At 35.0% G+C, this 119,150-nt stretch overlaps 1 protein-coding gene across 3 annotated transcripts; it reads left to right on the top strand.

Moving 5' to 3' along the window:
* The first annotated feature begins 12,089 nt into the window (after window positions 1–12,089).
* LOC126968509 (A disintegrin and metalloproteinase with thrombospondin motifs 3-like) lies at window positions 12,090–104,332 on the top strand. 3 transcript variants are annotated; one of them, XM_050813586.1, is made up of 17 exons: window positions 12,090–12,681; window positions 13,361–13,467; window positions 13,542–13,710; window positions 22,267–22,432; window positions 47,872–48,012; window positions 51,174–51,293; window positions 64,806–64,938; window positions 75,002–75,177; window positions 80,019–80,164; window positions 82,045–82,163; window positions 84,818–84,926; window positions 86,998–87,362; window positions 93,692–93,789; window positions 96,645–96,767; window positions 99,032–99,136; window positions 100,941–101,073; window positions 101,982–104,332. In XM_050813586.1, exons 1-17 carry the CDS (start codon window positions 12,117–12,119, stop codon window positions 102,237–102,239), a joined length of 3,033 nt encoding a protein of 1,010 aa, XP_050669543.1. In that variant the 5' UTR covers window positions 12,090–12,116; the 3' UTR covers window positions 102,240–104,332. The 3 variants fall into 3 exon arrangements, with proteins under 3 accessions (XP_050669543.1, XP_050669545.1, XP_050669546.1); XM_050813588.1 differs by lacking the exons at window positions 99,032–99,136; window positions 100,941–101,073; window positions 101,982–104,332 and having other exon boundaries at window positions 96,645–96,771; XM_050813589.1 differs by lacking the exons at window positions 47,872–48,012; window positions 51,174–51,293; window positions 64,806–64,938; ... (8 more) ...; window positions 100,941–101,073; window positions 101,982–104,332 and having other exon boundaries at window positions 22,267–22,436.
* The last annotated feature ends 14,818 nt before the right edge of the window (window positions 104,333–119,150 follow it).

Below are 119,150 nucleotides of genomic sequence, written 5' to 3'. Positions count from 1 at the left end.
AGGTGTACGCGCATTTTTTAAGGGATCCATGTCGTATTGTTCTGAAATCACAGCAGAACGAAGCTCATTCTACAGCTTTGCAGCACGTGAAAGAAAGTTACGTAGTTTTTGAAGTACGTGGAGGAAATTCACGATTGTGTTACTGTTTGTTGGTCCTAATAAAGTAAATAATAATAAAAAACTTCATTCGTCTTAGTAACTTTTAAGTTCATATTGTGTTAGACAAGCTTATCCATATTATAAATTGCTAAAGACATTCCTTTTTTTACTTGCAATAAAAGCGAGGCTGCACTATTTAAGGCCGTATGATGTGATCTATTTATGGACATAAAAAGTATTTAACGCTCATAGAAGCAATATATCTAATATGGTATAACGTATACTCGTTGAAATTAGCTGGCCTTTTGCGGAGAGTTGTTTCAATTCTGATGTCATTATTACGTAGTTCTGTTCCACGGCTTTGCTTGTGTGTTTTTAGTTTAATACTAATTAATTGAGTTTAGATTTGTATTTAGTACTAGCTGACCGGGCAGACTTCGTACTGCCTCAATCGATAAATAAAAGACCTTAACTTTTGTATAAAATAAACTTAAAACAAACAAAAGGAATCATTTTTTTAAGTGTTACCCGTGTTTTAAGAAAGTTTATTTTTTACCTCCTCAGAAAGTTAGTAATATATAAAAATTCTAATTAGTTATTCATATTAAACTATTGTTTTTATTTGATTTCTGAACGACGGGGGATACGTCGGAGGTAAATCAAAATTGTTGTTTTTATATAAAGACGGGGATTTACATGTTTATTCACCTTTTAAACCTGCCCTGGACTTCTACAAATAATTCAAGGCCAAAATTAGCCAAATCGGTCCAGCCGTTCTCGAGTTTTAGCGAGACTAACGAATAGCAATTCATTTTTATATATATAGATGAGTTTTTTTATGTCAGTCGTAAAACATCACTTGATAGTAGGTGAAACACACACACACGCACACATCAAAACACAACACATAACAGTTTGACATTCTATTGTCTAATTTTAAATGTGTTTAAATACAGTTTCAGTCATAATATAACCTAAGTTTTTTATATTTAATTCAATTGTATCGCTGGCTCCTTCTCATGTCTAAGTTATGTCAGTTGGTGCTGGGGCTGCTGCTTTGACAAATGTGTGACACATATTTTTGTTTTATGACTAGCTGACCCAGCAAACGTTGTATTGCCATGATAGATAGCAACTGTAGTTAATCTACCAACTATATCTAAAATTCAGTTTGATTATTACCTCCTGAGAAAGTGAAAAAGATACAAAGATTCTAATTAGTTATTCATTTTAAACTATTCTTTCAATTTGATTTCTGAGCGACGCGACGGAGGACACATCAAAGGAAAAACAAAATTGTTGTTTTTATTTAATTCCAAAAATTTTCATATGTATTAACCTTTTAAACCTTCTCTGGACTTCCACAAATAATTCATGACTAAAATGAGCCAAATCGGTCCAGCCGTTCTTCAGTTTTAGCGAGACTAACGAACAGCAATTCATTTTTATATATATATGTAGAATAGAATAATAAAGCATAATTTTTAGAAATTTGTTTTTTTTTTTTATTTGGATTTACTAAGATGTTATTAATATGTCATTTTGTGAAAAAGAGTTTCACTTGCATTGTGGTTTCATCAAATCACACACTTTGTTTTTTTATTTATGAACAGTTTTTTATTGGTACGATGGAGTTTATGTACTAAACACTATCTACCGCCCGCTATCTTATATGAGTGGACGTTATGGAGCAGCGAAAATACAATGCCTTCATTTCATCATCATCATCAGACATCCACTGCTGGACAAAGGCCTCCCCCAAAGAACTCCACAACGATAGGTCCTGCGATGACCTCATCCAACGTATTCAGGGGATCTTCACCAGATCGTTGGTCCATCTTGTCACCAACACCTACAAACCTACGTCTACGTCAGCCTACCAACACTACGTCTTCCGGTACGTGGTCGTCATTCGAGGAGTTTTCTTCCCCACCCTCCATCTATCCGTCCAACCATAGTTGGGCACATATGCCCTGCTCACTGCCCCTTCAGTTTCATCCCACGATTTCGATAGGCACAGATTTCGATTTAGATAGAGAAGATAGACCGATGATCTGGTCAAGAATAAGTAGGACGAGGGCAGCGCAGGACCGATGGTCAGGGTGATCTATGGGGGAGGCCTTTGTCCAGCTGTGGACATCTAACGGATGGAATGTTTTGTGTTGATACATCAGACTGAATTTGTATATCCATATTTGCCCTTTATAATAGTGTTGTTAATCAACTTACTTCCATTCTCTCTTAAAGATAAAGATTATTACATTATTATTTATCTTGTTTCTTCTAAGTATTTTTGAAGTGAAAACTTCTTTAGCGGTGTTGAGCACTTTAATTGGGATGGATATAAAATGTTCAACTCGCGTCAGGACACGTGGCCTCATCGAAAATTCGTTGACATTATAGATGAAAGTTTTGTTCTTCTATAGCTGATTCGACAGACGTTGTTCTGTGCATAATAAATAAAATACTGTTTTTAACGAATTGTCAATAATATTTCATAAAATCAAGAATTTTTTCTTAACGTATGCTCCTTGTTGTTATAATGAAATTATTTCACAGCAGAACTGTCAAACCGCGCGTCAATAAATTCTCTCACAGAAAATATGTCCATGTAACATAAATAATGGAAATAAAAATAATTATGGGTCCCAAATCAAAATAAAAACTATCCTATCTCTCAAGTTGGACTAAACTGTACTCCATGAAGTAGTCCCCATTTAAATCCGTTCATTAGTTTAGGAGTCCATCGCGGACAAACAACGTGCCACGTAGTTTATAAATATTAAGATTATATTATTATAGTGAAATAAGAAGAATTCGGAAGTGACGTGAGCGAATAAATATTTGAATTTTTATTTATGTTTTTACGAGATTTTCTTCATTTCATTTCATTTTCTAGATGAGATGACCGTATCTGAGGACTAACGCATCATACCAAGGTACGCCATTAAAAAAAAATACGAGTTGCACTCCGGGAGTGCCGGCAGAATTGAAAACTTGAACATTAACGCTGTGCATTTTTGAAATCCTATAAAACAGTATTTTTTTTTATCTACAGAACAACGTCTGTGGGTTCAGCTAGTAGAATATATAATATACCTCACAAAACAATATATTTTATAACGGCTCTGGAAGAAATATTTTTAAATTGCCTTTGGAATTCAAACCCTTTTAAAAGAGTTCAAAAGTAAGTATTGTTTATACCGATGAAGAATTTGAAGACTGACTAAACACCAGTTAAAGACGTCCACTGATGGATAAAGGACTCACTAATTTAAACGTGTGTGAAACACAAATGAAGTACTTTTCGCGTATTTGTCTACTGTGATTATTGTGTTACTTAATAATAAACCGATTCATAATTTTTTCAAACGCTGCTTTAAATGTTTTTACTAATAACATCTTGTAGGAAACATACCTACAATTATTTGATCTATTCTGAGGTAGGGCTGACTCGTGTAGGGTAATAGTGAAATATTTTACATAATGTTACTTTTCTGAAATTTTGTAATAAGTACAATAAAATACTCTGCATCCAAATCCTATCAACGGTATCCCAATTAGAAAACAAAGCACTGCTTATAGCTTATCCATGATGGTCTACCAGTTCAATAATTATGCTTTTAAAATTGTTATTGCCTCCGACAAAAAGAGTTCTTGTAAGTTTGCCATGTCTATCTGTCTGTCTGCATACGTTATCTCAACTACTAAATTAAAGTACAGTTATTCATCCTCATTGTGTTAGTGGTATTAATAGAATCAAGGTTATTTTGAATCAAAGATGTTTTTGAGTTTCCTCGATATTTCAATTCTTTGCGAGGTAGTTTACACTGATGCTCAAGTCTCTCTTAATTCAAAAAGCCGTTAATTAATATATTTATTTAAATCGGCTTTACTTACGATTAGTAGAAATAAAATATAGCGTTGGTACCGACTAGTTTAATACCAACTCCGTCTCCTTCCCTCAAATATGTGCGAAAGAAACGATGACTGGTGATAAACGGGTGCTGCTCTTGGTTACAGGCTGTTATAGTTAATAAATCATTATATTTGTTGGATTCAATTACTAATTATGACAGTACTAACGATCATTATGTTCACGAAGCATCCTAACACAAACAATAAATTCAAGCTCTAAAGATTGATGCATCCAATATACGATAATTTATATTTAAACAATTTATTACTCTTTATAAAATAATTTATTTTATTTAAACTTAATTTATTTGGATGCAGCAACTTATAAACTCATTTGTTTTATATATTCCAGCCAATGTAAAATACTCTATTTGATTAAAAAGAGTGGCCGTTGAGTTTCTTGTATGTACTTCTCACGAGCTTTTTCGAACATATGGTAGATTCAGTAATTTAAAAGAAATATTTATAGTGACGATTCAAAAGTGCTTAATTTAAGCCTAATTGAATAAGGTTTATTTGATTTTGACTTTGACAATACCCTGATAAAGGACCTCCGAATGGTCTTAATGGGTCGCTGCCAACCCCGATTAATCTCCCACAAGAACACAGCTGGTCCGAGGTTCGAGTCTCCTTAGGAGACTCCCCGCCACTGTTTTTGCGTAGTCTTTACGGCCTCCACGGCCCACGTCCTATGTCGCTGTGAAAGCCTTCAGGGCTATCAGCATAGAGGAGGTTTTTAGTCGGTAAAGGGTCGAGTCTGACATATGGGCCCCGTTTCGGGGCCACTCGAAAAATAAAACCGATTAATCGTGATTACAACCGATTTAAATAAGCACTAAGCAGTCAGGAACATAGATAGATACGTCTAATATATTAGAACTATGGGAGTCTTACTTTTTTTTTTAATGAAATAGGAGGACAAACGAGCGTATGGGTCACCTGTTGTTAAGTGATCATCGCCGCCCACAATCTCTTGCAACACCAGAGGAATCACAGGAGCATTGCCGGCCTTTAAGGAAGGTACGCGCTTTTTTCGAAGGTACCCATGTGGTAGGATATCATCCTCACCATCTGGATATGTGGCGGTCCTCTACAGTGCGGTTTTCAAGGAGCTTTCTTCCACGTACTACAAAGCTGTGGAATGAGCTTCCTTGTGCGGTGTTTCCGGGACGATACAACATTGCTACCTTTGAAAAACTACATGTACATCTTTCTAAAAGACCGACAATGCTCTAGAAATTTATCTAGATTATTTGTTATAATTTTTATAATTTTATAGACGTAATATCTTACGTCTTAAGATGATGAGCGCAATTGTAGTGCCGTTCAGAATTTTTAGGTTTTCCAAGAATCCTGAGCGGCACTGCATTGTAATGGGCAGGGGGTATCAATTAAATTATGTTGTAAATAAAATAACATAAATTGACTTCGGAATATTTAGTCCAAATAACACCAATTCACCAGTGGGAGGCTCCTTTGCACAGCATGCCGGCTAGTTTATGGGTACCACAACGGCGTCTTTTTCTGCCGTGAAGCATTAATGTGCAAGTATCACTGTGTGTTTCGGTCTGAAGGGCGCTTGTGAAATTACTGGGCAAATGAGACTTGACATCTTATGTCTGAAGGTGACGAGCGCAACTCTAGTGCCGCTCAGAATTTTTAGGTTTTCCAAGAATCCTGAGCGGCACTGCATGTAATGGGCAGGGCGTATCAATTACCATCAGCTGAACGTCCTACTCGTCTCGTCCCTTTTTTCATAAAAAAAATTGATTTGTATCGAGAGACAACCCTAGCTAAGGTTCAAATTGCTCCGTCGCGGTCACCGGGTCAGTGACCGGTATAACATGATCGCGCAAATCGTTAATTGAAATGTAGCACGATGTATTCGATGTCTTACCGCTCTCAGGCACTACAGATTATCAATACTCGAGTTACACATGCGAATGTATAAGAACTTGTTTATATAACAGGACGGCTAAAGAACTTGGTTATATATAAATTCCAAGGTAACATACGAAATCACGTGATTTTATTGTAACATACGTATTTTAGACCTAGATACCTCTAAGGCCGGTCAGTCGTTTTAATAATAATAATATTAAGTATACTCCGGAGCCAGATCTGGAAAACAGCCGTGCCAAGCTCTACTGGGACCGATCTATCATCACGGACAGAACTATCATTGCTAATAAGCCTGATATTGTATTGGTAGATCGGTTAGTGCGTCTGGCATCTATTGTTGATATCACCGTTCCGTGTGATGATAACCTTGTGAAAGCTGAAATAGACAAATTGTCGAAGTACCTAGACCTGGCACACGAGGTTACTGACCCAATAGTCGTTTCCGTAAACGGTCTTATAGCAAAGAGCCTCGACCATCATCTCAAGAGGCTCTCGCTTAATAGCTGGATTAAGAGTCAGTTACAGAAAGCAGCTGTCTTGGGAACGGCACGCATCGTGAGGAAGTTTTTAGTCTGTCGCCCTCACCACCGGCGGAATTGTCGTGAACCAACGCCGGCGGGACTCTATTTTTATATTTATATTTGTAATAATGTTTTTTTTTATAAATATGTTATATATATAAATGTATAAAATAAGATGAAATTATAATAAAGACAAATAATGATATATTTATTTGCAAAAATCATAATATACAATGCTGTTAAAATGTTTGGCTAGCTCTATTACTAGCATGCAAATATTTAACTTAATACAATAATTAATATTAGAATTTCTTATCCATGAAGTCCTTAACACTATAAAAATTATAAGCCTTTAGCCAACTATGTAGATTGTTCTTAAATAATCAAGAATTTAAATTTTTAATGCTACTCGCTACTAGTACAGTCTAGTCATAAGCGGCGATGATCACATGCTCTTGGCAGCGTCGTGTGGCGGGTCGTTACCTTCCCTTAGATATGTGCGTATGAAGCGATGGCTGGTCCAAGCATCAATTCTTTTTTTTTAACTTACACAAGTTGGTCAAAACGTTTGAAAAATTTTTGTGCATCACTTAACATTCATTTTATAAAATATGATGTAAAATATAATTTTAGATTTAAGAGTGGCAAAGAGTGTCTTGCTACTTCTTCTCATTAATCCTCAACTTTTCTTAAGTGTTGGTAAAAAAGTGATACTCCTCACTTCTGGGGTTAATTATACAGATTATATTTGTAACCAAAGTTACTCGAAAGGTTGGCTCAGTTGGTAAGAGCGCTCGGACGGAAACCTAGACGTCGGGGGTTCGATTCCCGCATCGTTCAAAAAATTTGTGTACAAATTTAATTTGTATAACAAAATGAATAAATTATTTTTCTTTCTTTCATTCCTTAAAAATACTACCAGACAAAAAACACACAAACCATATAAGTATAATACGTAAATTCAAACTCGGTAATTCTATATTTATGCAGTTTATGTATTTATGAGTCATTCTCGCCACAAAAACTAACACATGTGACATTCTTCCGGTGTTGATCACAACTTGCATTTTTTTTTATTTATTCTTCTTGCTATCTTGCTATATATTTTTTCAAATCACATGTTATCATTAAAAAAACATAAATTGACTTCGGAATATTTAGAGAAAATTACACTAATTATGGGTACCACAACTGCGTCCATTTCTGTCGTGAAGCAGTAATGTGTAAGCCTTACTATGTTTCTGTCTGACGGGCGCCTTAGCTAGTGAAATTACTGGGCAAATGAGACTTGACATCTTTTGTCTCAAGGTGACGAGTGCAATTGTAGTGCCATTCAGAGTTTTTGGGTATTCGTATCAATTACCATCAATTCCACCTGCTCGTCTTGTCCCATATTGGCATACAAAAAAACATAATTTTTGTTTCGAAAAATATCAGTAATATTTGAGCTTTTAAAACATGTTAAGCTTGCTACAAACAAAATAAAATGAATTACTATTCTTGTACAACAACAAATAAATTTAAAACAAGCTCAGTTAAATACAGCGAATAGCATTAAAATCAATTGATTAACTTCATCCAATGTTTGGAAGTTAGCTGAACTTCCCTATTCCTTATTGCTTGTTCCCAATTTTATCTAATTTATCCCTCTTTAAGTCACTAATCCCCATCCAATTTCCTTGTTTTCCTAATAACTCTCTCTGCGAGTCCAATTTAATTATTATGTTCTTGTTATAGAATCTCTGGTGAGATAGACAGAATATAATAGCATATAGAGTATCTGACAGTCCGATAATGTCCTTAATTTTCAAAATATAAAGGAACTTGGTGGGGATGATATTCTAATCAGTGGCGTGAGTGTGAAGATGGAATTCGGCGGCAGGAATCAGATCAAACAGCTCTTCAGAACACTCGCCGTGATAAATGCGGTAGAAGATACACAATGAACCGACGTCTCCAAGCAACTGGTAGCTGATACTGGGGTGCGCCATACCAGAGATGACAGCAATACTCCATACGTGGCCGGACCTACAATTTGTAGAATGCTAGATTGTGGGCCGGCTTGTAGTATTGCCGTGCTCTATATATGACGCCCAGCTTCTTTGATGCAAATTTGACTTTGTCTTCCAGATAGCCGAGGAATCGGCAATCGCTCGAGATGTAGAGACCCTGTAATCAATACTAGGCGAGGCTTTATAGTTTATGCTATGTTTCAAAGTGTTGAGCGCAATTGGGATGCCACTCAGAATTTGTGTTCATTCAAGAATTCTGAACGGGTCTGCATTGTAAGGTGCAAGTGTTGCTCGTTGCGTCTCATTTTCTCATTAATAATAGAACAAAAAATAGATATGCTTTTACTTTGAATGTTATCCAAAAATACGCTGAAGTTCATCAACATAGACTTCATCATCACATGAATGTCGATGCAATCCAGCTCCTTGACAACACTGATATAGTAAGAAGACTAAAACGAACAGAAACTTTTGAGTAAGTGGAGTGCTTGTGAATTAGTGTAATACAATATAAAAATTGTGATATTATAAAAGACACATAAACAAAGTTACTTCCCCTTAATAAAGGCATTAAGAATGTGTTATTGAAAGAAAGAAAGAAAAATATTTATTTATAAGCACACACACACACAAATAACAAAAATGAAACAATTTAAAAATATATACATAAAAACGTGTGGTGTTTAAAAAAGCAGCCACTCAGCATGTGTTGCAACACAAATGTGATGCAACGCTGATCTTCTGTGGCCCCCGCGTTTCATATGACTTCAAGGGGGACACCTCGCCTGAACGAAATTGACTTTACTAATTAACATAAAAAACAGTTACTACTTAACTTAAGAACTAGAACAAAACATAAAAGTAATTACAAATAAAAACAAAATCATAGTCAAAACAAATATAAAAATAAAACAAAATTAAAAGCTCCTAGTCTATTTGAACATTCTTGAACTATTGGACATTCTTAGTTCAATCTATCTAGCAGTTTAAGTTAAAGTAGAATTACTTATTAGTCTTAGTTAATGCTAGATTATAATGAAAGTGGGGCAACATTATAATGACTATATTATTACGTTCCCTAAAGGAAAAAAAAAACTTTGAATGTTAGTAATATTGTAAGTAATTAGTCTTGCAATCTCTAGAGGCTGACGTTATATAATAAAAACACCGCATGTTTATCGTATTTCTGCGAAAATGTATTAAGGCAACGGATGGTGCTATAAGAAATATTAATTAAAGCAAAAATGTTTCGTTTTATGAGCTTAATATGCGGTTTTCTTTTACATCCACTGAATATCCAATATCATAGTATTTACCTCTCCACGATAATAAAATCAATTCAGATGAACACATGCTTCATATTGCATACTTATAGGTTCTGTTCCAAGCAAAAAAAAATATCACTTCGTTATCCGTCTCTCTGTCTGTTCGTCCCAGCTTAGAAATATTCTAACATAAACTAGCCTTATGGCAACATTGTTTGCAAAATTTACACTGTCCTATCTGTAAACTTCAATTTGTTTCTCTTCTGTCTATATCGTGGTCTCGTAAAATTTGTGTATTTCTCTTATATATACTACAAAACTATCCTACTGCAAAACAGCCTTTTTATTTTACATTTGCTCGAATGGTCCTTCGAGCCGGATAATAACCAGCGACCGATTAGGGATCTCATGGGTGTGAATAATTCTCTTAAATATACTACAGTTCTGCGAGACCACTTTTTTCTACAGTCTGTTTACCTCGAAAACGAGCGATAAACTGTTAAAAATAAAACTCCTAGATGTACCTAACAGTATGGGATACTTTAAAAACTTGCTGACAAATCGAAACCAGTAGGGGGGTCAATCAAAATCATTATATATTATCATGTGTAGATTATGTACCATAAGAGAACCGGTGAAGGAAAAAATCGGGAGAAAATTATTACATTTATTGGAAAATGAACGCAGGACCAACTAGCGCCGCTTCTATATCGTCTAGGTACGTGATTTTCTCGGTAGACCTCCCGTGAAAAATCTTTATTGAATATTTCTTTGAAAAAAGGCCAGCGCTGGTTTTCAACCAGCAAACATGCCGAGTTTTGACCATTTTTTGACGTATAGAACATAATATTTATTCTTGTATACATCACAGATAAATTTATATATTAATTTAAAGTCTTCGTAGAGGATTCAGACTTCTGATATTCTGAAAATTTATTGAAGTAGGCGTTACTTTGCGGAAATCCATAATTATACAAATGATTTAAGTTTTCTTTAGTGTTAATTCCGCCAATATTTGTTTTTAAACAACTCGACACGTGTTTCGCCTCTACACGAGGCATCCTCAGTACGTGTTGTCTCGCCAAAATCTGGCACGAGACTCGACTTCTAATATTCTTCTTCTTCTTTATTTTGATTTTTTTTATCAAAAATTTAACAACTTAATAATCAATCTATTAGCAGACCAGTTTCATATGCGATCAGTTTACTAAAACTTTACTAATAGAAAAATTAGCGTCAGCAAACTCCCTCCACAATCCATACAATGAGTAACCCAATCCCATTGGCAGCAGCTTGACTTGTAATGTAATATGAGCAGGATATTAAAAATCTGTTAAGCGTTCATTTTTTAACCTATATATACATACATATAAATCAAATTGTATACATACATATAAATCAAATTGAATTTGTACTTATAGTACCAGAAAACCAGTTATAATAATATAATAATAATATTGACACACTTTTTACACAAATTATCTTGCCCCAAGTTAAGCATTTATAGCCTGTGTTATGGGTTACAAGACAATGATATATTTAATAAAATATACTTACTTGAACATACATAAATTTAAAACGTTTAAACATTCATGACTCGGAAACAAACATCCATACCCGGGACCTCTAGCTTAGTAGGTAGGATCGCTAACCACTCTGCTATACAGTTATAAGATGTTTATGTCAGTCTCATTTTTCCGGCTAATCACAAAGAATTATCCAGACGGGTGGTCTTCATTCACTATTTTCTATTATAACTTATATTATGTTGAATGGAATAGCCTAATGGCTATATGATAATTCCTTCTGCGTACCCAGTCTAAGATCTTAATTTATTATAAGTCTTATTAGTTTAAGCCAAAGTGTTAAGAGTGCCGTAAAGTGCACCGAAATAATTTTTATTCGAAATAGTATACCTCAGACCAGAGAAATACGGGCGCAAGTAACTCAGCAGGCGTATTTTCTTAGTAAAATTACGTTACAATATAATAACGTTATTATTTAATTATTAAATAGCCTGAGGGCGGTCGCTTCATTCCTAATCTGTGGTATCATTAAGAAAATCATTTAAGTTACAGCACAGAGTTTAAGAATCGAAGTGAAGGAAAATCCATAAAAGTTCGATTAGGCTACAATTATTTTTGAAAATGACACGAGTCTATGAATTAAACTCCAAGTCATTTCTATGATTGGCACGGAAAAAATTCACGAGGGCGACCATTGAATTTAATGCGCTTTGTATTTGGTGTATTGCTGTATTATTCCGTATTCGTGAAGCGGCCGGCCCTTTGTTTACAAATGACGCATGTCGTCGACGCTCCGGCAGCCAGCGGGGACCGATGCAAGCTGCGAACTGGGAGTCATTTACCCTCCGCGGCGCGAGGCGGTCATGTCCGTAGATGCGTAGGCGCAGTTCCGCATGCGCTGGAGCCCCGAGCGGCGGCGTGCTCGGCATGCCACCCTGCCTGAGCATCACGACACTTCTCCTGACCCTCGCAGCTACACAAGCCTTAATACCTCGCGAACCTTCCATCAACCCCCATTCCTCAATCCACCATCTACACATCCTCGGCTGGCATTTGGAGCTAACAGAAAACAGGGCTATACGATCGCCGTATTACAATGTGTGCAAGTTCTACAAAGGACGTGTTTTGGATGAGGATAACTCATCGGTAACAGTGACAGAATGTGAGGGGCGTTTGTATGGATTGCTGCAAGTTGATGGCGAGGAGTTTCTCCTTCAGCCGACGAGGCCAGATTCTGGTCACGTCCTGCGACGCCGAGACGTTTTGCTGTCTGATCGGATCGCGGCCTACAATCTCACTGGAGACACGGTCGGTGACCTTGACATTGACTTGGAAGATGACGAGCCGGTGTCAACAATCCATGTGCGGCCAAGAAACGGTGACCATTCAGAAGTAGAGCATTATCGTAACGTGAAACCCGTGACCAGACCGTTATCAGGTGTGTTGAACCTAAAATTAATTATGTTTAAAAGTAAATAATTCAATTAGGGTCCTAAAAGACCCTTCAAATTATAGAACAAACTAGCGTTGATTTGTAAAATTGGCAAGAAGCTTAAGGATTGATACGGGAGTTTAATAAAATATACCGTTTTTCATTACATTTTGTATGTAGATTATAATGTCATACGGTAAATAATCATTCGAGTACTTTTGTGCACGTATTCTGTTCTACGAAACTAAATTTTTTTTTATACAATTAATGAAAATATGACAAGTTATGACTTTAAATATAAAATATTTTTTTAAATATTTTCTGTTTGTATAAAAGTAAATTCAATTAATATTGAATTTATATCTGCTGTATTTTTTAATACTTTTTTTTACATCTGTCAATAACTGCAATGTAATATTATAACATAATATTAAGTCATTAACAATGAGTCGATCAATTTATCATTTTAATATCAGCTACTGAATAATATAAAGTTACTTTAAAATATATTTGTAAGTAGCAATTATATTTATTCTAGTGTGAATAAAAATAAGGTTACTTTTTTATAATAGAGACATTGGGCTAGTGACTCACTTAATGGAAAGTAAAAAACCATGGAGACTTCTAGTAATTTTTTGATAATTTCTGAAATACTTAAAGATACTTAATTTATTATTTATTTTAGGCTCAAAAGGATTATGGCTAGAGTTAGCTATTGTAGCCGACCACACTATGGTAAAATTTCACGGCAAGGATCGAGTGAAACATTACATTCTTGCACTCATGAATATCGTAAGTATTTCCGATACATTACATTGAATTTCGAAGTGCGCACACACGTAACTGAATTTATGCAATACTTTAAGGTCAGTGCCATCTTCAATGACCATTCGCTCGAGTCTAACATGACCCTCGTTATAAATAAGCTGTTTCTATACGAGGAGAAGGATTCTGTTATAAAGTACGGGAACGTCAAGAAATCGCTGGAGGCAGCGAATAAATGGAATTACAGGCATCTCATGAAATTGCCCGAAGGTATGTGTAATGATTTTCCGTTTAATGGAAAGAGCTGTAGAGCCCTCGGATATTTAAGATGATAAAATATTATGGAAAAATGTTACGAGATTTTCTTTTGAATAATATAACGATACTTTGAAATAATAATATTGACACACTTTTTACACAAATTATCTTGCCCCAAATTAAGCATATATAAAATTTATTGAATTAGGCGTTACTTTGCGGAAATCCATAAGTATACAAATACCTCATCTCGTGCCAGATTTTGGCGAGAGAACACGTCCTGAGGATGCCTCGTGTAGAGGCAAAACACGTATCGAATTGTTTTAAAAGACAAATTTGGCGCAATTAACTCTAAAGAAAACTTAAATCATTTGTATAAGCATATAAAGCCTGTGTTATGGGTTGCAAGACAACGATACTTACTTAAACATACATAAATACATTTAAACATCTATGACTCGGAAACACACATCCAAATTCATCATAATATAATTGCTTGCACCGTGCCAAGTGTTGATTTCGTATACTATTATAGGATCAACATACTTCTGAATTGTATTTCTTTTGCAATTTTAATATTAATGAGCTTACTGTTTATAAGTGTGAACAAAAGCACAGTTAAACAAACAGATAATATCTTATATTTTTGGCCTCTGAACCATATATACGAAAATGTATAGCGTGTATAAAATGTATTTTATACACTTTATATTAGCTTGACAAGTTCTTATTTTTTATGCGATATACAAATCATTTCAATGAAAACATCAATCATTAAAAATATAATTGAAAATCATTTTGATTATGAATCACGAGTTAGTTTTCCATTTCCATAAAAATATTTGTATATTTAATATAAAAATATTGTATGCTTCTCGTTTGATTTTTAAAAAGTTTTTTATATCATTTTGCTGATTAGGTAACGTACTTTTGATATCAGTTTAAAGATTTTTGATATCTGTAATAATTACGGCTTAATCGCCTGGTCACACTTTACGAATACATCCTGTATATCTATGTAACGCAATCCTTGGATACGATTTTCACCCACTATAAATGGCGGATTGAATTGGAACTTAGAACTTTTCGAACCAAGAAGTATCTTGCGAAACGAGCGATTGTCATGGACATCAACGTAGCGCGAGTGAAATTTGTAAGGTTTTTTTAATAAATAAATTCCGGTGGGTTAACCGCCGTTATCAAAGTCCTAATAGCTTGATGCATCCAATATACGATAATTTATACATACACAGTTTATTCTTTCTTACTTTTTATTATATGTTTGATATTTTAAACGCTTTTAACTTTAAACACAATTCATTCATGACGACCCCTATAGCCCAGTGGTTAGATCCTGCCTAATGAGCTAGAGGTCCCGGGTTCGAATGCCGGTATGTGCAAACATTTAAATGATGAATATTAATGTTTGTTTCCGAGTAATGGATGCTTATAAGTATTTATGTATGTTTAAGTAAGTATATTGTATTAAATATATCGTTGTCTTGTACCCTTAGTACAGGCTACGCCTAGTTTGGGGCAAGATAATTTGTGTAAAAGTGTGTCAATATTTATTTATTATTATTATTATTTATTTTATATATTTGATGCAGCATCTTACAAACTAATTTGTTACGTAAAAGCCATTGTAAAATACTCTATTTAATTTAAAAGAGTGTCCGTTTCGTTTCTTGTATATTCTTGTCACGATCTCTACCTCTTTCGAACATACAGTGGACCTAGCAATTCAAATTGAAAAGAGTGGCCGTTGAGTTTCATGTGTGTTCTCACGAGCTCTAAGTTCTCCAAACATACAGTTCAGTAGTAATTCAAGTAACTTAAATATATCTTATTATTAATTTTTTTTTATTAAAAGCGCTCAGTTTAAGCCTATTTGAATACAATTAATTTGACTTTGACTTTGCACACTCGGAGTCACAATAAAACATCGATGCGTGGTTGAAAATTTTGATGTTTTTATTGCGCCCATTTAAAGGGATAAGAGCTATCCTCAGGGATAGCGACGGGAGGGAGGTGTTGAATGCTCATGCATGCCAACGCCTCTGCATTGGTGATGTGGGACTCACGTAAAATATACCTACCCACCTAACACCACCTGAGGTTGGCTTTGGGTAAGTGCCCTCTAAGCTTTCATCGAATGCAACCTTCTCTTGGGGAGAGAGAGGCGCGACCGGCACTCCCTATGGAGTATCTGCTGGGATGATAATATTGATGATATAATTGGCACAGATGGTATCCTACCACCAACTTTACTAGACATTCGTCTGTTTGTAGCTCATATAAAACAATTTACTAATTTGAATAATAATTCGATTCTGCTGATTATATGGTGTTGTTGGATCTTTTAACTTTTAATTATTATTTGTAGAAAATTTATGTTTTTAAATTACTCCTTTACAAAATATCATTAAAGTATATAATCTATCATCAAAACATAACATAACAAATCCCAATGAGATGGTAAAAGAAATTGTATTAGTTTTAATTCCTAGACACTTACACATCCTGCCGTACCGGGCGGTACGCAGAAGTGGTCGCTAACTATGGGCCTGATGAGAAAGCTCACGGTTGCTCAGAGGGCAATGGAGAGGGCTATTATCGAAGTTTCCCTGCGAAATCGAATCAGAAATGAGGAGATCCGTAGGAGACCCAAAGTCACCAACATAACCCATGATTGCGATACTGAAATGGCAGTGGGCAGGGCACATAGCTCGACGGACAGATGGAGGGTGGGGCAGAAAAGTCCGCGAATTGTGACCACGTACCGGAAGACGCAGTGTTCGTCAGAGACCAATCGTCGTGGAGATCATTAGGAGAGGCCATTATCCAGCAGTGGACGTGTTCCGGCTGATGATGATGACATATCCTACTATATAATATAGAGATATACAGGATGTATGTAGCAGATGTTCGAAGTGTCGTCCTTGTTATGAGATACAGTGACCTTTCTATCTCCCATACACACATCGTATGGGAGTGTTTAATAACAAAATATTGGATACTTCTCGTTTGATTTAAATAAAGTGATTAATTTGGTGACGTACCTTCTATATCAGTTTAAAGTTTATTAATATCTGTAATAGTTTCGGAATTTTTCGGTTTTCGGAATGCCTGGGCACACTTAAAAATAACATTATTTATATACATACATTGGTACGTTTAGTTGCAACGTTAAGGATATTGAGGGGCTTATGCAGGAATGATGTGCAAAATGACGGTAATACAAAAAAAAAATAGAAAGTAGAAAGAAAAAACCAGACAAGTGCGGGTCGGGCTCGCCCACTTACATATTTTTATACTTATAATATAGGGATTTTTTTTTAATTCTTCATCATAAGTCGAAAATTATACACATAAAAATAATTAAAATCTGCTTAAGCTTGTGTCAATGAAGCCCTTTAATTAACTCAATTCGAAATTTGAACAGCCCTCGCCGCTTTTTGCACAACGACCTTGTTTTTTTTTAAATTTACAAATGTATGGTTTTCTGACTTTTCCCTATACTTGTAGTATAAGACGCAATTTCTTGCCAATGTTTTAACCTTTACGTAGAAGTTTGATTATTTGACAGCTTCAAGAGACTGTAGACTTGAGTATATTTTTTTGTAATTTAGTAATACGGACGGACAAGAAAGAGGTGGTATATATATATAGTAACACAATAATATTTTACAATAACTTATAAATATAAACCTTTATTAATTGTTGTATCCACAAATAAAATATATAAGAGATAAACACGTACATATTTATATAAATATATTAATATATTATATAAATGATTGTTGGTCCTAATGAAAAACAATATTACACATATTTTGTGTCCAGTGGGAAGCTTCTTTGCACAGGATGCCAGCTAGATTATGGGTACCAACGGCACCTATTTCTGCCGTGAAGCAGTAATGTGTAAGCATTGCGGTCTGAAAGGCGCCGTATCTAGTGAAATTACTGGCCAAATGAGAATCATAATCAGACACATCTTATGTCTCAAGGTGACGAGCGCAGTTGTAGTGTCGCTCAGAATTTTAGGGTTTTTCAATAATCTTGAGAGGGAATGCATTGTAATGGGCAGGGCGTATCAATTACCATTACCAGCTGAACGTCCTGCTCGTCTCGTCCCTTATTTTCATAAAAAAATATATTTATCCTATTTAAAATAAAGTGTCAACATTACTAAAAACTGGCTTCGCAGGGTCAGTGTCACATCAGCCTGTATTATCAACCTAAGCGCAAAACAAAAAAATTGGAAAATCCAAAAGTGCACGCCTCGAACGCTCATGCTTTATTTTTTAAAAGTTAAGGCGAAGGGTAAACAGAAAACACGCATTCAAGGTGTTTTTAGACAAGATTTGTGGTGAAAATATGGCATTTGGAGCTATGAACACTAATTTATCCTGTTACACATACCCTTAAGTCTTACTTGTAGGTTGCTAATGCTTGCTGTTGGTTAAAGTTAACACTCCAGAACTATTATGAACTACCAGATTTCTTTGCAGTTAAACAAGTTTTTTCTTGGCATGATGCATATGTTTAGTATACTACTCTCATAAAAGTTGTTTTTATAGCTTTTACTCTTTTTGTGTTGGTACATTTATTCAGATTAGTAATCAATAATGAGGATTGTAAACAATTAAACTGTTTGCGCCTGTTAAAATGTTACATTTTCGACGCAAGAATTTTTAAAATATTGGCTTTGTTACATAGGAGCCATGACTCATATCGCTTAAGGTCGCCGGCATTTATTGTCGCCTTAAATTTCGAAATTCCTTATGAGAAATGGCGGCAGTGTGTGCTTGTTTTCATGTAAAATTTCGATGCAATTGTAAAATTCAGTTATAACCGTAATCATCTATTTAAAAAAAACGAGAAGGCCCACAGTAGTGATTTTCAAAAGGCACCTTCTCTGCTTAATTCTGAAAATTGAGAACATAAAAATAAGTCGTTACGTCAAGTCGTTCTCGAGATATCCGTACCACGCCGTTTTTTAACTTATTTTTATATTAATACGTATTCGACAACTGAAAAAAAGGGACAGGATATTCATTAGTGTCTGATATTGGCTTTATATTGATGTGTTTTTTTATAAAGTGTAAGAGTAATAGAAAAAAAATATGCAGTGTAAAGAGTGGAAATCGTGTGACCTTGACAAGTCGGTTATAAAGCACAACCTCGCCGCTTCGCGTTCGGGGCGTGCAATATGACCTTAAGGCGAAGAGTAAGCAGAAAACACGCAAACATGGTGTTTTAGACAAGTTTTGTGGTGAAAGTATAGCATTTCGAGCTATAAACACTACTTAATCCTGTTACACATATCCTTAAGTCTTATTTGTAGGTTGCTAATGCTTGCTGTTGGTTATAGTTAACTCTGCCGAGCCGTTTTGAACGACCACTTTTCTTTGAAGTTAAACAAGTTTTTTGGTATGGCGTGACGCATTTTTTTGGTACTTCTCTTAGAAAAGTTATTCTTATAGCTTGTACTTTTTTGTGTAGGTTCATTTATTCAGATTAGTAGTGAATAACGAGGATTGTAAGCATATAAACTGTTTTCCATACAAGAATTTTGAAAACCAAAGAATATACAGTAATTGTACAAGTACAGAAGTCTCACTCCGCAAAATCAATTAAAGAAATAGGGCTCTTGCGGCAATAGAATAAGGTGTAACGCTAAGGTGCGCTCCGCCCAGACGTAGGTATAAATTTCAAGATCATTTCAGACCGCTGAGTCAAGCTTCTGTTCAGAAATATATATATGGTCTCCTAACAATACATGTTTCATAGCACTGGAAACACAGGCCGCAATAATATTGCGAAACTGATAAGGTCTTATCAACTACAACTATTACATAATAATAATCATTAATGTTTGACATAAATTGTTCGTTTGTTGTAATTAGTATGAATGCAATTATTATAGTATTTTGATTAAGATTGCTTAGTATATTTTTCTAAGCATAGAGCCTTACCTTAAACAAATGTTGTTTATTGAATTGTAAACTTCTTAGGCGTTACACAAATAAGGACATTCGCTGTCAGTCTGATAGCGGAACGGCAAAAGTGTGCTTAAAAAGCAATGTAAGCACACTTTTCTTCTTAGTCATGTCACGTGTGTCAACTGTCACTGTCCGAATCAAACCTGAACTGAATAAATGTTAAATGTTTTACATTGCTGCTTATTGACTAAGAATATTTTAAACAACTGGAGTAAATGCGGCAATGTATAGATGGCATGTTCCATATGTCGCCTATGTTTTTATACGACGTGATTAATCTAAGTGTATAGAACGACATTTTTGGGGATTTTTAATGAGACTCCGCTGACATTCTCGGATATGTTAAGCTCGTTCGGGTAAATCCGGCTCGATCCAGGACGCAATATGGTTCCAGAGAAATTTATACGGAATTATAGTTACATATCTAAGTTTGTAAATTTTATAACTTTATTTATTTATGTATGTAGAGAAATTGAAAAATGTTATTAGAGTAAAAAATAGAACAATAACATAAAACTAACACTTTCACGAATGACGTTTTCAAAAGTTATACTTGAACACTTTTAGTTAAAAACCGTTAAAAAGTTATAAATCACAAATCAAAAAACGTATACAAATTGAACATAAAAAAATTGTTAAAAAAAACACGCATATCGCTTTAATATAAATGTTTTATTCACAAATATTGGTAAAGGTAGAGTTATTTTGAAGATTTTGAAGTGATAACTTCTTATTGGGTGGTAAACCGCTTCGTAACGTAACGCGTTACGGCGCCAGTCTGTCTGGCTTCCCATTTTCTCACGCATATGGTAGCGGTAGGCAGGCTCCTCCTCTCACACTCTAACCTATTGTTGCTATTATATTTAATTTGGTTTTCTTTTAAACTGTTTTTTTTTTAGTTATTTTCTATTTTTATTTTTGCTTTTTTGGTCTTAAAGCGATGATAATGTAGTAACGAATCAGCATGAAAGACACTAATGATTATCAGACAAAACAAAAAAAGGGGGGCAGGGGAGATGTACATCTGATTGCGGCGGCGTTGTGTGCCGGGTCGTTTCCTTCCCTCAAATATATGCGAATGGAACGATAGCTTCCTTGCGTCAACTCGTGAACGGGTGCTGTTTGTCGTACCAAGTCATCCTATTTAGTTAAAAAAATGTGTATTTGTTGGTATTACTAAATATGACAGCAATCACGACCATCATGTTCACGAAGCATCCTTACACAAACAATGAATTCAAGCTCTAAAGATTGATGCATCCAATATACGATAATTTATATTTACACAGTTTATTATTTATTATTATTCATGATTTTTTTATGTTTAAAACGCTTTTAACTATGAACACGATGCATTTAATGGATGCAGCACCTTACAAACTAATTTATATTGTATATTACAGCCATGGTAAAATACTCTATTGATTGAAAAGAGTGACCGTTGAGTATTTATTGTATGTAATATGTTCTTCAGGAGCTCTACTTTTTCCGAACATATGGTAGATCCAGTAATTTTAAAGAAATATTTAAAGTGACAATTCAAAAGCGGTTAGTTTAAGCCTAATTGAATAACATTTATTTGACTTTGATAGAAAGTGAAAAACATATCATGACATCAGCAATACCAGATGTCGAAAGATGTCTTTCCTTAAGGCGACACTAAATGCCAGCGAACTTGAGCGATAGGAGTTCATTTAACGGCCGCAAAACCGCCGTCTATCTAACAGAGTAGTCTGTAGTTCATTTTCATCACAGAGTAATGTTTTTGATCAGAGAAAACTTTTTTCGGGGAACTTCAAAATAATATAGATCGTTTGTTTTATATTTTACACTTTCTATCTTTAATTCTGTCTGTATCTTTACGTTAAATAACAGTGTAAGTGTTACAGGCTAGTGTTCGCAGCTTCAAATGCTATATTTTCACCATAAATCTTGTCTAAAAATATCTTGTTTGTTTTCTGCTTACCCTTCGCCTTAAGGCTAGTATATTCCATGGTTGAAATACCCGTAAGTCGTATAGTATGTTCAGTGTTTTATATTAAGTAATTGATGAGTTCTCATGCCCCACCGTTATTTTTCCATGTCTAACCATTGACGTAAAATAAAAAAACTAGACTCACATTCACTTTCAAAAATTGTCTGAAGCAACACTCTGCCTGCGCGTCTATTAGGCAAAAGTTTATTTCAGTTGTGTATCGACCGCGCTTTGAATACCACGTCACGCAATAACAAAATCTTCAGTAAAAATTGTGCAAATCGGCATATCTAAACTTTAAAGGGATGCAGTGTCATATTTAACTAACTTGACGAACTTAATCATTCTGCTAAATAATTACATTTCAATTATTAAAACAAAACGATGTTACCTCGTGTTCGTGTCCGTCTTGTGCGTGAGTGATGTATTGTTTTAATGTTATCTGTAAATGTAAACGTATGTACCATATATCTCGGACATTTTTAGACGACTTTTTAGGGAATCTAGTTTATTGTACATCAATGTGTCTAACAGTAAAAATATTCATTTGTAATAATAATACATAGAATAAAAATATTTAAACAGATAGCACAGGATGGGATGCTACGGTGTGGTTGACTCGGGCTCAACTGGGTGGGCCTTCGGGCTTCGCCCCAGTCGGCGGCGTCTGCTCCAGAACCAGGTCGGCTGCCATCGACAGGGACGAAGGTCTCACCAGTGCTTTTGTGATTGCACACGAACTGGCACATCTGTAAGTATATTCTATGTTATTTAATGTACCTCACAAAAAATATGAGTTTGTACCTTATAGCCTGAACACATGGTCGGATTTGGTACGGTCAAACGATCGGACGTGGTCTAGTAGCGGACCATATTCGATGGTATGTAGCCGCCTAAGATATTTTATACGTCTTGCTAGAGTCTCTTGCTATAAGACAACGAATAAAACAGGCCAGGCTTAATACTTTAGTGTGCGTGATACGCTACATCTTACACTCGCGATTTGTATGACATTTTGTGCACGCAATTGCTCCAAATAGAGGTTAACTCTAAACTCATTTTTTTTCGACGTTTTCACAGCTGTCACAGGCATCCAGGCATATAAAAGATCTAAGGCGGCGGCGACATGGGACGGGTCGTCCCCTTCCCTAAAATATGGTTGAGGGAGGCGATGGCTGGCTCATGCGTCATGCTCGTGAACGGGCGATGCTTGTGGTGGCGGGATGATCCTGTTGCCGGAGACTCGGTTTCAGATTCTTAAATGTTATTGTGTGAATATATATGTATGGATATATACATATTTATTTATTTATAATCTCTTATAAAATGCTCACAGAATACCTTTATTTATTTATGGATTATGTGGATGATGCAGCTACTGTACTCAATAACTTTTGTATTAATTTACATTTACTTTTTTGACTTACTCGTGTAAGACATTGACTATTTGACGTTTGAGTTGGTTTGTTGCATCATTTTACATTTTACATATTATATTGTAATTGAAATGATTTGTGAATCGATGGAAATGTAAATCTTGATATAAAAGGAGTGGTAATGAATTTCTTGCGACTTCTTCTTATTCGCTCAACCCTTTACGAAGTAGCAGTAGATTCAATAAGTATTTTTTTTTTGGACGTTCATAAGTGTCATTTCCGTGACCTACGTGAATAAACTGATTTTGATTTGATTTGAAGCTATGTCGCACGGTCTATCGCACACAATTATTACTATTATTACTGTCCTGACCGTACCCAGTACGATGCCGGACCACCTGAACGCCCGATCGTCCGGCCGCACCAAATCCTACCATGTGTTCGAGCTATTAGGGCTAGGGATCAGCTGATATAATGATAATCTCTTTCAAACTCGAAGCTGGTATTAGATGTTGATTGTTTACACTTTACAGACCTATTAGCAGAGTTTAATGATTTTAACAAAATTTACTAGTTTACGTTACAAAAATAATATTTTAATTTAATTGCGTTATAAAATATCCACAGAGGTAATCAATTGGCGTATGATACAATACTTATATTTCAATACAGCATAGGAATACGAAAACAGAGACAAATTGCTGTTTAATTCCAAAATTTCAAACTTTTAGAAGTTTTGGTTAGCCAAGAATAATAAACTATATTTGTTTCGGCGGGACGCTGTACGAGAGGGTGACATGACTTAGAAGTAGGATTCAAATTACTTACAACGTTAAGGAAAGTATACAAATAAAGACTCCAAAATTAAACTTAAGTCTTTAACAAAGCCACGCAAGAAATTTGAACATTAATCTTAGTAATCCTAACTTCAATGATTTAGTTGAGTCGTTATGCCTATCATTGGTTATGTCTGGTTCCGTTTCCAAGCGAAGAATGAGTGGCCAGATTGAATCTTAAAATAAAAATAGAATTTTGTTGCACCGCAAAACATACGTGGCATTAGATGACCGTATTAAGTATAAGCAATTCGTGATGTTCTTATAAAGTGATAACCCTCACTTCTAGGATTAATACACAGTGCTCTTTTTTTTATGGAATAGGAGGACAAACGAGCGTACGGGTCTCCTGGTGTTAAGTGATCACCGCCGCCCACATTCTCTTGCAACACCAGAGGAATCATAAGAGCGTTGCCGGCCTTTAAGGAAGGTGTACGCGCTTTTTTTGAAGGTACCCATGTCGTATCGTCCCGGAACCGCACAAGGAAGCTCATTCCACAGCGTTGTAGTACGAGGAAGAAAGCTCCTTGAAAACCGCACTGTGGAGGACCGCCACACATCCAGATGGTGGGGATGATATCTTAACTTGTGGCGAGTCGTGCGAAGGTGGAATTCGGCGGCAGGAATCAGGTTAAGCAGCTCTTCGGAACACTCCTCGTGATAAATGCGGTAGAAGACACACAATGAAGCGACGTCTCTACGCAACGCCAAGTGATCCAGCCGTTCGCAGAGCACTGGGTCCCCGACAATTCGAGCTGCTCTGCGTTGCACGCGGTCAAATGGATCGAACTGATACTGGGGTGCGCCAGACCAGAGATGACAGCAATGCTCCATGTGTGGCCGGACCTGCACTTTGTAGAGCGCTAGAATGTGGGCCGGCTTGAAGTATTGCCGTGCTCTATTGATGACGCCCAGCTTCTTCGAAGCCAATTTGGCTTTGCCCTCCAGATAGCCACGGCTCTTCAAATTGAGCTAACCATTCGATTGACGTATCGTCAAAAAATCTTGTATGTTTTCTTCAACTCTCAGCTTGTGGCTTCATCACTCGAACGGTACGCTCAGTTGGAAGAGCACTCGCAAGGAACGCGAGAGGTCGTGGGTCCGAATCCCGCATCGTTCATAAAATTTTGTTTTCAAAATTTATTTGCGTATCGAATCTTGAGGAAATTTGCTTAAGTCAAAAGATTTCCTAACACATGTGAAATAAAAGTAAAAAATCGTTTTGTAGCTGCTAAATAAAATAAAGTTCTACATTAAAAAATACTAAATTACTGAGGTGATACAAAAGTAAATTAAAAGTAATAAATTCGGTTCATAAATCAAAGCTTCATAGCTTTATTAACACTTTGAAACTCTTCAACCGACACAAATTCGCAATTCGAATCAACACAGAGAACTGTGAACTACTTTGGAACTCTTTTGTGAAAAGGAACTTTAAATTATCACAACAAATTTATCTGTATTCTGAAATTATAATGACTAGAATGTCTCCAAAAAGATGTTACAAAACTTTGTGATTGACCGTTGAGAAATACAACGCCAAGTAGTATAATTGGGAATGGATTACATTTCCGCTGAGAATAGAGAATTTGGGTTAATAATAGCATAATCACGAACTAGAAGAAACAGCATTCGGAATAAAACTAGGGCCGCAGATAGAAGCCCATTCAGTAGATAAACAAGCCCATTCAGTGAATGAACAGCTTGTATGCTTTCTAGTTAGAGTTTTTTGCCTACCCTTGGTACCCTAACGGATAGTTTGAAACCAACAAGTCCTCCAAATATTATGTTATTTTGTGTTAATTCAGCTAAGATTTGCCATTAACCAAATAGACACTTGTTTCGCCTCTACACGAGGAATCTTCAGGATATGTTAACATCTAACTAATCATACGTACTAATAATCAAATATCTTTATAGATTTATATCATTTTCATCATCATCATCAGCCAGAAGATGTCCACTGCTGGACCAAGGCCTCCCCAAAATATCTCCACGACGATCAGTCCTGCGCTGCCCTCACCCAACGTATTCTTGACCAGTTCGTCGTTCCATCTTGTGTATGTAACTTATATATAACTAGCTGCCCCGACAGACCCTGTTCTGTCGATAGAAAAATAAATGTTGTAAGTATTCGTGAATAATGAAGTCTAAAGCCATCAGAAATGTGTGATAAAAAATTTCTGAATCATTTTATAATATGTTCTAATAAAATGATAAGTGTTAATATCGTATTTGTGTAAAAAGTTTTAAACCGCTTTAAAATTGCCAATTTTTAAAGATATTATTTTTGATATAGTATCTTATCCTTAAGAAATAGTCATATGCAATCGCGGACATTCTGGTAGATCTATATAAGATACACAATTCCACCATACATTATTTTGTTATATCTCAAAGGGTTTAGACGGCATTTTCATTAAAAGCCCAGAAAAATTCTCAGATGGCTTATTTTTCCGACACCTCCAACAAGTATCGTTAATATATGGAAATATGTATAAAAAACTTAACAAATTATATACTGAAACCTTTCTCGAGAACGTGAAAGCAGCATGAAAATCGGTGCAGTAGTTTTTGAGTTTATCGCGAACAGACAGACAGACAAACGCAGACTTTGTTTTATAATATGTAGTGATATTATACTTAAAAATAATAACATTTTCTGAGGATGCCTTGTATAGAGGCAATACACATAACTAATTAGTTAAAGACAAAATCAGCGGAATGAATACTCAAAAAAAACTCACAACTTTTAGATAATTATGGATTTCCACAAAATAAACCCATATTCAATAAACCAACAAGTCCCACGTGCTTCCTTGATGATGTTCTAGCTGAGCATGGGGGTGAGTAAGGCTCTTTTTCGCCACCTTCTCATAACATTACCTTGTTATTAATCAAAATAAAATTATAATCTAATTTCTTATTACAGAATCCCAGCTAGTTATAATGAATGAACTAGATAAGCAGATCGTTTACGGACCATAATTAACTCTCTTGACCTGATTTAAAGATAGAACAGATCTATTTCAGTTCTCTCTATAATGAATTTGATCGAAGATATTGTTAGACTTGTGTTTGCCTCGTGTATTGTAAAATGTACACTTACAATCATCTTTATGAATAAATTTAGTTTTAACCAGTACTAATTAAGAAGGAAAGTCTAATGCAAAAACGAATCATATTAGCAGAAGCTGTTATGTTACCATTTCACTTCTGTTTTGACCCGTGGCAAGATAAATACTTATAAATTACAAACAACACTACAAAAAAAGTGCTAGAAAAAAGTTCAAGTAGAAAAAAGAACAAAATATTTAAAGAAATTATGGTGACAATCATGTATAGGTCTGCAGACCGTAGGTGGGTAAGGGTACTACATTTGAGTGACGTCACAACTCGACAAGCATAGATAATCCGTACGGATAATGCTAAACTAATCATATCATAAGCCCGCTGAGTTTCTTGCGCCCATTCTTCTCAGGTCTGAGGCAGTCTCTTTTGAATGGGTGGTAGATTTTGACGTTCAATAAGTGATTATAAATCCTATTTTGAATAAAAATATTTGAATTTGAATTTGAATTCAAGCTCTGTCCTTCGAACCATAATTGCGTAAACCAATGACGTCGTAAACTATATAATTAATAAGCCAAAACAGTTTAGTTTTAATACTAGTTGAATTACTTATTCTATTTAAAAGATATACTTAGTGAAATAATGTATTGTGAATATAATAAATTAATTAAATTTAAAAAAATTATAGTTTTTTTGACGAAAGTTATAAACATATTATGAAACACCTCGGAATAGTCGTTTAATCGTCTATCGCCAATCATAACTGGACGTTATTCCAGAAAAACGTACCAAACCACAATCATGTCGAAATTGAGTTAAGAACACAAAATTGGTCACGTGATTCATATTAACGGACTGACAAAAAATGGCAACCCTTCTGTCACTCTCTTAATGACATTATGCATAGTAGCCCAACCCACAATACACAAATATTTATTAAACTTTAAGCCCGAATTCCTTAAAATGTGACGTTTGTGGCTTGGAACGTTTTCAGGAATTACGTCCAATTGTACAAAGCACGCAGGTGTTGTCAAGCGCAAAGTCGTTAACAATTGCTCACGGAATTATAATAAGGACGAAATTATTTATATTACATAGAGAATAAAGAAATATTTATATACTAGCTGATCCGACAGACGATGTTCTGTTCACAATGAATAAACGAAATGTTGCGGGTGGCATATATCGGACTCTACTCGACCAAAGTTTAAAAAAAAACGAAAGAAACGCCATAAGGCTTAGAGACTTGAAACTTTCAGAGATATCTTGATGAGTCAGTATATAGGTGGAAATCTATCTATATATATAAAAAAAATTGCTGTTCGTAAGTCTCGCTAAAACTCGAGAACGGCTGGACCGATTTGGCTAACTTTGGTCTTGAATTATTTGTGGAAGTCCAGAGAAGGTTTAAAAGGTGAATAAATATGAACATTTTTGGAATTAAAAAAACAACAATTTTGTTTTTCCTTTGATCTGTCCCCCGTCGTTCAGAATTCAAATTGAAAGAATAATTTAAAATGAATAACTAATTAGAATCTTTGTATCTGTCTAACTTTCTCAGGAGGCAAAAAACAAACTTAATTTTAGCTACCTATAGTTGGTAGATTAACTACTATAATGGCAATACAACGTTTGCTGGGTCAGCTAGTCTCTTATATATATTATATATAGAGTACTATCTCTCTATATAATATATATCTTATATATATTATATATAGATATAAGCCATACTTAATTATTGACAGCAAATATAAAGGAAGAAACCATGTAAATAATTCGTACTATAAACTCTCAGTCGTTAAGTAAACTGGGGGATGAGCATTATACGGGCATCCTTTGAAAAGTTTCCGCCGAGCTTTCAAGGGCGAGTGTAGGACGAAATGTTGATTCAATTCTGCTGTTGTCCTAAACTAGCTTCGTTTTATTGTTATTTTATTCGGGCACTCTCACGGATGCCATTATCAAGAAAGGTTAAAACTTTTATTTATTTGTATCAGATATCAGATGTACTTCATCTTTAAGATAGATGAATATCTCTGCCCCGTCATTAATAAATCCAATCAAAATAACTTTATTCATCTAGGTCAAGAAGGAGCTGCGAAAAGTGTGGATAAATATTAATTTTTACCTTTCGATTACATTATTTAAGACTGTTTTCCAATAACAGCACTACAGCGAATATGCAGCATTATGCCCAACGTTGAGTGTTCCAACTACAGCAACGCATCGCACAATCGAGCACTCTCAAAAGTACTGCTTTCTCGTGATGCATAGAATAGATACCAACTCAGTGGCAGAAAATTAACGTGTGTTTTTTCTATAAGTTGGCATTGATCCAAATTTTATTTATTATCGGTAGTAATATTGTTTATTGTTGCAAAAATTTAGAAAGCTTTCGTTTCGTCGTAGTTTTTTAGAAAAAATAAAACTTAATTCAGACTGTGTTAAAAAAATGTAAGTATGGATAAAGGTACAAATTTACCGAAAAATGATTTAAATTTTCTTCGTTTATTGTATTTTTGTTTGAACTAATGGTCTTGTTACCAATTCTCTAAATAAATAAAACTAAAACTAAAGAAGGTACAAACATTGACTATTTAATTTTTTATACCACATTTAAAACGTTTAATTTAAATGTTAAATTTATTGAAACAGAAATATACTTTTGTCAAAATTGCAATGGCTTAATCGAATCATTTAATGAAGCAGACATCATAAATGTTTTCGTGGAAATGAACACATTTATCTAAATGAAGAAGACAACATCTTATTTTCTTATAACATTGCTAACTCTATGAATATTTTTTTTCAACACTGAACTGTGTTCTAACACACGCACTCTGCTGGTGCATTTTAAAACTAATTCATGTTCCAGTTGTCGTGTCGAGGAGCTTGTAAATTAAACCACCGACTCGATTCTTTACTTTTGTTTATTGTGTTTGCACTCGTGAATATTAACAGAAGTTTATCTACGTGACTTATTTGTTGTCTAATATATAAAATTCTCGTGTCGCGGTGTTTGTAGTTAAACTCCTTCTAAACGGCTTGACCGATTCTGAGAATCGTACAACATCTATTTTTCATCCACGCCAATTTTTTTTTTTTTTTTTTTTTGAATTTGTTTGATTATGATCAGCATTAAAAACATACAATTTCAAATTTTCTCCTATCTACGATCAACAGTTACTTTTGTATCGCGATTTTAATATCGGCAATACAACGTTTGCTGGGTCAGCTAGTAATTTATTTAATGTAAGTTAAAGCTTATGACATTCGCAGGTATAAAGTTAGCGTGTCTCCGCCACTCGCAGCATCAGCACAATTCCGCATTGTGCGGCACTGAGTCGCATTATGCCCTGTAATTGGAAAACTACCTAAATCACTTGCAAAATTGCTGACCCACGTCCATACAAATACTGCACTTAAATATGAATTCAAGGATGTTGACAAAGAACTTTATGCGATTTGAGACTAAATTAATAAACTCTTTTTAAATCATCAATAAATGTCTTATGATACCTCAGATTGGGAATGTAGCGACAGCCCTCGGGCTATTAAAATTATTAATTGTATTGATTGTAACGAAACTTTATAAAAAAAGAAAAAACCCGCTGAGTTTCTTGAGCCCGTTCACTAATATACTGACCCGCATGCCAAGCATGACAATTTTGACAAAAACTCCTTCCGATAGCCCAGCAGTGGACGATGGCATATGGTAATAGAGTAAGAAAATATAAACATGAAAAACGTGCCAGTCATGATCACCCAATTGTCATTACTGAAAAAAAAATAAAAACAGATTTTCAATGATAAATCGATTTGTCTTATTCAAAAGAACGAAATGAAAACGGCAACAAAAAATTTCGACACAATTGTCGATTACTGAACAAACGTAGGTAAAATGATTGAATCAGTAATGAACAACAGCATCAAAAGAAAAAAAAAATACAACTTGCAATGTTATGTTTAAATGTACGCACAATGTCTTTTCAAAATCATTATACATAAGTATTACAAATAGTTATTTTAATATCTTACAATAACATTAATATAAAGATTAATTCCCAAAGATGGAGTTCGCGAAATCCTTTGAAGCTGTATTATTAACCTGGTTTCATAGTTGTCGATCCCACACGACTTCAAAATGTATATTCGAAGTACACAAATGTGGGTACATTGACCACAACAACGCAACCAATCAATAATAACTCTTATGCTTTATTCATAGGGTTGAATTTAGTTTGAACCTCTCGAGTTTCAGTTAGCGAACATTGTTCACACAAGTAATTAGTTCCATTACCTTAATTAATTCGCCGAAAGGAAGTCTTGTAAACGAAAATTAATTTGTAACAATGGATCTTTTAAGTATTCGTTTTTGTGTTCCGGCTAATGAAAACGCGAGGAATGAATGCGTTTTTATTCGCTTTGGTTTAAATCATGAAGTATATAGATATATAGTTATGTTATATACTACTATTTTATTTGCGAAACTGAAGTGTCACATAGTTTTAGGCACATAGTTTTTTTTTATGTGAATAAGGGGCGAGACGAGCAGGACGTTCCGCTGATGGTAAATTGATACGTCCTGCCCATTACAATGCAGTGCCACTCAGGAAACCCAAAAAAACTGAGTGCCACTACAACTGCGCTCAACACCTTGAGACGTAATATATCAAAATAAATATATACATTATCGGTTCATAAGTTGCACAATCACAGTCTACCTACTCAAAACCATGTCGCTGATGGAAGCAGCTGTGATTGATCAATTTCAAGTTCAATTTCGCCCAGCTCCGTGTCAGTGGAAACGCGCCCTTATACTTGAGGTTGCGTGTATAATTTATACATGCTTGTCTATCCGTAGGTAACTTGCATTGATTTATTCTATATAAATTAATATAATCAATCATCAGTCTCACACTACATACAATACATCTCACATTCAAATTATCCAGAAATAAATTATACTAAATCGACAAGCAAACGCATAGTATCTGGGCTATACACTATATGTTATGTGCATAACTCATAAGTTATACTCCGGACTGGCCAATCAACGCCCCTCACCTCCAGCCTTCCCCCAAAGAGTGCGATAGGGACAAATGCAGCTCAGACCGATTTCACCTACAAAATTTTGACTAAATAGAGGTTTCGTATTCCCCTGTTTTCCTCTAGAATATTGAACCTACCAAAAAATTTTTTTATACAATATTTTCAGGAAGAACGAGTCTGTGTCGGTACGTTTTCCTTTTCTTTCTTAAGAACCTTTTAAAATTGTTACGTATTCGTCTGAACAGGGTGGTATTAAAATGGCACTTTTTACGATGTTTGAAGAGTCATATTTTCTTTTGTCATTAGTTGATTGAAAAAAACAAAACGTACCAACATAGCTTTAGCATATCTTGAATTTGTGACAAAAAATCTCCTCTTTAGAAGCATTTTTTAGAAGCCAGAGAGAAAAAAGAAAATACGTTTGTATGGAATAACGCGGCTAGCGTCCCCACTTAAAGTGATATAATATCCTATATTTAACAGCCGTTCACAGTATACTATCTACAGACAGAGATTAATTACTACCTTCTACTGTCAGTAATTAGCTGTCAATAATCTGAAGCTGTCCCAATATACCCGATAAGTCATTCTTATCACCTTATATTGGGACGCGTGAATTGCAATTTCCATACAAACTTCTATCGCTGGTAAGCTATACGTCGTCCCATTGACTGTCATTGTCCTCCTCTGCCATAAAAAGTAATCAAAACAAAGGGATAAAAACGTAACTAAATAATTTCGTTGTCAGACTTAACAATTCAAAATATAATGAAACATTTATTCACATTTCAAACGTTAATTATTCACAGACAGACATAAAGACTTTAATTTAACAAGTAAGGTGAACAGCGGAGAGGCCGATTGAGCATTTGCAATTAAATTCTTCAAAGACAAGATAAGCTCGTGCCAGGCTTAGACCAAACCTTAATTAAGTCCTTTGACTGAGTTTTACGATGAAAACTTAACTAAATACGTTCACACTAGGGCAACTATAAAGTTTTGTAAGCATGTATTTGAAAGTACTGGCGGGATATTTAACTGTTATAAATAACAGCTATAATAAATTATTATCTATATATATATATATATATATATATAAAAATGAATTGCTGTTCGTTAGTCTCGCTAAAACTCGAGAACGGCTGGACCGAATCGGCTTATTTTGGTCTTAAATTATTTATGGAATTCCAGAGAAGGTTTAAAAGTTGGATATATACGAAAATGCTTGGAATTAAATAAAAACAACAATTTTTGTTTTTCCTTTGATGTGTCCCCCGTCGTTCAGAAATCAAATTGAAAGAATAGTTTAAAATGAATAAGTTGTTAGAATTTTTATATCTTTCTTACTTTCTAAAGAGGTAAAAATAAACTTAATTTTAGGTAACTATAGTTGGTAGATTAACTACAGTTGTTAACTATCTATCAGATTTAAGTGATTAACGATGCCGAGGAGAAGACGACCTGTCTTAGGTCGTCGCAGTCAATCAAACGTGCGAAGAGCTACCTCACGTGCTGACCCCAATGATGACTAGAGACAGACAGATTTAAAAAAAAATAGTCTTACCTCTATGTCAGAATTGTTTTCTTTAGTGAGTGTCAATGAGTTTGAGCACAACAAACAGCCATAATATTGTCATTCGAGCAGTCCATGATAGGTTTGTACATACATAGTTATAAGTGAGATGTGCTTTAGTCGTCAGGAGGCGAGAGGCGAGAGCGGGTCCCGGCGGAAGGACACCGATTCCAAAAATAACAATAATCGTTACTAGAATTAGATTAATTAATTAGATTGTATAAAAATACGCAATTATTTTTATACTATTTAGTGCATATCTTTTGTTTTGGAATAGTGTTTTTGAAGTCGGTTGTTTTATTGTTAATTTTTCAATGTATTCGTTAGCTTGTGGCTTTATAATATTCAAAATACTATGGAGGTAATACCAAGAGTGGCTGATTTATACGACTTGTCAATAAATATCGGTTACAATCACAATTGATTCACTTTCCTTTTCCATCTTGTTTTATCTCCATTACAAATATTATGTTTTCCTACATGTTTTGTTTGTATATACGCTAGTATATTGTAACTCAATAGTTACAACCTTAGTTGAACCAGTGGGAGGCTCCTTTGCACAAGATGCCGGCTAGATTATGGGTACCACAACGGCGCCTATTTCTGCCGTGAAGTAATAATGCGTAAACATTATTGTGTTTCGGCTGAATGGCACCGTAGCTAGTGAAATAACTGGGTAAAAGAGACTTAACTTCTTATGTGTCAAGGTGACGAGCGCAATTGTAGTGCCGCTCAGAGTATTTGGATTTTTCAAGAATCCTGAGCGGCACTGCATTGTAGTCGGCAGGGCGTATCAATTACCATCAGCTGGACGTCCTGCTCGTCTCGTACCTTATTTTCATAAAAAAAAAAAACAAAAGAGCACGGCCGCGGTGGTCTCATACCATCAGGCGACCCGTTCGTGTTTGTCCTCCTAAAAAAATTAGAATGCAATCTGGTTAGCCCTAACCTTCATCTATCAAAACAGCAGCAAACAGAAAAAGTATAACAAGTAAACAAGTATTAATATAAAATGCTGCTAAATCTAAAAGCTGTCAGCATTCTAGAAACTAGTATGGTAATGAAGTACTAGGGTTATCGATACTGTAATAAACGATAACGATACTGTAGTAAATGGCCTGTTATTTTTATAGGTATGGATCCATTTTATCTTTATCTGTCCATTTTGTTATAAAATGCGGGGAGATACTAATCTTCCCGCGACATCATCATATTATGTACTCTTTACTTACCAACCTCATATTAAATATCTTGGGTTAGGGAATCTTGAGTTTATACACTAGCAACTCTACCCTAGCACAAAATAGTATGATATAAAAGAAAAAATATATTGAAAACTACTTTTTTGTTTTTACTTCAATGGGTTATTTTAATGTTATAAATATTACTTACCTTTCACTTATGTGACTGTTTTCGTTGTGTTTAAATGGCCTTTATAGTTTCTATTAAGTTTGATTGCACAACTCGTAATTTTATCAACACAATTTATTTAGTAGCGACCGATGACGTTGTCTTAGAGACGCGTGACAGATATTGAGAGAGCAGGGAGAAAATAGAAGTTAACAGTTAACCTCAATTTTTTTCGACGTATTCACAACTGTCACATTCAAATGTCTATGTAGACGTATAAATGATATAAGACATAAACATTGATTCGAACAAAAGTAACTTATTGGTTACAGTGGAAGAGTAACGAAATTTCGGCAAGTATTATAGATTAAAAAGATTTGATGTGATTGAAGCATTTTAAAATGTAGCCTTAACACTATCTGTTAGAAGAGAGTGTGATAATGCATTGTAATTTAAAACCAACAACTCTAGGAATCGCTCTAAGTAAGGTTTTGTTACAAAGCAATAATGAGTAGAACTAAGTGTAATCCTATTGATTTAGAAATACCAACATTTGTTTACATTGATGCATTAAATATTTACAGATAATATTAATACAGATTAAATATAATGTACTTAATGTAACAAACAATTACAGCACTATCTTAACATTATCTACCACATGCTTCAATAATTTTCACAAAACAAGGGAAGAAAATATTATAAATTTATTATAAAAAGCGCATAAAAGAATGCTGGGGGATTTTTTCGCGGGCTTCTTCTCTCTCAGAGTACAATTTGTGTCCGAAGCGGTAGTGGTATCCAGTATATTAGAAAATTGTGACAGAATTAATGACATAAAAAAGAATTCTAAAGGAATCAGTTTTGAGAAAAATAAATGCCTTTTATGCCTTTTGATGAGAAAAGCAGGATGTTCAGCTGATGGTAATTGATACGCCCTGACCATTACAACGCAGTGCTGCTCAGGATTATTGAAAAACCCAAGTATTCTGAGCGGCACCACAACTGCGTTCGACACCTTGAGACATAAGATGTCACGTCTCATTAACCCAGTAATTTCACTTGCCGGTACTCATAATCTAGCTGCATCTGGTGCAAAAAAGCCTCCCACTTGTAAAAATAATTTGGTATTAAATTATTATTATTATAAACGGCTAAAAATTATTGTAATAATGACTACATTTTATTCGTTAAACTTATATACAAATAAATTACGATCTGTATGGAGAGACGACGTGAGATTAATATCGATGTAATCACTATACTTTTTTACCATCTTGCACAGCCTAGGATTAGGAGAGTTCACTCCAAACATCTTCGATACATTCTGGGAAGCAAATTGGTACTAGGGACACGAAAATTAATATTTATTCAAAAATTGAGGACATTCAATCTTGTTTTTTAATACCAGAATAAGATCGATTAGAGTTCGTGTCTTCCAAGGAAGTCATTTTGAAAAATACGAGTCTATTAGCATAGAAAGACAGACTTTTTCTTGAAAGTCCGTTCGAAATTCGAATATATTTAATGCCAAATGCTTTTTTGAATTCGCCCTATTCTTAACATGTGTGTGGCATAGTAAGTTCTCCAAACTATCGATCCATATTCCAATATGCTCCGTAAATTGAAGCATATGAAATATGTAATTATACTTAAAGTACAATTTCCGCGCTGACTGTATGAGTTTAACTTTGCCATTCCCTGAAGTAAATATAAAACAGAGATAAGTATCTATGCATATAATACATTTCTCGGCCATTTAAGCGGCGACATGAAAACTTGTTGCATTTGTTTGTTTATCAATAAATTAAAAAAACCTAGCCGTAGAAAACTTATTGTATACGACACGTTGTATAACTAGGTCAAAAACGCTCGTGGCGTCATTCATTGCGCCACTTACGTTTTTTGACGCATTTTATACAACTGTGCCATAAAATACTATTAGTTCACGCTGGCCAAGACACAGCTAGTCTTAATATATATAAATTACGTGACACGTTGTTTGTCCGCGATGGACTCCTAAACTAATGAACGGATTTTAATGGGGATTACTTCATGGAGTGCAGTTTAGTCCAAATTGAGAGATAGGATTGTTTTTATAACAAGGAGCATACGTTACGTAATAATTCTTGATGTTTTTGAAATATTATTGGCAATTTTTTTTATTATCTACATAACAACGTCTGTCGGGTCAGCTAGTAATCTATATAATATATATATATATATATATATATATATATACCATTCTTACAACTGCCCCAAAAACAATTGAACTGTTTTAGTTCTCATTTACTTTAACCTTGATACCTTAGGTATTATTTGTTAAGGATTCAGTTTGACTTGATTTACAGCTGAATAAGTCAGGATGTTAGTATTATTATTAGCTTTCTTAAACACAATGATTCACATAAACTCACATATATTTAGACATCCGTTCGAAAGTTTACTCAAATCATAATATTATTTTAAATGTCAATATTTCAACGTGTGAGCTTGGCCTTGTTAGTTAATTTAGTAAATATTGATGTGGTATTTTTGTGTCTCATCTCACCATAGTTAGTCACTCTGTTGCAACAATAGAGCATCACAGGAAAGTTATCAACCTTAATGTTGGTTGTGTTGAAATGCGTAAAAGAAACTTACTTTGTATGTAATGTCAGTGTCACTGCCGATAGTGTAGTGTTAGTCATTATTCTAAGTTTGCCATTATCTCATACGTCAATATTTTTTATGAATCTATGGCGCTCTCTTCTCTAAAATATTTTATACAATGTTTGTACTTATTTTTTGTTCTCTACAATAAACCCATGTTAATCATGTTTTTTATTTTCTTTGTACCTAAGAACTAAGCCTTCAGATGATAAGCACTATTTACTTCTACTGCGCCATTTTATCAAATGCCATGATACATGGGGTTGTTATAACTGTGGAAGGTATTTCATTAAATTGTCAAATTAGCTACTTTTCTGTGCAATCTTATTGCAAACATACACAGGAATGACCATATTCTGGTAAGTTTGTAAAACATGATTTTAATTTTAATTGAATTCGTCAGGTTTCTTTCCAAATCATAGAATTTGTCTCTCACCTCGACAAGGTCAGCAACCCAATACAATTTGTTCATATTTTAGTAATGCATATAATATAGTTAATCGTGATGTTCATAGTGCTTGCATAGCTCTAGTAATATTCGTTCTTCAGATAATTTGTTTGATTTAAAGGTAGTCTTCGTAGTTGCTAAAGGATTTCTGAAGGAAATTGCGAATATTGATTTGGTGCTAAATTTTACTGGTGTTCCCCAAGGAACCATACTTTATCCATTACTTTTTTTATTTTATAATAAATGTCAAATAATTATTAAAGTTTTTTTGCTGATCCTAACAAAAATCTGTCCGAAATTATTTATTCCAATATCAAGCGACAAATAATTATATTGTATATCAAATGGGATTATCTTTGGAATTTTCTCTGTTTGACGCGAGTGTTTTATTTAAATTGGATTATCTTTGAAAACATTTAAAAACCTCATGTTTTTTAACAAATTTTACAACTGGTAGTAGCGTAGATAAGATATAATTTATAATATGTATATCTAACATCATGTGAGATACCTACATTGTGCACATATGGGTCAATCAAGTTAACCTTGATCTAGTAAACTAAAGTAGCACACGTGATACATACATAAATTAATTTATCTTATCAACATTACTCTGAACAGAATATAGAAACACAAGCTTTTTGAAAATAATAATACTGATTTTTTCTTTGATTTCTTTAAACATGAAACGCAATATAGCAATTAATTAAAATCAACTCGTGTTTTTCTTTAGTTTCTCCGCTGCCCCGATACATTTTGTTCGGATTATATTATATCATGAATTTATTGAACGCCATTGGGAATGTATAAGTAAAACGAAGAAGTATATAATATAAAAGTGCTGCTCTAAAGAAAAAATAAGATGAAAGATATTTTAGGTACTTTAAATTAGCTATACTAATTAATTAACTAATATTAGAAAAAAGACAGATTTTGTTTTTATTATTTTATTGGGACAGCGAGACTTTTTTTTATAATAATAATGTCAAACTTTACACAAATTAACTTGCTCCAAAAATGTCATAGCCTATACTTCGAGTATGGGTACAGAACAACGATATACTTAACATGATATACTTACTTATATATACACACATGTAGACATCGATGACTCGAAAACAAACATTTACATTCATAATATAAATGCTTTAACCTACCGGGATACGAACCCGGAACCTCTAGCTTAGTGGGCAGTGCATGAGCAGGTTATCAACTGTAAAGTAGATCCTGTAGATGAAGCCACAACCTGATAGTTGAACAAAGCATACAAGATGTTATGATGATACGTCACTCGAACGGTTGGCTTAGTTGGAAAGAGCGCTCGCACGGAACGCGAGGGTACGCAGAATCGAGACCAGCATCGTTCATTAATTTTGTTTTCTAATTTTATTTGTGTAATTAATCCCAATAATAACGAATTGTTTATATAATTACCTCTTCCTCAAGAATAACTCCATCAATTCGCCTACGCACCAATGATTTTTGACTTTATCTTGTTGATTAAAAAAGGCAACCTTGTTATCTATTTGAATAAATTGTGAGCTGGTTTTTTTTTCGGTAATACAGCGAAAACTACTAAACCGATTGGAGAAATACTTATACCATAACATGTAGCGTGTTTCGGAGAAGGTTCTTGTACATGATATGTTGGTGATTACTTATCTGGAACCAATATTTTTTTTGAATTTGAAATATCTTTAATCGAAATATTCATAATTCAGTCAATAACATTTCATTTCATATGACAATTCATACAATGAGCGGGCGCGAGGTGTATATGGCAAAACAATGTCTTCTGGATTAGTCTGCATAATATAAGAATTAATAAGGTACCAAATGGTATCTATTCTGCATCGAACTAAAGAAAAATTACGTAAATCGGATCGTAAAACTCAAAGTAATCGGTGTACATACATAAAAAAAATACCAATCGAATTGATAACCTCCTCCTACTTGAAGTCGGTTAAAAATTAATTCGTCAACGCACAGAAATATTCCCTTCAAATATATATAAAACACTAGCTGACCCGACAGACATTGTTCTGTATATAATAAATAAAATAATGTTTTTATATGAATTTGTCAATAATATATCATAACATCAAAAATTACTTCGTAAAATATGCACCCTGCTGTCGTAATGAAAATGTTTCACAGCAGAACTGTCAAACCGTGCGTCAATAAATTCTCTCATAGAAATTATGTATGGACACATCAAAGGAAAAACAAATTTGTTTTTCTTTATTTAATTTACCAGCATTTTCCTCTTTATTCACCTTTTAAACCTTCCCTGGACTTCTACAAATAATTCAAGACCTAAATTTAGCCAAATCGCTCCAACCGTTCTCGAGTTTTAGCGAGACTAACGAACAGCAATTCATTTTTATATATAGAAAGAAGATATTCTTATATGCGAGTATGACGTATATGTTTTTGCGTACTCATTTATGAGAACAGACACACACTGTATATCGCTTAAACTATAATAGATAATATACATGTCACGGTTTACTTAGAATTTGATGATGCGTTTCTTTCACGCACAATATTACTTAGTGACCCGTGACTTCCGCAATTGTCTTTTAGGCTGTACATTGTCACGGAAAAGATAATTAATAATAAAAATAATCGGCAGGCCGTATCGTCGGTCACGCCAGCATCAATGAAATAGCAGGGCTTTGCCGCTCTTAATATACCAGCTGTTTTAGAGCCAAATAACATACCTACCCACCGCGATGGTAAGCGTCCTGATGGAATGAGCCTGGTGGCTTGGGCACGTGGAAGGGCACTGGTGTGGGACGCGACTTGTGTCGACACTCTGGCTCCTTCTCGTGTCCAACTTACGTCAGTTGGTGCTGGGACTGCTGCTTCGACTACCGAATACAGCAAGTGTCGCAAATATGTCGGTCTCATCTTTGTTCCGTTTGGTGCTGGGCTAATGAAAACACAAGCTCTGGCAGCTTTTTTAAATGTCGACCATTTTTGCTTTACTTGCCCTTATTCATCCTTATACAATTCAATACCCCCTACCCTACCTCCATGAAATTCCTCCTCTACCTAGTTTTCACTCCTTTTGTAAATAATTTATGTAGATATATTAAACATAATAATACAAGTTAATATCTAACACAATAAATATTTTATTTAAGGAATATTATCTACGTTTGTTATAATCTATCAGCATTTTCTTGACATTATAGTTCACAATATATGATTGCTTTTTGCTTCAACGCTTCAAACATATCTGTTGGATAGGAATTAGATCGGCTCCTAGCCAGTACCTACTTACGTAGTACGAGTAGCTACGAACCCTCCGGATCAGCATGTATAATTGTTTCAGTTATAATAAGAAAATAAAACTTTGTTCAATCTTGGCACTGATCATTACCGTAAACACTGATAAATTAACATTCTAAAGCTTGGTGGTCTACTTAAGGCGACACTAAATGCTAGCGACCTTGAGCGATATGAGTTAACGTTCACGGCTCCCGGCCCGCGATCTATGTAACAAAACAAACATTTTCAAAATTCTTGCGTGGATATCGTAATATTTTAACAGGCGCAAATAGTTTACATGCTTACAATTCTCATTATTGATTACTAACCTGAATAAATGTGCCTTCACAAAAAAAAGTACAAGCTATATAAATACCTTTTCTGAGAATAGTACTTAACAAATGCGTCATGCCGAGAAAAAACTTGTTTAACTGCGATGAAAAGTGGTAGTCCAAAAAAGCTCTGGAGTGTTAACTTATAACCAACAGCAAACATTAGAAACCTACAAATAAGCCTTAAGGGTATGTGTTATATGATAAAATAGTGTTCATAGCTCTAAATGGTGTAATTTCACTAATAAACTTGTCTAAAAATGCCTTGTTTGCGTGTTCTCTGCTTACCCTTCGCCTTAAACGTGACATTGGCTGAATTGTGGTGCCCCTTCCACAGAAACCACAATAGGAAGATTATAATAGTATCGAATAAATTTTTATTGCTTAGATTTTGGTGAACGTCTGAACAGATGGTTCAAATCGCAAGCGATTTGGCAGCTGATCAACACAAATCACTCCGTGTGAATGCGTTGTAAAAAAAATAATCGACTCTTCAAAATTTTATGTGCATAGCTTCTACTTTCGGCTACAATCTTCACCAGTTGGAGGCTCCTTTGCACAGGATGTTAGATTATGGGTACCACAACGGCGTCTATTTCTTATTCTTATTAAGTGCCACGACGTACGCCGCCGAGACTGGTCGCTGTTCAAATTAAATTAGGCTATGGTCTCTTATTTTATGCCATACGCGGCATCTGGCCTAAGCGTTCAATTCCATGGCTTCCAACGTCTGGACGCAACGCATAGCGTCGGCGGTCAATACGTCTGGCGTGACGCAAGTGGCTTAGTGGCTAATCGCGAGCGGTATAAATATTGTTTTTATGATTCTTGTCACTTTTATTATACACTGCATTATAAGATTTTACTGATTCAATCAACAACTCATATTTTCCTTTGTCAAACCTCATCATTTTGTGTGACGCGTGCGTTGAACGTGCAATGGTTCGAAATGACTAGAGACGCGGCGCACGGTGTTCGGATGCCGCGTAGGGAATCAACACGCCCGCGTCGACGCGTGAAAGAGACCACAACAGTACATTTATATAGTAAGCATTGTGAAGCAGCGTATGGCGTAACGAGACGTCGCGTACGGCGTAAAATAGGATACCATAGCCTTATCAGCGCTGCGCATACGCGATCCGCGTCGTCAGACTTTTAGCATGTACCAACCCTAGCGTTCTATTACTTGTGTTGTAAAAGAATTAAGTATGCACACTCACTTTTAATAGTTATTTATGCAACTGTTGTGTAATAAGGGGTATTAAAACACGAATGTGGCTGATAATAGTATCACATGAGTGTTTTAATACCTAATTATCAACAGTTGCATACAAGACTTTATCTACACCCCTCTAAAAGATTCTGAAACAGTTAGCTTAGTGCTAACATTAAAACAGCCATTCCTAGTAGTAAACCTAATTTCATCCTGATTACTGATTGCATATACAAATAAACAAAGTATTAATGAAAGAATTATTTATTTTAGTAGTAATTTACATTTTGTATAGTGCAATTATTAAAATGCACTTGAATATTATGTTCTTTTGCAGCGTTTAAAATATCCGGCGGTCAAAACTTGAATCGCTCATTTTTTCAAGAAAAATGGCGGGGTTTCGAATAATCTATAATAATCGGGTATTGTGGAAAGCGCGTAAACGAAAATGTTCTTTTTTTAAATTCATATAGATACCACGCATCGAGCAATAAGAATGTGACTGTTTGTTGAAACTCTTTCCGCATGAAGGGATCGAAAAAAAACCAAGGAGTGTTGTTATGAAATTCAGTACAACATTACAACACTCGTTTGGATGATGTAATGGTTATAACGACATTGGGTGTTTTAATGTTGGTAATAAGCTAACTATTTCAGAATCTTTAATAGAGGATTTAAAGCGTAGATAAAGACCGTTAATACTGCAGTGATTCTTTTGATATTATAAAAGAACATGGCAGCTTGGAAACAACATAAGGTTACGTTTCAAGGTTATGCAACGTATATCCGTAAAATAATGCCGAATTAATAATATTAAATTACTTTAATTGAACACTGATGAATAAAGTCAAAATATCGTTATTATATCAAAGTAGACAATATCTAAAATGGTTTTTACGATTATGACTGTAAGGATCAAAGCTCGCGATAAAAGATAACTTTTTATTGTTGCCATAAAACCATCTATGAAAGGGATCCAACTGTAAAAAAGGTTTTATATTATTATCAGATTTTGTTCATTAAATAAAGTAGAGTAGGTCTCCCTGAAATGTGATGACGATACGTCGGGTTAAATAAATCTTTATATTAATACGTAAAGCAAAAACTATGTACCCATTTAAAAAAAATATAAAACAAAAAAACAACCGTCTTCAAAAACACTATTACAAAACAATAGATATAATGTGCACTAAAAAGTACAAAAATAATTACGTATTTTATACAATTTAAATTATTAATCTTATTCTAGTTACGATTATTGTTATTTTTGGGATCGGTGTCCTTCGGCTGCAACCCGCTCTCGCCTCTCGCCTCCTCACGACTCAAGCACATCTGACCTATAACCCTAACAAACCTATCATGGATGACACCGACTCCAAAAATTACAATAATCGTAACTAGAATAAGATTAATAATTAAGATTGTATAGAAATACGCAATTATTTTTATACTTTTTAGTGCACATTATATCTATTGTTTTGGAATAGTGTTTTTGAAGGCGGTTGTTTTTTTTTATTTTATGATATTAAGTGAATTTGAAGTACACTAACAAACAAAAAAAAATACCGACAAACTGAGAACCTCCTCCTTTTTTGAAGTCGGTTAAAAAATGCGCGAAAGAAGTGCATAAATCTGTTAACACTACTGCTTGAATAACACACAACATACACACACATGCATTATAGTGGTCCTTTACAAATAAAGGCATAAAGTTAAAAATTAAAATTAAAATGAAATATGGTTGATTCTCGACCTCTGGTCGAACATTAGTCTTAAAAATGTAACTTTTATGCAAAATCGTAATGTAAAAATACAACTATCATGACACGCTCTTCGATTCTTTTAAAAGTAAATAAATAAAATTGAGTTTGTACTCAAATTTGGCCTTCATCACACTACGTCGTGATATTCAAATTCAAATATTTTTATTCAAAATAGGATGTGAAATCACTTATTGAAAGTCAAAAAAACTACCACCCATTCCAAAATGAATGCCTCAGGCCTGAGAAGAATGGGCGCAACAAACTCAGCGGGCTTTTTTTTTCATCAAAAATATGTTTTACAATTATTAAAGTAACATTTACAAATTAAAATTGTACAATTCAACTTATTATTTAATAGCCTGAGGTCGCTCCATTCCTAATCTGTGGTATCATTAAGAAAGTCATTTATGTTATAGTAACCTTTACCACACAAACGTTTTTTAACAATTCTTTTGAATAACGTAATACTTTTGTTTTGAACATTTTCTGAGATCTTGTTGTAAAAGCATATACATCGCCCCACAAAAGACTTACTTACTCGACTTAGCCGAGTAGTAGGCATCATCAGTTTATGTCTGTTCCTGGTGTTAACTTTATGGTTATGACAGTATGGTTATGACAGTTATGTAAAGTAAAACGTGCATCTATAAGGCCTTTAAATTTGTTAGTAGTTCATTACTCTGTACAAAATTAACTCATGAATGGCGTAAGTAATAGTTGTACGTAATGGACGTAAGTGTGAATATATTTATGACTACAGGTACAATACAGTAATAGAACACTTCTTTTACTTCATACTAGAGTGCCCGTATCGACGCACACACACATACACACAATTTACACGGCCGCTAAGTAATCTTGGGAAGACCAGCCGAGACTGGTCGGTGTCCGACTTAAATTACACAAATAAAATTTGAAAAACAAAATTTTATGAACTGAGCTGAGAGTTGAACAAAGCATGAAGGATTCTATGACGATACCTCACTCGAACGGTTAGCTCAGTTGGTTAGATCACTGGCACGGAATACCAGAGGTCGTGCGATCGAGTCCCGCATCGTTCATATTTTTTTTTTTTTTCAAATTTTATTTGTGTATTAATCCTAGAAGTGAGGGTTATCACTTTAAAAACATAACAAATTGTTTCGACTTAAATTAGCTCCGCCGTGCCGTTCGCGTCATTAATCTTCTTGTATCTACCAACCCTAGCGCTCAGACCAGACGTAGGTTTAAAAAGGCATCAAAGGCATTTATTTTCTCAAAATTGATTCCTTTAGAATTCTTTTTGATGTCATTTCTAATAACTACTAGATACTACTACCGCTTCGGAAACAAATGGCGCTCTGAGACAGAAGAAGCGGCGCAAGAAACTCTCCCAGCATTCTTTTTTTTGCGCTCTTTTCAATAAAAATATACAATATTGTACAATCATTTCTATCGCTATAAAATAATCACAATCTAGTTCCAGGCTGTCCGATCATTTAGATATTCAGCAGTGGAGTAATAGGATTTACGACAGAGCCATTTTTTTATAAAACATTTAAATTTATTTATAGATAATGCCTGAACAGTGGCTGGGACTTTATTATAGCAGTGTATACATTTACCCTTAAAGCTATTATGTATCTTATGAAGCCTACTAGAATTAGTAGTTTTAATGTAGTTTTTTAGTTTAATTTAGAAGATACGCTACTGTTTTATTACTTGTGTTGTGCTACAAGCAGTTAGTACATTACGCTTTTGTATTTTCTCTGATGTTCCAATAAATCTTAAGCGATGGTGATCACTTACTGGTATTTTCCCCTTATACATAAAAGAGACATATCGAAGACAATCACGAGTATTTTAAAGTGAATCTTTTATTGCATCGCCACAATTTTTTTTCGCAATTCTCAAATATGTATTTAGAATTTTGTGTACGTACATTATTCGAATCATTATTTAATCTTATAAAAGTAACAATTGGTTAGAGTGAGAGAGCAGGACATACCTACCGCTGCCGTAACGCGTTACGTTATGAAGCGGTTTTCCCTCCCATAAGAAGTTATCACTTCAAAATACCATAAAGTTCTGAATGTATAGTTGGTTTCATTATAAAATACTCTCAATGGTCGATTTTACGTAAGTAATCTATTTGATTTCATTATTACTATTTCTGTTTTCATTTTTATTTTTTTTTCTTATTTTATGGTTCATTATAAGAATGATGAACACGGTTCATTTCCCTAAAATTACATTGCTTGCGGCAGCGTCGTGTGCCGGGTCGTTTCCTTCCCTCAAATATGTGCTAAGGGAACGATGACTGATCCACGTCAATTTGTGAATAAGTTCGGTGCTAGGTAGACCTGTTATATAGTTAATAAATTATTGTATGGTAACGTTGGATGCGATTACTAATTATGACAGTAATCACGACCATCATGTTCACGAAGCATCCTTACACAAACATTGAATTTAAGCTCTAATGGTTGATGCGTCCAATATACGATAATTAATTTAGATAATTATATTTAACTATCACGGATCATATTATATTGAATGCAGCACCTTACAAACTCACTTGATTTGTTATTTACAGCCATTGTAAAATACTCTATTGATTGAAAAAAGTGGCCGTTGAGTTTCTTGTATGTTCTTCTCACGAGCTCTACTTTGTCAGAGCAATGGTAGATTCAGTAATTTAAAAGAAACATTTATAGTGACAATTCAAAAGCACTTAATTTAAGCCTAATTTTATTACGTTTAGTTGACTTCGACTTCATCAAGTTAAAGGCGAATGGTAAGCAGAAAACATGCAAACAAGGTGTTTTTAGAGAAGTTTTGTGGTGAAAATATAGGATTTGGAGCTATGAACACTTCTTTATCCTGTTACACATACCCTTAAGTCTTACTTGTAGGTTGCTAATGCTTATTGTTGGTTAAAGTTAGCACTCCAGAGCTATTATGAAGTACCAGTTTTCTTTGCAGTTAAACAAGTTTTTTCTCGGCATCATGCATTTGTTTAGTATACTACTATCATAAAAGCTCTTCTTATAGATTTTACTTTTTTATGTAGGTACATTTATTCAGATTAGTAATCTATAATGAGGATTGTAAGCAATTAAGCAGTTTGCGCCTGTTAAAATGTTACATTTTCGAACCAAGAATTTTGAAAATATTGGCTTTGTTACATAGGAGCCGTGAACTCATATCGCTCAAGGTCGCCGGTATTTAGTTTCGCCTTAAGGATTTTTTATTGTTATGTTTATAGGCTCGGCTTAACTCATGATGCTGAAGGTCAATGTGACACTGAAGGGCTAAAGGGCTCTGTGATGGCACCAACTGTCTTGGCAACACTGCACAACTACGCGTGGTCATCGTGCTCCAAGCAACAGTTTCACGAGAAATCCGCGTGAGTTAGTTTTTTTTTTTCATCCTGTTAAAAAAATATTAAATTGATTAACTAAATTGTTATCACTGTATGAAACCACAATAGAGTAACGGCCGTTCCCAATATTCAGTCTATCTCTTACTTGAGAGTTATAAATATCGATAAAGTTATCGACAGTAACTCACCTTTTCCGTACACGCTGTCTGTCAATGGGACGACGTATAACTTACCAGCGATAGAAGTCTGTATGGAAATTTCAATTCACGCGTCCCAATATAAGGCGATAAGAATGACTTATACTGTCCCAATATACCCGATATTGGGACAGCTTCAGATTATTTACAGCTAATTACTTATAGTAGAAGGTAGTAATAAATTTATCTCTATCTGTAGATAGTATATTGGGAACAGCCGTAAAAGAACAGTACTTCAACTTCATACTAGAGTGCCCGAATCGACGCACGCACACATACACACGACTTACACGGCCGCTAAGCAATCTTGGGGAAACAAGACTATTGAGTTACACGCCGTACGCCGCGCCGCCTGGTCGCTGTCCGAGTTAAATTAGAAGCGCCGTGCCGTCCGCGTCGTTTATCTTTTTAACCGACTTCAAAAAGGGAGGAGGTTCTCAATTCGTCGGATTTTTTTTTGTTGGTTACCTCAAAACTTTCGACTGGGTGAACCGATTTTGATAATTCTCGATCGATTCCAAAATTTACAATAATCGTAACTAGAATAAGATTAATTAATTAGATTGTATAAAAAAACGCAAATATTCTTTTATTTTTTAGTGCACATTATATCTGTTGTTTTGGAATAGTGTTTTTGAAGGCGGTTGTTTTTTTTTGTATGTACCAACCCTAGCGATCCGCCCAGGCGTAGGTATAAATGTCAAGGAGACTGCTGAGTTATGCTTATTTTCTATTACTTGTATTGTGATGAAACTTCCTTTATTTGAGTCTAATATACCAACCATTATTATAATACCCTTTAACTCCGTATGGACTGGTCTACAAGACACATCGTTCTTAAACATAACCTATGAAAACTAGATTTAACAAACGCTTTCGCGCTACAAAGAAAAAAAAAAGACCTAAATTGACGTTTTCATAATTACTGAAAAGCCATCGTAATCTCATTTATAAATTTCTCGTGTCACAATGTTAGTAACCTTACTCCTCCGAAACAGCTTTACTGATTTTTACCAAATTTTATATGCATATTCAGTAGGTCTGAGAATCGGCTACTATCTATTTTTCATCCCCCTAAATGTAAAGGGTAGTCCACCCCAATTTTTTTTTTAAATTTTGATTTTTTTTTTATTTTTATCTTATTATGATTCAGTATTGAAAAAGACATACAAATTTAAATTTTCGCCCTTCTACGATCTACAACTATTTTTGCGTCACGATTTTTATATTATTCTGTTCCATCGACCAAACCGATATAGGGTTGCAAGATGGCAATCGAATACAATAATTGTAGTACGATATATTTGGTAGGTCTGAGAATCGGTTGCATCAAAATTTTAATAATTGTTTTTTTTTAATATGTTATATATACAATACGACGTTTGCTGGGTCAGCTAGTATACTATATTTTTTACCAAAAAGCTTGATGATGACATTAAAAAGTGTACATTAAAAAAATAAATAATCTAGTAAAATTCTGTTTTCAGCTATTTTTCATTTGATTTCCTTTCTGTTAGTTTTTTGCGTATTATTTGAAAAGTGAGAATATAAATAAAAAAAACTAAGTTTGAAAAAACATAGAAACATAAGAAATTAATTTAATACACCGCTTATGCAAACCTTTACCTTTAATATTAATAAAATACTATTATTTATATGTGCTACCTATTGATAGGTTTTAAGTCGGTGCCAAGCCCTAAACAAAATAAAATTTAATATTATAAACAGTTTAGTTACTGTACTTATTAAGGTTGTCTGGCCACGCTTGTCTGGCCCCTTGGGTTGTTTTGTTCTAGACGAAGGTCACGCGTGGCGAGTGTAGGTACCTACTATTACATTTGGCTTGTACGTACTTGTAAAGTAATATTTGCCCGCGCACGATGTCGCGGGTTTAAGCTTATATATTCTATAAGTCTATGAAATCTATCAAGCATTCTTTCAATAACAGTTCAAGTAACCGCTCAATTGAGATATCATTGAAGCAGGCAGACGTAAATCAATAAAATCCAATTCAGGAATGACTAAAGTGGTCTATTTCGGGTCAGGTTGGAGTATTCAAATAACTCGTGCGAGAATCTATACAACTCGGGTTAGCTTACTGGTGGGAGACTAGTTTGCACATAATGCTGGCAAGACAGAAGTAGTTACATGCGAGCAATGATGTACTATACATATATACCAGTAGGAGGCTCCTTTGCACAGGAGGCCGGCTAGATTATGGGTACCACAACGGCGCCTATTTCTGCCGTGAAGCAGTAATGTGTAAACATTACCGTGTTTCGGTCTGAAGGGCGCCGTAGCTAGTGAAATTATTTGGCGAATGAGACTTAACATCTAATGTCTCAAGGTGACGAGCGAAATTGTACTGCCGCTCAGAATTTTTGGTTTTTTCAAGAATGCTGAGCGGCACTGCATTGTCATGGGTAGGGAGTATCAAATACCATTAGCTGAACGTCCTGCTCGTCTCGTCCCTAAAATAAATATATAGTACACGGCCCCATTATCTCGGCGGCCCCTTTCACCTCCCCGCGTTCGTCCTGTACCGTCAATACGGACTGCAATTTCACCAACGTTAGGTACATGTCGTGCTATTATCATGCTATCACTGCTTTGCTGCTTTTATTTATTTTTATCATTTCTGAAAAAACAATAGAAATTTTAATTAATCTTCGCTTACACACGTATAATTGATAAGGCAGATATGGCGGTAGCTACGCCCCTAGATAGAGACCCTTGCTGCTACACAACCGAAGAAACCAGGCCAGGTTTGTTACTTTAGTGTGCGTGAAGCTACGTGTTACACTCGCGTTTTGTGTTTCACTTTGTGTTAGTCTGCTCGAAATAGAGGTTAACTGTCAACCTCAACATTTTCACACTTTTTCACAGCTGTCACTAAGATTATCAATAATTCCAAAACAAAGGAAAATACTTTTTAATTTGTGTTTTTGGCCTGGAGTTAATTTATTGAAATGATTATTTTTGTAACAGAAAATGGTGGTGTCTCCATGAACGAAGTCAAGACGATGGAGTGGAGCTCGGAGGTGCTAAGGAACTGTCCAACTATGTATTTACAATGGATGAACAATGTCGTACTGAATTTGGAGAAGGGTAAATATTACTTTATGTTACTTTATTTCTTTCGAATTACAGGACTTAGTATGTTGTGTTGTGGTGTTGTCAAAACACAGTGTTTACACATTACTGCTTCACGGCAGAAATAGGCGCCGTTGTGGTACCCATAATCTAGCCGGCATCCTGTGCAAAGGAGTCTCCCACTGGTGAACACTTGGTATAAAGCGGTAAAACCACTATTCGTGTATCTACTGTGGTAGTAGGCAATATATTGTCCGACATCTTCTTCTTCGTGTATTCATGCAAAATTTGAATTAATTTTTGCGTTTTGGTCGAACACACAGACTTCTTCTTCGTCAAATGCAGAGGCCATTACTGGAGATCAACAGTCATTTTTTTAAACTTTTTCTTGTGCATAGCTAAGCGGAATAGTTCTTGGACTGTCTTGATGCCAGTCTACCCCATTAAATTTCTGAGCCAAGACTTCTTTCTTCTTCCAACACCTCTTTTCCAACCAATTTTCCCCATCAAAATAGTTTGTAGAAGGCGGTACCTACCGATGCGCAGTATATAACCGATGTACGTTGTTTGATGGTTCTCACTAGCTCGATGTTCTACTGCATTCGGACAAGAACAACTGCGTTAGACACTTCAGCCATCAAACTTATGCGAAGCATTCTACGACACGTCCACATCTCGAAGGCTTTTACGCAAGTCCTCCACTTAGGACCATGCCTCACAACTGTTTAAAACAACGGGCCAAATGTAATAATAACAATATTGACAAATTATCTAGCCCAAAACTAGGCATAGCCTTGCCCCAGAGTATGGGTGCAAGACAATGATATATTTAATATAATATACTTACTTAAACATACATAAATACATATAAACATCCATGACTCGGAATTTCCATTTCGCTTTTCCATGAGTATGTTAGCTATGACCTAAGATATTTGTACTTGTCAACAATGACTTCCCCGAAATGACAATATATTTCGTTTTTGACACATTCATACTTAACCTCACTTATTTTTCACTGCACTCGTTTACTCTATTTAGAATTTCTTGTAGATCTTGCTGTGTGGACGCTATTAGGACAGTATCGTCAGCATACCGTGGATTATTAATGACTTGTCCATTGAAGATGACTCCTAAATCAATACCATCTCGAGCATCTTTACATGTTCAGTGTACAAATTAAATAATAGCGGTGACAGAATGCATCCTTGGCTAACGCCTTTTCGATCTTAATAGCGTCTGTTTCTTCACTATCTACCTTGATCGTTGCTGTTTGATCCTTATATAAGCTCCTGACGATCCGAATATCTTTAGTGTCTATGCCTGTATTAATAAGGAGTTTCATAAGAACCTCGTGTTGAACACGATCAAAAGCTTTTTCATGATCAATAAAACATAGGAACACATTTCACTGCATTTCTAGCCAGTACATTAAGTGCAAACTGTGTCACCCTTGTTTCCATACCTGCCCGAAATCTAAATTGATTTTCACTAAGTTGGTCTTCACATTTTGTCCAGACAAAAATATTTATTATTCGTTATTGTTTGTAGAACAAAACAGTAATCTTGAACAAAATTAATATACACTTTTTATTTGGTAAGATTTTATTGTATGTTTAGAGGTAATATGCATTCAGAATTCTCAAACACATAAGTAATTGTATTCAATTACTCATATGTGCCGAAAACAAATATTCTTGCCCTATTTACTTGTACATTTATTGTTCCGCTACGAGGGCTCAAAAACTTTACAAGTACGATCTGAAGTAATATGATTGATGCTTATTGTTATTCTGTTTCTTTCAAAAACTTTTTGATCGAACTTTGCATTGACGTTCTATTCACACAATATAAAGGCATATAATTCGCATTCTGATAGCCGAACGGCAAAAGTGTGTTTAAAGACAATGTAAGCACACTTTTCTCCTTAGTCGTGTGTCAACTGTCACTGTCTGAATGAAATCTGAACAGAATAAATGTTTTACATTGCTGCTTATTGACCAAGAATGTTTCTAACAAATGGAGTAAATGCGGCAATGTACAGATAGATGTATGAACAATGTTATATAGCTATAGTTAATGTTATATATTATTGTCTGATTTGTGGCATGTTCCATATCTCGTCTTTGTTTTTATACGACGTGATTTCTCTTCTTCTGACGTATACACTCATTTGCAAAAAAAAAAACGGCCAGGTAGGTAAATAGCCTGTTTGACTGATGACATCTTCAGATTAGCTTATGTCATCATAAAAATTTACATAAATAATAAGCAAAAAGTAGTTTCTGTCAATTTTATCATTACATTTCGATATAATTAATGAAAAATCATCCCAGAGTCTTAACAGCTAGTTGCGTATCTATTCATTAATTAAAAAAGCAGGCTAAGAACTTAAGTTTTTTTTAACATAAAAATAAAGAATTAATCAAATGTAAAAAGGATAATGATTCACTGTTATATTATCCTTTTTTCATCATTATTGATTAGTTGTAATCCATATTTTTGCTGCTACAAAATAACAGGTATGAATTCTCTATGAAATGTGTTTTGATGAGCTTAAATTTTCCGAACATTTACCATTGTAATCTATATTGTTTTTACACTATCGGAAAGTGGAGATTTCAAGGAATACTAATAAATAATAACTTTTCACTAAATTTCGTGACATTTTTTTTGTATAAGATCAAAATAAAAAACCTAAAACTTGGGTTTTTATTTTATTTTATCACATAAATTTTGTGGTTATGTGAAAAAAGTGTTAAAACAAAAGTTTGATATTTTTCATACGACTTGTAGCACTGCCGGAAGTCGAGATAAACCGTTTTTTACCCTTAACCCCCCCCCCCCCCCTTAAGTTCCCCACCTCAGGTCGCCCGTAATTTATTTTTCCTTTCATTTTTGGTATATTCTCTTCCATTTTCAATGGGTTTCATCCTATTTATATGTAGATGTCTGCTGTGATAATATGTATCCATATTAATAATATGCAGTTTTAAAAAAAGGTTTTTTTTTCATATTATGTACTTCATATAACTAAACTTTGGTTTGAAATTTTGAAATTATATTTATTTATCATTTAATGTCCTATACAATCCTATTCGATAACTCATCATTACACACATTAACATTTAATAAAAGTTATATTGTCTTTTGTAGTAAATTATTGTAGATCGTTAATTCTTTTGTTCCTTAAACACACGTGAATTGTCTGTGTATAAATAACATTAAAATGTTCTATTATACGTCACTTGCTTTGTTTTGGAGTTAAAACACCTTCTTAGTTCTTACATGAAGAGTGTTTGCCAACTTTTGTGCTGTCAAAATAAACCGCGCGAAACGTGATCAAATCATAATATTATATTTATCATTTGTTTGTTATGAACAAAAGCGTTTGTTTATTATTTTGTCTTACAGCTGTAGTGAATAGTTTCGGCTTTATCCTGTGGGACTATATGAAATAATGACATATACTTTCGTCACATCCATTAATTGATTTTATCGCGCCGTATCTATGTGAGTTAATTGTCTAATCTTCTTAACCGCATATGCTGCAGAACTAAGTCTGTACGCCAATCCTTCAATACGGTTCTACTGTTCATATTGCTAAATGCATTACGTTTGAATACAATTTGAGTACAGCCTTGTCAAAGTTGTAATGAGGGTGAGCTATCATCTATTGAGCCGCTCGTCTAAACATGCCTGACATAAAACATATCATCATAAGTAGAAACAAAATTTATGATCACACTAGCTGACCCAGCAAACGTTGTATTGTCATAAAAATCAATAATAATAATTTTTGGGGTATAAAAAATAGTTCACGACCGAAGCTCAGACCTACCAAATATATCGTACACTAGCTGACCCGACCGACGTTGTTCTGTATATAATAAATAAAATAATGTTTTTATATGAATATGTCAATAATATATCATAACATCAAAAATTACTTCGTAAAATATGCACTCTGCTGTTGTAATGAAATTGTTTCACAGCAGAACTGTCAAACCGTGCGTCAATAAATTATCTCATAGAAATTATGTATGGACACATCAAAGGAAAAACAAATTTGTTGTTTTTATTTAATTTAGCAGCATTTCCCTATTTATTCACTTTTTAAACCTTCTCTGGACTTCCACAAATAATTCAAGACCAAAATTAGCCAAATCGGTCCAGCCGTTCTCGAATTTTAGCGAGACTAACGAAGAGCAATTCATTTTTATACATATAGATATAATTTATCGTACTACAATAATCATTATGTTCGATTGCCATCTCGCAACTCTATTGCGTATCTGTGGATGGAATAGAATAATATTAAAATCGCGATACAAAAATAGATGTTTATCGTAGACGGGTGAAAATTTGTATTTAAATTTGTATATATTTTATATAATATTTAAAATTATTTTTAATGCTGAATCATAAATAAAAAATAAAAAAAATTGTCATAAAATAATTTTAAGTATAACATTTTTAAGTGCAAAAGATCTTCACATAAAATGTGACATTTGCTGGGAAGGCGATGGATTGAAATTTATCCGATAATTTGGTTTGTTGAAATTCCGATTTTCAGAACACGCTTCCATGATTTTATATTCCGACGGATTTTAACTGAAAATGTAATTTTTGTGTATTTTTACTATATGATACCAACTTTTTTTGTAAAAATGTAAACGTTAGAAATTTTATTTTGATATTTTTGAATACTTATTAAATTAAATTTAATTAAATTAAACAATACAAATCTATATATATTTACAAAACTATGAACACATTAAAAAAATATATCGTTACGAGGAAGTGTACCAAGAATACTGGCAGCATTTCCGCGTTAGATAAATAGGCAAATATGTTGGACTATGTGAGTGTTTGTGCCGTTTGTAGAGTCGAGACACTTGGTTCGTGGGGTCCATATGGATATGGACTTAGACACGTGTTTTGTTAAACAGCGACCTAACTATAACAGCGTCAGTGACAATAACGACGTCCTAAAATGGAGTTTATCTTTTTCTATTACAAAACAGTGTTTAGCTTATGTTTAACTAAAACGTCGTTAAACACAACATATACTGAAGTACACAGGAACAATTAAAGGAACGGAACGCAATTTTTGACAGCTGTGATCTATTTGTCATCACTTAATCTAAATCTTCCTTAAGAATAAGATCTATCAGTTAGACACACCTAAGACAAGCTTCGACTCGTGTTTATACAATATCTAAATATTATTGAACGCTAAGCAACGGAAAGACACAGATTTGTAATAAAACTTTTCTAAAACAAGTGTTCAACACATGTTATACTTTTTTGTAATAACACAGTATTTCTTGTTAAATCCCCTGTGTGTCAATAACTTTCTATTTTTCTGGATATTCTAATTCAAAGCCAAAGTAAGTAATTAAAATATTCCTCCTATTATTATTATCTTTTTGAACGTGAATTAATTTACGTTTCAAGATTTCGCTACATTTATAAAAACCAGTACAGTCAATTTAATGTATAAAATTTCACTGTATAAAATTGTCTTACGAATTTTCGATCAGTACACGTGGCATGACGCGAGTTTAATATTTTATACCAATCACACGAAAAGTGCTCAACGCTTTTTTTTTATTTTAATTGTAAAAGGTACTAGTAAAAGCCGGAACGGACCTAGCTACGACCTCTTTGGCTAAAAATAACGTAAACAAAAACTAGTAAGACGGAATGAAATAATTACCACTGTGATTCTAAACAGACACGACATTGAGTAATGTTGAAAGCTTGTTAAACGAAAGAGTAGTTAACAACATCACAGATGGCGTACTTATCCTAAATACACATTATACAATAACAGTAAATGTAATGTCGACTCATTTAAAGGTTAAATACAGCAATTTAAATTTCCTTTGCATTTTAAGCCCCGGAAAATTCACTGTACTAGAGAATTACTTAAAGTGTAATTTAAATGTAAAATGTAAGAATAATTTAAAAGCGTGGACTTCGAAGGACACAAAAGGAATGAGTGGAATTACAGTCTTTATTCGAATGGAGGAGCGAAAGTTTTTAATACATACCTCACTGGGCTAAAAATCCTCTTTCGCCAGGTTTTTCGGTAAAAATGTGATAGTAAATTCCTTAATTAGCATGTAAAAAGGTTTCTATTTCAGATATAAAAAAAAACATTTTTATTCTCTTATCACTCTATACATAAAAAGTAAAGTCAAAATAGCAATCATTTGCCGAGTAAAAATATTGGACATGATTATCATTAATAGAAATAATTAAGTTTAAAACTAACTGACAATTTTTCTATCGACAGAAAAAAAAATGTACAAGTATTCAGGAATATTGTAGTCTAAAGCCATCGGAAATGAATGATTTTATAATATGTGGTAATAAAATGATAAGGATTAATATGGTTTTTGTGTAAACAGCTCTAACATTACCGCTTCATTAATTGCCCATTTTTAAAGTATTAAAATGGATACAGTATGTTATCCTTACGAGATAGACATATGCCAATGCAAATTTTTCTGTAGAACAATATAAGATACGCAATTCCTCGATACAATATTTTGTTATATCTCAAAGGGCTTAGACAGCGTTTTCGTTCAAAGCTCCCAGACGGCATAATTTTTTCCGACACCTTCAACAAATATCGTTATAATTGTATGCAAAAATGTAAGGAAAATATTAACAAATTATATACCTAAACCTTCCTCGAGAACCACGCTATCCATTGGTGAAAAACAACATGAGAATCGGTGCAGTATTTTTTGAGTTTATATCGAACAGACGGACGCGGCGGAGGACTTTGTTTAATAATATAAAGCGATGGAGTGATTCTTAAAAGTCATGCTCATTAAAATGTTTATTGAAGATAAACAATACATTAATCTAATAAATGAATATTTACGAATACCATTCTCTTTAATTGGATTAGTTCGTAAACTCGAACTGAGTTTCCGGAAGCTTGGTAAGTTCTAAAGTTTCATCAAAGGAACTCTGCTCTTTACAGAAATCTTGCTAAGAAGATCAAACAAAAGAACTAGCTTAGTAAGAATATCCTTCTTGTAAGCGGAAATGAGCACGTGACATTATTAGAGATGAACAAAAAAATTTTTGTATGGAAGAGGGAAATAAACGAGCGTCTCGTATTAAGTGATCACCACCCACCACCCAGAGGAATCTCAGAAGCGTTGCCGGCCCTTAAGGTGTACGTACGTTTTAAGGTACCCATATCAAAGAAAGATCCTTGAAAGCCGCACTGGGTAGGAACGCCACACATCCAGATGGTGGGGATGGATGGGAGGATATCCTAATTTGTAGAGTATCTTACAAAGATGGAATTCGGTGGTAAGAATCAGGTTAAACAGCTCTTCAGAACAATACTACCTCCTCTCCTAAGGAGGCTCCTCTGCACAGGATGCGGTGATCTCGAGCTTCTGTACATGGTTTTCTTCCAGACCTAGGCCGTCTTCTGACGGAACCAGTCTCTTGACATCGTTGCCAAGTCTTCTGGACAGTGGAGCGACTCACATTTAGCTTCTAGGACACATAACATTGACTACACCCTTCCTCAAGTAGCGCATTAATTTTGCTCGCTGTTATCGTTCTAGCGACCATTTTAGAGACCGCTAAATAATGGTATCAAGACTTAAAAATAGCAAGGAATTATTACAATCAAACAAAATTTATCAAAAAATGATTTAGAGTTACTACGAAGTATCAACGATAGTCCGACTGTCAGTTATATTCTCAAATGATTAAAACCTCTTTTGGTATTGTATTTCCAAAGGGACGGAATAACTTAAAACTGCACGTTTTTTTGCCAATGAGTTTATTTCAGAATACAATATCGCATATTTTTTACGAGCTCGTTGGTAGAGCATAAAAGGCATAAAAGGAGTTTATTATCTCAAAACTGATAATTCTTTCAATCTATAAAAATTTATTATTAATTTAGTCTGAATGAATTTGATGACGTCATATTTATCTTTATATGACGTAATTGATACGTTACATGCAAAGGTAACTCTACACCGAGGCGTGTCTTGGCATTCTTCGCAGAAGTTTTACCTAGCCAGCAGCAGCTATAGCCTAAATTTCATCACTATATAGTATAAGACAAAGTTCCGCTGTCTGTCCCTATGCATGCATAGATCTTTAAAACTGCCAAATGGATCTTGATTCCCTTTTTTTAAATAGTGATTCAAGAGAAAGTTTTATATGTATAATAAAGTCAAAGTCAAAAAAAATCTTTATTCACTGTAAAACTTTATAAGTTATTTAGTGCAAGTCAGGATGAAGTACAATAGTTACAATAGCATTCAAATGAGTATAACAATATTCATTAACAAAATTTAGAACATTCATTCCAACTATCTTTATCATTCAAATAATCTTTCACACTATAATAAACCTTAGATGTTAATTTATTTTTTAAGACACATTTAAATTTTTTAATAGGTAATATTTTAATTTCATTTGGGAGTTTATTATAAAATATAACACAATCCAATTTAAAAGATTGAGCAATTTTACGGAGCCTAGTAGATGGAATTGCGCGTTTATGTTTGTTTCGAGTATTGACACTATGTACATCACTATTCATTTTAAATTGACTAATATTTTTATGAGCGTATAGGAGGTTCTCGTATATGTACTGGCAATGTACTGTAATGTATGTGTATATGTGTAATACACGCATAACATAGAGATAATGTCAGGTTTCTAATGTAATAATGTAATGTAATGTCGTAAATAAATACATTTTTTTGCACTTACATAGCAAACGCTGGCTGAACCCTACGAGATAGATCAAAACAATGCACTAGGTACAGAATTGTACCTTAAAAGGGTCTACAAAAAGTAAGCGATGATGACGTAAAACTGTAACCCAAATTCCATACTCTGCTATCCCGATAACATAATATTATAGACGATATCCATATCTAATAAATAAAATTCTCGTGTCATTGTGTTAAACTTTGAACTCCTCCGAAACGGCTTGACCGATTCTCATAAAATTTTGAGTGCATATTGGGTAGGCCTGTAAATCGGACAACAACTATTTTTCATCCCCCTAAATGTTACGGTGGTCCACGGCATTTATTTTTTAAATTTTTGAATTTTTTTTTTAATTTGTTTGATTATGAGTCAGCATTAAAAAATACATACAACTTCAAATTTTCACCCATCTACGATCAACAGTTACTTTTGTATCGCGATGTTAATAGCAGTCGTATCTTTATTTAAGTACGTTAAATTTTCAATACTTACAGATTTCTTTCCAAATAATTGTCTTTGCATCATGCAATGAAGTGAAATTAATTTCTCACAATAAATAAATTAATAAAAAAACAATTTATAAGCACAATAATTTAATAAAACATCGATGCTATTTTAAGCGATTAGTCTTTCGTTCAATACGAATAAAAAACTTCAAAGTTCCCGCAAAATTTGTTTTTTTTTTTGTTTTTGTTGTTTAGAGGTTTGATTACAAGACTGAAGTCTACGGCTTAAACAGACCGCAGACTTAAGTATATCGTTTTAATTTCAACTCGATACCTCTACGTGTTCCTGAGATAGATGGCCTTGACAGACAGAAGGACGGATGGATGGATAACAAAGTGATCTTAAATGGGTTCCGTTTGTTCCTTTTGATTGAGTATGGATTCCTAAAAAGAGGTCTTTATAACAAATTATCCTTACTTCTTTTACCAACTAAGCAACACCTCTAAAAATTTTCATACAACTTTTCTCCGCATATTGACACGTCGCAGTTTCAGTCCAGTTATTACGGCAATATGACAATATTTTCTGAGAAGGTGTGGTATAAAAATACTGTGAGACTCGATTTTCTTAATGCACTCGTTTTAACCTAATTTTCCTGTTAACGGTCATGTTTTATTAATAAATGACATGAACCACTTTAGTCTGACTTTGGCCTGAATTACAGAGCGTTAATATAAAATTAATAATAATTGTACACACTTTTACTGTGACATGAATGTTTTTTGTTGATGTGTTATTTCTGCTTACTTAACGATACTTGGCCTATATGTAGTACTTCATAACCCTGCGAACGAATTTTGAAATGAAGTTGTTTTTTAGGGTCCTTCCCAGTTCTGTCTATCGTCAACGCAGGTTTATGCTTTTAGATCATATTGATCTAAAAGCATAAACCTTCTTGCAGGAAATATGTGTTTTGTGTAATCCTTACAAATTTGTAAAATAAATGTTTACCGTATAGAATCTTCATTACATGCGCGAGGTTTCTAAAGCAATGTTTTCTTTTTTTACAATTTATGAGTACATTGTGTACGGCCAAAGTGCAGGTGAAATTTGTGCAAAAATGTAGATAGTTGGAGGGTAATACTGAATTTGTTTCTTTAAATTTGTATTTTTTGCTTCGATAGAAACCTATATACATGGCACAAAATACCAAGTAGTAATTTTTGAAGTAAAAACTTCTATAACGACGTTGAGCACTTTCTTGGGATGGGTATTAAATGTTAAACTCGCGTCAAGACACGTGACCTGATCAAAAATTCGTAATACAGTCGGTGAAATTATGGTGGAAAGTTGATTTTTCTGAGAGATAAACTTTTTTATGTAAAATAATTGTACTAGAGCAATAAATGAATATTGTGGTCAGCCACATAAATGCTAGTAGTTGTATATTGATAAATAAAGCAATTCGTGCCTAACCATTCCAAAATATTCAAAAATGCATAACGTTAATGTTCAAGTTATCACTTATAAAAAAATACTTTAAGGTTATTTTTTTTAAGAAAGATGCGTTTTAACGCCATAATCACGTTTGTAGCAAAAATATGACGGATTGGCCGCTCTCATCAAAGAGTTGATTGATAGAAATAGTTGTAATGCTCACTAATTCTTGATAAAAGCATGTGTTTCAATGAATATGGTACTTAGCTATTGTGACACTGATGACTTTAACAATCGTTGTTTGAAAGTATAGTGCAATGTCAAATTAATTTTAGGAGTACTTGCCTAGAGGTCGTAATACGAAAATATTTCGATATCTTTTTCATAAAAAATTTCATATAAATGTTTCTGCCTAAAAATACACTGAAGTATAAAGCTATGTGATTAATGTGAAACTAATCTAATAGAGACAAAACTAATTGCTTCATTACAATTCTAACAGCGTATCTAGTATATCCCTCAATTTCAAGTATATTCGGCCACCACATGGTGGGCTTGACACACTGCTCGTAAAGTTGTTTGAGGTAGAAGAGTATCTCCTAAATACCTACCCTTTTAAAGTCAACACTTATTACAATATTAATCCAAGTAAGATGCCCTTTCACTACTAAAAGATGAGTTGTACGGTCCCGGCGTGAAAAAAGATTTAATATATCACAATAAAAGCTGATGTTTATTACTAGCTTGTTCTTTCACGAAGAATAAAATTGGCGGGAATTGTGTTTGTAAGTAATAAAATGGTTTTTGGAGCGGAGTATCCTTCAAAGTCAATTTTATTCATTAAGGTTGTCGTACACGAGCACCATTTTGTTTCTTGCTGGAAATTCTATTTATTTGGTAGATATTTTGGAAGTTTGTCAATCTGTAACAGAAATAAATTGTGCTGCTACTATGTATTTCATCAGAATTTATTTAATGAATGATTCTCACATTAAAAACTAAAATGTGAAAATTCACTATCATTTTGCCAAAAATTAAAGAAACTGCTTCGCCATTAGATGCAAACAAAAATTGGTTAATTCAGCCACATTAGTAGTATAAACGCCACAAAAAAGGGGTAAAAGTTAACATATTTATTACATTCAATCGATGAAGTTCTAAACAAATAGACAAATTGTATGAAAACAAAGCCGAAATATTGAACATGCCACAAATTACGCCTTAATTAGCTTTGACTGCTAAATCTGTACATTGCCGCATTTACTCTAGTTGTTTAAAATATTCTTGGCAATAAACAGCAACGTAAAACATTTATATCAGTTCAGAGGGCCTACCATCAACTTTTAATAAGCGATGCGATACCGATGCAGTTCAGTTTAGGTACCTAAACTGAATCGCTAAAATTCGTACCATGAAGTGCCTTTTACTGAATGGCGTTTTAATCGCTTATGAAGAACGAACGAAATATATTTGTCTGTAGTCCGCGGTGCGAGAAAGAGATGACGCTCTACAGTCGTTGCATAAGTTTGTCTCTCTTACTCGAACCATATGCGTTGAGTTTCGAAACCTAAAATAATATATAGATATAGATTTTAGCGGTTTTTTTGCGTAGAAAACACTAAAAATACTTTATTATTATTATTATTATTTTTAAATGTCATTATTTAAAGACTAGAGTTAATATATATTTTAAAGTGAATTTAATTTAATCTAATGTGTCAACATTTCATTTATGGAATAAAAACATTTATCTATAAGCCATGTAAAAAGATCCTTTTTATATCGTTGGACGGGTAATACGCGTAAGCTTGGAGGGAGTATATTAAATATTTTTATACACATGACATAGCTACATTTTCCGTAGGATGCATTATGAAATTTGTGTGTAATACTACTACTACTCTGAAAAAGTTAAGACTATGTTTGCCATTTTCTAGATTTGCCGATATTGATTAACTTTTTCATAAATGGCGTCCATTTTAATCGTGTTACGAATTCGGCAACCTAAGAAAGATCTATGACATCAAAATCGTATCCCGGATTGATAACGCATAAACCAACTTTGTGCTAGTCTTACTGACACTGCGGACCTAAGTCTGTATTGCCTTTTTGTATTTTTTTTTAATTATTCTTTTTCTTTTAGTCAATAGACTTACTTATTTTGACAGGAAGAAGAACAAATGAAAAAAGCTGAAAACAGATTTTACTAAGGGTATGTTCCGATATGCACTGCGACCACTGTACAGTGTGACGTCAGTTTGGTATACGGTGAAGCCGTTCCTTTATAGCCAGTTATATTGGTTACTATTTAAAACGGAACGCAATCCCGTATACTGTCAGCCACATTTTTAATGAGTGTATTAAAGTTTTCTAGTTCATTCAAAAAATTCTTTTTGGAGACTTGTTACTGTCAAATAAAAAATATTTGGAATTAAACTGTAGCTATTGTTTATAAAACGTAAGGCACTCGAGTGGTTTTGACTGATCACGTGATAAATGACTGCGCGTACCTTACCTCGAAAACGCCAGTGCACACAGTAGAATATGGCGGCGATTTATGACGTCATATATTTCCCTAGGGTACTGCGGCACTATACTGGCAGTCCATAACGGAACGAATTTTTCTACAGTGACAGCACTGTGCAGTGCTCGCAGTGCATATCGGAACATACCCTAAATTGATTATTTTTTTGAAATTTGTTTATTTTTCGTCTGCCAGACAAATGGTTATAGGCAAAGAGGTTTTATTAACATAACATGTATCTAAATACATAATAGATGACCAAATGTTTTTAACGATAATAATATGTTCCTAGTTACTTTAAGAAGAATATTATTTCTATGTTTCAACGATATTTTTGGTTTCAGCTTCTCAGTTTGCAAGTCTGTCAAGGTGAGGTCGCCGTGTGCCAGATTGTGGTGTGCTCATCGCAGCATGCCCTACGTCTGCCGCTCTAAAAGGGCTCCTCCTCTAGAAGGTACTCCATGTGGAAATAACCATGTGAGTTCTACCACTTTATATGTAATACTTGAAATTCTTAGATCATTTATACCTCTAGATAGACTGTAGCAGCTTTGAAAACGTCGAAAAATATTGAGGTTGACAGTTAGCCACTGTTTTGAGCAATGCACGCACGCTAACACAAAGTGACAAACAAGTCACGAGTTTAAGATGTAACGTCACGTACACTAAAGTAATAAACCTGGCCTGTTTTCATTGGTTATCTAGCAGCAAGAGGCTCTATTTAGACGTATAAATTATCCAAGCGTAAATTATATAATCTTCGGAATGCCTGATATTTAAAACACGTTAAGGCACAAATTTATAATGTTAAAACGTACGTTTAAATTATTACCAGTGGGAGGCTCCTTTGCACAGAATGCCGGCTTGATAATGGGTACCACAACGGCAACTATTTCTACCGTGAAGCAGTAATGTGTAAACTTTACTGTGCTTCGGTCTGAAGGGCGCCGTAGCTAGTGAAATTACTGGGCAAATGATACATAACATCTTATGTCTGAGGGTGACGAGAGCAATAATTGTAGTGCCGCTCAGAATTTTGGGCTTTTCAAGAATCCTGAGTGGCACTGCATTGTTATGGGCCGGGCGTATCAATTACCATCAGCTGAACGTCCTGCTCGTGTCGTCCCGTATTTTCATAAAAAAATTACAATTAGCCTCAACTTAGGCTATTAAGTAATTCTACTTCAACTTAAACTGCTAGACAGATTAAACTGTCCAATAACACTTTTCTTAATGTCTCTATTAAGGGGAAGTCACTTTATTCATGTGTCTTTTATTATATCACAGCTTTGTTCATTATAGTCTTCTAAGTACATCAGCTGAAAAAAATAATTAAAAAAAAAATACCACGTACAACAATACATAATAAATATGTTATAGTATGTCGGAACGGGGCCGGCTTAATTTAACCCTTAGAAGACACACACTTAAATTTTCAGTGCTAAATAGTCTGCCTTTGCAGTATTTATTCGATTTCAGACTACCTCCCTAACTGTTACAGCCTATATCGGCATATTTAACGTCGATACAGTCGTTTGAGTCATTTGAAAGAGAAAGTCAAATTGTTTTCTATAAAGCTAGGTGTGCTTAGTATGGGATGACAGTTATTCACTTCAAGCCACCATCTACAATTAGATAAGGTGCAAAATCGGCCTCACATGCAGTACTCCTAGAGCTCTTCAGCAACAGCTTCTTCTGCTGGACCGCATCCAACGACTCGAATCATCAATAAACATATAACCTCCGATCAGCTTGATACTTTGTCGTTTCGTAGAGATATGCCCCCTTATTCATAATATTCTGCTAACTTAAAGCATTTCTAATTCTCACTCTGTCTTCTTCTATTGACCTAAGTCAGAATAAGAAAAAACACTCCTTAGTGGCTGTTTAAAGGGACCATTATGAATAAGGGGGATGTGTCTCTCTTTGCATCTTCAACCGCCAAACTATTGGGGAGTGTTTGGAGGTGTTTTTAATACCAGCACCTGATTTCTGCTAACGGACTGATGTCAAAATCAAAAATTTCACCCACTTCACGTTGAAGAAATAGGACATAGAAATATATTTATTTACATAGGAAGTAACAGCGTCATAACATATTGCAATAAAAATTGGTAAACGTTATAAAGCTACATCAGTTAATAAAGGGGCTTTGACATGGGGAGAAGAACTGATAAGAAACTCCTAGCACGTCTTTTAAATCATATAAGCACTTAGTCTACTTAATATAATATTATACATCTACAAAGCTTCCTTGTGCGGTGTTTCCGGGACGATACGACATGGGTACCTTCAAAAAAAGCGCGCACACCACGACGGCAACGCTCCTGTGATTCCTCTGGTGTTGCAAGAGATTGTGGGCAGCGGTGATCACTTAACACCAGGTGACCCGTACGCTCGTTTGTCCTAGTATTCCATAAAAAAAATTGTAAAGTCCTCAAATGGCGACCACGTACCGGAAGACGCAGTGTTGGTAGGCACAAGATGGACCGACGATCTGGTCAAGATCACCGGAATAGGTTGGATGAGGGCAGCGCAGGACCGATCGTCGTGGAAATCTTTTGGGGAGGCCTTTGTCCAGCAGTGGACGTCTTCCGGCTGATGATGATGATACAATTTTAGATGGCCTGCGGGAATGAGACAAGAACCATGCATCATTATACTCTATATAGTCTACTATACTATAGTAAGCCTTCCTTGTCAAAGAAGCTTTAATATATATTTCTTAAATTTATGCTCAGTTAGTCTCACTATGTATGGGATGTCTTAGTGAGTGAAATTTAGTGAAGTCATCTATAGACTGCTGTATTCTTGAACCGGTACGATATAGGAGATTGCTAGCTAAGCTCATACTGTCACCTCAAACGATGCTTCTCTAAGACCTCTGGTATTTCAGATGCTTATGTTTATCCGTAGTGTTTTTCACTTTCAATTAGGTTAAATACTAGGCCGTTTGATGAAAATAAAGCTAAAACTATTACTTTATTAAATATAATAAAAAGTGTGTGTGTACTTATGTATGCACGAACGAAGCAATAATCATTAAAATACGCTTTTAGAACGAACAATTTTGTAAAAATCTTTCAAAGAGGGCTTTGACAATTAATTATTAAATAATGTATACGGCTGTATGGGCTTGAACCCTTTGCCTGTCCTAATAATGGACGAAAAAAAATCACGAATGACTCAAACGTCAGAAAATTTTAGGAACCAACTTCAACCTGTGTTACAGTGATGCGCGCGCATCTTAAAATTTCAATCTCATCATTTTTTCATAACGCGCCTATACAAGTATAACTTCGAAAACTTAAAAAAAAAGAAAAAATAATAATTATGTTTGTGGCTAATTCACCTTTAACACCACAACTCAGAAACTCCGCTATGTGATTCAGTTTTAAAATATAATTGAACAATTTGTGTGTTAATAGTAGCTACAGCTCTCAAACATAATAGACTATTCACTGCTTGGTGAAAATCTGATCGACCCACAGCCGTAACTACGTCATTCGATTTCGGGCAATCATATTATACCATCACTCGTCCATTGAAACATAAAACAATACTGTATAATTCTTTTGTAGCGTCCTCATAGCAATACGAGAACCAATGATTGCTGTGCATTGTGCATGTTACAGGTAAAACGGGCAGATGGTCAGATTATAAAATGCACTAGGTATTTATTCGATTTGTAGACAAAAATACGTTTTGTATGTGGTTGATTGGGTTGGGTTGCGTTTTGTGGTGCCTATTTTCGCTAGGTCGTATGTCATCGCTGTATTCATTTCATGTATAAATAATGGAGTACGATTAATAATAAGGCTAAGATATAAATATTGTAACATTTCTTCTATGCACTTACACTCTATAAATTTTTGCAAAGGCATTTTCTCAAAATTGATTCCTTTAGAATTCTTTTTGATGTCATTTCTAATATACTAGATACTACTACCGCTTCGGAAACAAATGACTTCCCTGAGAGAGAAGAAGTGGCGCAAGAAACTCTCCCAGCATTCTTTTTTTGCGCTCTTTTCAATAAAAATATGCAATATTGTACAGTCATTTCTATCGCTATAAAATAATCATAATCTAGTCCCAGACTATCCCATCACTTAGATATTCAGCTGTGGATTAATAGGATTTACGATAGAGACATTTTTTTATAAAACATTTTATAGATAATGCCTGAACAGTGGCTGGGACTTTATTATAAAAGTGTATAAATTTACCCTTAAAGCTATTATATATCTTATGAAGCCTACTAGAATTAGTTACAAACAATCCCTTATTTCTGTAATAATGAAAATCACTACTAAGAGCAAAAAGCAATTAGCCATAGCCAAAACGATTCAATACGATGCGTGTGAAGCATGTCATTTATGTATGAAGGTTTCTACAGTTGAGGTAAATATGTTCCTATAACTTGATTGATAGAAGATGAAACCTAGTCACACATTAATTCTGTTTGTAATAAAACTGCATATAATTTTTATGGCGTTATATTATCACAATATAACTTATACTTATTTATTAATTGTGGTCTGAGAAAAAAAAATAAAAAAGAATTCTATTCAAAATGACTACGTTCGGTTTTGACGTAGGCCTTTAATGGTTACCATGTAAAATTGTGTCAATCTTCGTTCTAGTGATTTTCTAAGCAATGTCAGCGTGTCATTTAGAGAAGGCCATGTTTTCTAAAATGATCATGATATGAAGTCCAAAGGGTTCAGATTGGCGAGCCCAGTTTCTTATATAAAACACCACCATTGGGTGCACTTAACGGCGAACCAAGTCTTCATTTACGAATAGATGATATGAAAAGTTACTTTATTCACAACAAACGAATTCCCATGAATATTTTTTTATTAAGTTTTGGTGTTCGAAATATACTTAAATCCTAGGATCCATTGTGCCCCCTAATTGCTCTAGCGCGCTTTCTTTCAAATCCCTTTACCTAAGAATGAGATGTGAAAGTCGAGGCTACTAGCTAAGGAACGTGATCTGTGATCCTGACAGTGGCTACGCAATCCAGTAGGATGTACCTTCAGTGGCCTCACAGCAGAATCTGCACAGGTTTGATTCTCTAAGACCTATTCTGGCTATGTGCCCATTCAGTTTACAATGTCCGGAGACGAACCCCGTGAGGAGTCTCAGCTGCTTGCCCAAGAAGCTTGGTCGTGTTTTGAAAATGTCCGGTTCCGCAACCGTACTCCAACATACACATTACTCTGCACTCAGAATTCCATAGCGGCAACGTTTGCGTGGTCCGTGTGTGTGCATAAATTGAATATATTCTGATGAATGCGAACAAATAGCAAGCGTTGTGTAAGCTGATTGAAAAATTGCTTTCGATGCGATGTGTGTCTGGAAACGATAACTGTATTACAGTTATAACATTAATGCCTTTATATTTAAAATTAGATATATTTATGAAAATATGGGACGAGACGACCAGGGCGTTCAGATGATGGTAATAGATACGCCCTGCCCATTACAATGCAGTGCCGCTCAGGATTCTTGAAAAGCCCAAAATTTCTGAGCGGCACTACAATTATTGCGCTCGTCACCTTGAGACATATGTTATTCAGTATCATTAAAATAAAAAGTAAATAAATAAATAAAGTCTCATTTAAACGATTGCATAAAAATAGCAGTAATACTTAAAAAGCACGCTTTTCATAGAAAACCGTACTAAAAAATTTCAAATTTATTTTGCTTTTAAAATTAAGCTCAATTCATGCCTTATAGACGATTGATGAGAATTATATAAATTAACAAAAATCTTATCTTGCAAATTGAAAAATGGAATAATTTTATCAAATTAATGTATTGTCCTTCACAAATCTACAAAGTTTGAACTAAATCAGGACGTTTAAAGTGAGTCAAAATCGCGCCCAAATGAGTCTGTTACAAACACACATACATACAGGTGAAGCTAACAAAAGGCGTATTAAAAAGTGGTTTTTATGAGAGTGTCACATAAGATATCCCCCGTAAACCGTATTATACAGAGAAACAATTTTCATTTCATAACATTATCCTCTTTTAGATTTCAAATAGGTACTTTGAAACTATCGGTATTGGTTTTGCCTTTACTTAGCCTTGTAATAAGATCGGTTTTATTGAATAATAAATATTGGAGCTACTCAATACATTAATATTGAGCTTCGGATTCGAGCGCTCTTCATCTCGTCTGGATATTACTGCTTTGATTTCTGTAGACCTGGAATACTGCCAGAGGTCAACAAGACTTACAAGTGTTGACAGTCAAATATTTTGTTACTAAATTGGTTGAAGTCATTTTAAATATTATACACATCAAAGTAATTTTATTTATAAAGAGCATTGGTAACAAGACTATAGTATATAGTATAGTACATATATAAGGAGATATCATTCGCCATCTGATAGCGGAACGGCAAGAGTGTGCTTAAAGACATTGTAAGTAAACTTTTCTCCCAAGTCGTGTGTCAACTGTCACTGTCCGAATCAAAATCTGCACTGAATAAATGATTTACATTGCTGCTTATTGGCTAAGAATATTTTAAGCAACTGGAGTAATTGCGGCAATGTACATAAAGCAGTACAAAAGTAATTATCGTATAATTTGTGGGATATTTCCGTTTTTTTTGTACTACGTGATTTATCTATATGCATAGGACGTCATTGTAAAAGAAGAATATTTAAATCATTTTTCAATATACTCTATTACAAGAAAAGCCCCCGTTATGTTAATGGGCAATAAAAGTAAGTTAGACTTTCATTTTATGACGTCACTTTTTTCACATCAAAGCATTAAACCGGTGAAGTGCGAGGCCGTTTCATATACGATGGGTTCTTTACACTTTATAGACATACGGGTAAAACGACGTAACCGTAATCGTAAAAAAATAAAACTAAAAATATAAGTAAATTAATGAAACTTTTAAACTTTCGAACAAACTTTTAAATATATTTGGGAAACAACATTTTAATCTCCCTTGTGTGGTCGCATAACGGCCGTTCCCAATATACTATCTACAGCTAAAGATAAATACTACCTTTTAATGTCATTAATTAGCTATCAATAATCTGAAGCTATCCCAATTTACCCGATAAGTCATTCCTATCACATATCGGACGCGTGAATTGCAATTTCCATACAAACTTTATATCGCTGGTAAGCTATAACGTCGTCCCATTGACAGACAGCGTGCACGGATAAGGTGAGTTACCGTCGAAAAGTTTATTGGGACAGAAAAGTCAACGGCCGTAAGACGTACGGCCGTTCCCAATATTCAGTCTATCTCTTACTTGAGATAAAAATCGTGCAAAAGAACGATTTTGGAATCATTTTTGAAAACGAAGATGGCCACCGCACAAAATTATGATTACAACATTATGGGTATCGTATCCGAGGTTATCGAGGGTGCCGAGAAAGATTTTGTGACCATTTTTCAAATCCAAGGTGCCGCCGCATAAAATTATGATTTCAGCAATATGGATATCGTGTCCGAGATTCTCGAGGGTGCAGAGAATGATTTTGGGATCATTATTAATGATGCCGTCGCAAGAAGTAGTTGTCAGCGACTACGATAGCGCGCGGCTACTAGGTTACTTACAGGGTGTTCCGAAATTATACTTAAATTCAAATTTAAGACATAGTCGGATTCATGGACGTAATGTTAGGTACAATTACGTCCTTTAATAACAGTTGCAATTAATTGCGTATCGTGGCGGGAATTGTTGATACTTCGTGTTAACTCTAAATCATTTTTAAATTATTATTGTCGGGTTGTCCTATTTACTTCATATTTTTAAGTCTACATTAACATGAACAGCGAGCAAAATAAGAACAACAAAAACTAAATGTGAGTAAAACAGAGGCTAAATGATAGTCCTTCGACTCTCCAGAGGACTTGGCAGTGATAACAAGAGACTTATTCGGTCAGTTGAAGGCCTGGGTCTGGAAGAAACCAAGTACAGAAGCTCGGGGTGACCGCATCCTGGTGAACCAGGCAGTGAGAAATCTAAAATCTTCTTATGTCGACCTCAAAAAGATATTAGAGGAAGTGAGAGGTGTTTGAAGTGAAGAGGTGAAGTGTGGTGTGCAAACCAGCTTATGCGCTGTTAGGAGGAGACTTCTCGCTGCCAATATATAGAGTCACAGTCCAGCCCATGGCCCTAAATTACGAGCACAAAGTTGCGAGACTTAGCTCAAGGATCTCCACGACTATTGGTCCTGCGCTGCCCTCCACCAATTTACCAAACCAATGACCAAACTATCGTTCCATCTTGTGGGAGGTCTGGCCTACCAACACAACGTCTTCCAGTACATGGTCGCTTTTCGATAAATTTACTGCCTTACCGGCCATCTGTCCGTCGAGCTGTGTGCCCTGCCCACTGCCACTTCAGTTTCGCAATCATCCAGGCTGTGTATTAAATAATTATATTTATTGTTGATATAAAAATACCTGTATTTCTTATTATTAACCTCACGTTTAAACGCCACAAGTTACGATATCATCCCCATCATCTGTATGTGTGGCGTTCCTCCACAGTGCAGTTTTTAAGGAGCTTTCTTTCACGTACTACAAAGCTGTGCGGTGTTTCCGGGACGATACGACATGGGTACCTTAAAAAAAAGCACGAATATTCCTTCCTTAAAGGCCGGGAACGCTCCTTTAATTCCTTTAGTGTTGCAACAGAATGTGGGCGGCGGTGATCACTTAACACCAGATGACCCGTACGTTCATTTGTCCTCCTTTTCCATAAATAAAAAGTTTTCACTTATATCGTTTGCTTTTTTTCAACTTGCATTGCAGCCAGTTTGTAATTCAAAATCTTAGTTTATTATTCATACAGCTGTCTAACTATTGCGATTTATGACATACAGAGACAGACGAACTGACAGCGGAGTCTGTTCATGATTTCAGCGGGACGTCCATTGCTGGACAAAGTCCTTTCCCAAAATTCGCGGAGGTTTTGCCATAATCGTGATACTTGGCAGGCGAGGTGACGATCGGAGATAGTGATGCTCTCTCGGAAGAATGCTGCTGCCCATCCTCTATTCTTTCAAGTTCAAATACAAAATCAAATATTTTTATCCAAAACAGAATATAATACCACTTATTGAAAGTCAAAAAATACCACCCATTCGAAAATGAACTCAGAACAGGTGTAAGAAACTCAGCGGGCTTCTTTTTTTTATAAAAATATGCTTACTATGTAATATCGTACATTAAAATTTAATTTTAATAGCCTAAGGGCGGTCGCTCCATTCCCAATCTGTAGTGTTTGTTAGTAATTTGTATAGCCTTTAAATCATAGCCTTTAAAATCATAGAAATTAAAATATATTTATTTACCGTAGAGAGTGACAATAACATTGTAACAACACTTGGTAAATCTCATGAAGCTACATCAGTACGTAAACTGTAAAGGTGCTTTGACGTGGGGAGAAGAACTGATAAGAATCTCCCATCTTTTAAATCATATAATAACTTAGCCTGTTTAATAGAATTTTAGGCCTCATATACGGAGACGCGGGGAGTCGCGCGTTAATGTGCCGTGGCGTCTTGCGGCGCGTCAAACGTTTTTCTGTTTACGATGTAAGGGGCGTGAAGCGGCGCGTATCATCGCACGCGTAAACATACTTATAGCAATATACGATGTTGTTCATAAAGATTCGAGACGGGAAAAGTCGCCGCTGCGCCCGCGACGAATTATCAAGCGTGTAGCAAAGCACGCGGCGGGCTCAATCAAACCGACTACTCTTAGGTCAGCAAGATACAGGAAGGCACTTCTTACTATCCTTATTATCATTAGTATTTTCCTTAAATGATCATATCATATTGCATTTTGACGGTATATTGACGGACAAGTAGGACTGGCAGAAGTTTTCACCGCGGGCATCGCATCATCGAGAATTGCCGCTGCGTGCGCCGCCGCGATAAACGCCGTGTGGCTCGGCCGCAATAAACACTCCATTTAAAGCAAACGCGTGTAAAATCACTCTTCCGTAAACGGACCTATATAACGCCATATGTTTGAATCGCGCAGCTTATCGCGCCGCTTCTCCGTCAATAAGGCCTTAGATGGCCTGCATAGAACCAGATAAGAACGAAATTTTTTTAATGAAAATAAGGGATTAAATGTGCAGGACGTTCATGTTATTGTTACGCCCTTCCATATACAATACAATTCCAGATACAATGACAAAAACCCAAAACTTCTGGGCGGCACTACAATTGCGCTCGTCACCTTGAGACATACGATGTTAAGTCTCATTTGCCCACTAATTTCACTAACAGTAATGTCTACACATTACTGCTTCACGGCAGAAATAGGCGCTATTGTGGTACCCATAATCTAGCCGGCGTCCTGTGCAAATGAGCCTCCCACTGGTAGACCTCCCACATAGTAAGCAATATTTTTCAAAGAATCTTTAACATATTTCTTGAATTTGTGCTCAGTGAGTACAAAGAATTCAAAAATCTATTCAATAAACCAATATATGAATTCCGTTTCATCTCGTTATAAAACATTGCACGTATTAATTCCAGTGGTGTTTGGATCGTGTCTGCGAACCAATGCCGGGACATATTTCCGAGAATAAATCAAGCAGCTATGATATCGACATGTCGCCGCCTGTGTGGGGGGAGTGGGGGGAGTGGAGCGACTGCAATACCGACTGCGGATACGGCTTCCGAACGAGGACCAGGAACTGTTCCTACAAAGGGTAGGTAAAATACGACGACCTCTATAGCCCAGTGGTTAGTGACCCTGCCTACTGAGCAAGAGATCCCGGGTTCGAAACCCGGTAGGTGCAGACATTTATATGATGAATTTTAATGTTTGTATCCGAGTCATGGATGTTTATTTGTATTTATGTATGTTTAAGTAAATATATTGTATTATATATATATATCGTTGTCTTGCACCCATAGTTCATGCTATGCCTAGTTTGGAGCAAGATAATTTGTGTAAAAGTGTGTTAATATTATATTATTATTATTATTATATACAGGGTGTAATCGTTAAGGCGATACCAGGCGATTATTCCGTAACTATTACAGATATCTAAAATCTTGAAACTTATATGTATTTTTTTTTTATTTTTGTTTATGAAAATATGGGACGAGACGAGCAGGACGTTCAGCTGATGGTAATTGATACGCCCTGCCCATTACAATGCAGTGCCGCTCATGATTCTTGAAAAGCCCAAAAATAAACATAAATATTTATAATTTAAGAATTTTCAGAGCAGTCTTCCTGAAATCGTCTGCAAAGGTCACGAAACGTTGGGTTACATAAAATAATAATAAAATGTAACTTTTACGCAAAAACCTAATGTAAAAATACAATTAAAATTACACGCGGCTTAACCCTTTCAAAAGTATTTTATTTAAATGTGTCACACTCGCGTTAATCAAAGGAATTTGTACAATAATATAGGTCGGGGGATTCAAAAGTTATTATATACTTAATTATCTTCTATGTTGGTTATCAGAAAAACGAAATCCTGAATGCTCAATATAAATACCGGGACGCTGCATTTATAGTGAAATATTTATAATACAGCTACACTGCTTCATGGTATAAATAATTTATCAGTTGTGATGGACCCGTAGACACTTTAACCTGCTATTCGATGAAAATATAGTAAAAATTTCAATTATGATACCATGGAGAAACCTCATATGGGGCATGAAAAGAATAGGGAAGTCCCAGCCCCAAGGGTGTGGTAAGAGGCGACTAAGGGTATTTAGGTACCAGTTGGAGGCTCGGAGGAGGAGATAGATTATGGGTACCACAACGGCGCCTTTTTCTGCCGTGAAGCAGTAATGTGTAGGCTTTATTGTGTTTAAGTCTGAAGGGCACTGTAGCTAGTGTAATGACTGGGCAAATGAGACTTAACATCTTATGTCTCAAGGTGACGAGTGCATAAGTGATGCCGCACAGAATTTATGGGTTTTTCAAGAATCCTGAGCGGCACTGCATTGTAATGGGCAGGGTGTATCAATTACTATCAGCTGAATGTCGTACTAATCACGGTTTTTCTTTGAAACTTGGGGGTAAAAAAGGTGGCGGTGGCGGTGATCACTTAACATCAGGTGTCCCAGTCAATGCTCACGACTCACGGGAGAAAAATATCCAAAGAGCAGGCAAAAAAGAATTGGTCTTTAGAACCCATACCAATATTAGGTATATTCAAATTCAAATTCAAATTCAAATATTTTTATTCAAAATAGGATGTGAAATCACTTATTGAAAGTCAAAAAAACTACCACCCATTCCAAAGTGAATGCCTCAGGCCTGAGAAGAATGGGCGCAACAAACTCAGCGGGCGTTTTTTTTCATCAAAAATATGTTTTACAATTAAAGTAACATTTACAAAGTAACATTGTACAATTAAACTTATAATTTCATAGCCAGAGGGCGGTCGCTCCATTCCCAATCTGTGGTATCATTAAGCAAGTCATTTATGTTATAGTAAACCTTTACCACACAAACGTTTTTTAACAATTCTTTTGAATAACGTAACACCTTCGTTTTGAACATTTTCTGGGATCTTGTTGTAAAAGCATATACATCGCCCCACAAAAGACTTACTAACTCGACTTAGCCGAGTAGTAGGCATCATCAGTTTATGTCTGTTCCTGGTGTTAACATTATGGTTATGACAGTTTCTGGCAAATTCACTTATGTGCATATGAACATACATTACATTATCAAGAATATATTGAGAAGCAACAGTCAAGATGTTAATTTCTTTGAATTTTGCTCTCAATGATTCCCTAGGACCTAGGTTATAAATGGCATAATAAGCTTGATCGATATACTGTTAGTTGTATTTTCAATTATACACATTAACATAAAGCAAAAGTCATAAAAATTATAATCAGATGAAATAGATACCTATAACCTTTGTAAATAATAATAATAATAATATAAATAAATATAAGAATACTAGCTAACCAGACAGAGGTTGTTCTGAACATAATAAATAAAACACTGTTTTTGATGAATTTGTCAAAAAATTTTCATAACATCAAGAATTATTTCGTAACATATGCTCCTTGTAGTTATAATGAAATTGTTTCACAGCAGAACTGTCAAACCGTGCGTCAATAAATTCTCTCATCGAAAATATGTCCATACAAAACAAATCTTGGAAATAAAAATAATTATGGGTCCCAAATCGAAATAAAAACTATCCTATCTCTCAAGTTGGACTAAACTGCACTCGATGAAGTAATCCCCATTTAAATCCGTTCATTAGTTTCGGAGTCCATCGCGGACAAACAACGTGTCACGTAATTTATATATATTAAGATTGACACACGTTTTACACAAATTATCTTGCACCAAACTAGGCATAGCCTGTACTATGGGAACAAAATAACGATGTATTCAATACGATATACTTACTTAAACATACTTATATACATATAAACTTCCATGACTTGGAAACAAACATCAATATTCATCATATAAATGTATGCACCTACCGGGATTCGAACCCGGGACCTCTAGCTTAGTAGTCAGCGTCACTAACCATTCGGCTATATGGGTCGTCAAATGAAATCTTGTGTTTTTATTAGAGATAGTCGCCCCAAATCGACAAGACATTAATTTTTGTTCTATTTTACCGAGAACCTTACAAAAATACGCGAGTAAAATATATTTTCTGATCTGTATTTATCTTCATGTAGAATAGAAACGAAAGGAGTTGACATTACGCCATAAAAATATGTACTGGCAACTTTGAATGTGTTCCTCATTATCAGTGAACAATAAAGTCCTGTTATATAAACAGATCCTTACGCCAGAGTGGTCATATGGTATTCACCAGTGGGAGGCTCCTTTGCACAGGATGCCAGCTATATTATGGGTACCACAACGGCGCCTATTTCTGCCGTGAAGCAGTAATATGTAAGTATTATTGTGTTTCGGTCTGAAGGGCACCGTAGCTAGTGAAATAACTGGGCAAATGAGACTTAAAAATCTTATGTCTCAAGACGATGTGCGCAATTGTAGTGCCGCTTAGAATTTTGGTGTTTTTCGGGAATTCTCAGCGGCACTGCATTGTAACGGGCATGGCGTAGCAATTACCATCCACTACACGTCCTGCTCATCTCCTCCCTTTTTTTTAAATCAACTGTTTGGTTGTAGCAAACATAGAAATATATAGATTATACAATGTTACCTCTTTGTATAGCCAAACTTATCCTTTGACAGAGGTACGTAGTACGTACCAGATTTTGGGTCACCTGTTGAATCTGTTAGACGCCTTGATAGCTCTTTTACGAGTTTTTGTGCCGATGAACCCCAAGGACCCATCGTCTCCACCCCAAAGGGAACAAATATCTATCCATCACCGAGTGATGCATATTTCCTCCGCTTTAGGTTTTCGGCAGATTCCGTCGCTGCACCCCCCGCTCTAGATGTTCAATATGAGAGGGGGCTAGCGTGTCCACACAAGTCGCATCCCACACCAATGGCTTTCCACGACTCCAAGGAATCAACGTCATGCCATCAGGCCTCTTACCATCATCACGTGAAATTCCATTCGGCTCTAGGATAGCCGGCACGTTAACATTATACATATTAGAACAACACTTGGTAAATATCATCAGCTACATCAGTGCGTAAAGGAGCTATGACATAGGGAGAAGAACTGATAAGAAACTTCTAGTCCATCTTTTAAATCATATAACATATGACTTACTCGTGCAAGACATTGACTATTTGACGTTTGAGTGTGTCTGTTGCATCATTTTAGATTTTACATATTATATTGTAATTTGAAATGATTTGTAAATCGATGTACTTAAATGTAAATCTTAATATAAAAAAGTGGCAATGAGTTTCTTGCTACTTCTTTTCATTAGATCAACCCTTTACGAAGTAGCGGTAGATTCAATAAGATTTTTTTTTGACATTCATAAGTGTCATTTCCATGACCTACGTGAATAAACTGATTTTGATTTGATTTGATTGAAAGAAGCTTTAATATATGTGTCAAATTTCTGCTCAGTGTGTACTAGAATACTGTCATAATATATAAGTATACATATTTAACTACTTGTCTTGTCGGACATACGGCCGTTCTCAATAACGTATCTCTAGTTACGGATACATTGCTGTCACCGTTTGATGATAAGATCTTATCTATCCATAGTTATGTCCAAAATAGTTATAGTCCAATGCTTTATGTCGATAGGTTATTGAAATGTAAGTAAGCGTAATATGATAGATTTGTCTACCTCTAGTAAGTTAAACTAAGGATGGATTAGGCAATTGAAAACGGCTGTTAGTTCATCATCAACGTAAGCAGTAAGAAGACTTTTGATGTGAAAACTTCTTTAAATTTTTCGGGTAAATTTATGGACGATGCGGGACTCGAACCACTGATATATTTTTGAGTTTATCGCGAACAGACTGACAGGCGCGGTGGAGGACTTTGTTTTATAATATTACGTAGTGATTAAACAAGTGAAAGTATAGTAAACTATATTTTGATCTACATACATTTATGTATAATGGATGATCAAGTTTTTCTGTTTGGTTGTCCAGATCGTCCTCGGAGAGTGCATGCGAGGGAGCTGGATCCCAGGTTGCCACGTGTTGGACTAATTCGGTTTGTGCTGCGACCAGGGACATCCGCGCCGATTCCTGTTTCCGGCAAGCCAGTCATCTCATACCATACTACCATGTAAACGGTGAGGTTTATATTTTTGAAGTGAAACTTCTTTAGAATCGTTGTGATTTGAAACTCGATGAAACGAAAAAGCGAGACGATACAGAAACAAACAGGTAAATGTATAGGATTCAGTTGGTGAGAGAATGAGATAGAATACATTAAACGTTCTCGGTCTCTAAACATGATTTAAAGCGACAGTAAAAAGAGACAGACATTCATAAGATTATAAATTATCGTGGGAGAAAATGAGATACGATGCGTTATACAGTGTTTTGGTACCAGGCGAACATAGGTGAAGAAGAGATTGTCTTAAGTATGACGCGAGTATACCTGTATATATTCTGACGTCATGCGCACGACATATACACCAGAATAACAAAAATATGGTAGCGGTGATAGTAATGTCTTACATAGCGGATGAAATCATGTGTCATCCATAGCAACATTTACTAGGACTTCATATTATGTAGAGGCTTAATGTAAATTTTGCATCGGATACAGCGATTGCATTGATTGAGTTTTTGGACGCCAAATTTAATTTGGAAATGTGCAGCAGTCGCACTGTATCAACAACAAGATCAAAAACAGTAATTGACGTAGTATTCCAAAGATATATTTACCAAATTAAGACCAAAGTATTTATTTCATACTGTAGTTACCACATGCATCTTATATCATTTAAGGAAAATTTAAGCTCTGAGTCCGTACAAATCTATGTAATATATATACGAGTAAAATAATTATCAAAATTGTATCACTATGGTCATTACTAAGACCTACAATTATTCTCATTCCGAAATTTTACATTCGTCTTATTATCTTGAAGCGTAAATTTTTTAAGGTTTCATTTCTACCACGTGTGATTGCACACATATTTTTTTAAACTTCTATCATCGCGGAACTTTAACATAGTAATTATTATAGCGGGTACTCGCGATACATATTTTATTAATTTGAAGCTGATATTTTGATCCGAATCGGCGTCACGGAACTGAGGAGCGGCGAGAAACTCTTGACATATGGACGGACACACTCAAAAGATTCTCGCCGCCTTACGCAGTTCCGCCATGACTACGACTCATGTAATTGGATCGAAATATCGGCTGTATAAATTAATAAAATATATATGGTGAGGGTTACATTCATAACATATAAAAACAAACATATTTTATTATAAATACACATATTTTATATAGTACATGAGTGATAAAATTGTTACGCCTAATTTTTCCCATTTCATTGATTGTAATAAAACTATAATATTCATTTATACTTGTACTTATAAAGATTTTTATTCTATTTATATATATTTCTATGATCTAATCGATCATTTATACGTCTAAATAGACGGTGACAGCTGTGGAATCGTCGAAAAAATTGAGGGTAGGTAACAGTTATTACTAACCGTACTAACTCTTGTTGTCTATTCTTCAGTTCACAAAAAAAAACACAGCTATATCAACCGATCATTTCCTTTTAATCAGCTCTTTATGTACTTTAATCAGCTAAATTAAAATAAAAAATCTCTGCACCTTGACGTTGGCCGAATCGTCGACATTCAGTCGACGGAGCCATTTTATATAATAAAAAACCTTTATTTTCAGCAAATACATGCACAGTTACACAAGGGGAACACAAATCATTAATGTAAGACGTAGCTTTTCACGCACACTAAAGTAATAAGCCTGGCCTGTTTTCATCGGTTGTCTAGCAGCAAGAGACTCTTCCTATCTAGATCTAGAGAGCCTCCATACTAAGATGTCTTAGATGAAATTATTCCATGTAATTTTGTACTTGCATCAACATTATTGTAACGTTTAGCGTAAATGTCTTTCATAAGATTATTTTAAGTCTTTGTATTTATGTACGTATACATTTTACTTTCATCTTTCTATGTAGAGACGAAACGTTGCGAGAGCTGGTGCGTAGACTACGCGGGAGGTACTCCATCTTCTTTTGGCAACCTTCCAGACGGAGCGCCGTGTAGCTACGAGCGACCCTTTGATCTGTGCTATCAGGTATTATATACGTATTCTAGAATTTGTTATATATTTAAGACTAGCTGACCCGGCAGACTTCGTACTGCCTCAATCGATAAATAAAACACCTACGGCCTTACAAATAAACTTGATATAAAGTTATACCTGAGAATAAACCAAGAATATGCACAATTTTGACTATATCGCTGACAAGACTGTCAAAATTAAATTAGTTATTCATTTTAAACTATTATTTTTATTTGATTTCTGAACGATGGGGGACAACATCAAAGGAAAATCAAAATTGTTGTTTTTATTTAATTCTGAGTATTTTCATATTTATTTAACCTTTTAAACCTTCTCTGGACTTCCAAAAATAATTAAAGACCAAAATTAGCCAAGTCAGTCCAGCCGTTCTCGAGTCTTAGCGAGACTAACGAACAGCAATTAATTTTTATGTATATAGATAAATTACCAATACCATAATATTTTCTATCAAAATCTTATTTATTTATTATTATTGTCTCGCGCCAGCTAGCGTACTCATGGTCACAACTTATACGAGACTATAATATAATTATTGAAAATATTTTACGTTTTAAATAAAAATATTGACTTGGCTATCACACTAAGCAATCTAATTTAATTATGTATGTACTCATGTGAGATCCATTTGTGATCAATGTGTGAGAGCTGTGCCACTGTTTTTGCTCAATATAGCATATAGAGGCCACTACGGGCTTTTTAAAAGTAGGAGAGTCACGCTGCCGTCTTATGACGTCAACACAATCTGGCCAGACTCGTCCGGGTTACTTACCACACTCGCACAGAATACCGGCGTGAAATAGCGGCCTAGTGACGCTATTCGCATAGGTAAGGCCTTTTGTTGTTAGGTTATGCCGGACCGGTAGATCTGATGGAAACCGGACACCGGACAGAATGTTCACAGTACACCGGATCCCGGATCTTCTCCGGTCTTATCCAACAGAACAGGTATCTCTTGGACAAGCGTAATTAAAGTTTCTGCTTGGATGTCCATGCTGCACGACTTCTTTTATCAGAAAATGCGAGCCGAATCACGTGAGGGGAGCACGGGCGGGGTGAGCGGGGGACAGATGACGGCGCAAATTCGTTCAGATTACTCCGGTCCGATGGTTTTACCGGCACTTCGCAGTGACAAAACGCTCGGTAAAAATGCCGGGCTCGGTATTTTTTCCGGATCCGGCATAATATGAGCAGCTTCATATATATTCTTTAGCCATTAGCTCTTCCGGCATAGTGGGAACCCGGCCTAAGTGTCGAGGATCGGAGGCCACCCCCCCCCCATAAAATACACACCACACGTTAGGATATCATCCCCACTATCTGGATGTGTGGCGGTCCTCCACAGTGCGGTTTTCAAGGAGCTTTCTTCCTCGTACTACAACGCTGTGGAATGAGCTTCCTTGTGCGGTGTTTCCGGGACGATACAACATGGGTTCCTTCAAAAAAGCGCGTACACCTTCCTTAAAGGCCGGCAACGCTCTTGTGATTGCTCTGGTGTTGCAAGAGAATATGGGCGGCGATGATCACTTAACACCAGGTGACCCGTACGCTCGTTTGTCCTCCTATTCCATAAAAAAAATGTAGATATTTCTATTTTAGAAATTGAACTAAGGCGTTTCAAACAAGACCAATTATATACACCAAGGATGTCTGTAGGTCGTACAACTTTCAATGTCTGTAATAGATACTATCGGCTGTGAATTCCACCACCGAACATTACGTCAAAATGCTAAATATCACCCGCATCACGTTGACGTTTGGCATTCCACAACCGCGCGTTTTGTAAGAAATTTCATGCCTCGCACAGCCACTTTGTGGAATCAATTACCGGCTGCTGTTTTCTAGAACCGATACGACTAAATGACCTTCTAGAAAAGAGCATACTCCCACCATAAAGGCTGGCAACTCATCTCTTGACACCTGTTGCTAAGGATGTCCATGGGCGGTTGCCTCACTACTCCCCGTCCCGCGAGCCTCTTGCCCGTTTGCCCTCTCTTATATTAAAAAAGTGTAACCTAGAGGATTTTGAATATGGTCTATTTAATGTTTTTCATTTCTTCCCACGGCGTTCTATACTATACATAGGCATAGTCCCCGTGCGATTAGATATGGTCAGGCTGCCATGATAGTGATATATGGTTTACAGCTTTTTATTTATGACTTATACACCGTCAGTGCCTAGTTAGGGGCAAGATAATTTGTGTTAAATGTCTTATTAATATTATTTATTTATTTACGTATATATTTATTTAAAGTAAACAATTAGAAGCGATAAACCATAATTCATATTTTGAAAAAAAAAAAATCACCTATTGTCTTATTAATAAACGAAATGTAAAGTTACTCCAAGATTTAAATAACTTCTCCCTGTCATGTAATTCTTTAGTGACACAGTTTTAAATTTGGAATAACTTTACTTCGTGCTTATTTACACAGCTAAAGTTCGGTCTAAGCATATGCTGCTCATAAAAGTCGTTTCGGAGATAAGAGCAGAGACAGATAGACAAAAATTTTTGATTATGTGGCTACCATTGATATTATGTGTTCGCACCATTTTTTTCCCTTAAATAAACGCATAGATACGTTTTTAATTTTAGTAGACATTTAACATCACAAACCATTTTAAAAATAAAGTTTTGTTTGAACAGGGAACATGTGTGAAAGGCCAATGCAGTTCAACAGATACTTCGTGCAACTGGTGTCCAGATGGTTACTGTAACAACAACACTAACATTTACAACAGGCATTTATTGAAAGGTATTAATTAAATCATAAAGTTTTAGTTTTGTAAGATTAAATGAAATGGTCTGTTGCTCTCTTTATGGTTGGTCATCGTCATTCCTGCTTATTAAAACTATATTGTCTGCGAGACCTGGAAAAATCTTCGACAATTCAAATTCCGTATAAAATGAAAACTTTGTATTGATTATTCATTGTTTTGTATTAATATATTTATTAAAATTAGGTTATCTCATCAAATCAAAATCACTTTATTCATGTAGGTCTAAGGTCAAGGTTATTGATTCATCTACCGCTACTTCGTAAAGGGTTGATCTAATGAGAAGAAATAGCACGAAACTCATTGCCACTCTTTAAAATCAAATTTTAAATCTTCATTGTCTCATTTGACAACTGTAACTCCGTAGGTACAATCTAACTGTGCAAAAAAAAAATTATTTTCGAGTTCAAAAAAAGCGACGATTTAATTGGAAATATACGATTGTTCTATTGTCAGTTCAGTGCAATATTTTTCTTGAATTACTGTCTTTGAATCTTTATGATTGCTATTATTTTAGTGCAACCGTAGATATCACTGTTTTGATTTAACTGTGATCAGTATATACTTAGACTGGCCATACATACTGTAAGAATTTAAAATAAACAAAATATAACATTTAAATTTGGAATGTGTCATTTTTATATGATAGTTGTTACACTGTACAATATTTTGCAATATTAAAATGGAGTTGGGTGATAAAGAGAACCGATTGCATTACAAAGTAGGAATGGAGCTAAATGTAATTTTTAAAACTCTCTATACGCTTGGTATTGGTAAAATATTTGTTTACCGGGCTATTAATAGGTACAATAAGACCTCCTCTGTTTGTGACACAAAAAGATTTGATTTTTTTCTTCTTCGTTTCAGTTATATGGCAAGACTATGTATATTGGTCCCGCGTCGAGACATTTATATTAATAGTTTTTTAGAATATTGATAGTGAGCTAATTCAGATGGTATTTTCAAATAATTAAGTCTTGGTTGCATTTTATCTTAATTATTTGAATAGTGATCACATGTTTCCTATTCAGGAATGTTCATTACTTACTCTTGTACTTTTTTTCATGTGTAAGGAAGTTCTAGCCTAATCTATTAATATTACGTAGAAGGTAGAATTTCTTTGAACTTCACTCTCTTGGTAGCAGGGTTGCATAATCCATGCACTTCTTTCACTTTCAGGTCTCTAAATTATTTACTTATTCACCAGTGGGAGGGTCCTTTGCACAGGATGCCAGCTATATTATGGAAACCACAACGGCGCTTATTTCTGCCGTGAAGCACTAATGTGTAAAAATTACTGTGTTACGGTCTGAAAGGCGCCGTAGCTAGTGAAATTACTTAATATCTTACGTCTCAAGGATGCAACCGCAATTGTAGTGCCGCTCAGAATTTTTGGGTTTTTCAAGAATCCTGAGCGGCACTGCATTGTAATGGGCAGGGCGTATCAATTACCATCAGCTGAACGTCCTGTTCGTCTCCTCCCTTATTTTTTTAAGAAACGTCTTACGTTTCTTATATCATTCATACACCCAGAAACACACAACCCTTACTAAATATCAGATTTTTCATAAATAGTCAATGTTGATAAATAATTGCATAAAATACAAATTTTAAAACCACTTCATTTCGGTTTTGTTCTATGCTATTTTTATTTCTTTTGATAACAAATTTTGCACAACCATTTTCAAAGTGCTTATTGATATTATTAACACTGTTTTTAGATCAAACCTTATAATTATTAAATTTCGGATTTAAAAGATTATATTTAGTAACAAATTACTGTAATAATAGAAGTTAAAACATTTTAATCGACCACCTCGTACCGGTGCTACAACTTGAATGCCTGTATTCGTGGTCAACTGACAACGTCACATTGGTGTTGTCAGTTGACTGTCTCTATTTTACATTTTAATAGATTATTACAATTTAACAATAACATTGATTATGAAATAAATCATGCAAATAAATAAAATCGACCAAATATAGAATGTTAAATGAATTTAAATTATAAATATGTTGGTTATGCTAATAATATCATGTTATTCACAGGGTGGACTCGTCTCACTGTCGTTCCACACGAAGCAAGTCACATTTCCATTCACATCTCAACACCGGTGCTCCTAAATATAGCCATACGAGAACGCCGTCGAGATAGGCCAATCCTCGAACTCAGCAAACATTCCCGTCGATTCGAACTTGACGATAAGCAAAATCTATATCTGAAGTACGATCCAAGCGTACCGCAAAATCTCCAGATAATAGAAGTAGACAGTAATGTTATTGATATAAAAGAAGAGAAGTATGGGTTTGAAGGAGAGGTGATAGCAGCCGGGAGCTTGATCAAATGGCGGCAGACAGAGTCAGAGATTGATATCACGTCAATATCAAAATTGCACTCCGATTTAATGATAATGGTATGTAAGTACTTATATCTATTATATCTGTACTTAATTAATAAAAATATCTGATTTGTGAAAAATAAAAAGTGGATTTTTTTATGGAAAAGGAGGACTTGGTGTTAAGGGATCACCGCCGTCCACATTCTCTTGCAAAACCAGAGGAGTGACAGGAGCGTTTCCGGCCTTTAAGGAAGGTGTACGCGATTTTTTTGAAGGTAGGTGGACCCATGTCGTATCGTCCCGGAAACACCGCACAAGGAAGTTCATTCCACAGCTTTGCAGTATGTGGAAGAAACCGCACTGTGGAGGACCGCCACACATCCAGATGGTGGGGATGATATCCTAACTTGTGGATGGCTCGTTTGGACAGACGATACACAGGACAGGGTACGATATTGGTGCAATTTTCATTCAAGCTGCTTAATAGATAGTATTGGGCTGCCATTTCTTATCATCTAACGCCTAAAAGGAGATTAGCGCTAATAAATGTATATGCGGGCTTCGGTATATAAATATCCATTAAAATTAATACTCATTTAACATTAATTACTGTCTACAAACTACAACAACAGGTACATTTACAGGAGCTTTTTTTAAATTAAAAATTTGCTAATTCCACGCTTTTGGCAAGTAATAATAAATAGTAATCGATTCACGAAACGAGTAGATGTTGAGGCCTGATGTGAACATTTACACATGTTTGCTTTAAAAATATTAGACATCGACCATCTCAAAATGACTTTTTGTAAAAACCTAAAATTTATATATCAATATATCTGAGGTTAACAGTGAAATTCGTGTGTGTCAAATAATTTTAATTACAATTTATATCCCAAACATTGATTTGAATTCACGTTTTGTTAGAGCCGCACCGTACGCGCCCACTCTGCGTGAGTGTTGAAGCCACACTAGATTAAACTATGGTGTATGTGTATTTTTCAATTTTCAGTACAGATCAGTTAAACAGACTAGGCATAATCTAGTGCGTACGACATAATATTTTATCTACACCCATGCTTTAAATCCTCTATTAAAGATTCTGAAACAGCTAGGTTATTGCCAACATTAAAACACCCAATGTCCTTATAACCATTACAACATCCACACGAGTGTTATAATGTTGTATTGAATTTCATAACAACATTCCTTTGTTTTTTTTCAATCCTTTCATGCGCAAAGAGTTTCAACACACAGCCACATTCATATTGCTCGTTGCGTGGTATCTGTATGAACTTCAAAAAAAGAACATATTCGTTTACGCGCGTTCCACACTACCAGAACGTTGCGCCCCGTAAAAAAAAAAGTAGGTAATTCGAATCCCCGCCATTTTTCTTCGATATTTTAGTGTTTTGCTTACAAAAATGAGCGATTCAAGTTTTGACAGCACACCGCCAGATAGTTTAAACGCTGCAAAAGAGCATAATATTCTAATGAATTTTAATAATTATTGCACTATACAAAATGTAAATTACTAATAAAATAAATAATTCTTTCATTAATACTTCATTTGTATATAATCAGTAAAGGATGACATTAGGTTACTACTAGGACTGGCTGTTTTAATGTAAGCAGTAAGCTAACTGTTTCAGAATGTTTTATAGAGGATTCATAGTATGGGTGTAGATAAAGTCTTGTATGCAACTGTTGATAATTAGGTATTAAAACACATATGTGATACTATTATCACACTCGGCTTCGCCTCTTGTGATAAACCCACATTCGTGTTTTAATACCCCTTATTACACAACAGTTGCATAAATAATTAATATCATATCGATGCCCCTACTATCAATGAAATTTAAAATAACGAATTTTTTATTTTTATTTAATGTGTATCTTTTTGCTAGCTTGTTCTTATAAATATTATGACACACATAACGCATAACATTATTTACATTCAAACTGACTACTTATTCCCTTAGGTACCTAATAATCACAAATAAGTCTAAATCTTTAACTTTAATCGTGTTTATTTTCTTTCACTGTTATATAAAAAACCCTCAGAGAAATAGATTAATAACATAAAAAAATAAAAAGGGTTATAAACGATTGTATGGATTTTGTGCTATTAAATAAAACCTCTTTTAGAATTACTTACCAAACATTAGCGAAAGGGCCAGTGGGTCTGTCTATAAAAATAAACCTAAAAGGGTCACACATGTTGGAATATGAATAAATTATGTTGAAGGGCACGTTTTACTACGTTATGGTGTGACGGTTTATCGCTGTGTTTTATAATCTTTTTGGACTGGTATTAAATGAGTATATACATATTATGATAGGTTTGAGAGAGATTAATGTTAAAAAAAGCTACATAGAACGCTATCTCGACCTCTAGTCTCAAAAAAATTAAGGTATGTCATAAAAAATCTTAAAATTTTATAAGATTCTGACGAACATTTTATAGCACTGGTGGTACAATTGTTTAATATCAATAGTATTAATTTGACAAAAAAAATCAAGAAGTAAGTAGGAAATTCGTGTTGTGGCTTGAAGACAGAAAAATACATTTTATACAGCGTGTTGCTATAACGGCAATTAAATGAACACACGGCTAAAACTATATTACCGTAATCATAATAAAAAAAAACTTATTGATTGATAAAAGAAAATTTACTGAAGTAGGCGTTACTTTGCCGAAATCCATAATTATCCAAATGTTATGAGTTTTCTTTAGTGTTAATTCCGCCAATATTAACGAGCGCAATAATTGTAGTGCCGCTCAGAATTTTTGGATTTTTCAAGAATCCTAAGCGGCACTGCATTATAATGGGCAGGGTGTATCAATTACCATCAGTTGAACGTCCTGCTCGTCTCATCCCGTATTGGTACAAAAAAAGTAGACTTCCACCACACTTATAGTTGGCGCTAAGCACTGCATTAGGTCTGCTGTATTTCTTTTTAAAAGTATGCGTTTTCGAGAATTTCTTTAGCAGCGTTTGGCACTTTTAGGTAGGGGACTTACCGAAGTGCTAATAGCAGTATATCTGTAGCTATACAGCTGATGTATTATGCAACATTAGTGCTGTATATATCTCGTAAGTGAAATTGAATGAATTTAGTAAAAGATCAATAAGAATCTATATCCTGTGTACTGTTGAAATAGTGTTTTTGTTTGATAAATATTATATTATTGAAAATAAGTTTAAAAAAAAATGAAATAAATTATTTTATTGTTTTTAAACATAAAATTTAAACATTGAAAGTTCTAAGATTTCACTTCTATCGTCAGTCTCTAAAACTGCCAATTTTTTTAATGAAATGGTCAAACGCGTGAAATTGAAAGGGACTCCCATCGACATTGGTAACTTTTGGTCGAAAGTTGCCGTGGCAGCTTTTTAAATGAAAGCTCTAAGCTTCCTAAGCTCCTAACTCGTATCACCTTCGAAATACTGCAGCTGCTAGATAATTGTAAAAAGTAGATGTGCTATGCAAGACGAGCCTTGCGAAATTTAAGGTTGTACAATGCCAGAATACAAATTTGGTGCGGGTGCGTTTTTCAAGTAAAAAAGTAGTAAAATTCGACTGCTTATATTAACCAAAACAATTACTCCAAAAACTTCTCGTAATATATGCGGTATTCAGAGGGAACCCACATCTCTACGCAACGCCAAAGAATCAAGATCGGAAATAACTTACTATCAGTCATGATAACTATGATTAACACCTGTCTTCTCAGGGTTGAGCTAGACTAAATTGAGCCAGCCCTATTCATACATTCTTATAGATACAATTTTGTCCCGATTCTTGTTATATTATATTCAAAGAGATGTTGTCACGGCCCGTTTAAGAAGCAATTTCCGTGCTGTCGTGATGATGTCGTTGTAACTACAGAGACATTAAAAATTCCACCTCTAGTCTAAAGATGGCGGGTATATTGTAATATTATCGAGTTACACTACGCTTTAGATCGTTTTGTGATTACGATTTAGGTCGTATTTTCATTTTTATTAGCAGTGACATGACAGGTACTGCTTATTATGGTCATTAACTCGGTCCATTCTTTCACCACCAGGGAGACTCCTTTGCACAGGATGCCGGCTCGGCGTATCAACTACCATTAACTGAACGTACTGCATTTCTTGTCCCTTATTTTCATAAAAAAATATCTCTATTCTATCATTATATCACTGCTGAGGATCGTGACTCGGTCAACGAGCTGTCTCAATCGGCTTCGCTCGGATTTTTTCGGAAATTTGATCAGACCACCGTAGGACTACTGCCTACTAGGTCTTTACCCTCTATTTCCCCGTTACCATCAAACGCTTAAGTTTGTCGGTTCTTGTGCGTGCAACATGGCCAGTATCACACTATGCGCTGTGACCAGACCGTGTACAGATGCTGAGCAGCTTTACATCCATTCCTTACTCCCTATCAGTTCAACATGTGTTGAAGTATGTAGTATGACAGAAGTAAAAACTTCATCGAATGTTAATAATAGAAAATACAAATAGGCTCCGTAACTCGACACAAACCGACTTCACCCGAATGAGTCTTACGTAACCGAGCGAGACGGTTCAGTAAATGGATACAGATTAAATAAATTACTCAGGACTAAATAAGGCCAGTGGGAGGCTCCTTTGCACAGGATGCCGGCTAGATTATGGGTACCACAACGGCGCCTATTTCTGCCGTGAAGCAGTAATATTCAAAGCATTACTGTATTTCGGTCTGAAGAGCGCCGTAGTTAGTTAAATTACTGTGCAAATGAGACTTAACATCTTATGTCTCAAGGTGACGAGCGCAATTGTAGTGCCACTCAGAATTTTTGTTTTTTTAATAATCCTGTGCATTGTTATAATGGATATAAAAAGGGCGTCTCAAATACCATCAGCTGAACGTCCTGCTCGTTATTACTGTCATAAAAAAGGCTCACTACAAAAATCGATCAATAATTTAATCTCCTTGCAATAGCAACGGAAATTTACAAGCTAATAATAATAATAATGATACTTCGTGATACGAATATAATGTCAAGATTATAAAAATATCAACAAAGGAATGCTCAGCAAGCTTGCTATGAAATGAAGTGGAATAAACCAAGATAAAGGACGTACTGAGCTTTAATTATTCAAGAACACTCAACCCGCCGGAGTTAATTGCGGAGCTTAGTACTTCACAGTACGTTTTAGTGTTATAAAAGGTTGTTTTACGAAACTTTCGTATAGTTTAAGTACTTTACGAGTGTTCTTTTATAACTCTATGCTTTGTGCGTCGTTGAAATTAATTGGGAAAGTTTTAATCAAATAAAAGTATGGTTTATGTACAGCCTCTGATATGGTAATGGAGCTGCTTACTACAAGTATAAAATAATTTCAGACTATATATGCGAATACTGCTACTGACTATTAAATAAGTGCCGAATGAGTACGAAATACCATCAAATTATTATTATGATACAAGGAATTCGGGCAATTGCTAACAGGATATATCGTCACGTAAATCTTTACCGCCTTATTCATAATGGTCCGATAACTTAAAACAGCCGCTAAGGAGTGTTTTTCTCATTCTGACTTAGGTCAATAGAAGAAGACAGAGTGAGAATTAGCAATGCTTTAAGTTAGCAGACTATTATGAATAAGGGGGTTAATGTTATGCAATTATATCTATAAAAAGAGAGGCCAATTGCGGACTCGCCCTTGAAGGGTTCCGTAGCAGCAAGTAACATAATATACAATTTCTTGTAGTTCGTTGTAACTTTAATCGATGATTTAGTAATAGTGTATTTTATTTAATTAAATTATTTGTGACGAATTAAAAAAAACTACTCACTAGATCTCGTTCAAACCAATTTTCGGTGGAAGTTTGCATGGTAATGTAAATCATATATTTCTTTTAGTTTTATCATTCTCTTATTTTAGAAGTTATGGGGGGCCACGCAATTTACCACTTTGGATATGTCTCTCGCGCAATCTGTTCAGCTTAGAAAAAAATGATATTAGAAACCTTAATATCATTTTTGCAGATCTATCCATAGATAATCCCACACGTATGGGTTTGATGAAAAAAAAATTTTGAATTTCATTTCTAACCCCCAAATTTTTTTTTTCTATTTTTGCGTAAAGATGTTAATACGGTTCACAGTTTACATCTACTTACCAAGTTTCAACAATATACTTCTATTAGTTTTGGAAAGAAGTGACTGTGACATACGGACGGACGAATCCATAAGGGTTCCGGTTTTTGCCATTTGGCTAGGGAACCCTAAAAAGCCAGTTGAATTACTTATTCCCGCCCATGTCAGGTCAGTTGTGATATCGTTTCGAATGAGTAAACATGTCACAAAACAATTTGAATCAGAATTGTAATTAAAGCACTCTACAACATGATGTCGAAAATTCTAGGCGATTCCAGAACAGCCAACGGGTCACGAAGATCTATCAGTTCAAGTGTTGGTGAACTTCAGTACGCCGGCAACGCGGTCCAGACCTATGGAATATAGGTCAGTATACTATTCTTCTACAACAGACGTACTTGGTAAATATTTAATTACCCATGCAAAATTCACCCCACGCGGGTTGATTTCGGGATAAAAACTATTCTTATTTCTTTCCAGGGTCTCAGAATCAAAATTTCAGGTAAATTGAATTAGCGACTTAAGACATTTATCGAGCCGCATATTTCCAATATAACAGACAGATAGACGTAAATGTGGAAGCCTTTGACGTTCGATAACTTGTATAAAAGAATTTCTTTCACAAGATAACATTTGTAAGTTTTCTATTAAACCAAGTCCCGATGAAATAAGACTCTCGGAAAAAGCACAGAAGCAAAGCCTTTTAAATTAACTACAGAAATTGTAGTCGCCTTTTTAAAAGACATTTCTCGTTTGAGTTGTCAGTTTTTATTTCTTTGACGTCTTTCGCTTTGTGCAGCTCAGTTCTGTGGCTAAGTTAAAAATGTTTTATGTGACAATCTGAACAAGGAAGCTATTAAGGTATAATTTTGTGGATTAGCTTTTACATAGCTGAGCTATTTTAATTGTATTTATTTTGTTAGCCCAAGATAATTACTTCTCTGTTATGTTATTTTATGATGCAATTAATTAACTTTGTTTACTATTTTATTATTGTTTACGATTTTATATAAGTTAGTTCCAAACGGGCAAGAGGCTCACGTAATGCGATGCCAGCCTTTAAGTTTTCTGCTCAAAAATGTATCTTCGGGCAAACTGCAGTTCCTCAAGAGGCAAGAATGCCAGAAGTGAACGAATGATTGGTTTTGGCAATAAAGTAATTTAGTGGAATTCGGCTGCTAGTATCACCGAGTACCAGAACAATTCTTTTGCGCTCCACCCATGGTATATGCGGTAGAAGACAGTACAATAAATCAAGTGTCTGTGCCTCTATGTATACCTTTGTAAGGATTATTCTCAAATGTTCTCTAACGGTGTAGTCATAAACAACAAGATAGATACAACAAGTTGTTTACAAAATGGCTACGTATATCAAAATTCCTGTGAACTTAGCAATATTGCCATGAGAACTATTTACAGAAATCGTGTGTATTAAAACTTTTCCAAAGACACACACTTGCCAAGCAGGCCTCGATTTCACCATGGCATCTGGATGTGTGGCGTTCCTCCACACTGCAATGTTCAAGGAACATTCTGCTGTTTCAGTTTCTTGCGCGGTGTTTTCAGGACAATACGAAATTGGTACCCTCTAAAAAAATAACGTACATGTACTTACACCGTCCTAAAAGACCGGCAACGAGAGAGTTACAGTCCTCTTGTGTTGCAGGAGAATGTGGGTGCCGGTGATCACCTAACATGAAGGGTTAACACCACGTATATTATATTTGTAATGGAATATTAATGTATTGAAAAATATAAAACTATTAAAATATTTTCCTTTTAGATTATTTTAAACTCTTCATGAATTCAAAAGCAAAACAGAAAACTGTTAAATAAATCTCAAACTACGGCAATTTCGTAGAAAATGCTGAAATTGCTATTTCAAATAAAGCGACGCTAACTGCTGTTTAAAATGTCGTCCCAGCAAATATCTGAAGCTTTAACAGTAAAAATTCTTGTTAAAACTTCGACCCTTCCAACTAGATAGGTACTGTTCGAATTTTATGTCAATTGCGTTTATTCCAATTTATATTTTAAGCCGTGGCTTTGTAAAATGTAATAATTTGATTTAGAATTTTAAGCAAATAGGATTGGCAAAAAGTCCTTATATTAACTCTGGAAATGATAAAAGCTTAAATATAATTGAAAATGCAGAGAATAGGGCAGTTGCATACGATTCGGAAGGAGTCGATTTGATTTCTACAACGTAAACAATGTGTTATCCATTTTCAAATTGAAGTCATATTAATTGAAACAAACTTCCTTTTCTTGGCTTGGCAGTCGGAGCTAAGCGAAAAACTTTAAGATTTTTTTGCTGTCCTCGGAGTAGGTATGAAGTTGAATCAATAATAGTTTCAACTACTGCTTTCAAGCCTGGCAGAGTAGTCTAAGGCGCCAGATTTATTCTCTGGTTCCCGAAAGTTAGTGAGGGTTTAAGGCCACAAGTGACAAAGATTTTTATTATATTACACTTAGCTCATTTAAACGTCTAGATTCTATTAAGACTATGACAGCTAGTAAAACTTCGAAAAACCAAGCCAACGTAAAAGATTTATTAGGATTTGATTCGGACAGTGACACATGACTAAGGAGAAAAGTATGCTTACATTGTCTTTAAGCACACTTTTGCCATTCCACTACCAGACTGCGAATGATATGTCCTTATATGTAAATAGAACACCATTGTATACCTTTCTTCGGAAAAGCAATTCAGCGGCATATATGGAATCAAGAAATGCTCGAAGCAGTCAGTTACTGGTCCTTGCTACCAGGCCACCGGCATGCTAAGATGCTCCTAGGCAACTATCAACGTAAACGCGCCAAACAATGCATAAGCTTGGACAGAAGACAACTGAAAGTTCTCACGGGGTTCCTCACCGGCCATCGCAAGCTGAATGGGCACCTAGCCTGAATGGATCTCAGTGAATCAAACCTGTGCAGATTCTGCTGTGAAGCCAGTGAAGACCAAAGTGCATCCTACTGTAATGCGAGGCCAGGCTGGGATATCTTAAAGTACCTATATTCAAAGCAGAGGAAGTGCCCTGCCTAAGCCCTCTGAGGATCCTACGCCTCTTAAAAGTAGCAGGTCTTGAGGATATAATTAAAACTTCGACACAGTAAGGGCAGAGGCTGCCTAGCTAGTAGCCTCGATTTTTCCACATTATTTACATAATTTTATGTATTTTAACCCCCAAATCATAGTTAAAAAAATGTATGTTCAGATGGCAAAGCGAGCGGGGTCCATGTTCAGTCTCGTGTGGCGGAGGGTTCCGTGTGGTTCGTGTGCGATGCGCCAGAGGGCAGCAGTGTGCGCCGACCCGTCATGAACGATGTAACATGCACAGGTAACAACTGAATTTCTTCATTTTTATGTCAGTTATCAAGAGGAACAGGGACCAAGGAGAAACTATTAATAATTACCTCTTAGATCATTGATACGTCTTAATAGGCTTTGACATTTGCGAAAACATCGACAGTTCCCTCCTCTAAAACTTAACCAATAACCAATTTACCAGTGGGAGGCTCCTTCGCACAGGATGCCGGCTAGATTATGGCTACCACAACGGCGCCTATTTCTGCCGTGTAGCAGGAATGTGTAAACATTACTGTATTTCGATCTGAAGGGTGCCGTAGCTAGTGAAATTACTGGGCAAATGAGACTTAACATCTAATGTCTCAAGGTGAACTCTGATTTTTTGGGCTTTTTTAGAATCCTGAACAACACTGCATTGTAATGGACAGGGCGTATCAATTAGCAGTTTAACGTCCTGCTTGTCTCGTCCCGTATTTTCATAAACAAAAAGCGTAACGAAGTTTTAGAAACTGATTGGATTTCTCTTAGAAACTAAAAAATAAATAAAGTTATCAGGCGAGCATTTTATAAGCGACTGAAAATATATACATAACATTATAAATAAATTAAATTAGTTAAATATAAAAATATGAAACAAAATATCCAATAACAGAATCATCTTTGATGAATGTTTAATTATTATAATTATAAAGTAAAGCATAAAATGAAAAAGATACAAAATTAATACGTACGAAAAGTAAATTATATATTTTATCTATTTTACATTTATATCATACATATCGAGATATGATATATATCTATTTAGCTATCGATTAATTTGATGCGACACTCACATACCGGCTAGATACCTGGATATAATTTGATCACGTCTCCAGCGATGCACGGCTAAGATAAGTCACTTACAAGCTGCCAGATCTGCAATGTAGTTATGTTCTATAATTTAAACGGAATGCGCACTAAAAGCTCATTCACACCGCTTGTGCGGCAGCGGTGGAAAAGTTATTTTATTAACATTGATTTATCCTTGACATTCCATTGTATGAGTCATTTAATCCATCTATGTCAGATTCATATATTTTATTTTAATTGATATTGTTTAGGTATTTTTTCTCTGATAGAAAAGAGAAAATTAAAAAATATTATGTTCTCACATGAATACTTCAATAAATTTGAAGCTAGGCCTTAGATAATTTACAGTTCTAGATAGACTATGACAACTGTGAACACATCGAACAAAATAGCGGTTAACTGTTTACCTCTATTTTCAGCAACGCACGCACACTACAACAAAGTGACACACAAATTGCAAGTGTAAGGTGTTGTTTGTCACGCACACTAAAGTAATAAACCTAACCTGTTTTCATGCGTTATTTAACAACTATCTAGACGTATAGATTATCTAAGGCCTTATCTTATAGCGATATATGTTTATCATGGTGTATTCAAGGCTATAAATTAGTAAATCATAGAATAATATGATAAAAAAATGTGTGAATACTATCCGAATGTTATTAGTTTTCTTGAGTTTTAATTCCGCTAGAATTCGTCTTTAAACATTTCGACACATGTTTCGCCTCTACGCGGGGCATCCTCAGGAGATGTTGACTCACCTGTACTCGCGAGAATTCGGCGGAATTAATACACAAGAGAACTCATAACATGTGGATAATTATGAATATCCACAAAATAACGACTAATACAATAAAGTGTGAATACTATTTATTTTTCTTTCTTTTTCAAAATTCAAATTTTTTTCAATATACATGCAATAAATTATTAGTCTATTATCATAAATAGATATAACGAGTAGGTAGTATGACAGGCGAAATCTACATTTTTACTAACTGTACAGTAGGAATTGTAAATACAAGCTGCTATCATAGATAACAATGTCTATTTAATTAGGTTGCATAATCCTACTTTAATTAGCAAAATAATATTAGATAATACCTATATATTCCCTGCGAGATCAAATTAGAAATGAGGAGATCCGTAGGAGAAACAAAGTAACCGACATAGTCCAACCGATTGCAAAACTGTAGTGGGTAGGGCACATAGTTCGACGGATAGATGGCCGTTGGGGCAGTAAAGTCCTCAAATGGCGATCACGTGCCGGAAGATGTAGTGTGGGTAGGCCCCCCACAAGATGGCCCTACGATCTGGTCAAGATCACCGGAATACGTTGGATCGTCGTGGAAATCTTTGGAGGAGGCCTTTGTCCAGTAATGAACGTCTTCCGCCTGATGATGATGATGAATACCTATTTAGAATGTTTTCCACGTTATCTTTTGATAGTTGCGAGTTCAAATGGGCGGGTGGTGAGTGGGAAGAGTGCAGCGCAACATGTGGTGCTGACGGCGTGCAAGAAAGACAGCTGTTCTGCGTTCCTGCCAATAGCAGGTTAATATTTCTTCCTTATTTTTTTCTTAATTCTAAAATTTAATTGTATTTCAATATCAATCTTGAACAATGACGTTGGCGAATTATAACAAAGCTGAGTTTTAGGTATTTGTCACAAAATAAATCATTTTAGATATCTTTATTTAACATAGACTTATATAATGTTGCAAATATATTTACTAGTTATTATAAGGACTAGTAATTTAAGAGATAGCTATTGACTAAGTTTGAAAAATATGCTTCGATTGGAGTCTGAAATAAATCAATAGTATAAGGTTAAGGCGCGGACTGACTAGGATTGTAAATGCTACAACCGACGCTACAATATTTGTGTTGATCAAAGTGGGCTAAACTGCATATATTTCACTTCATTTACTTATTTTTATTCAAAATTTACATATCAAAATGAATAATTGTTCGGTTTAAGTTTTAGAAAAGTACTAATTTTAATAAACTCTTAAAAAAATTATGTTTTTATCGCTGAAAATTCAGAGATTTTTGATTCCAAAGTCTATTTTTGGGAAGCAACTTTCAAATTTTTTATTGGATATTTCAAATTATATATAAATATTCTATTTGGTTGAAAAATTTCTTTAAGTCCTTATTTGTGCGCTGTATTTTTTGCGTCGGAATATCTTCATTGCTTTATTACATTATTACAACATAACACATGTTGTAATCGACTCACTAAGAAACCAATTTTTGTAGATATTATTATATGACCGCGCCTTAAACACGATTCCTACCGTATTTTGCACTTCACTGGTTTTTTTAAGCTCGATGTCACGCTGAAAAACATATACTTTCTAAAATCTTCGTCTGTTTAATTAATATCGTAGTAGTAGTTTTTAAATGATAACTTTTCAAAGTTTTACATAATTATATGTTAAGACGTAGTTTTATTTCAGCCACTCAGCCTAAAACCATAAAAAAATAATCAGCTTTCTTCAATCCTAAGTCATTGGCAGGATTATATTATTTGTTTCTTACTAAATCATCCCCACCATCTGGATGTGTGGCGCCCTTCATGGCGATTTTTCAAGGAATTTTGTTTCACGTACAATCAAGCTGTGGAATCAGCCTTGCATGGTTATCCAGGACCATACGACATGACTACTTTAAAAAAAATGACGTACACCTTCTAAAAAGGCCGGCATCGCTCCTGTAATTTCTCTGGTATCGCTCCTGTGATTCCTCTGGTATCGCAAGAGATTTTAGGCGGCGGTGATCACTTATAACAAATACGCTCTTTAGCCTCAGTTTTCATGAAAAATATAGATATTTAGCAATAACAAGGCAGCGTATTCTACTTATGAACAGCATGATATATTTTCTTAAATTCTATATATTTCTCAATTATGATAATATATGAAATAAGGGATTGCTTGTAACTTATTCTAGTAGGCTTCATAAGATACATAATCGCTTTAAGGGTAAATGTATACACTTCTATAATAAAGTCCCAGCCACTGTTCAAGCATTATCTATAAATAAATTTAAATGTTTTACAAAAAAATGGCTCTGTCGTACATCCTGATACATACATTACTCCACCGCTGAATATCTAAATGATCGGACAGCCTGGGACTAGATAGTGATTATTTTATAGCGATAGAAATGACTGTACAATATTGTATAGTTTTATTGAAAAGAGCGCAAGAAAAGAATGCTGGGAGAGTTTCTTGCGCCATTTGTTTCCGAAGCGGTAGTAGTATCTAGTAGTTATTAGAAATGACATCAAAAAGAATTCTAAAGGAATCAATTTTGATAAAATAAATGCCTTTTATGCCTTTTAATTTTGTAGTATAACAACACGTAGAGAGCTAATACGACGCAGTGTATCGCCAGCGCTATGCCCCGCATCGACGCCTAGTAAAATTCAAGCATGCAATAGAGTGCCATGCCCTGTATACTGGCAAGAGATGCCATGGACGCAGGTAAGATGAATTTTTATATACATAATGTACAGTAGACTAATAAAACTGTATTAATTACCCTTTCACGGTTATTCAGTACATTATCATTGAAAGCCCACATCACAAATCACGCAAGTGATGTTATCTACACCCATTCTTTAAATCCACTCTTAAAGATTCTAAAACAGTTAGCTTATTGCCAACATTGGGACACCCAATGTCCTAATAACCATTACATTATCCAAACGAGAGTTATAATGAAATTCAGTATAACATTATATCATTCGTTTTCATTATAACACTCCTTTTGATGATATTATGGTTACTAAGACCGGGTTCTTTAATGTTAGTAGTAAGCTAACTGTTTCAGAATCTTTTATAGAGGACTTATATTATGGGTGTAAATATAGTCTTAAAAACAACTGTTGATAATTAGGTATTAAAACACTCATGTGAAGTATGTAATATGCAATATATGACCTAGTCAGAGTGAACAAATCTAGAATAAAAAATAGTAATATAAAGGCTTAGACAGTGCGTTGTAAACTTTCCATGTAATTTACGCTATCTGAATCATTGGCGTACAATAAACAACTAGGCTCATAATCATGCTCAAAAATTGTCTGAAGAAAAATTCTGCCTACGCATCTATAAGGCAGAGTTTACGTTCGGTTATGTTTCGACCGCGCTTTGAATACAACGCCACGTAACAACAAAGTGTTCAGTGAAAAACTGTTCAAATTAACTGTCCAACTGGCACCATTAATAATGAATATACTATGTATATTCAAGCTCACTTGACGTTTTTAACGCTGTTTGGATATTTTTTGACAACCTTTTAATTGGCGATTGTGAGTTTAGTTGTTAATTGTTCGTCAAATGATCTAAATACAATAATCTTACTTACAACTCTTTCTAAATAATTTCAGTGTTCAACAACATGTGGGCGAGGTGTATCATACCGCCCATTAGTCTGTCCTGCTCAGGACGTGGTTCTTTGCGGTCAAAAACCACGTGAGCGTCGCCGTCGGTGCCGACTGAGACGTTGCCCCACACGACCGCCGTGTCCAACCACAGATACCGCACAATACTGCGAACTATTCAACAAAGAACAACTACAAAGGAACTGTGTAATATCGCTATTCAGAAAATACTGTTGTAACGCTTGTAAAAATGTAGATCATTGAATGCATATTGAACTTGATATTGTAGTTGAAATATTGCAAACGCACTGATTTACCATATTTATTTAATCGCTAATAGATGAATTCAGTTTTACATTATATTCCAAATGAGAAATATAAATTAAATACTGACACACAGCTGTATTAAATCAACAAATCGCACGTTAAACGCTGCGGCAAAATTGGTGTGGAGTCGCCTTAACTCTCAAAAATTGTCAAAGATAATTCTCATCTATATTTTATTACTAACAATTGTAATTAGTATTTGTATTTTATTGAACAAATACCAGAGGGAGGCTCCTTTTCTCGGTATACCAGCTAGATAATGGGTACCACAACGGCGCCTATTTCTGCTGTGACACATGTAATGTGTAAACATTATTATGTTTCGGTCTCGGCTTAACGTCCTGCTCGTCTCGTCCCTTATTTTCATAAAAAAAATAATAGCACGCATTTAAACCCATCTACTATGTACAAAAATATCTCTATAGCAAAAAATATTAATATTCTTTTATTTAAAGTCAATTTTCGTTTTAACTTTGATTTATACCTTTAAAGATATTAAATAATAGAAGCAGTTAAATAATAGAATGTATTTAGAATAGTAATAAAATACACCAGTATTTATTCAAATCATAGTATGTAAGTATGCATAATAATTTGTACTTTAGGTAAATGCACGTTTTGAGTTTAGTAGTTAATTTGCAAATATGATAAGTACAAAAATTAATGTAAAGTAAATAATTTAAATTAATTTATTAGACACGTAACTAATAATTCAAGGAATGATAAATTGTAGTATTAATTGTAGTATGTTTTATTTTTCAAATAAAAAATGGACGCGTGAATAAAAATGTAAAGTTATAACCTACAATAACCGACTTCAAATATTATATATAACCATTAACCATCCATTATTCGACTTTTAGAAGTTGACTATTGACGGCTAAGCATAGATATTTGATATCGCAGCATTCTTTTATACGTCTTCTGTAGAATTTATTTATTTTTTATTCTGAAGAACTGTTTAAACTGATTCCTGCAACCCAATTCTACTTTCGATCACATCATCGAAGCCATTTTTTTATATGGCGTTCTAAGAGATCTCCCGTTACCCGTTCGTTTTTAACGCACGGGTTTTAGTAGGAGAAGCAGCTATCACACTGATGATTGTCTCGCCCGCGTTAATACAACGGTATGTTGTTTTAACATTCTTTCATCTGAAAGGGCCTCAGCTTAGGTTTCCGCTTAATATCAGGATATGCGTACGCTCGCTCTTCATGGCCATTGCATGGTGAGGGAGCCGGAAGAAGAACATAGCAAATGCGAGCTACCAGCCTGTTTTATTCCCGGTCTGAGTGCCAGCTGATGAACTCAGCCTCCCTTGTATAAGCAACAAGTTCTCCTTGCTCTCTAGGTGCTTTCGAACGATCTCTGTGAAATGGTCTACTGGATTTATGATATATGACTGATAATGGTCTACTCATTGAGACGTAGCTTCTATAAAGTATTTCTTTATAGATAAATAGACTCACCATCAGTACATTAAAGTCAGTTGTCCCAGATGAGAGATCTCGATCTTCTTCGTTGATTTCCTCGTGGTCTCGACGATGTCTCCGGTCAGTTTGCCATCACTAACACCCTTAACAACAGTCTGCCGTAGACCAGCAGTGGTTTTATCTGATTTCTTGACATAGACTGTTCGTTTTTGACCCGGGTTAGCTCGAAACTATTCAGATGGATATTGTGTTTCGAGCTGACTCCTTATTGCCCTCAGCGTGGCCAACTTTTTACTGATGATATGCCTGAAGGGCTTGCGCGCCTTTTTCTCCTAATTTTAACTCAAGATTTTGGATTGAATTGTAATAACTCTGTTCATTTGAGGGGTTCATTGATGACGTTCAGCCTTTCAGCCAACAACTTTTCTATGTTTTCTCTCTATTCGCAGTATTTTTTTGTAATTTACGAAAATAATTTTAATTTATAAGTAGGTGGTTCTAGAATAAGAATCTTTAGAATTATTGAGCAGTCAGGAACGATGTGCCATAAATAAATGTACATTACTTCCACTTAAGAATTAAACAATCTAATTAAAATTATTTGTTTTATTTTGAAATACACAAATTATGTTGACTTAATTGGTGGCTTGGTAGTTGACAGAGAAAAAAAGTTTATATAAGAGGGGGGGCAAACGGAGAGAAGTCTCATGTGATGGTAAGGGGTAGGTCAGCCACCCATGGACATCCGCAAAACCAGGGATCAAGAGATGAGTTGCCAGCGCTGAATACAATGAAATAAATTATTCCCAATATTGTAATTGGACGTAGATCCTGTAAAACGTTTCAAGTCACAAAGTCTTACTTGTAGGTTGCTAATGCTTATTGTTGGTTAAAGTTAGCACTGCAGAGCTATTATGAACTAACAGTTTTCTTTGCAGTTAAACAAGTTTTTTGTCGGCATCGTGCATTTGTTTAGTATACTACTATCATAAAAGTTGTTCTTATAGATTTTACTTTTTTATGTAGGTGCATTCAGATTAGTAATCAATAATGAGGATTGTAAGCAATTAGGCAGTTTGCGCCTGTTAAAACGTTACATTTTCGACACAAGAAGTTTGAAAATATTGGCTTCGTTACATAGGAGCCGTGAACTCATATCGCTCAAGGTCGCCGGCATTTAGTGTCGCCTTAAGGAATTCGTGTTTAAAGTTTAATAAATATTAGTGTATTCCATGCATGTGTTGGGCTACTAAGTCATGATGTCATTTAAAGCGACATTAGGGCTGCCATTTTTTGTCAGTCCGTAAATATGAATCACCTGGCCAGTTTTGTGTTCATAACTCGATTTCGACATGATTGTGGTTTGGAACGTTTTTCTGGAATTACGTCCAATTATGAAAGTGATTTTATCTAAATTACTTTTACGTCGTCACCTAACACCATATCATAGCAAGAGCTAAAGAAATATATTCCCCGTATGAAACAACACCTATATTGCTTATATATGTGTAATAACTATATACATAGGTCAACTCCTCTGTTCGGCGGTAGGGTTGTCACAAAAAACAGCAGAGGTGGTACCTACGTTTTGGTATGTCTTGTTCAACTCTCAGGGTGTGGCTCCATCTACAGGATCTTCTTTACATTTTTTTTTTATGGAATAGGAGGACAAACGAGCGTACGGGTCACCTGGTGTTAAGTGATCACCGCCGCCCACATTCTCTTGCAATACCAGAGGAATCACAAGAGCGTTTATTTATTCATTTATAATAGACACACCAACAAGCTATTCTAAACTAAACAAAAATCAGAAAAATATAAAACGAACATTATGAACAGAATAGCTTTCTTACAGGTATGTACAGCTCTGTTGTATTATTAAAGATAATGTTAGTACAAAAAACGCAAAGTAATTTAAAGATTAATAAATGTTAAAAATACAAATTATTTCTTATGTTGAATATGAGTAAAGCGAACAGACCATATATATAATTAAAAACTATTATAAATAACACTGTTGCAAAGTCTTTTAAATTGTAGCACCGACATCCCAAGCTCATTAAATGATCTCATAGAGAGCTGCAGTGGAGAGTGAAGACCAATATTAGTTCTCGGAATAGCAAGATGAAAGAATTCACGATTAATAAGCCTTGCACCGGGGCGGGGTATATTGAAATCAATTTGTCGTAATATTTCTGGGGCACTAACAATACCATTACATAATTTAAATAAAAATAGCAAATCTTGAATACGAAGACGATTTTCGAGAGATTTAAATTTAAAAATATTTAGCCTCTGGCTGTATGGTAAACATGAACCGCTATGTTTTGTGTCTTTGTATACCAGAAATCGAGTAAAAGACCGTTGTATTTTTTCCATGAAGTTTGTAAAAGGGGTCCCAAATCACACAAGCATATTCCAAATGCGACCGAACATATGCATTGTATAAACACATGACAGAATTAATCTGTTTAAAATCTTGAAGTACGCTTAATAAACCCAACCATTTTCGTCGCCCTTCCAACAACTTATGTGGTTTGAATGAAAGTCTAGTGTCAATTAAAATTCCTAGATCTCTGGCAGTATTTACTTCATTGATGGCAAGATCATTAACAAAATATGTTGTGGATATTACTTTTTTCTTCCGCGTGATTTTAATATGAACACATTTATGAGCGTTGAAGATCATTTTGTTACTTCTGGCCCAGTCACTAACAGCGTAAAGATCTTCTTGTAACAACGCTCCATCATTATGCGACTTAATTAATCTGTACAACTAACTAACTAACTAAGAGCGTTGCCGGCCTTTAAGGAAGGTGTACGCGCTTTTTTTGAGGATACCCATGTCGTATCGTCCCGGAAACACCGCACAAGGAAGCTTTGTAGTACGAGGGAGAAAGCTCCTTAAAAACCGCACCGTGGAGGACCGCCACACATCCAGATGTTGGGGATGATATCCAACTTGTGGCGTGTCGTGCGAAGGTGGTACTTTACATTTGATAACCTGTTCAACCCGAGTAATCACATATTAGGAAATTGACCTGAGATGTCACTCTTTCACATCTAAACAAAAAGTTATTTTTAAAGTGATACTTCTGGGATTAATTATAGATATTTAATTTGTAACGATAATTTATGAACGACGCGGGCCACGAATCCGCGACTGACCCGACGAGTTCCGGCCGAGGAATTTGTATTTTTGTATAATTTATTTTTTTAATATAATTTGTATAATTAATCCCAGAAGTGAAGAATATTAATTAAAAATAGCAAATTATTTAGAAGTGGTACGCTTATTCAAATTAAAATATTTCTAATTTGAAAAATATTTCATTAGATATGTAGCAAAATCATTTTGAGGCTTGAGAAAGTGCTGAGGGTGGATTTGGTTTTGAGTACAAAACATACCTAAATACCAGTACCGATTCGCAATAGAACAAATCGAGTACATTTACTATTTTTTGTCTTTCTTTTTCAGTTTGTTCCAGCAGATCTCCAAGGTTTCGATATGATTGCTGTTCTCAATTTTTTTGTTTTAAGTAAATGAAAAAAAAAATCGCCGCGATATAATGGTAATGCGGCTGCAATACCGCACCAGGTGGAGTAAACGAGATAAGCGGGAAGTTCATATAAAATCTGTTCAGGTAGCCGTAGCACTTATGTCTTTCAAAGGCTCGAGTTGAATATTTTTTATATTATTACCACATAATACCTATTATACATATAGTACCAGTGCACTGACATAATAATTACAACAGTCTACTTCAGCACAATCAATCAACATATTGGTCCTTCGAGCCGGATTTTACACGGACACATTTGGGCTGTATTTTTCCTTACATAATTTGCAATAATACAGAAATAGGTAAACATCGTAGCATCTGTTTGCTTTGCAACACTTTGTTGTCTTATTGTACATTTAGGCTTATCGAGATAGGGTGAGTGACTTGTAGGAATAATATATTCAACGTAGCTATAAATAAGGATTTTCATGCAAGTTAAAATGTATGAGGACAAGCAAAGTGCTTCCGTAAAGCAATTAAGATTTGCATAGTCTCCTTTGAGGCTCTTATAGCCTTAAGCGACATAGCCAGCAAACACTATCCTTGACACGAAGTTTCCGCTTAAACTTCTCTTACAAATTTACGTTGCCTTGAGAGAAAGCTCTAGTGATAATTTTTCAATAGAAACGTTCTCGACATTTTTCTTCTTGGTTTTTAACCTTAGAACAAAATTATTTCAAATAGAGTTAATAACGTGTCACTCTGTTTAGCTTCCTTGAAAAATTTTTTTTTATGGAGATAGGAGGACAAACGAGCGTACGGGTCACCTGGTGTTAAGTGATCACCGCCGCCCACATTCTCTTGCAACACCAGAGGAATCACAAGAGCGTTGCCGGCCTTAAGGAAGGTGTACGCGCTTTTTTTGAAGGTACCCATGTCGTAACGTCCCGGGAACACCGCACTAGGAAGCTCATTCCACAGCTTAGCAGTACGAGAAAGAAAGCTCCTTGAAAAGCGCACTGTGGAGGATCCACATCCAGATGGTGGGGATGATATCCTAATTTGTGGCGTGTCGTGCGAAGATGGAATTCGGCGGCAGGAATCAGGTTAAACAGCTCTTCGGAACACTTCGTGATAAATGCGTAAATCAAATTTTCATGATTGTAAGTTAAAGTCAAATAAACTTTATTGAAATAGGCTTAAACTAAGCGCTTTTGAATAGTCATTATGAATATTTAATTTACCTTAGGTCATTTTTATGTCCAGATAGACTGTGAGAGCTGTGAAAACAGCGGAAAAAATTCGAGGTTGATAGTTAATCTTAAAGCAATACGCATTGCTTAAAATAGAGATATAGCCCACTAACACAAAGTGACACAAGTCACAAGTGTAAGACGTAACTTGTCACGCACACTATAATAATAAAATCGGCCAGTTTTCATCGTTTGTCTGGCAGGAAGAGGCTCTATCTAGTAGACTTTAGATAAATTATCTAAAGAATTCATATTATTGAATATACCATATTATGTTTGGAAAAGTAGAGCTCGTGAGAAGAACATACAAGATATGGCCTCAATAAATCAATGAGCATTTTACAATCATTGTAATTGTATTATGTAGGTAACATAACAAATTAGTATGTAAGGTGTTGTTTCCCTCATATAAATAATGTCCAAATTAAAAAGCATTTAGTATCAAATAATCCATAAAAAGAAATAAAAAATAAACAGTGTGAATATAAATTATCGTATATTACATGTTAAAGCTTAAACTTTGGATGTTGTATTTATTATTTGTATAAGGATGCTTCGTGGGCGTGATAGTCGTGATTACTGTCATAATTAGTTATCGCATCAAACAAAAACAATGATTTATATATGAACAAAATCTTCCATAATCATTTCCCATATTCCTTATCATCAAATGTGCCAAATCTCTTCCATTATAGATACAATAATCAGAAAAAACGACTTCCAAAATTGTACGAGATTCTAATTCCTCACACTTTAATCCATTTGGTTTTGTTCTGCTTCACGAGACAATGTAAAATTTCCTGTGTAAAAATATTGTGTTTATCATGCAAAGAAAATATTTGGCAATGTTGTAACGATCATTCATATATCTCAAGTAACATGATCATCAATCATACATACTGACGTATACCTCGACATTTTTGATTAAGGGTATGTTCCGATATGCACTGCGACCACTGTACAGTGTGACAGTGTGAAGCCGTTCCTTTATAGCCCGTATACTGTCAGCCGCATTTTTTGACGCAGCATTCAAATGAGTGTATTAAAGTTTTTCGAGGGTAATTTTAAGCAAAATTGTATTTTTTCTTTGCAACAAATAAAGATTTATTATTATTATTAAAAATAACTGTTGTTGGAGTACTGTCAAATTAAAAATATTTGGGATTAAACTGTAGGTATTGTTTATAAAACGTTCGGCACTCGAGTGGTTTTGACTGATCACCTGATCAAAGTACTGCGAGTATCTTACCTCGAAAACGCTCACAGTAGAATATGGCGGCGATTTATGACGTCATATATTTCCCTAGGGTACTGCGGCAGTATTCTGGTAGTCCATAATGGAACGAATTTTTCTACAGTGATAGCACTGTGCAGTACTCGCAGTGCATATCGGAACATACCCTAAAATCTGGTCGCAAACGTACCTGTTTATCAATAATATATTACAGCGTGGCGCAATAATCGCGACATTCAATGAACACACGCTATTTAACCGTATTCATAAAAAAAAACTTCGTTTAAAAAACGACTTCAAAAACTCAAAAGTTTTGAGAAACTTAAAAGAGATTTAATTTAATACACATCTTATACCTTTAATATTAATAAAATACTATTATTTGGTTTACTATATAGGGTTTAAGTTGGTACTTTCCCGCTTGGGTTGTTTGGTTCTAGACGAAGCTATCCCACTCAAAGTCACGCGTGGCGAGTGTAGGTACCTGCTATTTTGCTTAGCATTGAGTTTTTGAAGTAAGTTTTTTTAAGCGTAGTTTTTTTTTAATTATTCGGGGAAACTGATTTCGTTGGTTTTTATATACATAAATGTCAGCGTAATTGGTGTACATACACAAAAAAGATACTAATCGAATTGAGAACCTCCTCCTTTTCAAAGTCGAACTATGTGCCACTTCAGTATCGTAATCCTTTGTGCTATGTCGGTAACTTTGGTTCTCCTATGGATCTCCTCATTTCTGATTCGATCTCGCAAGGCATAGCCCTCTTCAATGTCTTTTGAGCGACAATAAGGTTTCTCATAAGGCCCATAGTTAGCGACCACTTCCCTACGTACCGTAAGTCATCTTGTAAGATATACACAGCACTAATGCTGCACAATACGTCAGCTGTATAGCTACAGATATACCGCTATAAGCATTTCGGTGAGGCGAATTCACGAAATTTCACTCATGGAAGTGTCTAACTATAAGTATTAAGTATATTTATTATTAATTATTTATTTATCGCGTGCGCGAGTCATGAGCATGTCAGTGACGCGGACCCATAATATTTTCCCCTTCCAAAAAGTGCCTAACGCGGCTATGGCTAGGGTTACTATGGATGCGATTTCTGACGAAAACTTGTTCTGATGAGTTCGTCCGAAATCCTCGTCAGAACAAGGCGTTTACACTGTGCGCGTTTTCTGTTATTCTGATAGTCAGTTCGTTTCTGCCGTCCAGCGAAGATGGACGAATTTGATGAATATGATTTGACATTGAAAAAGAAGGTCTTACTTCCATTGATATTCCCGAGGTGGACTTTGAGTCCCTACACAATGCGCCAGTTTCACGGAGATATAATCACTACGGAAGAAGCGCGAATGAGACTAGAGAAACATTGAAAAATTATTTTGTTAGTCCAGCAGGTGAAATTCCGTTTCAATACAACCTACTGTAATAATCTATAGCTCTACAAGTCATGTTCTTGATAGATAAAATGTAAACATTAATTCTAATTGCTCATGTACCTAATTAATGTAAACCCCATATCAAAATAAAAAAATTGTACTTACTCATATTGCAGTGTTGAGTTCTATAGCAACATTCTCCCACTTTTACCGAGAAATATCTCTGTTGTGATAATTTTCGTCAGAAATTGCATCCATAGTAACCCTAGCCTAAAGATGATTTCACATCAAAGATACAATTTATTTAGTATATATATTATTATAGATAATATTAATATTGAAGCATGTGTTCAGATACAAAGCCAACGTCCTCCATTATGCTCTATTTAATCATATAAATAAATCCTAGGATAACAATGAGGACCGACGTCACTTCTTTAATAATATTGTACGAAATTTGGTTGGAATTCGAATTGTTCGCAACTAGGTATTATGAAATATTTTATGGAGGCTTAGACAATTTATACGTCTAGATAGAGCCCTTTGCTGTCAGGCATCGCATAACAACTGGCCAGGCTTATTAAAAGTTTGTCTTATTGTGCGTGCATTGCTCAAAATAGAGGTTAGACGTACAAATGATCTTAGTGTGACAGCTGTGAACGCGTCGAAAAAACAGCGGAGAACTGTTAAACTCTATTTTCAGTACGCACGCACACTAAAACAAAGTGACTGACGTATTGCGAGTGTATGACGTAGCTTCTCGTGTATACTAAAATAATAAAACTGGCCTGTTTTCATCGGTTGTCTAGCGGCAAGAGGCTCTATCTAAACGTATAAATAACCTAAGCATGGAGAAAATTGAGGGTGACTGTTAACCTTTATTATGAGCAATGTTCGCACACTAACACAAAGTGACATACAAAACGCGAGTGTAAGACGTAGCTTGTCACGCACACGAAAGCTATAAACCTGGATTGTTTTCATCGGTTGTCTAGCAGCAAGAAGCCTAAACGTATAAATAAATTATCTAAGCTTCTACCGTATACATCACGGGGAGTGCTCAGAGGAAGTTGGTTAATACCAGCGGCCGAATTCCACCACCAGACATAACGGTAAAATGCTAAATACCAACCGCATCACGTTGACGTCTTTTTTTTTTGACGCTGATGGTGATTGATATGTCCTGCCCATTACAATGCAGTGCCACTCCGGATTCTTGAAAAACCCAACAATTCTGAGCGGCACTACAACTGCGCTCGTCACCTTGAGACAGGATGTTAAGTCTCATTTGCCCAGTAATTTCATTAGCTACGGCGCCCTTCTGACCGAAACACAGTAATGCTTATACATTACTGCTTCACGGCAGTAATAGGCGCCGTTGTGGTACCCATAATCTATCCGGCATCCTGTGCAAAGGTGCTTCCCATTGGTATACGTCTGGCATTCCACAACCACGCGTTTCGAGAGGAACTTCGTACACCTCGAAAACTTCGTGGAATCAGATAATGGCTCCTGTTTTCCTGAACCGATACGATTCAAGGACCTGGAAGCATAGAGCCGGCTACGCATCCCTTGATCCCTGGTGTTGGGGATGATCATAGGCGATTGCTTTACCAATTCCCATCACGTGAGTCTCTAGCCCGTTAGCCCCTCTAATATATGAAAAAAATCTGTGTCATTTACGGACGTAATACAGTGTCAGTCACAAAGTTGCCTAAAGCGTTTTCAATCCGGGAATTTTTGAATCATAGCATAAAATGGTACATTATCAACTTAAAAATAAAAGAACAATCCCCGGAGACAGAATCGACCAGGCACCACAAGCGATACCCGATCACGAACACGATGGACCAGCCACTGTTACCCTCGCACATATCTTAGGGTATGACCCGCCCCACTACGCTGCTTCGAGCAGTGCCATTTAAGCTATGCTCTCTAACTCCACTAACAAAAAAAAGTTAACTCATCAAAATGAGTTAATATCTATAATATATTTTAGTCTATTATTATTTATTTAGATTACATTAAACCATAACAAATAAATTTTTGTTCGTAACAGAATTACCGGAGAAAAGATAATCTTTTAACTAGTTCAGCTTAAACTCATAGAAAACTCTCGAAGCCAATTACACTCTGAAAGATTCTGAGGATAGATCTACGTTGATTGACAAGCGCTCATTCTTTGTTGAGACGAATGTAGAGCTCTGCTAAGAAGTTACTAACTAGCTGTACATATTTTTGGTATAAAAAGTTCCAATTTTCCATTTGGGTAACATAATTTTAAAACGTCCAAATTATGGTATGGTTTCTGTCATTTCCCAAATTTTATCGTGTTTTAAATATTTAAAATTGCGATTGTAGAATACATACAACTCTAAAATACAATTCAGTAAAACCTCCTTATGCACGCTTCCTTCATTCACGTGTTCACTATTCGCGGATTAAAAATATGCGACCCTATTCCTATATTCGCGGATCTAAGTAAAGTTTGCTCCGGGACTGGTCGACGATTTCCCGAAAAAGACCTGCATGGCCCGTGTATACGGTGTCAACGGTACTGTCAATATTTAATTAAGGCTAGGCTCCCTAAAGAATATCACTTTTTGACGAGTTTTTACAACTAAACGAAATATCCTATCAAAGAGAAATTTAAATATATGAAAATTAGCAGTATTTTTTTTCCTATGCCTAAAGTGAAAACACGATTGGAAGACTTTTGTCTATCGAAAATGACGCTTACTTTTAAGAAAATCGTAACGTGATTATCGCGAAAGCGAAAAAAATACTAGCACATGAATTTACGTAGGTACTTTAGCATTGCCATAATTAATTGATTAAGTTTTGGGTAAGTCCCAAAAGTCAAGTGAAGTCGCCGTTTAGTTCAGAGCAAAAATATTGGAGAGTTGTCGGAGAGCGGTAATACGCCAAATAGACTTTTTGTGGTTGACGCACAAACTTGAATTTTCTGGGGCTTAATTTGAACACGCTGTGTTTACCTTATTACGCAACCTTCTAAGAAAGCAAGTTTGTTCCGGCACTGGTCGACGATGTAACGAAAGAGACCAGCATGGCCCGTGTATACAATTTCAACTCTCAGGTTGTGGCTCCATCTACAGGATTTACTTTAGAGTTGACAACCTGCTTAACCCCAATAATTGCATATTAGGAAATTCACTTGAGATATCGCTCTTTCAATTCTAAACAATTTGTTATTTTTAAAGCGATACCAAGACATACCATGATTTACGAATCATACGTCACTCAAACAGTAGGCTCAGTTGGACGAGCGCTTGGACGGAACCCGAGAGGTCGCGGGTTTGAGTGCTCACATCGTTCATAAGTTTTGGTTACAAATTTAATGTAATTAATCTCAGAACTGAGGGATATCACTTTAAATAACAAATTGTTTCAATATACAGGCTGTCCCAAAGTTATGGGACATGAAGGGAAAGTACCTTAAATATCGAAGATAGGCCATTTTACTGAAATCAGACTTTATGTTATTTTTAAAAGTTAGTAATTCTGCATTCAAAGATTTTCTAAAAATACTTGCCTCGTCTGGGAATCGAACCGACTTAAATGTAAAAAAAAAACACCCCTACTCCTATGATGCCAATCGAAAGAATGGCCAAAAACTAATAACTCTTCTTAAGTAACATAGTATTTTAAAAGGAAGTAGTCAATTAAGTGGGTATTTTTTTGTAAATTAATTAATTAAATGCCCAAAATGTGATCCCTCTAGTCTTACGCAAATCCCCAATCTTTTAATGAGTCCGCTGCCTGTTGATGTTCTTATCATTTTATGGTGAATACTCGATATGATATGGCACAATTCTGTTTGTAACTCGCCCACGTTCTCGTATCGTTTTTTGTATAGCATATCTTTCACGCATCCCCAAAAGAAAAAATCTAACGGTGTAAGGTCCGGGGATCTGGCCGGCCATCTAATCGGTCCATTCGTACCAATCCAAGTATGAAAACATTCATTTTACGTTGTTCCTTTCTTTTAAAATACTATGTTACTTAAGAAGAGTTATTAGTTTTTGGCCATTCTTTCGATTGGCATTATAAAAGTAGGGGTGCTTTTTTTACATTTAAGTTGGTTTGATTCCCAGACGAGGCAAGTATTTTTAGATAATCTTTGAATGCAGAATTACTAACTTTTAAAAATAACATAAAGTCTTCTTTCAGTAAAATAGCCTATCTTCGATATTTAAGGTACTTTCCCTTCATGTGCCATAACTTTGGGACAGCCTGTATATGTATTTTCAAAGCTTTTCCTTTTAGTTGCCAAAACTGGTTATAGTTCGATACTTATTTTTATCGAAACCGATTTACTTTAAAAAAAAATCGTAATTTGCTTGTGAACTACACATTCCATAAAAGCGAAAAAAATACTAGAACATAGAAAATATGCTTAGTTATCCGTTAGCAAAGGCTCAATTTACGTAAGTTCTTTATTTTATTTTATTTCTTTGGGATAACAAACAGTTCACACAATACATTATACAATTAATTCTTAATGAGAACCCACACTGTTACCCACAGGTTGATTTTATAGTGTTATAAGTACCTAATACATAATGAATAACTAAAGTTTAATAATTAACTAAAGTAATATATATACAATAAGAAGAAAGAAATACAAAACTAGACGTCTAAAAACTAAATTATTTACAAAATTAAGTTACACAATGTTTTTTTAGTATAGCTATAATTAATTGAATTAACTTCAAGACTTAGTTTATACATTATATCATTGGTGTCTGAATATCAAGCCAAGGGTAGACTTAACACAATGCAAACTTTATATTATTTACTCGATGTAAGTTTGGTCCCAAAACTCGAGTTCATCTAACGAACACGTCGTTGTTCCTAACTTCCATTATCATACGACATACCCAGACAAGGTAAACGCTTCCAACCCCACTTAATATAACCTTGACTGTAGGAAAATAGCACCTTGGTTATATTCTTGGTAATTAAATATTTGTCGTTTTAATTGGCGATAGCATTTTTCAGCTTTCAAGGCAGGAAGGTTCTTAATTCATTTTTGTATAATTGAAGTAATCAATGAAGTAATAACTATTATATGACATGTAAATAAATTTATACAAACAATACAAAACTTATAACTATACTAGTGGACCCGACAGACGTTGTCCTGTATACACGTATTAAATTTGTAACCAATCTCAAATTCACTGAAATACACAAAAAACTCATCAAAATCGGTCCAGCCGTTTAGGAGGTAGTTCAATTGTGAATCTAAACCATTCTCGAATCCACCTGAAGACACACACCAATCTCAAATTCACTGGAACACACAAAAAAAAACATCAAAATTGGTCCAGCCGTTTAGGAGGTAATTCAATTGTGATCCTAAACCATTCTCAAATCCACCTAAAGACACACAGAAAGTTTCATTAAAATCGGTCCAGCCGTTTATAAGGAGTTCAGTTACAACAGACGCACAAAAATATATATATATATACTAGCTGACCTGACAGACGTTGTTCTGTGCATAATAAAAAAAATACTGTTTTTTTTATGTATTTGTCAATAATCTGTATATATATAATAGATTTCCACGTATATAGTCACTCATCACGATATCTCTGGAACCATTAGAGATAAGGACTTGAAATTTGGTAGGAATATTCTTTTCACTGAGTAGAGGTCAGCTAAGAAGGGGTTTCCAAAATTCCACCCAGAGTTTTTTTTTATTATCAGTATTTCATAACACCAAGAATTATTTTGTAAAATATGCTCCCTGTCAATGACTTTCTATATTATGTATAGACCGTCATTGCTCCCTGTTGTTAACTGTAATGTAATTGTTTCACAACAGAACTATCAAATCGTGCGTCAATAAATTCTCTCATAGAAAATATGTCCATACAAAACAAATATTGAAAATAAAAATAGTTATGGGTCTCAAATCGAAATAAAAACTATCCTATCTCTCGCGTAGGACTAAACTGCACTCCATGAAGTAATCCCCATTAAAATCCGTTCATTAGTTTAGGAGGCCATCGCGGACAAATAACGTGTCACGTACTTAATATATATTATAGCTGACCCAGCAAACGTTGTATTGCCGATATATCGTAGATGGGTGAAAATTTGAAGTTATATGTAATTTTTAATGCTGACTCATAATAAAACAAATTAAAAAAAAATGGCAAAAAAATTAAAAATAAATCGTTAGGACCACCCTTAACATTTAGGGGGATGAAAAATAGATGTTGTCCGATTCTCAGACCTACCCAATATGCACTCAAAATTTCATGAGAATCGGTCAAGCCGTTTCGGAGGAGTTCGGTCCCGCACACCGTGACACGAGAATTTTATATATTAGATAAGATATATAGATTTTCAACACACTTGTTCGTAAACTGAGCCTTATGACATTCTTGACGTTGACGTTCTTAGGGCCATAAACCAAACTATAACACACGTGCATAATAATATTACACGCTAGTGCATAATAGAACTATCCCTACAAAGTTAACTTAGTACCTAACTGCAAATTTTAAGAGAGTAAACAGAGCATCTTCAATTTAACTGGAAAATACAGTTTTTCTTGTTACAACAAAGAGGTTGTTACAACAAAGAGAGAGATGGCGCTGATAATCCATTTACAATTTTAGAATAAACAAATGTGTTAAAATATTTATTAGTATCAAATCATTTGTAATCCACAAAAATTAGTTATAAAATATTAATTAGTAAGTTACATCAAACACCTTACAAAAAATATCGTGCGTGCCATCATTTACCATGAATTACATATTTTTCTAAGGATTTATGCACACACATTGTTGTCCTCGTTAATGTGTATGAAACTCGTGAGCAACTCGCTCGTAAGATACTCGGCTTATTAATTCATTGCCTAAGCGAGGGCGTAACTACAGCTCGGGCTGCAACCCAGCTCGTGTATAGTGAGCAACTTAGCTCACTTATTATAAACTGAGCGAAATCTAAAGTCAATTTTGTAGTATGGAATTATTAGGGTTGAGCAGTTGCAAGATTTACTGACTTTGGTTTCTCCTATCGATTTCATTTCTGAACTACGAGCATAGCCCTCTCTATTGCCCTCTAAGCGACCATGAGCTTTCTCATCAAGCCCATAGTTAGCGACCTCGTCTGCTTCACCGTCATCACTGACAACACACACTGCTTGAAAACCTTCGTCTTCAGACACTGAGGTATTTGGGACGGTAGATTTTACAGAGCTTCCCGAGCTGCTTCCATGCGAGTTGGATTCGATGAGTGACCTCTTTCGCGAAATTGGACCTACATAACTGGATTTTTGTCCAAGATTTTAACCTCGGTATGCATTATGTAAAAGTAAACCATCCTATTTGTTACATACTATGATTATGATCTACATATTTAATTTGTCGAAATGTAAACTAAATTCTGAAATAACAAACTGGCACAGAATATAATAAACACACACACACATCACAGGAACAGGAGTTAAACCTTCTATTGTACTTTAAAATATGTAATACACTTTTGGCCATATTATTAACTATGTTTTTATATTTAATTGGGCTATATCGCTGTGAGATTACCAAATGAATAATTATACAGCTGATGTAAGAGTATCGGACTCTTGACTTAAGTCAAGAGTCAGATACCTTAAGGTCGTACAAGCTCATTCACAGTGGGAGGCTCCTACTAGTGGGAGGCTCCTTTGCACAGGAAGCCGGCTAGATTATGGGTCTACCACAACGGCGCCTATTTCTGCCATGAAGCAGTAATGTGTAAACATTACTGTGTTTCGGTCTGAAGGGCGCCGTAGCTAGTGACATTACTGGGCAAATGAGACTTAACATCTTATGTCTCAAGGTGACGAGGGCAATTGTAGTGCTGCTCAGAATTTTTGGGTTTTTCACGAAATCTGTGGCACTGCATTGTAATGGGTAGGGCGTATCAACTAGCTGAACGTCCTGCTCCTCTCGTCCCTTATTTTTTTTTAAAAGTTCATCATTAAGCTTCAAGCTCACCATAAATACATCCGATTCAAT

Source organism: Leptidea sinapis, chromosome 1 (genome assembly GCF_905404315.1).
Source record: "Leptidea sinapis chromosome 1, ilLepSina1.1, whole genome shotgun sequence".
NCBI classification, from domain to species: domain Eukaryota; kingdom Metazoa; phylum Arthropoda; class Insecta; order Lepidoptera; family Pieridae; genus Leptidea; species Leptidea sinapis.
Note: the sequence above shows the minus strand (reverse complement) of the source record. Positions and strands in the feature narration are given on the sequence as shown.

Coding starts and splice junctions, on each gene's coding strand:
- LOC126968509 (XM_050813586.1), top strand. CDS start 12,117: ATGCGTAGGCGCAGTTCCGCATGCGCTGGAGCCCCGAGCGGCGGCGTG. Junction 13,468..13,541: donor TTCTTGCACTCATGAATATC/GTAAGTATTTCC, acceptor CAATACTTTAAG/GTCAGTGCCATCTTCAATGA. Junction 13,711..22,266: donor TCTCATGAAATTGCCCGAAG/GTATGTGTAATG, acceptor ATATTTAAACAG/ATAGCACAGGATGGGATGCT.